Raw genomic sequence first — 142768 nt, 5'->3', positions numbered from 1 at the left:
AAGGCGCACTGTTAGCCCGGTTAGCTCCTTAATGCGTTGACGCTGTCCAGCCCCACGCACGGGGCGATGCGCGGTAACTCGTTAACAGAGATTTGCCCCGTTAATGCAGTTATGGCATTAACGTCACGCTGCAACACTAAAATAGTAATCTCCAAATGTTTTCTTTTTACCGACCAGCTCCTCTTTGATAGCTGCCGTGTCCATCTTGTCGTTGCCTGCAGGTGAAGCGATGGCAGAGGGGGAGTTCAGTGAAGGAGAGAGGCGAGGCCGAGTAATGCAGCGTAGAGACAAAAGTGGACGAAAGAGAGGCAAACTTGCGGCTCCACAAGTATAGTTATAACGTAACATAGACTATATCGATATAAACGATATTGTCACATCTCATATCTCGTATAAAAATATATCGATATATTTAAAAACTCGATATATCGCCCAGTCCTAACCAGGAGCATGAATTTGTTTTTAAAATGTAAAAACAAATCTGTTGGATACCTACAGATTTAGAAGAATACCCAACAATTAACAAAAGGCTCAATGAGCCTGCAGCCAAGGGGTCGGTAAACTGACAGCAGTGCTTGTTTCACCCTGCTCATCACAGTGTATATTGATTTAGAAATATATCCTAATGCCCTTTTAATAATATATTATAATGATTTCATCCATGCCACCCAACATGACTGATGCATGAAATGCATCCTTACGGGCATCTTTAAATGCTCGTATGTGAATGTTGCAGTCACATGACCGCGGCAGTGAATAATTAAGCAGGAATCCCAGAGCGGAAATGGTATCAATCCGTGTGTGTGTGTGTGTGTGTGTGTGTGTGTGTGTGTGTGTGTGTGTGAGAGAGCAAAAGAGAATGAAAGTGACCTTGGGAATCCTCTTCTTGTAGGAAAAAGTGGAGGGGTGGGTGGATGGGGGTTTAAGGAGAGGAGTGGGAGGCAGATTTCATTTGATATCATTGCTTTGCTCAGGGAATACTCCCTCCTTCTTCTCTCATGCCGGCTATCTGTGTTTCATTCTTTGGTTTTATAGCAGAATAAAAGCTGCCCTTGGAATCAATGCCTTGGCTCTTCATATCCATTACATGGAATTCACACAGGATCTGCTTAGGGACCATGGAATAATTTTATGTTATTGACTATCAGAGTGTCTGACCTCTGCGAAACCTCAAGCAAGGATTAAGCTGAGACTAGGGCACCTTGTCTAGCCTGTTACGAGCTCCTCCCCACATGTGTATTATTGCTGTTTACACCAATTAGTTAAATATTTCAAGGAGACTTTAGAATTTTCCAAAATTTTTAATAGGTCAGAGTTATGTGTGGACTTCAGCCAGTCGTCCCACACACTGGTGTTAAGAAGGCACTGATCCATGTTCCCATTCTCATCATGTACCTGTGACAGGAAGATCAGTTGGCTAGAAGCTAAGCCAGCCTGAACACAATTCATTTGGACTTCTCTGTGCTACAGGTGCACCGTGTGCTTATTGCTACACATTGACATACCTAAACAATAGCGCTGATTGTATGCCCAATTTTTTTTAATTCCAACCGAAATCATTATAAACAATCCAACAGCTTAAGAAAAGTTTAACTTGAAACCTGCTATTTTTAGAAAGAGGAGAAGTATACATGGCTGCATGGTGGTGCAGCAGTTTGCACTGTCACCTCACATCAGGAGGGCCCTGGCTTTGAATCTGTCAGCCACCACATGGGGCCTTTGCCTGCTTTGTATGTTCCCCATGTGTTTGTATAGGTTCTGGGTATTCCAGCTTTTTCCTCACCGAACAAACATGTTAGGCTTTCAGTAGTTCTAAAGTCATCATAGTATGAATGAAACGGTGGATTTATTTTAATAACATGGTCTGGTGTCTGCCTTGTAGTAGACAGGTGACCTGTGTGGAGTCTACCCTTCCTTTCGCACAAAAAGAACAGCGGGAATGGGCTCCAACCCAATAGATGAGTGATTAAGAAGCAAACATGTCCATGTATTTACATCAATACAGAAGACATGCACAGGAATAACACAGGCAGCAAGCTATTCAGTAACTTACATGGTGCGATTGTTCATCTGACCATTTCATGAAAAAACATCTTCCTGAAACCAACTAAAATTTCAATAATTTCAACTTTTAACAAAATACTCGGCTCCAAACACTACTTATAGAATTAAATAGATGTGAATGATTTAACTGCTTGTATGTGGTAGAAGAGGAAACAAGCTGGGCTTTAAAGTACAAAAGACTATATGAAAAGGGAAAAAATGAAAAAAAAGATCAGAGAGAGGGGAAAGCAGCAGGCACAGAAGGAGACAGACCGAAGACAATAAGATTGGACTGACGGTGTGAGCTGACAGAGCCTGCAAGCTGTGGGTCAGAATGTTTCTTGTTTTCAATTTTTGTGTCTGCTGGAGGTTTTATTTAATATGATATCTTGGACCCTTTTTTTTTTTTTTGCTTCTTATCTTTAAAAGCAAGGAACAATTTCATGTACAACCACCAACAGATCCACTTTTATGATCCATAAACACAGGTATTTTCATATCATTCAGGCTGATTAGACATTCATATAGGTTGAGATTGGAAAGACCAATGCTAATACAGTATGTAGTGGTCACTAGGTCTGTATTATTGAATACATCTCAGTAGACGGATTAAATTTTACCAAAAAATGTGATTGAAAAATCTGTGATTGAAATGAAATTTGAACTCTAACTTTGACCATTTCCCAACCCCGTGGAGCGTATTGGGCAAAAATCTATACAAACTGTGAGAAAAAAATAAAAGTAAACACCCGATGACAGCAAAACTTTTGAAAAAAACAAACTTCTGTGTTTGGCAGCACAGAAAGAATAAATCATTTGGCAACAGTTAAAGTGAAATGTGCGAAAGTCGTTCCAAAACACATTTCACTAGATCCAAAGCTATTTCTTCTTGTTTTCTATCCAGAAACAAACTCAGTTATAACAAAAAGGACAAACGCTAATTAACCCGGTGTTTTAAATGGCAAAAAAGTTTTGGAAAATAAAAAAAGCTTTGTAAAAGAGTTTGAACTGATTATATTCAATTCAATTTTATTTATATAGCGCCAAATCACAACAAAAGTCGCCTCAAGGCGGGGTGAGAGAAGGAATATATATATTATTATATAATTCCACTTACATCTAAACACTTACTACTCAGTTATTATCCAACATGCATAAACAAAAACTCATTTTCAGGTGCTTCAGCATTAATCCAATTTCATAGTTTTTTCTTTGTTTCATGAGATGTGGAATAAGGACACAAAACCAGACAGGAATTGGTAAAACGATTTAGGTTGAACAAAAGTGCAAGAGGGCAGTCATCTCTAAATTCAAAACTTAAAGAGAATGCAGGGAGAAACAAAGGCAAACAAACATACACCGGGACCATGATGAGGGGAAGGATGGGACTATTTATACACACACACACACACACACACACACACACACACACACACACACACACACACACACACACACACACACACACACGGTAATCAAAGAAGTGGAAACACCTGGAGGAACAAGACACAGGCGAGGTTAATCCCACAGGTGAAGACATTCAATGACAATGAGAAAAAAAAGAGGAAGTAAAACTAAATGTAAGATATGACAGGAAACTGACTACAAAAATGAAACAGGAAGTGAGTAACAATAACTGAAAACTGGGAAGAAGACACAGGGAAAAGGTAAGAGGATTAATTAAATAACAAATACAAAGTAGAAATAAAGTATAGACAGGACTTAAGGCTCGCGATGCTCAAGAGTAAGTAAAAATTGAAACTTAAACCCTAACAAAACTAAAAACCAAATGCAAACTCAAAACCTTGGGACCAGAGATATTGGACTTTCTGACAAATAGACCCCAGCAGGTCAGACTGGGCAACAACATTTCCTCGGTCATCATTCTGCCCCAAGGCTGTCTGTTGAACACCTTCCTCTATTCCTGCTCTCTCAAGTTTGCAGATGATACCATAGTGTGCTGGTATCATCTGCAATGAAGAAACAGCCTATAGGGGGATGTGGGGCACCTGGTTGTGTTGTACACTGACATGGACCTGCTCCTTAACACTTTTAAGACCAAAGAGCTTGTAGTGGACTACAGGAAAAAGGAAGGTGGTACAGACATGCCCGTTCACATCAATGGGTTGGCAGTTGCTTACCATCATCCACATCTCTGAGGACCTCACATGTTTCCCACATCTGGTGTTAGCAAAAGATTAAAGCTGTTGAAATAGACATTTAAAAAAAATCTTCCATTAACTGTTCAAACTACATGTTTTTGCAACTGCACATACTCCTCAATAGTACATTATATAGTTCATTGTTTTTGACGGGTTTATAAATGACTGCAGCATTACTGAAGTCAGACCTGATAAAGACTGATGGCTAATGAGGCACTAAAAGCTCATTTCTGTATTTTTTCTTTTATAGAATTGATGGTGTTTTTCTCACTTTTATACTTAAATGCAAAATGTATAGCTGGTGTATGGCTTCTTATTCCAGCTTTATCATTTCACTCTCTGTGCTTTTTGATAACCTCATCAATCATCCTGATCTTAATGTTGTTTCTTTCTTGTATTATGTAAATCTTTCTGCCACTGGGCTGATATTTGTTTGTGTTTTTCCAGGCTGTAACTAATATTCTTAAGGAATGAAGGAGTAAAGTTACACATCTGCTGTCCATCCATCATCACTTTTTGTCCCAAACTAAGATGACAGATGGCAGGCTGTTGCCTTCACCTTTTCTTTTTTAAAATCTTTTAATCTTCTAACATGCCTAAATATTAACACTTTAAACCAGAAATTTATACCATATCAACAAATACAAGATACGAGAAAGCTCTGATGCAGTTAGAACCCAGTGACCAGCACTTTATCTCAGTTTGGCAAGATGCAAAAATGATGGATCATGCCAAAGTCGGAACTCCGTGGAAAATCCATTTTCCCTTGAGAAAACATTTTCTTATTTGTATTATCATATTTCACGCTTTATGACACAATGTGACTGAAATGTTGTATTTTGAGATTTTTGATTTTGCTCGTGGCAAAGCAAAAACGGTCTGATGATTAAAATAGCTGGAGTTAACGAGGTGAGAAAAAAATAGTACTGCAAAGCCAGAGTTAGGTGGTACAGAGCTCCAAAGTAGGTTTTTTTTTCTGCTCATTAGGATAAAGTAAGAAGAAGAGAGGAGTAAAACTTGAGTTGGTTTGCCTTAATGTTCTTCTTCTTTAGCCACTCCTTTGTTGCCTTGGTGGTATGTTTCAGGTCGTTGTCATCCTGAAAGACCAATCCATGACCCATTTTCAGTGTTGTGGCTGAGGAAAGGAAGTTTTCCCATCCAAGATTTTACAGTGCACAGACCCAACCATTCACCTGTAGCAGAAAAACAGCCCCAAAGCATAATTTTTCCATCTCTGTTCTTGATTGTGGAGTTTGTGTACTTTGGGTCATACTCAACAATTCTGTTTGGCCTGTTTTTGATTGATTGCACCAGCAGCTGTCAGCTTCTCACCAAGTTTCTTGATGATAGCCTTGTAGCCCATTACGGCCTTGTGCAGGTCTGCAATCTTGTCCCTGACGTCCTTTGACAGTTCTTTGGTTTTACCCATGTTGGTGAAGAGGTTGGATTGGAAGAAAATGATTCTATGGACAGGTGTGCTTTATACACATAACAGATGAGATCAGGAATATCTGTAATTGCTTGCTTGATTGAGTGACTATAATCTGTCTGCCACATGAGCACAAAAACTGTCTGTGGGAGCCAGAAATCTGGTTGTACGGAATCAAATACTTATTTCACCCAGTGACATGCAAACTAAATCATAACTTTAATCAACTTGTTTCAATGTATGTGTTCATTTCTTTGTAAGTGATCAAACCTATAAATTCAGCAGGAGATCAAATCATTATTTCCCCCATTGTATATCTCCTACACAACATTAAACCCACCTCCATAATATCAGGGCATAGACAAGGGACCTTACACTTGTTTAGTCAATACACTTGCTAAAAAGGGACTCTTTCAAACAGATTTCTTAACCCTTTAAAGCCGGTCGGAGCGGACACGCTCCATTTTGCGTAACTATTTTTAAATCTTGGTGGCACTGCAACCACGTAAGCTAGCGCAATCATTTTTTTGCATATTTTTTTTGCATATGAAACCGGAGGAGTTGTACTTACATCTTATGCCATCAGCTTGTCCTCGGTCACAGTTTCCTTCCACATATAGCTTTGCAAAAACTGCATAAAAAGCACTTGCAGCAACAAAAACATAATATTCCAGAAACACGCTTTGCCAATCCGATCAGCTGTTCGTAACACTTCCTACGTGTCACGGCGAGTGAGGTGAGCCGTGTGGAGGCAATGAAGGAGGATCCAAACGCAGGCAGTCGTGAAGGTGTGAAGGTGGTTTATTGAGCATGAAAGTAAATACAAACGGCAAAGGGAGCTATGACTAACTAGACTGGGAACAAACTACAGAACACAAACCTGAACATGAGCAGAAACACTTGGCGGTTGACAGCAGGGAAACACACAGATGACGCAGGGTGGAATACACAGACGGACCAGCAACTACAATGACGGCAGACATGACTTAAATACACAGAGAATCACAGGGGAATTACACACAGGTGGTGGACACAGCTGGGAATAATCAACAAGACGAGACAAAGGTAAAACTGAACACACTCACATGAGACGCAGACCATCACAATAAAACAGGAACAAGCAACCATCACACTAAGACACAAACTCGACAGAGAGACAGACAGAAAATGGCACATGGAGCTAGACAAATACTAAGCAGACACAACTGAAGAACAAATCCTAAACACCACAGAAACATGAAACTCAAATAATAAACATCATAATCAACACTACAAGAGAACAAGAAAACAATCCCTGATGCAAACTAACACCAAAACATAATAAAACTCAAACTACTGGGTCCGACGGACCCAGAACCGTGACAGTACCCCCCCTCTAAGGGCTGGCTCCCGACAGCCCCAAACAAAAAAGCACAAAGCACCAAGCCAGGGCGGGCGGAGGGGGCCCAGGAAGGAGGGTCCGAAACAAAAAAACAAGGAGCACAAGAGACCAGAATAAACCAAAAACAGGCCAACACAAAACAAGACCATTCACGAGTCCACAGTAAAGTCCGGGGGCCGACAACACAAGAGCCGAAACAGTTCAGGGGGCCGACCCTGCACACAGCAACGGCGGCGACAGGCAAACAGTTCAGGAGGCCGACCGTGCACACGGCAACGGCGGCGACGGGCAAACAGTTCAGGAGGCCGACCGTGCACACGGCAACGGCGGCGACGGGCAAACAGTTCAGGAGGCCGACCGTGCACACGGCGACGGGCAAACAGTTCCGGAGGCCGACCGTGCGTGCAGCAACGGCGGCGAGGAAGCAGGTCCGGGGGCCGACCGTGCGGACGGCAACGGCGGCGCGAATGCAGTTCTGGAGGCCGACCGTGCACACGGCAACGGCGGGCAAACAGTTCCGGAGGCCGACCACGTGGAAGGCAGTGGCGGCCACCGAGCAGGTCCGGAGGACGGCCGCGATGCCAGCGGCGGCGATGAACTCTTTCCGGAGGCCGCCCCCGAAGGCCGTGATGCCATCTTAGAGGCCCGGAAAACGGCCGGCAGAGGCGAGGCAGAACGGGTCGAGCTGGCTCCGACGGCGGTGTGGCAACCACAGGACCAGACGAGGCGGGACCAGACGAAGGCGGAGCCGAGGCCGGACCAGGCGGCGGCGTGGATGACGACACGGAGGCCGGACCAGACGAGGATGGAGGGTGCAGAGGCCGGACCAGACGAGGATGGAGGGTGCAGAGGCCGGACCAGACGAGGAGGGAGGGTGCAGAGGCCGGACCAGACGAGGATGACGAAGACACGGAGGCCGGACCAGACGAGGATGACGAAGACACGGAGGCTGGACCAGGCGAGGATGACGAAGACACGGAGGCTGGACCAGGCGAGGATGACGAAGACACGGAGGCTGGACCAGGCGAAGATGATGAAGACGGCAGCGGGACGGCTGCGGAACCTGACGGCAGCGGGACGGCTGCGGAACCTGACGGCAGCGGGACGGCTGCGGAACCTGACGGCAGCGGGACGGCTGCGGAACCTGATGTGGAGATGTGCTGGCTGGGTCCTCCAGGACCACCAGCAGATGTGAGGATGTGCTGGGTGGGCTCCACGGGCCCTCCAGCAGACGAGGCTTGAGGCTGGCTGGGTTCTCCTAAACCCCCAGCTAACATGACTTGAGACTGGACGGGCTCCTCAGGCCCTCCAGGGAAAGCAGTCTCTGAAGCAGCAGGTACAGAGACCTCTGCCAGTGTGGACACTGGCTGGGACTGAGCAGCACCGTGGCTAGACTCAGGCAGCAACAGTGGGATACAGTCCTCAGAGGGCTGGAAGTGTTCCCCAATACACTCAGCAGAGGACTGAGGCGGACGGGTGAACTCACTTGAGCTCTCAGGGGGTGCTGAGAGCCGAGACTGTTCAGGTGAGTTCTCCGGTGAGGCTGCTGGTGCTGGTGTCTTGACCTCTAGGGGTCCAGAGTTGGCTGGTGACTGACACCCAGCCTCTGGGGAGGCCCTAGAGGGAGCAACTGTCTCTGAGATGGCCAGCTTAAATGAACCAGCAAAAGTTTGTGTGGAGTGTGTTCCCTGCTTGTAATGAGGCTGTGAGGATAAAGGCTGGGTAAATGAGTGGACAGGCTGCTGAACTGGTGGCAACTGAGCTACAGGTAGCAAAGTAGTAACAGGTGGTGGAGTGGCTGGCTGAACTGATAAGGCTGATGACTCTCTTGCCAACTGAGCTATTGACTGGGCTATGGACTGTAACATGGTGTCTACTGGGTCTGACTGTGACTGTGATGGAGGTGATGAGTGAGTGGCTGACTGAGTTAGCGACTGCTGGGAAGCTAACCGAGCTACCGGCTGAGCAGCTGACTCAACGAACACAGCCCCGGTATAAACAGTCATATGAACTGGTGAAACAGACAGAGCGTCTTTTCCACTCACCACAGCCGGCAGTTCTGAAGTCCTATTCTCCAGCTGTGGGGCGACGCGCCGACGGCGCGATCGTCGCTTCCTCCCGGGCAAAACCTCCGGCGGGCCGGGCAAAACCTCCGGCGGGCCGGGCAAAACCTCCGGCGGGCCGGGCAAAACCTCCGGCGGGCCGGGCAAAACCTCCGGCGTCCGGCTGGGTTGGGAAGCGATAGCGGCTGGTGGGTGTAGGTGAAGTTCGTGAAGGATGAAGTCTTGCGCGAGTGGGTGTAGTGAGTCCAATAGCCAAGGATAATCCGTGAGCAGCTGTTGCAGTCTGGCTTCCAGAACGTGGAGGAATGCTTCTCCCTCATGCTCTAGCCACAGGTTGATTATTTGTGAAGCGGAGTTCGTGATGAGGTCCCGAAGCTCCGTGGGTGGGGTGAATGCCGCTGGATCCATATCTGGCTGGTCCGTACTGTCACGGCGAGTGAGGTGAGCCGTGTGGAGGCAATGAAGGAGGATCCAAACGCAGGCAGTCGTGAAGGTGTGAAGGTGGTTTATTGAGCATGAAAGTAAATACAAACGGCAAAGGGAGCTATGACTAACTAGACTGGGAACAAACTAACTACAGAACACGAACCTGAACATGAGCAGAAACACTTGGCGGTTGACAGCAGGGAAACACACAGATGACGCAGGGTGGAATACACAGACGGACCAGCAACTACAATGACGGCAGACATGACTTAAATACACAGAGAATCACAGGGGAATTACACACAGGTGGTGGACACAGCTGGGAATAATCAACAAGACGAGACAAAGGTAAAACTGAACACACTCACATGAGACGCAGACCATCACAATAAAACAGGAACAAGCAACCATCACACTAAGACACAAACTCGACAGAGAGACAGACAGAAAATGGCACATGGAGCTAGACAAATACTAAGCAGACACAACTGAAGAACAAATCCTAAACACCACAGAAACATGAAACTCAAATAATAAACATCATCATAATCAACACTACAAGAGAACAAGAAAACAATCCCTGATGCAAACTAACACCAAAACATAATAAAACTCAAACTACTGGGTCCGACGGACCCAGAACCGTGACACTACGTCCATCAGCGTGAACTATCGCATGTCCGGCATGACCTGCCCGAAACCGGAAGTGACGTCATTTTGCGGAAATGTAGTTTTTTACCATGGTGGCCTCATGAGCCTATACTTGTGTTTTTAAAAGTTATGTTTGACTTTATGACTTTCTGTGTCATTTCTGGGATGCTGAGGACTCATATTGCACTGCTGGAAATATTTTATTTTGATGCATATGCTGTTATTTTGCAAATTTGCACTATAATATATTTTTTCGTTTTTCCTGCAGTATATGAAAATTGGTGTATCTCAAAAATAAGACTATGAAGACACTTAAAATAAATTTCCTTTGGTGGGAAACTAGTTTGTGCAACTTTTTTGTATTTACAGTTTTGAGGGATAAGCCTCTTAAATTTCTGTAACTAGAAATATATGTTAAAAAAACAAAAACGATTTTAAATTTTTTTGTAGTTTATTGCACTTTTTTGCAATTTATGTAATTAATGGTAAATGGCCTGTATTTGTATAGCGCTTTTCTAGTCCCTAAGGACCCCAAAGCACTTTACACAACCATTCATCCACCCATTCACACACACATTCATACACTGGTGATGGCAGCTACATTATAGCCACAGCCGCCCTGGGGCGCACTGACAGAGGCGAGGCTGCCGGACACTGGCGCCACCGGGCCCTCTGACCATTAATTACTATGCACTTAATGCAGACATATTATTAAAATTTGGGCTATAGTGGTTGTATTTATGTATAGCAACTTGAAATGCTCCAAAAATGGCTCCACAGCATGTAAAAATATACTATAAGCTCTGGCGGACTTGGTTCTATGGTAGGTCTTAAAGGGTTAAGGGGTGGCCACAGCAGATCGTCTGCCTCCATTTCACCCTCTCCCTTCCTACTTCCTCTGTCACCCCAACCCTCCTCATGTCCTCCTTCAGTACATCCATGAACCTTTTGTGTGGTTTTCCTCTTTTCCTTGTTCCTGGCAGCTCCATACGCAACATCTTTTGTACAGTACTTATCCCTCCTCTGCACACGTCAAAACCATCTCGGCCTTCCCTCTCTAATGTTGTTTCCAAACCTGCTCAGCCTGAGCTGTCCCTCTGATATACTCATTACTAATCTTGTTTCTCCTGGTAACTCCTAATGAAACGTTTTATCTACAACTATGCTACCACCAGCTCTGCCTCCTTTTGTTAGTATCAACATCTCCAAACCATACATCGTAGCAGGTCTCACTATCATAAAGTAAACCTTCTCTTTTATTCTTGCTGCTATCCTTCTGTCACAAGTCAGCCTTGACACAAGCCCTTTTGCTTGAAATCAGGTCCTTTTATTCTCATAATTTACAAAAGTGGAGGGATAGTAAAAAAAAATTAAATTGTAAAAAAGTTGTAACCTTGAAAGAAACCATTGTGATCCAGCACAAAATGCTAAAGCCTGACATCAGCATCAGATAAACTGTGGGATGCATTTTTGCTAAAGGCAAAGAAGTGACATTTAGTTTTTTACACTGAAAAGGATTTTAGAATTGCTCTTCTGAACCAGAATGGTTACAGCAAGTAAAGCATGTTTGTTTTCAGCCCAGTTTAATTGGTGTTATTATTTCCCAATAAATTTTACAGCTGCCATGTTGGGTGCGGTCTCAGTCACTGTAGTGCTCTGAATGTGTTATAGCTCTGATATTGCATTTCTTATTTTTCAGCGGGACACTCAGAACAGAACTGGAAGGAATTTAAAAAATTTTCACCCAGGATTTTCATCTGGATCTGTTGGAGTCTGTCATGTTCCTAACAGTTCACAAATCTGCTTTTATCCGATCACATTTCATGTAGTGAACTTTATCTAACAGGATAGGCTGGCCCGTTCGTGACCGGAGAGATGGCGAGCCATTGTCTCAGACCCTCGTATCTGCTGTGAAATATTTGCTTTGGCATCGGAACACTGGGAGTGTTGGCAGTTTTCCAAATAAACATAAGATGTCTTTACTACAGCATTGTGTCTCACTTCCACTCCACCCTTCTGCATGTATTTAAGAAGGGATAAAGCCTCTTTTTTTTGTCACTAAGAGGAATCCCAGTTCGCCCCCATGGTACTGCAGAGATAGACGGCTTCTATCAGACAGGGAGAGACAGAATGAGGCGAGTTGAGCGGGGGTTTAGCTACTGAGAAGCAGGTACCCCTGTAGGACACATTGTTTTGATAGATTTGGGGTTGATGATATTTTGGGATTCAGCTGCAGGGGACTGTGAGGTGAAATGATGTCCCCATTGTTCGACTGTGTCTCAGATCCTCCACATCTGTGAGTGTATTCCTCTTATTTGTGTACTTGCTGTGTGTTCTCAAGCTGCTGTTTGTTTTGGCTTATGGTGGTGTGCAATTTCTTCTTTTTTTTTGAAAACCAGTATCCAGCCAGTCTTACGCAGCTAACACAGAGACAGACAGATGGATGGTGCAGCATTTTAAAATTGAGTAGCTACATTTTGCTGCAGGGCTGAATGAGGGTTGGTCAGAACCCACTGAAAGCGCTTACAGCGCAAGATCAAAAGCACTTAGAAAAACTTTAGTTAATTAAAGCGATTGCACGGACGTGATTAGAAAGACAAAAGTTAAGAAAGAAGCAGCACATCGCTCACAGAAATTAATAATGTAATAAAAAAAAGTGTGTTCAAAAGTCCCTTTGAGATGCTCTGGAAAATACCAAATATACCATGCTGTCACCCTGCCATTATCTCAGTTGGCAGTGAGAGGGGGAAGAAAATTAAAAGCTCTGCTGTCAAAATGAGTCCAATCTGTGCATTACAGGCACGGCCAATAATCAGCATCCCCTCATCTCCATCCTGTCAGTCTGTCATTTTATTTCTTCTTTTCCCTGTTTAGTATGTGGTTTCATTTCCCCTCTGCGCTGTGATGAATGTCTGTTCTCTTTGAACTGTGTTTGCACTCTCTGTTTCAGTTTGATCTCGAGAATAAGTTCAGTGAACAAGCACTTGCACCATTAACTCATGTCCCATAAATGTGTACTTCTGGTGTAGAGTAGTTGATACACCATTGGAGGGTGAGTAACTGTGGAAGCTGATTCCTCTGCCACTTCAGCACCATAGAAAACAGGTAGAGAAAATCTACTCTCTGCTAGGGTTGGACAACTGGACAAATATATCGATGATAGGCCGAGCCCATCGGCAATCGTTTTTACGACTTATTTATTTATTTGCCCATGAGTAAGTTTGCTAATAATGATAGAACTAATAAAATAAGTCAACAGAAAAAATAATAATAGCACTGTTTTAACAGCACCCTCTTTCATCTGCGAGCAAATGCCCCCTCCTCAGAGTGCGCCCAAATGGTTGTTGATGGAGCTGCAGAAGCTGGTGATAGCCTAGCATACTCAGCCAGATGGTGGACACGTACATGCTCATGCAAGTTAGTTGTGTTTGAGTACTTTGCTCGCACTATACGTCTGCACAAGCGGCACACCGCTTTGGTTACATCCTTAGGTTTACCTCTTTCATCCCAAATGGGCAACTTTATATTTTTTTTTAGTGCTGTCAGCGTTAACGCACCGTCATCATGACTAACGCGATTAACAGCTAACCCGTCTGGAGCGTAGACTGAGTCGAAATCCCTGAAATGTCTCTGTCAACACATTTCGGGCAGTTTGTCCAAAGTTTGTTCATTCTGCGCTCCAGATGGGTTGAGCAAAAAAAGCGTTAAAAATTGTAATTGTGATGACCGCGTTAACGCTGACAGCCCAAATTTTTGGGGGAAATTCGTTCATCCATGTTTGGACTTCTGTGTTGTAAACGCCCAAATCAGTCCGTGCATGATTACATTGCTCCACCCATCAAAAAGTCTGTGCATGCGCGTTGGACTGACAATTGTCGGTTGGAAAATTTTTACATATCGCCCAACCCTACTCTCTACTACTATACTCTACTGTAAATGCTACTAAAGCCTTCCAAAAAGTGTTAATGTATCTGAAACTACAATCTAGCAGAGACAGATTGACCCCAAATGTCTGTAAATGTCTGGGAGGAAAGGTACTTCTGGTTAGCTAAAGTTAGCTCTGCTGCTAACTTAAGGATTCATCAACTGATTCATCATCAAGGATTCATCAACTACCGGAACTACCAGACCCCCGTCATCAACGAGTGCCCAGTGGAGAGAGTGGACAGCTTCAAATACCTCGGAGTTCACATCACGCAGGACCTGTCATGGTCCTGTCACATCAACACCGTGGTGAAAAAGGCCCGACAGCGTCTCTACCACCTCAGACGCTTGAGAGACTTCCAACTGCCCTCCAAGGTGCTCAGGAACTTTTACTCGTGCACCATAGAGAGCATCCTGGCGGGAAACATCTTAACCTGGTTCGGGAACAGCACCATGCAGGACAGACGAGCTCTACAGAGGGTTGTGCGGTCAGCTGAGCGCACCATCCGCTCCGAGCTCCCTGACCTGCACTCAATCTACAGCAGGCGGTGCCGGACCAAGGCCAGGAAGATCGTGAAGGACCTCAGCCATCCCAACAACAGACTGTTCTCTCTGCTGAGGTCAGGAAAGCGATTCCGCTCCCTGAAGACCAACACAGAGAGACTGAGGAGGAGCTTCTTCCCGCAGGCGATACGGTCTCTCAATCACACCACCACACAGTACTGACCCACACATATGGTTCTTACACACACACTGGACTTCCTGGACATTGTTTTTGCACACATTGTTTTTTTGCACAACACTGGTCACTATATTCTTCATTTCCGGTTAATACTTGTACAGCTGCTGTTATTGTGTATATATTTATTTATATTTAGATTTCTTTATACATTCTTATATAGTTCTATATTGTGTATTTTGTTGTACAGTTATTTTATTTTCAACTTTAATTTATATATTTTATCTTATTCCTTCCCAGTTAAATTTACCCTTCATTCTAATTTGTGTTGTACAGTTATTTCATTTTTAACCTTAATTTATATTTTATTCCTTCTTAGTTAAATTTACCCTTTTTAATTTTTCATATTTATTTCCTATCTTATTCATAGCCTTTTCCTTTTTTGTTTTCTTTAGGTCACGAGCAGTTGTCCAAGCATTTCACTACATATCGTACTGTGTATGACTGTGTACGTGACAAATAAAATTTGAATTTGAATTTGAACTGCTGTTTGTGTGCATCTACGCAGCCCTTTGTCTACAGAGAAGGATTATGGCATATGAAAACTTTGAAGGCTATAAAGACACTTACATAAACTCCTCCAAAAAAGTGAGTGTATTGCTGATTGGTGGTAACGCTTTGGGCAAAATGCTGCTTGGAAGTTGTCTTGAACAAGAAAGGGAACCATAATGGGGCATACCGTAGAGTAAGAAGCCTGACAATGGCTGCAGTGGATGGCTTTAATCATTTTCACTCCACCCCTAAGAAGTTCTTTGCCTGTGTTGATTTCGACTGTGTAATTATTGTCGGGGATTTTAACATCCATGTGGACAACCCTCAGGACAAAGGGACTAAAGACCTGAGTAACACTCTGGGCAACTTTGGGCTGACTCAGCATGTAACAGAGGCCACACATAATAGAGGACACACTCTCGACCTACTGATCTCCAAGAGCCTGAGCATTTCAAACATTACTGTATCTGATGTGGGCTTATCTGATCATTACTGTGTTTTCTTTGAAAGTAAAATCTCAGCCCACACAAATATATCAACAGCAGTGATCACAAAACGGTGTATAACTGAAGACAGTAGTGAGATCTTTAACCAGGTCTTCCCATTAACACCTGACCTGTCCAAAGGCTCAGTCAATGAGCTCGTCAATAGCTTCAATGCAAAAATGTTAAATGTAATGGATACAATTGCTCCCATTAAGGTGAAGGTTATCTCTGGAAGGAAAAAGTCTCCATGGAGAAACTCCACACTGGTGAAAAATGAAAAAAGAGAGTGTAGGAAAGCTGAGCGCAGATGGAGAAAAACAAACCTCCAGGTTCATTATGACATCTATAAAGAGAAACTTCACAATTATAATTTACAACTGAGGAGTGCAAGAAGGTCCTACTTCTCTGACATCATCACTAAAAACAGCCATAATGCTCGGGTCTTATTTTCTACAGTTGACAGGCTAACAAACCCTCCTGTGCCAGTGGCAGCTGAACTTCATTCAACCATGGCCTGCAATGACTTTGCCAAATTCTTCACAGACAAAATCCAAAAGATTAGACAAGCAGTTGGTACATCAACAGCAGATCCAGGATATGTACTGTGTCCACCGAAAAACTGTTTAAACACCATCAAACAGTTTCACCCGATTAACAGCAAAGACCTGGAGGACATCTTAGGTCAACTGAACTCCTCCTCCTGCTGTTTAGATGTCCTGCCAACAAGTTTTTTCAAAAAGGTCTCAAAGACTTTAGAGTCAGACCTGTTACAGATCGTCAACTTTTCCTTAATGTCAGGTGTGTGAGCAGTTTCTCAACAGCTCAATTACTTCTTAAAACAGAATAACTGCTATGATGCCTTCCAGTCAGGTTTTAGACAGAACCACAGCACTGAAACTGCTCTGACAAAAGTGTTTAATGACATATGTCTGAACACAGACAGTGGAAAAATGTCAGTCCTAGTTTTACTGGATCTCAGTGCAGCATTTGATACAGTTGACCACAACATATTACTCAAACGACTGGAGAACTGGGCAGGTCTTTCAGGAACTGTACTAAACTGGTTCAAAACATACTTAGAAAACAGGAAATACTTTGTATCAATAGGTAACTTCACATCTGAGCAGACAAGTATCACATGTGGAGTTCCCCAAGGTTCCATCTTGGGACCCCCTCTGTTTAACATTTACATGCTCCCACTGGCACAGATTATAAAGAACAACAAAATAAACTACCACAGCTATGCAGATGACACACAAATATATATCACAATGTCACCAGGAGACCGAGGCCCTGTACAGGCTCTTGGTAAATGCATTGAGGAAATTAATGACTGGTTGTGCCACAATTTTCTCCAACTAAACAAAAACAAAACTGAAGTAATAGTCTTTGGCGCCAAAGAAAAACGATTACAGGTCACCAGAGAACTTCAATCTATACATCTAAAAACCACAAACCAGGCGAGAAATTTGGGTGTAGTGATGGATGCAGACCTAAACTTAGAAAAACACATTAAGACAATAACAAAGTCAGCTTACTATCACCTCAAGAATATTTCAAGGATAAAAGATCTGATGTCTCAACAGGACCTGGAAAAACTAGTCCATGCATTCATCTTTAGTAGGCTTGATTACTGTAACAGCATCTTTACAGGTCTACCTAAAAAATCAGTCAGACAACTACAGCTCATTCAGAACTCTGCTGCTCGAGTCCTCACTAAGACCAAAAAAGTGGACCACATCAGTCCAGCTCTGAGGTCCTTACACTGGCTGCCTGTCCGTCAGAGGATAGACTTTAAAGTTCTGATGCTGGTCTATAAAGCTCTGAATGGTTTAGGACCAAAATACATCAGTGACCTCCTGACCCAGTATGAACCATCCAGATCCCTCAGGTCATCTGGATCCGGTCTTTTATCAGTTCCCAGAGTCAGAACCAGACACGGAGAAGCTGCATTCAGCTTTTATGCTCCTTATATCTGGAACAAACTCCCAGAAAGCCTCAGATCAGCTGAAACACTCAGTTTATTTAAATCCAGGTTGAAGACTCACCTATTCTCAGCTGCATTTGAATAAAGCACCAAATCCACACTTTTAAGCTTAAATTTCAAAACTTACACTAACTACTGATCTTATCTATTTCTGATTTTATCTGTTTTGATTTTATATACTGTTTTGTTTGTTTGTTAAGCTTAAATTTCAAAACTTACATTAACTACTGATTTTATCTACTGTTCTGATTTTATCTGTTTTGATTTTATATACTGTTTTGTTTGTTTGTTTGTTTGTTTGTTTGTTAAGTGGGTTTAGAGCTCTGGGTAGCTCCCCAGCTGGGGAATTTAAAATAGAAAGTAGCTCGTCCACAGAAGGACTGGTAGCTCCCCTTACGATAAGGGTTCAGATCGCGCGAACAGGTGTGGGATTAGAGCTCTGGGTAGCTCCCCAACTGGGTCTAGACTGGGTCTAGAGAGTATTTTAAATTCAGGGAATTTAAAATAGAAAGTAGCTCGTCCACAGAAGGACTGGTAGCTCCCCTTACGATAAGGGTTCAGATCACGCGAACAGGTGTGAAATGTGTGTGTTTAGTTAGTTTGTTTGTTTGCTTGTTTTAATCTATTTTAAATCATGCTTTTTATTTGTTTTTGTTTCTAATGTCTCTGTAAAGCACTTTGAATCACCTTGTTGTTGAATTGTGCTATACAAATAAATTTGCCTTGCCTTGCCTTGCCTATTATGACTTCTGTCTTCTCAGCTGTGTGGTGGCCCTTGTTCAAAACTCGTGTAGAATAGCTTGCTGTAGCTTTTTGTGCAGTCCTTCTGCCTGCAGCGTTCAGCTGTACGTAGTGTGCTTCCCTATGTGGCAATCAGAGATGGGCAGTAACGCGTTACTTGTAACGTGTTACTGTAATCTGATTACTTTTTTCAAGTAACGAGTAAAGTAAGGGATTACTATTGCAAAATCGGTAATTAGATTACCGTTACTTTCCCGTAGGAACGCTGCGTTACTGCGTTACTAAAACCGTGATTTTTTTGCGAGAATGTCTCATGACAGTGACGTAAGCGAGTGCGCTGTTGGTGACAACAGCTGTGTGCAGATCAACAATGGATCACATATCGATTGTGGGAGAGAGTATGAGCGTGCAGCATTCAAAGCGTGGAAGTACTGACCTTACTTTGAGTTTGATTCCATAAAAAGTGACAAAAACATTAGCGTCCGTTGTGCGTGGGAAGAAAACTTTTTACAGCGAAAAAAACCCCTAAACTTCCAAGCAAGCACTGAGTGCGCAACGACGTAATGGGAAATTCACAGAGAAACTCGCAGATCCTTCAACTGACCGCGGCACACCTGCACCAGGGTAAACCTCCGCCTACCCCCAGTCCTGCTTTACAGGTGAAAATAGAGCAACAGGACCGCTGAGTCTTTGACTTTATTTATTTTCTGCTGTATTTTACTTGCATCTATTTGAAAGAGTGAGTGTAAACACAAAAAATATTTTATTTTATGTGCTGGAATGTGCAGAAAATATGTTTAAATGTTAAACTAATTTATTCAAGTCAGAGAATGTTGCATATAATAAAATTTTTGCTTGATGCATAAAGTTAAAAGATTACAACTGATAAAACAAGTTTTAAAAAGAGACTTTTCCATTTGATTACATTTTGTATGATGGATTATGCAGAAAAAGTAGAATTGGGCTGAAAGATCTATCGCTTTATCACCTCTTCAGGTTGTAAATCGTGTTATTAAAAAGTAACTAAGTAACTAAGTAATTAATTACTTTTGAAAATAAGTAATCAGTAAAGTAATGGGATTACTTTTTTGGGGAAGTAATCAGTAATTAGTTACTGATTACTTTTTTCAAGTAACTTGACCAACACTGGTGGCAATACATGTAATGCTAAAAGAGAAGAAAAGCATAGAAAGAAATACAGGTGGAGAAAGAATGAGGTCAAAGAAATAGAAGGGTTCGGCGCTGACTCACTGTTTCATAGCTGTTGGCAGCTGTTTCTCAACAATGCCAATAAACAAAAACCTCTCCTCTTGGTTGCACTTCATCTTCCAGATTAGTCTGACATTCGGGCTTTTTAAGATGGGGAACCATGGAGAGTGTCAGGAAAGATAAGAGAGCGGGTATGACACGCGAAAAAGGGCTATGAGCCAGGCGTGAACCCATGAAGTACATGGTAGAAAGCTCAAAACGAGGTTAGTCACCAGCACTGCCCCCCTTTGACGCTCTTGTATTTTTTTCTCCTCTCCTCTCAGCGATTTAAAAAAAAAACAGCAAGTGGGAGTAAAATGCCCGAGTTCACGTTTTCATTTGTGTGTAACTGGAACCATACCAGAAATAAAATCCCACAAAAGACATTTTATTTACCCAAAGAAATTACTCCCATTGTTATCAGCAATTATGCAAATCCCCAAAGTCATCCCAACATGTGGCCTCAGTTTTTTTTTTTAAATAGAACATTTTGTTTGAATTATAGAGATTTATGTACACACTATCTCATGGTTTTTCCCTTTTTAACTCAAAGGAAAACATTACATTCACACAAAGGACTCCCTCAGGGCGGATAAAAATGGCTCTGCTTTGTGTGAGCACTATTCAGTGGTCTGAAGCAGGAGATGCAGTCTGTGAGATATGTTGTACAAAATTATGTTTGTCTTTATGATCATTTGGCCTCATTACTGTGCAATTAAGTGCAACACCTTGAAGCCTTTTGATGGCGATCATAATGTTTAGTTGTCCTATCTGTAAAATCTTAGGACGTCATAGGTACTCTTACAGAAAGAAGACCAAACGAATGGATTTAACCCCTTTAGCATCAACACACCTCTGACCCACACATAACCCACATACCCCCTACCCCATTTTCACTTATGTAAGGGGAGATTCCTGGGAACTGTTCAGACAAGTTCGCAACCCCGTGTAGCTTCCCATCAGACTCAACAACAAATTGCATGTGGTGAGAGAGCTGACGCAGCCTCCTGGCTAACACCGCTGTTTTCTACGTGTGCAGTGTGGCACAGAGTGAGCTCAGATGTGCTCGGCTGCAGATGGACAGTGTAGGTGCTGTGGTGTGTGGCATGGTTCATGTAACATACCTATACATATCGCCATATTACTTACCCAGAGATTAAAAGTATACTTTTAATCTCTGTGGATTTCAGTGAGAGCAACATTATTCGGGGCAAGTTTGCAAGCTTTTTTAAGCTTTATTAGAAATTTTTATGTAATAGAAAAATCTTGTTGTCACAAAATAGTCTTACAGCAGTAGTTGTTATAATGGAAGCAGAGGGGCATTTGTTTATCCAGCAACAATAGCCATACTGGGAGGAGGGTTAAGTGGATGGAGGATTTTCACCTGAGCAACAGCTTAGCAAGTCTGTAAAGCTCATTCTGCACAAACCTTACTGTAGTGTCAAAAAAAATTGATTTAGAACAGTTTTGGAAGGCACAGGGAAATTGTGTCCCATTATTAGGGGTGTCAGACTAAGACAAAAAAAGCCTAATTAGGTTTAATGTGCCGCTCTAGACAGCATGGGCAAACAACATATTTTGCTATTTGCTTTGGAGGACTTGCTGCAGATCAGCCTGCCAGATCATTTCCCAGATCTCTGCAACATTTAAAGCACTAACAGGTGAAGTGAATCATCTTGTTTCAATGTAACATGCTGCTGGCGTTCATATGGTTGTTACTTTTTTCATGCACCACCCACTTATATTGATGCAGACCTAACACATTCCCCATTGCAATGGCATGCATTTAAGGAATGCCGCTTCAGCATGATGATGAGTGCCGTAATCGGAGAGTGCATCCTGCCACGCCATAAATTAGTGGCTCTATGACCATGACCTGACCTGGCTTCTTAACTCCCCTGATCCCGGTTGAATTGAGCACACCGCTGGAAATGCTGAAACCAAGACAACCCAGAGGTCCGCCATCCGTGCCCCGGATGGGTCAGAGCTCTTTTGGCATTAGGAAGTGTGCATTTTTGTTTTGTAATTGAGACTCCAGAGTCATTATTCTGTATTTTTAGGCTGATAACATCACTGCAAAGCATTTTCCAAAGCATATGTTCCTAGATTGATTTCCTACTTTCCCAGCATCTGTTGGTTTCTGTCCATCTCACAGTGTGGTGAAAATCAACATGGAAAGACTTGAAACAGGCTTTGATTTATTTCTGAAAATAAATCTAAATGTAGACTGAGACTGATTTGCTGTTATACAATCACCATGTGTAATATTGTCTACAGCACAGACTGTTTTCATCTCTGCTGCAGGTTCAGTCTTAACTGCTTTCATGTGTTTTCATACATAACCTACACCTTTCCCGTGATAGGCAGGAGGTTCAGATACACCGGCTGTCAGTTCTAGTTATTGTTTAAGTTTTTGTGGCTTTGATGCTGATTCATGGGCAGGAATACCTATGGCTAGATACCAAGAAGGAGAAAAACAACACACACTGTGCTTCTACAGTGAAACACAGATAAATAAACACATAAACTACTGTATAAATGGTCTTCCTCCATGCTCCCTTTGTGCTCTTTAGATATGGTTTCTTCTATGTTATGCTAATTAGTGATATTAGAAAGCAGAATTTAGTTTGTATATTCCTTCACCCACACAGGTCAGCAGAGTTCAGGCCTTTAGAAGAGACTGTCTGTGGGAAGCAATCAGCTTATTGCTCGGCCATACTTCACCCACACTCGATGATAAATCTGTGTTTGTTTCTCTCTTTTTTTTTGTCGGTTTGTGCTTTTTCTTTTTGCCTTTTTCACACTTTTATGCAGATTTTCTCCATCCTTTCAAATCGGAAAACTATCTCAAAAAGTCAGAGAGTGACACGAGTTTTTTTTTTTTTTCAAGGCAGGGAGGCATTTGACAAGAAACTAATGCTGAAGTTACACTGTTGTCAGCAATCACCAGAGAGTGCCTCCTCGGAAATCAATGAACACTGGACATGTAGCGAGCGAGCTGATGGAAACATGCGAGCTCATAAACTGATAAACATCGTGTATTGGATTGAATGGCAAACAAATAAAAAAAAGAAGTGATTTAGGTGATTTGTGCTTCATTGATTCAAATGAAAGCGTAATAAAATGAATTTAAATGAGGCTTTCATGCTCACTTACACTTAAAGTAACACAGTAAAAGGATTGGAAGCCTTTTAAAGTGAATTTAATCCAAAAATAAAGTTTCGGTGCTGGCCTGTATTGCACTTTTTCCCAGCTCATTTTAGTTGTTTAAATTTCACAGTGAGAAACAGTTAAAAGCAGTTGACATGCACTGGTCCGACCTCAGCACATGTGCATACGCTTCCCCAATTTATTTGTTCTAATGAAGTCTCTCCCGGACAGCTAGAGAGGATTATTGATTTAGCAGAAATTGTGGATTGTAGTAACTCTTTTGAGGCTCTTGTGAGAGCGTAAAATAAATGGGCAAACCATGGAAATGTGCTCTCATAGCATACAAAGAAAAGCATCTGGCAAATCTAAATGAATCTGAAATAACAGAAATGTAGAGCTGGACTATTTTACAAATGACAGCTTTCAGTACTCAACCTGTTGTTGACACTGTTTGCTGACATAGTAACATAGCAACCATATCTACATGAAATGCATGCAGTATTTTTCAGTTTTACTCCTCAGCCATAAAAGGCTGATGGGGTATTGTCGTCACCCTGCCGGGCAGGCAGCAACTGGCTTCAAATTAATACCACAGGTGTATCTACTGAAAATCTCAGGCGAGTTCGAATCTCACTGAGCTTGACCTCAAGGTCAAGAACAGAGGTCAAGCTTTCTGAAATTCTTGTGAATGCAATAACTCAAGAAGGAAGTCATCTATGATTTTCAAATTGATACATCGACTAAAAATCTTGGATGAGTTTGAATCTCAGTGACCTCGACCTAAAAGTCAAAGTAAGTTTTCTGAAAATCTTGTGAATGCGATAACGTGAGAACAAAGCAATGTAGGTTTTTGAAAGGGATACCGTGGGTGTGTGTACATGCAGGCTGAGGGGTAGCACTGGCGGCTGTCGGTAGTTTTTGTATTCTCTCGGCAATCTCACCATATTTAATTGGAAAGTCAAGAAAAGAGTGATAGTTATTGATTTTAATCTGCAGTCTTCATTTTGTAGCACTCTGTCTCTCTCATACACACACAATGTTCAAGATAGCTCAGATCGTTTCCACTTGAGCAGTGACGTCCGCTCTGTGGTCAGTTCTGTTACAACATATAAACAGTCTTTTCCCTGCCTAATGGCCTTATCAGAAACTGGCCTTCCTCAGGATGTCTATCTGCTAACCATAGCCCAGCAATACAAACACACACTTGTTTAGAGTGGAAAGTCCTGGTCATTATTAACGTATTCTGGTTATGATTTCGATGCTCGTTTCACTGTTTTTCCTATTTTAAAACCATCTTAGTCATGAGTATTTGCTGCTACTCTTGAACAGACAGAATTTGCCCAGGCATTGCTTCAACTTTTTAATAAGAGTTAAAAACAAGCTGCATGAAGGGGATTCAGCCTGGAACTGATTACATTATTGCAGCTACTTAATTTGCAGTGGTTGCATCCCTACCTGTCGGTACAACGCTACACTCACTCTTGGTGTTCTTGTCTGTGTCTTTTGATGTGAGATAGATGGAGAGATTCTGATTTAATGCTCAGTCGGTGGGCATAATGTCAAGAGTGGTGCTTTATTTCACTCTTGAATGATTTTTGTCAAGATTTTGACATTTTTAGCGTTAATGAATTCAGCATTTGCTGCCTCTCTACACTCCTCCTTGGAATACACAAAGTAACAGAGGCTCGCCAAAAATATACTGTTCAGAAACATTAAAGTAGAGCATTGAGTCAGTTAAACTTCTGGGATATAGATCTGGTCAGTAAAGTAGCAGAGGGGGTTGTTAATCAGTTTTAGCTAATTTGGTGTTAATGAAATTAACAACAGGTGCAACAAGGAGGCCACTAACAAGTTTTCCCTGCTTATCTTTTCTGTTTTTCACTAGTTTTGCATTTGGCTAGGACCAATGTCACTACTTGTAGCATGATGCAATACCTGGACCCTGCAGAGGTTGCTCAGGTAGTTCAATTCCTCCAGGATGGAACATCAATATGTGCCGTTGCCAGAAGGTTTGCTGTGTCTCTCAGCACAGTCTCAAGAGCATGGAGGAGATTTGGGGAAACAGGCAGTTACTTGGAGAGCTGGACAGGGCCGTAGTAACTCATCAGCAGGACCAGTATCTGCTCCTTTGTGCAAGGAGGAACGGGATGAGCTATAAAAAATGACCACAGCGGGCCACTAGTGTTAATATGTTAACGTTTATGACCAAACAATCAGAAACAAACTTCATGAGTGTGGACTCAGGGACTAATGTCATCTAGTGGACCCTTTGCCCGATACCATGGAGCCTGAATGGCATTTGCCATTATGCTGCCTGTAACATCATTGAGCGTGACTTGTTTGGTGTTGTGTTCGGGGAGACATATCCATACAGGAACACACAGACGTCTACAGGATAGGCATCTGCAGCCTGACTGCCATTAAATATCGGAAGGAAATCCTTGGACCCATTGTCAGACACTACGCTGGTGAAGTGGATGATGGATTCCTCCTGGAACTAGCCTCTTGTGACGAGAGTATGCAGGCAGTTCCTGCAGGATGAAGGAATTGATACCATTGATTGCTCCCCGGCTCGCCTGACTGAAATCCAATAGAACCTATATATTTATTTATTTTGAAACATGATGTTTCAATCCATTCAGTGCCACCCGGTTACACGTAGGACTGTCCGGTAGCTCATTGATGCCCTGGTCCAGATCTGGGAGGAGATCCCCCAGGACATCATCAGTAATCTCATGAGGAGCATGACCCAACATTGTGGCCATGCATACAAGCACATGGGGGCCAAACAAACTACTGAGTTGCGGCAATTAAATTTCCACAAAATGGACTAGCCTGATACATAATTTTGTTCATTTGGATTTTCAGGGTGAATTCAGCCATCTGTTGGTTAAAAATGTTCATTTCTATCAAGAGTTGTGTCATCCTCTAATTCCTAAAAAATCATGGAGCATGATTTATTTATTTATTTCAAATAAGAGGTTTTCAGCATAAGAGGTCTGATTTTTAGTGTTTTATCTGTTCCTTTAGTTTATTTGAGGAGTGTATGACAAGTAAGGGGCTAAAAAGCGGGCTAGTAGAATCTCCCAGCAGCACTTCTCAAAGTGTTTATCTTGGGTGTTATTCTTGTCTGTGTCTACATGTGTGATTTCCATGAAAGAATGAGAAAACAAGAACAATGAAAACAAAGCACACATTCTTTTTGGTGGGGGTCACGGCCTTTAATATCATCAGCTGGTGCTGCAAGGTTAGTCTAGACTATATATGGACCGGACCTTCAGACTGTGTGCACACTGAAGCAGTGATGTATGGCTTCAATTATGCATACACACGACATGCATTTCAAACACTGGAAAAGCGATGCGACTATAAATTAAAATCAGTTTGAAAGTTCTGGTGAGCCAACATATTTGCTAAATACTGTAAATCGTTCTTGCTTGAATAATGTGGAATAATGCAAGTCTACCCATGACTCACAGATGCAAAATAATATTTATTATATATTAGGAAAGCAAGGCCTTGTGAAAAGGAAGATTAACTGGATGAAAACTCCCCCAACAAAACAAATGAGTCTGAAATTTGTTTTTAATAAATCGTACTTTGCTGCCAAGTTACATTTCATAATTGTGAAATTTGACTATGAACTATTTTCCTACATGTCATCTTCCCAGTTTAATGTATAAAACTGACTCATATTTCCAGACCCTGGTGCGAAAGCACAGTATACGAATAAAAACTGAAAACTTTGTGAGTAAATGACGTTTTAGTTTATTTTGAGAAGAAAACTTTTATTTCCAGAAGGCTCAAAGCTGCTGGAAGTGGTTTGAGAACTGTGAGCTTTGCCAGTAAAAACAGTTTTTGGTTTTTCACACTTGAACCCACTCAGACACACGCATACACATACTGCAGACGACACTTGCGTGGATAATTGTGTGTTGCAAGACTTGGCATAAAGCCCAGGCTGCCAGTTTGCTAAAACTGTAACAATATTATACAAAATTATTTTGCGAGACATAGCAGACATTTAAACTGATTAGCAGGAATGCTCCTAACAGTATAATCTAAATATTTTAATTGCTGTTCCCAGAACTGCGATGATGAAAAAAAATGTATGCCAAGTCAAAATATTTGACTTTGTGATCCAATCAGAGGTGAGCTGAAGGCTTGCATGAGTCTTAGGTAATAGTGAGTTATGAATTCAGTGCCTGGTGGTGACCACTAAACATTAGTTGTAACTACAGGCTGCATGTAACAAATACTTTTGTTTGCAGACTTTTTATCTTTGCAACTCCCACCGTTGTGAAAACATTCAGTATATGACTCGAAGCTGTTATTCTGAACAGTGGAGTGCAGCAGTTAAAGCATTTTTATGTTCTCACACTTACACACAGCCACACGTATTTAAAAACATACATTTGCAGAATCCTGGGGTGTCAGGCTTTACACAATGCTGCCTTGTGTTGTTTTAAAATTTTAACTGCGTGTTTTTACCTCAGCTGGAACACCGAGACTGTTGATATACAAAAGACTTTGTCACAAATGCCCTACTCGTGAATGTTGGCCAGTTGAATTACTATGGTTATTATGGTTCATACAGTTCAATTCAATTCAGATCACTTCAGTAGCAAATTATAACAAAAGTTACCTTCATGTTCTAAGGTTAAGACATTAATATAATACAGAGAAAAACACAACAATCAAATGCTATGAGCAACCACTTGGTGACAATGGGGAGAAAAAACTCAATTTTAACAGGAAGCTCCGGGCTCAGGGAGGAGCAGCCATCTGCCGCGACAAGTTGCAGGTGAGAGGAAGAAGACAGAACCAAAAACACACTGTGGAAGAGAGCCAGAGATTAATATGCTCAGCTGATCATGGAAAGCCCCCCCTTAGGGAGCCCAAGTATGTACTATAAGGTTTTTAATATAAGATGGGGTCATCAAAGGAGCTTGCAAAGAAAAGCGTCTGGACTTCTTTAAGTTGCTTGAAGAAAATCAGGATGAAAGTCTCAGCCACGCTCTCCAGTGCCAAAGTCCCTCCATCCAACCTCACAATACAGGAAAAGAAGGCCGTCGCTTCCCTGAGCAAAGACCACAACATCACTGTTTTACCAGCTGATAAGGGAAGATGCACCGTGGTCCTAAACACTACAGATTACCATACAAAGATCACTACTCTCCTCAGTGAAAACAATACCTACGAAGCCCTAAAGCGAGACCCCACAAGCAGCTACAAAAAGAAAGTTATAGCTTGCCTTCAAGACTTTGAAAAGGACAAAATTATTGACCGCCTTACATATCACTGCCTTTACCCAGGGGATGCCATACCCTGCATCTATGGACTTCCTAAAATCCACAAGGAAGCTGTCCCACTCAGACCCATAGTCAGTAGCATAAACTCAGCCACTTATAACATTGCTAAATGTAACCAGTATGTAACAAAATATATAAACAATGGGCAAATCAGAAGATTTCAGGAACGACAGGAGCCCAGAGGATGGGTAACCACAATGAAAACACAACTGCAAATGATGAAGCAATAGTTCAACTGTATTTGAAATTTGTGCACTGTATTGCCTTTACAATAACAACCAAAATTGTGTGTGCGCGCACAGATACCCAAAATAAAAAAGAAAAGAATGTTAGACCCGGGTCTTTTAAAGTGTCAATAGGATCCAGATCAGGCCTGTTTGGTGATCTGGTGAGTTATTGGTGTGAGTTCAGTCCACGATCGATGTATGGTTTGCACTGTTTTGTCCTACCACAGTTCAGGCAACCAGACTTCAAGATTCAATTCCAAATGGGCTGTGGCTCGCCATCCATTGCAATGGAAAATTATTCCTCTTCTGCGGATTTCCACAAAGTCTGTAATCCAATGTTCTCCGAGGAGTCTCGGCTCCTTTCTCCAACTCAAAAAACCTGACCTAAGAGTGAGGTCAGAATTACTTCAAATGAACACGGTTCACACTTAACTAACACTTCTGTTTAAAGTATAAATCATGAACAAAATGTGTTTCAATTTCTAATGTTGTACAACTAATCAAATTCTAAACGTTTTCATTACATGGCAATGTAGCTATCACCAATCATTAAAGCAATTCACACTGCTCATTAAAAGCAGCAAACTCAATATACTCTGCTCACGGTCAAGTAACAACAGTGATGAATAAAAGTAACACAATAAAACATTTCAATACAACAGATAGACATACTGTTTTTTCCTTAACCTAACAACAGCTAATAAGTTCTCAACTAACGCTTAACAACGGGAGTGAGCGTTTAGCACACTCGCTAGCTACTTGCATAGTACCGTCACCATTAGCGTTTGTTTTTTGAAGCGAACAACATTAACATTTCAGGATGCCGATCAGCGGCTATAACAGTTTCGTTACTCACCAGTGCAAAGCACTTCGTATTCATAAAACTAGCTTCGGCTATCCAAATCTGGCGGCTAATCAAGCAGACACCAACAGCTTCGCTGTTTCAACAGCTACCACGTTTTCCCCCACAGGTACTGCTATGGCGCGTGTGGTCTAAGCAGCCTTAGCAGCGCAACCAAACATGAAAAACAAGGCGGGACAAACAATCCCATTGGTTGGACTGCATTTGTATCCAGGTCAAAAAATAACCTTTGAGAAACAAAATAAATAAATAAATAACACAAATAATGCAATTCCATACAAAATAATTTGGATTTTTTCTTTAGAGTCTCTCTCCAATCATGAGTGCTTTTAACTGAACAAAATAAAACACCTTTAATAATAATTACAATAAACAGTCTCTAATTCCATCTGTTTGCCACTGGGCTACACTCTCCCCTCCTAAATTCATGCAAGTCCCTTTGCATGGGAGATGGCTGTGACCTCACCACTTGAGAGAGTGGCTCCTGGTAAGTTCCAACCTCCTTACTCTCTTGCAAAGCATCAGTAAAAGCTAAGCTCAAGCCTTGGAATAAGGATTGCACAATAGATATCAGTGGATTACCCAACTGGGTGTACTGCAGTCTTTCTGGCGGACCTCTATTCCTCACTGAACGTCGAAGAGTGTCCGTTTTATCACCTTCCACGCTCTGTTGTGAATCTTCTTTGTTAAAGGCCTCAGGCTCACTGTCAGAGTCTTCTCTGCTTAGAAGAACATCTCCCTGAAAGGTGGATGTGTCTGCTAAGTCACTTCCACTTCCAGGTACATCAGCAGCTGAGTGTTTTTCACTCACGGCATCCAAGGCAGTATCCTCCAAAATGATTTCTGCATTTCCATGAGACAAGTCTTCTCTGACTACCGTATCATTAACAGCTAAGCAGTCTTCAGTTAAATTTATCTGTGCTGCCTCACCATCATCGGTGTCAGGGGATGATTTTGGAATCTCGTACAATGTGGTGAATCGAATGGTTTCTCTGGGACGCCTCTCACGAAACCAAACGGTATCCTCCTCTGTCTCAGAAGGTTCAGTCTCATCATACTGTTTAGCTGATTGCCGTGTTACAGGCTTGCGTGTGGAGTTTGTCATAACAGGCTTCTTCTTAGTGGGTGTGACAAAACCACAAGGGAGTAGGAGATCTCGATGGACAGTTCGCCAAGGAGCGTCTCTGTTCTCAGGTTTTATTGTGTAAACTGGGAGATCTCCCGCCTGCTTTACCACCACATAAACATCTGACTCCCACTTATCAGCAAGCTTATGTTTCCCTCTTAGGCGTACAGCACGCACTAAAACTCTGTCTCCTTCTTCCAATTTAGAAGCGGTTACACGCAAGTCAAATCTGGTCTTATTCTTGTCAGCAATTTTTGCTGCGTTTTGTGCCGCGATCCTGTAACTCTCTTCCAGACGTGACTTCAAACTTTGCACATATTGCGAATGTGACTTGTAGCCGTCGTCTCTGAGGGGAAGACCAAAAGCCAGGTCAATGGGCAATCTGGGTTTACGGCCATACATTAATTCATAAGGTGAGTACCCTGTAACGTCGTTCTTTGTACAATTGTACGCATGAACCAATGGTTTCACAAAGCTATGCCACTGTGATTTGTCCTTGTTTTCCAATGTGCCAAGCATGCTCAACAGCGTCCTATTAAAACGCTCTACAGGGTTTCCCCTAGGATGGTAGGGCGTAGTACGAATCTTGTGAACACCCAGGATGTTGCATAGTTCTTTGATGATGTGTGACTCAAAGTCAGGCCCTTGGTCACTATGCAAACGTTCAGGAATGCCGTAATGGACAATGAAATTATCCCACAGGCACTTGGCAACTGTTTGAGCTTTCTGATTGGGAGTTGGGACGGCAATGGCATACTTAGTAAAGTGGTCTGTAAGTACGAGGACGTCCTTAATATTGCTCCTATCAGGCTCAATGGACAAAAAGTCCATACAAACAAGCTCAAGAGGTCTGGTGGACTTTATGGTGACCAAAGGAGCAGCTTTTTCAGGAAGGGATTTTCTCAGAACACAGCGATCACAGGTTTTAACCTTTTTCTCAACATCTGCAGCCATCCTTGGCCAGTAAAACCTTGTTCTCACCAGGTCGAGAGTGCGTTCAATCCCTAAGTGGCCCATATCATCATGGAGGCTATGGAGGACTGTGTCTCGAAACTGCTCTGGAAGAACAAGTTGCCAGGTTACACAACCTCCATCTTGTCGTGTTCGGTACAGTATTTGATTGTGTAGCTCAAGGCGACTGAATTCCCTGATTAGTAAGGGAATATCGGGCAGTTGCTTTCTAACGGTGGGTGGAACCTTGTCCCCAGTCTCGAGTTGAGCTATAATTTCCCTCAAACACGGGTCAGCTCGTTGTTCTGCCCTTAGCTGCTCTACTGGCATATGGGGAATAACTGGTAACCCACCACACTGATCTTCATTCACAAACTCATCTGGTATAGCAGATACAGACATGGCCAAAGAGTCTACCAGGGTGAAAGCACAATCCATCTCTTTGTTTTCACTTGGGCTACAGCCAATGAGGTGCCTCTCACAGATAGCTGGGACCACGTCTGGGCCAAGAGTGACTCCTTGACCAGACAGATGTGTTTCAGTGAACCGCTGTATACGTTCCTGCTCTTTTTGTGAAACGGTGTCATTGAGCAGTTCTCCATGTGGTCGTCTTGAAAGACCGTCTGCATCAGAATTTAACTTTCCAGCTCTGTACTGAAGCTGGAAGTTAAACGTGGAGAGTGCTGCTAGCCAACGATAGCTCATTGCATCCAACTTGGCTGTAGACAGAACATATGTTAAGGGATTGCTGTCAGTTACAACCATGAATTGGCTACCATAGAGGTAATCAGAAAATTTTTCTGTAACTGCCCACTTTAGAGCTAAAAACTCTAGTTTGTGGGCAGGGTAGCGAGACTCACTCTTGGACAAACCTCGGCTAGCATATGCTATTACTCTCATCTGCCCCTCCTGCTCCTGATACAAAGCAGCACCCAACCCCATAGTGCTGGCATCCGTATGGAGAGTGTAGGGCAACTTGGGGTCAGCAAAACCCAAGATCGGAGCAGTAGTTAGCTTTTCAATGATCGCTCGGAAAGCTTGTTCACACTCTGGAGTCCATCGCTCACCAAAGGGTTTTTTCGGATCATGATACTGAGGAGTGTTAGCTTTGGGCTTGGTACCTTTGCGAAGGGGTGGGCAACCTGAGGTCAGATTGGTGAGGGGCTTCACTAGGTTAGAATAGCTTTTAATGAAGCGTCTGTAATACCCTGCAAAACCAAGAAAAGACCTCAGTTCTTTCAGATCAGTAGGCACTGGCCAAGTTTGCAGAGCCTTCACTTTTTCAGGGTCAGTCTCCACCCCATTACGAGACACAACATGTCCCAAGTACCTCACTGATGTCTGAAAAAATTTACATTTCTCAGGGGATAATTTCAACCCGTACTCTTTCAGACGGTTGAGAACTTTGATCAGTCGGGTCTCATGTTCTTCCAGCGTTTTAGAGAAAACAATGATGTCATCAAGGAAGACAAGAACCTCCTTCAGGTTCATATCCCCCATGCATTTCTCCATGAGACGCTGAAATGTGCTTGGAGCGTTCGTAATGCCCTGCGGCATACGGTTAAACTCCCAAAATCCAATGGGACAAACGAAAGCTGTCTTCGGTTTGTCAGCCTCTTCAACCTCAATCTGGTAGTAACCAGATTTTAAGTCGAGGACAGAAAACCACTGGGAACCAGTCAGCGTGGAGAAAGTCTCCTCCAAGTTTGGGAGTGCATAAGCATCCTTCACTGTTTGCAGATTGAGCTTCCTGTAATCAACACAGAGACGCACATCCCCATTCTTCTTCCTCACCACCACTATGGGAGAAGAGAAGGGTGATGTGGACTCCCTGATCACACCTGCCTGTTGAAGTTCTAGCAAGTGCTTTCGGACAGCTTCCAGATCATTTGGGTGTATGGGGCGTGCCCTGTGCTTAAATGGAGTCTCATCAGATAGCTTGATTTGGTGTTTTACCTGATTAGTTCTCCCAAAGTCAATGTCATTTTGCGCGAAGACCTCCGGCATATTGGCAAGTTTTTGTGTTACTCTCTCTCTCCACTCAGCACTTATGGGTGAGTCCTCGAAGTTGAAGTTGAGGCCTAGCTTCTGCTTGGTGCTAGAATCTGGTGTCACCACACAATGCTCATGTGAGAGAACACGATGAAATGCACTGATTTCCCCAATCACACACTTCTGGGGAATAACAACATCATGATCCAGCTCATTAGTCATTACGACTGGCACTTTATATGGCGCTTTCTGGGGCAAGTCAATGAGGCAAGGTTTAACTAACACCCCACCTGGCAGTGCTGACAAGGAGGGATGTTCTAAGAGGACAGATTTCTCAGTGGTATGACTGTTTACATCAATGAACCCCTCTAACACTACGGTTTGTCCTGCTGGAACTAGCTGGGGGTCTTTTCCGAGCGAGGTGACCAGACCAAGGCGGTTATCCTTGCACTGCCTGTGTCGCAGCCCCAAAATCTTTAGCACTGCTTTGTAACCATATTGTGATGGTTCATACTCTTCAGGACAGGTATCACGATGGAGTTCGTAAAGTAGATCTAGTGTGTTAGTACCTATCAAAACTAGTGGCTGGGGGACTGTACGAACATCTGGAACCACCAATGCTAGTGTGGGGACTTCAACCTCAGCACCTAAAAACTCTTTGGGGAATACAACATTAATCTCAATGTAGCCTAGATAAGGCACAGATTGGCCATTGGCTCCTTCAACCTCCAAAAGCTCAAAGAGAGGCCGGATCTCATGTTGTGACAGGTTCTGATTGTAAAACGACTGGGGAACAGTGGTGACTTGAGAGCCTGTATCCATTAAGCAGCTAACACAATTGCCCTCTATTTGAACCTGTGCTGTAGTTTTCGCCCCTATTAAACCTTTGGGTAATTTGAAATTACCACGCTCAGCATTCAATGTTAACATGGCACCCTTCTTAGTGGTCACTTTAGGCTTCTTATCAGCGGGACGTGTTTGACCCGTTGCAGTCCCCATCTGTCCCACGACAGGGACTGAATTCAGTTTAACGAAGGTGTGTTTCGGTGTTGGCTTTCCCATAACTGCTGACGGATTCTCAGTTCCTTTCTTTTAGCAGCTACCAGGGCAGGATTTGGATCTGACTCACAGGTGGCCACAATATGACCATCCTCCCCACAACGGAAACAGTACCACGGTTTTGGCTTTACAGTTAAAGCGCTGTGTGGAGGGGGCCCTGGTTCAGTCTTTGCATGGTCAGGTTTTTTAGTTTCATCTTTCTGCATGTGTTCTTTCTTAGAAGCAGTGGGTTTTCTTTGTTTCATGAGTGCTGTCAATTGACTCTTCAAGTCAGCAACTTGCTTCTTTAACTTACTTAGGTCACTTGATTCAGATTCAGCTTGTGTTTCGCTTGTTTCCTGAACACTCTGTCTATGGGAGACAACCTTAGGTTTGGTAGTACCAAGGTGCCGTTTCATTCTACTAGTTTTTGTTTCTTGCCTACTTTCTGCAGTACGCAGCAGCAACAAAAGCTCAGCGAGTGATGGGGGTTGTCGATCCTTAAGTTCTAGCTGCAAGACAGCAAGCAAGTCATGATTCCAACAACCCCTGTAAAATTGTTTCAGGAGGTGTTTGTCGACCTCTTGTGGCTGTACACCTCCCCTGCGCACAGTACGGTTCAATGCCACCTGCAGGCGATGCAGGTAAGCTGAGGGTTTTTCTCCAGGATCTTGCAACGTGTTCATGAACCTCACCAACAATTCCTCCCCATCCTCAACTGTGCCAAAGGCAGATTCCAATAATTGCAGGTAGGTAGATGGTGGCGCTTCAGGTCCAAGATGTCGAACTACATCTGAAGCAGGAATGAGGAGGCTCTCGAGAATTTTATGAGTCTTCTCCAAGTCAGAAACAGAAGTGTCCTCCATCATTAAATCAACATGAGAGCGCCAAGTATCATAATCAGCTTCATTATATGGCCGGGGAATCTTCCCAGAAAAAGCTCTCAGTCTCAAGGTGGAATGGGTACGTGACATCTTATCATCACTCTTTACAATGTGTTCAACCACAATTCTCTGTACGTCTGGTGGGTTAAGCTCACCAGGATTTAGAGTCAGGGATCTCTTGGTTCCAGAGCTTAAAGTCGGTGTGCGATATTCATCATCAGCGTGGCCAAGCTTAGGACAGACTGAAATACCAGCTGATTCAATAAAAGTAGCAGGGGTCTGGCTGGGCCTGTCAGTATGATCAACTTCCTCTATTTCAACCTCAGTACTGAGTGCAACACTTTCTTCGGCGACACCCACAGACTTTTCAATTTTTGTCATCACCTCTCTCAGTACCTCTTCAAAATCTTTCCCACTTAGCTTGGCTATTCCTCGCAGTTCACTCAGGTAAGTATCTGTGACACTCCCCCCAACTCTCTGGGAATAAACATCTGTCAAAGCATGTACAGAAAATACTACATCAGGATTGGCAGCTGAGGGGTGGACATAGGGCAACAAGGGTCCTAATGTTTGCACTGCTACTCCTGAGTTATACTCCACTATCTGATCCTTGTTGAATTCAGATACTTGATCATCAATGGTGAGGACCCTACTAATAGAGCCGTACTGCTTTAAGAACTCAAAAATCTCTTCATCCTTTTCTGATCCTGTTACCCCACGCACTATGACAGCATTTGGGACCTTAATACCTAATTTTTCAACAAAATCCATCTTTTGGTGCGACAGACGGTCTTACCAAAAGCTCAATCACACAAAATATGCTTCACTATCGTCACCCATTAATTCAAGGCTCCTGGCTGGCTCGCCACTTTTACACTGTAACCAGTATGTAACAAAATATATAAACAATGGGCAAATCAGAAGATTTCAGGAACGACAGGAGCCCAGAGGATGGGTAACCACAATGAAAACACAACTGCAAATGATGAAGCAATAGTTCAACTGTATTTGAAATTTGTGCACTGTATTGCCTTTACAATAACAACCAAAATTGTGTGTGCGCGCACAGATACCCAAAATAAAAAAGAAAAGAATGTTAGACCCGGGTCTTTTAAAGTGTCAATAGGATCCAGATCAGGCCTGTTTGGTGATCTGGTGAGTTATTGGTGTGAGTTCAGTCCACGATCGATGTATGGTTTGCACTGTTTTGTCCTACCACAGTTCAGGCAACCAGACTTCAAGATTCAATTCCAAATGGGCTGTGGCTCGCCATCCATTGCAATGGAAAATTATTCCTCTTCTGCGGATTTCCACAAAGTCTGTAATCCAATGTTCTCCGAGGAGTCTCGGCTCCTTTCTCCAACTCAAAAAACCTGACCTAAGAGTGAGGTCAGAATTACTTCAAATGAACACGGTTCACACTTAACTAACACTTCTGTTTAAAGTATAAATCATGAACAAAATGTGTTTCAATTTCTAATGTTGTACAACTAATCAAATTCTAAACGTTTTCATTACATGGCAATGTAGCTATCACCAATCATTAAAGCAATTCACACTGCTCATTAAAAGCAGCAAACTCAATATACTCTGCTCACGGTCAAGTAACAACAGTGATGAATAAAAGTAACACAATAAAACATTTCAATACAACAGATAGACATACTGTTTTTTCCTTAACCTAACAACAGCTAATAAGTTCTCAACTAACGCTTAACAACGGGAGTGAGCGTTTAGCACACTCGCTAGCTACTTGCATAGTACCGTCACCATTAGCGTTTGTTTTTTGAAGCGAACAACATTAACATTTCAGGATGCCGATCAGCGGCTATAACAGTTTCGTTACTCACCAGTGCAAAGCACTTCGTATTCATAAAACTAGCTTCGGCTATCCAAATCTGGCGGCTAATCAAGCAGACACCAACAGCTTCGCTGTTTCAACAGCTACCACGTTTTCCCCCACAGGTACTGCTATGGCGCGTGTGGTCTAAGCAGCCTTAGCAGCGCAACCAAACATGAAAAACAAGGCGGGACAAACAATCCCATTGGTTGGACTGCATTTGTATCCAGGTCAAAAAATAACCTTTGAGAAACAAAATAAATAAATAAATAACACAAATAATGCAATTCCATACAAAATAATTTGGATTTTTTCTTTAGAGTCTCTCTCCAATCATGAGTGCTTTTAACTGAACAAAATAAAACACCTTTAATAATAATTACAATAAACAGTCTCTAATTCCATCTGTTTGCCACTGGGCTACATAAACACCTTGCTACCATCCTTGCTCCTCTCGTGGGGAACACCCCACACCACATCAAGAACTCCACCGACTTCACCGACAAGGTCCAGAAACTTACCCTGGATCCAGATGAAACCATGGTGTCCTTTGATGTAGTCTCTCTCTTCACTTGCATACCCACCACGGAGGCCGTGGAGACTGTCAGAAAACGACTACAAGAAGACAGCTCCTTGAAGGACAGGACCAACTTCACACCCGATCAGATCTGCACACTGTTAGACCTCTGCCTCACCACTACATATTTCAAGTACAACGAAGGCTTTTACAGACAAAAACATGGCTGTGCCATGGGCTCCCCCGTGTGACCTATTGTAGCCAACCTTTACATGGAGGAAGTGGAAAGGAAGGCTCTTGGCTCTTTCAAAGGAAGAGTACCCAGCCACTGGTACAGATATGTGGACGACACCTGCGTCAAAATCAAGACACAAGAAGTGGAATCCTTCACTGCGCACATTAACGCTGTGGATAAAAACATCAGGTTCACCAGGGAAGACACAAAGGACAACTGTTTGCCTTTCCTGGACTGCGCTGTACACATTGAAGAGAACGGCAACCTCAACATCGAAGTTTACCGGAAGCCCACACACACGGACCAGTACCTCCTCTTTGACTCCCATCACCCTTTGGAACACAAACTTGGAGTAATTAGGACCCTACACCACCGGGCAGAACATGTTCCCTCTAAGCCTGAAGGAAAAAAGAAGGAACACACACATGTAAAGGAAGCACTCAAAACGTGCGGCTATCCTAAATGGGCGTTCTTAAAGTCAGCAAAGAGGCACAGAAAAGAAGACCAGACACCAGCGAGGGAGGATAAGAAAGACAGACGCAACAACATTGTCATCCCCTATGTAGCCGGTGTATCAGAGAAACTCAGGAGAGTTTTCTCCAAGCATGACATCCCGGTGTATTTCAGACCCAGCAACACGCTCAGACAGAAACTGGTTCACCCGAAAGACAAAACGTCAAAACACAGACTTAACAATGTGGTGTATGCTGTACAGTGCAGCGAGGAATGCTCAGACCTCTACATTGGAGAGACCAAACAGCCACTTCACAAGCGCATGGCACAACATAGAAGAGCCACCTCCACAGGACAAGACTCAGCAGTCCATCTGCATCTTAAGGATAAAGGACACTCTTTCGAGGATGCCAATGTTCACATTTTGGACAGAGAGGACAGATGGTTTGAAAGAGGAGTGAAAGAAGCCATCTATGTCCACTGTGAGCGACCATCTTTGAACAGAGGCGGGGGTTTACGACACCAACTCTCTGCCATCTATAATCCAGTTTTGAGATCCCAGACGCCTTAACGCCCACTCACATCCTGGGCCATCTGACCTCAGGAATTCGCATGATAAGGTGGGGCCAGGTTTCACAATGAACACACCCGAAACTCTGGCTGATTGGGACCCACACCCAGTTTCACACCTTGGCTCAGGCGATTAGATGATCATCAGGGGGTCCTTTTGTCCCTCTGTGGGGGGTTTCTCCCACTAGGTTTATATCTGGGACTCTCCACCATTTGACCTTAGAACTGAAGAAGCTTCTCGGATGAGAGGTGAAACGTCTTCAAGCAACTTAAAGAAGTCCAGACGCTTTTCTTTGCAAGCTCCTTTGACTACGATGACCTGGATGACTGAGAACCTTCACAGACATAAGATGGGGTCTGATTATTTAAGACCTTATACATGAAGAGAAGGGCATGAACCACGTGAAAGTCATTACTGAGGGTGCTGCACATAGCCACATCTTGATTTCCTGCTGCTCTTAAATTGTGCATGAATGCAATATTAAGTTATTTGAACCTCTCTTGAGGCAACAGCTCACTCCACAAACTTTGCCTGCACTTAAAAGTTACATTTTTCTTTTGTTTTAACACAAGAGGAACCAAGATGGACAGACAACATCACTGCAACATATAATGAAAAGACAGGGAAGGAGTGATTCCTCGAGAAGTCCTTAGGGTCTGAGGTGGGATCTGATACCGCCTGACAGGAGAGGTTCATGTGATTGGGAAGGGAGAAGTTTAACCCCCTAGGCTGCATCACACCCTCTTTCAGTCCGCTGCTTTAGATGAAAGGATGTGAGCTGATAGGGTGCAGTGTGTTAGACATATATCGAGAGGGATTTAGCCACAGAAACTGTGAATATTGTCTGAGTTCATGTTTGACAAAGGTTCCTTGTGCAAGTCAACACCCTTAATAGGTTTTAAAAAAACAGGCTTTTTTCCTTCCCACTGTCACCAAGTGCTTAATAATAAGAAAATAAGCAATAAGAAAGTAATATATGATGAATAGTTTATATAATTGATGATAAATATGATGGATGATGCTTATTTAATGAGGATACCTAGAAGAGCTTCATTTTAGCTTTGAAGTTTTATCACCAAGCTAACGGCAGAGTTGAGGTGGATCACAGAAAAATGTTTTGACCACTGTGACTCTATTTTAGAAACAGGTACAGGTAGGCTTAACGCACCGCTACAAGCCTGACTGCTCATTACTGCTTTTGTCACCTGCTGAAAATCAAGCTTTGGCTGCTCAGCTGGAAAGTAATATTGATTTCTCCACTCCTGAGAAGGTGCACACTTTAGCCTCCTCACTCCGTACTAGCTGAAGTCAGCTGATTGTTACAGAAGTGCACAGTAAAAGGTCACCTTATTTTACTGAGTTACAAAAACAATGTAATCTGATTACTTTGCACACATTATGCCCAGCACTGCTCATATGACATGCTGGATATTTTTTTCTTTCTTTGCATGCTGTGATGTCGAGCAGCTCTCGAGTAGAAGTTTGCACACGTGTAGAGAGGAATTAGCATTGTTGGACTGAGGAATCAGTGCAGGAGTGAGATAAGAGATAGGACCCATTAGCCTGGGCAGTTAGCCTATTTAAAGGCAGTTAATTATTTACCTCATTTACACTATAGAGTCAACCGGGCTGGGTTTACTCATTAGACTGCTTTCTGTTATTGAGCCAGACTGAGATAACTTGGGGTTTACTTGATAAATTTCACAGATATGATAGTCTGGAGCACCTTGAAAGTAGTGTGATCCAGTCTCATGTGGCAGCACTGTGGAGGGGGTAATTTTGAGTCCTCCAGTAAATATTACAGTGTTACACAGCGTGTGATCGTTGCAGGGTTAGACCTTTTAGCCCAGAGGCAGTACACACAGACACTACTGCACATGCACACAGCCCAGAACTAAGCATGTACACGCAACAGTAGGTGCATGAATGAACACACACTTGTACTTAAAAAGAGGTGCATAAATTAAAAACCAGACAAGACTCCTCTGTTGTTCTGTTGTTATCTGTTCAAATCATGAGCTTTATAAGCTTCCATTTCTATGCATGCTTGGAAGATGCTGTGCTGGTGGTTCATTACCATACACTTGTGTGTCTGTATGTGTTTTTGTTCGTGTGTTTTCTGTTGAGCCCATTTGTCTATTAGGGTGTTATTTTTGTTTTTTTCTGGGCCAGTTGGTTGCACCAAGGAGGCTGGTGAATCTATCAGACTGAGACAACTGATCTTCTCTTCTCTTCTCTTCTCTTCTCTACCTCTGGCACCATATGCCAACACATCCCCTCTTTCCCACCCATCCTCCCCTCCTCTTTTTCAGTTTTTTTCTCGTTTTTTCTCTGCTGATATTAAGAGAGACAGGGTCAGTAGCATTCACAGAAACAGGAAGGACAGGAGGTAAGAAGAGCTACATGGCAGGTGAGAGAAAAAATTCCCCCTGTGAATTAACTCTGTTTTTCTTGCCACTCTTCATTTTTTCCCCTCAGCTTTCATGTCTCATGAACAATTTGCCATCATTCACCGTTGTTTGCTCTGCTTTTTTCTGTTCGCCTTACCTTCCTCCTCCTCCCCGCTCTATTTTTACAGTCTAGAACATAGGTCACATGTGCAGGAGCCTCGGATGTGTGAGAAAGAAAGTGTGGAAAAGGGAAAGGGGTGTATGTACAGGATGTGCACGAGTGTAATGGAGAGAGGGTAGTATTGTTCTGGTCGGACAATGTTCGCACTCCCCCACACAGCTTTGGCAGCGATATATTTGCTGGGGATGTAAGAGGCAGCGCACAATAATGCATTAAAACAAACACAGTAAAATAAGAGATGACATACTCAACTTATGTGTGTTTTTTTTCCGTACATGCAAAGGGAAGCAAAGCTGGAAGTTTTGCCTCATGCTATGCTAAGAGCGATAGAGTGTGAATTTATAAGTGTTGATTTCTTTGCACAGACCTCCTGCTTGTTCTGCAGAATGTGCTGCTGTACCAAGCTGAATTGCTTTCCTGCACTTATATTCTGCTGGCTTCAAGCCGTCCTCTCTGGCAGAATTATGTGCTTGCATGCACGTTTCCATGTGCTTCTGTGCACAGATCACTTACTTCATGATTGCTTTACTTTGTTAGAGTTTCCTGTTTTTATGCAAATCTGTATGTGTGTTTACTTGTGTGTGTTTGTGCGTGCGCATGCCTTCTGTGTTTCTGTGTAAGTAGAAAGCCATAATTAATGAGCAAGGGGACCCTGTTTTTTTTAAACTCATGTTAACACTCACAGAAACACATCTCAGACCGCTTACGCTGTCACTTCCGTAGTTTATGCATGTTACGCATACATTCTGTATGTGTGCGTGTTTGAGAAAGACTTGCTTTTACCTGTCAAAGAGGACATAACTTCACGGATGTGTAACTGAGTCTCTGCTGTTTGTCATGTTTCCCTCCTTTTTATCTTTGACCATCTAAGCCTTTCAAATCCAGACTGCATAACCTTAGACATTCCTAATCCCATCTGTCTTTCTGACAGATGTCACAGATTTATTCTGTTTTCTGCATGTTTCTCTAGTTTCTACCCTTTTTTGTCAGCATCGTTTCACCGACTGTTGACACATCAATAGTCAGATGACCCAAATGCTAATTAGCTTCACCACTGTTATTACACCCATGAGGGGAAGTAACCATAATGCTAACATATCTCAAACTAGAATGAATAATAGATGGTACAGCACCTCCTTTATCGCTAATGAAAGCATGCAGCTGTTCCTCATTTTTGGAATGCCACTACAGAACATGAGGAAAAGACAAGCTCCTTTCACTATGTCTATGGAGGCATACAGAGCTCATGCAATAAGAGACAGAAGAGATGCAGAGATAGAAGAGATAAAAGGCAGTTGCAGCGAAGGCGTGGCGTAAGCGTTATCTGTCCTTTGACAGACACCGCAGAATCAGGACAGGGGTGGTTGCACGAGGTCGTGTCCACGCTATTACTGATAAAACACTGCACTTACTCTGTCAGCCCCTCACCCATTCTGTATTTGAAAACAGCTAATTATGTTGTAGACTGGTGTCATAAGACTGAGTAAAAATGGAAAATTTGTTTGAGGGCCTTAATAACATTTATTACCAACTATTAAAGGGCAGATGTAATTACTTAAGCAGGACATATTGCCTCAGTGGACAGATGGGCTACAGTATCTGGAAAACATTCATTACATTTAGAAAGGGTTACAAGAGCTGTGTCCATGGCAGTTCTACTGAATGTCCTTTGTCCTTTCTTTAAATGTGCAGGCTTTTGTTATTTTCTCTGTTGAAACTCATTTTAAAATACGTGATGTAATAGGCACATGTGAAATGTAAAAATTAGGCCGGAGGTCAAATCTGGCATGGAAACGTTGATATTTACAATCCCGATATACTAATCTCATGTCCTAAATGCTTCTAACAAAGGCAGTAGATTTTAAGCATAGTTTTAAAGATAACAGATATTTCAGAAAGGTTTGACTTTATTTGACCTTGAAGAAGAATCTCCATATATTATTCCTTATATGCCCATTTGTAGTCAGTACAAACACTGGAAGTAAGAAACATAGTTTTAAACAGGTCTGTATAGCAATATTATCACTTTGACCTTCAGATCTATTTACTGACTTTGAAGGAGAGGTCAGAGGTCAAATGTTACACAATATTCTAAATCTTTATATGGTACTTTCTATATGTTGACACCACATACACACCACACTTATCAGAATCATAGTTTCTAAGTCATAAGGCTTTTTGTCCATTTTTGATCAATAAATCATTAAACTGAGCTTGAAGACCTTGGTGGATGAAAGGCAAATTCTAATGGATTTTTATTTAACATGACCCCACGCTACCCCTCTACAAAGTTTTTTTTTATCAGAATTCATACAAAACACCACATATGAGCGGGCGGAGAGCGGTATGGGGTCTTCACACCTCTGTTCACCCCTGGGCTGGGAGAGTGAGTTGGCTGTCTGGTCGGGGTCTGGGATGCAGGGAGGCCCAGAATCCCAGGAAATATGTCCTGAGTCTGGGGGCGGTGCCTGGCACCCATGGTTCAGTCGGGCCCCTTCCGGAGGTTGGAGGGCCCTCAGTCCGCTCTAGCGTAGCAGGTTGCTGGCGGAGCCTATGGGCACGTCGCCGCAGCCCTCTGTGGCTTCTGCAACGTGGCTGCTGGGTGACCCCACCGTTTTGGGCTCTCCTCAGCTCTTTTCTAGGAGGGTGGTGCTGCTGCCCCTCCAGTGGTCCTCCATGGGCTCTCATGATCTGGGGGGCATCTATATCTGGGGCCTGGATCTGATGGATCCACTTGGGAAAATAAATCTGCTCAGCATTTTTCTTGGCCTTCAGACAATAATTCTGACTGCTCCAGTGCTGAATGGGACAGGCAAAAAAGAATTCATACAAAACTTTTTGAGCTATTGTGTTTACAGACACAATGACATGCAGGTATGCACACTCGCAAAAACATAACACCCTTGGTGGAGGTAAAGACAACATTTATTGTGTTGCATTGTAGAGTAGACGCATTTATTGCTGAATGGTGAACTAAATCTTAAAGCTTTGTCTTGTTGACGTGCAGTGTGTATTTATTTCATTGTTATAAATTGTTTAAACCACTGCACAGTTACCCACTGAAATCTCAGTGTGAAAATGACAACCACGGCTTTTGCTAAGTGAATATCCACGCAGTGCCACTTCCCCACAGTTTCTATTTTTTTCTGAAATAACTTTATTAGAGTGTAAGTTAAGCAATTTGTGTGGTTTTCAGGAAACCTCATGATCAGATATATTAAGACTAAGACTCCTTGGAATTTATTTTTACTTTACTTGCATGTTAGAAAACAGCAAGGCAGAAATATTTGGCAAGTCAGAAAGCTTGGAGTTCTCCTGAATGGTCTTTGTGAATCATCAGTACAATACTTGGGGTCTGCAGTATTCCTTTTTAAACAAAGTTCTTTGTGTGGCGTCCTAAAACTGGCAAGTGCATAAAAAAAAAACATTGCTTTGTGCCTTTTGGTCTTTTTATATAAGGACCAATTTTTATTGTTGGCCTTGAGCTTAGAAAGATGTTTTTTCCCCCTTCATTCTGTGAATAACTGATAAGAGAGACGTTGTAAGGACTTTGCTGATAACCAGCCAACAACTGGAGGTAACTAGTGAACTCACTATTGTACAGACATCTGATTATTACAGCTACATTAAACTTCATGCTCTTTTCAAAGACGGATTCTTATTAAACCGTCCAATAAAGGCCATATCCTGAATTTGCAGTTCTTCCACAGAAAAAAACGTCACTTTTAACTGACCTATAATAGCTTGCTCACTGCAACCCTGTGGGAAAATTTTGCCACTGTTTAATGAAGCCCATAGACAGAAGTTCCCTCTCTCATTTTCTCTCTGGAGTTGAAAGCCAGATGTTGTTTAGCACGAGGGGAACAATCTGGCCCCTGATGAATGCAGACGCTGTTAGACTAAACTTGACTGGATCATACAGGATTAGGACTGAAGATGAACTAGAATAGACCTAAAGGTCTGGGGTGAAGTAAATTAATGATAAATTGGACCAGAAGATGTAATACAGCAGGACCTTTTTCTTGTAATGCACTATACATAGACAGAGATAATCTTAGACTGGGGTGGGATGGCCCAGACTCTACTCAAATAGCTCTTGTAGAGCAGAGAGAGATTGATCTGTTTCTGCAGAACACAGACAGACTAAGCTCTGCAATATCAGATAAATGTCCCCCCAATTCACTCCTTGTATTCTGGATGCTAACAGCATTCTTTGTGCTGCGTGAGCCTAAACTTTCCAGTTCCCAGTTGACTTGCACAGTAGCAATAAAGTCATTATGCAAAAACTGTTATCTGCACCTGCAATTCACGAGATTGAACTAATTGCACCGTCAGCTGCGTCCTTCACTCACATTTGTATCAAAGGGGATGCATCTGTAATGTGACACAGATGAGCACATCAGATTGACACCCCCCCCAAAAAAATGTCTTGATGCATGCTCAATCATCCATATGTAAATCCCCAAAAGTTGATTCTGGTCTTTGATCAATGATCAGTGGTTGTTGATTAATGGTCATGATAATTTGCATATTAATGATCAAGGAACTGACCTCTCAGCCCATTGTTCATTCAGTGGTGCTTGCTTCAGTTAATGTGCAAATGTACTGTTTATAAGATTGGGGAAACCTGCAGTCAGCTGAGACTGAAGAAGTCACTTGGATGAGTGACAAAATGTTTCTCCCATTGAAAACGCTACGTCCAAATGAACAGAATCAACCTTTTGGGACCAACTGAAAAAGTCACAAACCTGATGACAGCTCTCATAGCAGCGAGGTGAACACTGGCTGACTGCAGAGGCTAAAACATCCAGCAGAGAGGAGTCTCAGTGAGACAACGATGCCAGTTATCAAGCTAAAGTGAAGTGAGCTGTGATTATACCAGAGTAATTAAAGTGGCATCCAAATATGGCTGCAAATTCAGCTCTGGCTGTCCCCACCATGGGTTTCTACCTCTGACTTTATATTTGTTGAAACTGCACTCTGGCAGTCTTGTGCTGTCATAAGCTTTTACCAGCTGTAGTTTGCATATTCACATCTTTATGCGTATCCCTGTGTTTCTCTGCACATGTGCTCCTCCTCAAATGTGTTTTTATCTCGGGCTGAGAGTTGGCACATTAAGCTGGACGCTCCTGCTTGGATTCTCAGGGCAGTACAAGGGTAAACAGAGATAGCTGTTTCCATGCATGTCGGTCCTGTGATAAGACCTTGGGACCTGTGTTACTGTTGCTCAGCCTGCCTGTTATTCTTTAATCTGCTGCTGCGTGCAGTTTCTTTAATGTCACTTTCACACAGCTGATGAACACTTGTGTTTGAAGCGCCAGCTGCAGTCAGTGCACAATGCTTCAGAGTATATGAGAGATTGTAGTGAATTCATGGGTAATTTCTTTTTTATGAGATAAAGTTTGAAACAGAAAATGAGAGAAGGGATGCTGGGACAGCCGGGAGAGCGGGAAAAATGAGAGCGAAACCGCTCTGCTTGCACGAGATACGAGTACATCTGCCACTCCCGTCTCTGCCTCTTTTTCACTTTCCCGCCCACTTTTCTCCCTCTCCCATCCGCCCACCTCTAGCCTCCCTCTCGCTCTCTCCAATCTCATTTCCTGCTGTTCTGTCTTCTATCCAGTCCTGCTGTGTGTCAGTGTATCCGACTAATTCAATCTCCAGTACACAGGCACTCCAGTGTAATGACCCATGACATTCAATTAATGCTTCTTGGTAGGTTAAGTCACCAGTAATTGTATGTGTGTTTGCCTGATGTGCATGTGTGAATCCCTGAGTCGGTGCTGTGTGTATAATCTGGCAAGGGTGACAGCCAGGGTACACGCATTTGATGCCTTCGCATAAAGTAAAAAAACACATTTTAAAAAAACTCAATGAATAAATAAATGTTGGTGTTGATATCGTGGTCTGTGCAAAAGAAAAAAAAAGAACAGTTATCTTAGTGTGGTTGTGGTTTCTATACTGATGACATATGAAAACCCACAGCTGTCACTACGGGCTTATTTACTGTACTGTCATTACTCTTCGCATTATCACCATCGCTGCCTCTCGACCAGCTGTCACACTTATAGGATTGGTGTCAAGAGACTGTGGCACGTCCTTTAAGGGGGTTACGTGCGTCTGAGAGACACGGAGTAACAAACACAGTCACTCAACCTGACACACACGTGAACCTACATGGTGAAGGCAGAGCTAGCAAACACACACACACACACACACACACACACACACACACACACACACACACACACACACACACACACACACACACAAATAAACACTGACAAAGAGAGTGGCTAAATTGGTGCTGATACACACAAACAGTTTTGAACACTCACACCCGTGGCCTCCTTTTAGCTTCGCGTGGCCTCTAGCAGATACTTTCAATTTGGATTAGCATAGCCTTTTGGAGCTTTCAGCTCATACTCATTATGACTGTAATCCAGTGTGTATTGTGCATCATCAGTGTCACCGTGGGCTTTCAGTATTTAATTACTAGTCTAACCTGGGTAATCTTCTAGTTATGCTGAAATAACAGTGCATGCAATTTAGAAACATATGCATTTAACACTATAGACTGATTGTTATGTCTTATCATTTATGCTAATCATCCACAGTACACTGCTTAATGTAACACGATCCTTCTGTTGCTCTGAGACCTTCATTAAACACACACACACATTAGGAATGACTTTAATTAAAAGAGGAAACTTTAAACAAAAGTCCTGTAACTTCCACATTAGGGAAGGTCAGGAAGAATGTCTCATTTGGGAAAACCATAGCAGTTCTCCCCCCCCCCCCACATTTACCCTGCTCATCCCATCTTGTCAAACCTATCTGTCATTTCGAAGCTTTTGTTTTTCTTCTCTCTCTTGTCCCTGCTCCATTTTCCCCCATTCTACCTCTGTCTTCGGTAATGATCTAATTAAGGCGGGTCTTGTTGCCTGCCCACTGTGTGTAATTGCCACTGGGGTGTGCCTGTACTTCGCTCTGCAATTACCAGCATCATTCTTTTGCTCCCGAATCAGCTAATTAAGCCTTATGGACAGCGAGGTGATTGTAGCCGCATTGAGTGTCACGAGGAGTCAGGAATGCCCGTTCTCTTGTCTCACTCCTGGGACACACAGAAATAGTGGATTTGCAGTGGTTGCCATGGTAGCCATCGCCCTGTCAGATCGTGTGCAGCGACTGTCAGTCAGATGATCGGTGTTTCTCTTTGTGTGTCTGTGTTTATCTGTTCATCTGTAACTGAGACAACAACTTTGCTCTAGGTCACCTCTTCTTTTCATTATTAAGGCTCAGTCTGCACAGGAGGGGACAGGAGGCCAAACAGAGCTTGTCACAGCTCCTGTTTAGGTCCCTGGGTGGACTGGCTGTCATTTTGATTGATTATATTGCCATCTCATGTAATGCTTGCCTTGCAGTATGTCCTCACTCGGCACTGCCTGACACATTTTTCCCACAAACTAGACCACGAACTTACTTCAAAATAATCTCAGCACTTTGTGGTACAAACATTTGATTTAATTTGGTGCATGGTTGCTTGAAAATGTGATCAAAAATGACAAGTGGTTAGTCAGTAGTGAGATTCTTCATCCGGGTGACTTTTTTTTTTTAATGTTCTCATCCACACGTCAAAGAAGTCATCACAAATGGGGAAACTACCTCTTAGAAGACAGCGTTTCTATGTTCCCACTAGACTTTTATCTTCTTTGAATCTAAATACAGCATCAAAACAAGAAAAATGGCTTTCACTGTTGCACCGTTGCATCCATCGAATCAGCTGTCTGCAGTGACTTGAAACTGAGTGCTAGAGGTATTATAGAATACAGAGCATCAGTGAGGAGTGTAAAACACTCATCTGTAGTATTCATATACTACATATATGGTTGTGGAACTCCTAAAAATAATGAAAATGCTAATTTAAGCCTCTTAGCTACCTTAGGTGTCGACGTTTGAACTCCAGTGCTTATTAAAGCACAGCCTCGGGCACTTATGTGCTATATGTCTCATACATAGCAGGTATCCTCTACAGTGCCATAAATTTGCATGGAAATTGCGTGAATAATGTGTGCCTATTTTCTAAATAGCCTTAGAGCTGATATTTGGCTGCTCATGCAGCTGCTCGTGTTCATTTAATATGGATTTGAACTGTGCAACTCACTCAAAGTTGGGCAAATTGCCGTTATTTTTATTGTGAGTATTGGATATTTTATTAGAAGCTTTTAGTCCTTAAAAGTTTTGACTCCACATTCTGAATTCTTTTCCCTCTCACATAGGTCTACTGTGCAATAAACTAATTGTAAAAAAAAAATGTCATAGCAGCTCTGGTTTATTGGCTTCTCCATGTGGAACAAATTATGCAAACATTTGTGAGCTTGTCCTCGGTTGTGCTGACCTAAGTGGAGCCTAAAGGCTGACGAAAGGCGAGTTTAAGCTAATGGGTACAGCGGCACTGCAATTAACTGCAATGTGCTACTAATTTTTGCTTTTTCTTGGCAGACCTAAATGTTTTTCGTCTTCAGTGGGGTACCCAAGACTGTACAATACAGTGGGGCAAAAAAGTATTTAGTCAGCCACCGATTGTGCAAGTTCCCCCACTTAAAATGATGACAGAGGTCAGTAATTTGCACCAGAGGTACACTTCAACTGTGAGACACAGAATGTGAAAAAAAAAATCCATGAATGCACATGGTAGGATTTGTAAAGAATTTATTCGTAAATTAGGGTGGAAAATAAGTATTTGGTCACCTCAAACAAGGAAAATCTCTGGCTCTCACAGACCTGTAACGTCTTCTGTAAGAAGCTTCTCTGTCCCCCACTCGTTACCTGTATGAATGGCACCTGTTTGAACTCATCATCTGTATAAAAGACACCTGTCCACAGCCTCAAACAGTCAGACTCCAAACTCCGCCATGGCCAAGACCAAAGAGCTTTCGAAGGACACCAGGAAAAGTATTGTAGACGTGCATCAGACTGCGAAGAGTGAATCTACAATAGGCAAGCAGCTTGGTGTGAAAAAATCAACTGTGGGAGCAATCATCAGAAAATGGAAGACATACAAGACCACTGATAATCTCCCTCGATCTGGGGCTCCACGCAAGATCTCATCCCGTGGGGTCAAAATGATCATGAGAACGGTGGGCAAAGATCCCAGAACCACACGGGGGGATCTGGTGAATGACCTGCAGAGAGCTGGGACCAAAGTAACAAAGGTCACCATCAGTAACACACTACAACGGCAGGGAATCAAATCCCGCAGTGCCAGACGTGCTGAAGCCAGTGCATGTCCAGGCCCGTCTGAAGTTTGCCAGAGAGCACATGGATGATACAGCAGAGGATTGGGAGAATGTCATGTGGTCAGATGAAACCAAAGTAGAACTTTTTGGTATAAACTCAACTCGTCGTGTTTGGAGGAAGAAGAATACTGAGTTGCATCCCAAGAACACCATACCTACTGTGAAGCATGGGGGTGGAAACATCATGCTATGGGGCTGTTTTTCTGCCAAGGGGACAGGACGACTGATCCGTGTTAAGGACAGAATGAATGGGGCCATGTATCGTGAGATTTTGAGCCAAAACCTCCTTCCATCAGTGAGAACTTTGAAGATGAAACGAGGCTGGGTCTTCCAACATGACAATGATCCAAAACACACCGCCCGGGCAACAAAGGAGTGGCTCCGTAAGAAGCATTTGAAAGTCCTGGAGTGGCCTAGCCAGTCTCCAGACCTCAACCCCATAGAAAATCTGTGGCGGGAGTTGAAAGTCCATGTTGCTCGGCGACAGCCCCAAAACATCACTGCTCTCGAGAAGATCTGCATGGAGGAATGGGCCAAAATACCAGCTACTGTGTGTGCAAACCTGGTAAAGACCTATAGTAAACGTTTGACCTCTGTTATTGCCAACAAAGGTTATGTTACAAAGTATTGAGTTGTATTTTTGTTATTGACCAAATACTTATTTTCCACCCTGATTTACGAATAAATTCTTTACAAATCCTACCATGTGGATTCATGGATATTTTTTTTTCACATTCTGTCTCTCACAGTTGAAGTGTACCTCTGGTGCAAATTACTGACCTCTGTCATCATTTTAGGTGGGGGAACTTGCACAATCGGTGGCTGACTAAATACTTTTTTGCCCCACTGTAGACTTTAGAGGGACTTTAGACAGACTTTAGAGGGAAAACCAGCACACCGCAGACCACGGCCTCTCTGTGTGAGGATCTAAACGTATTCTACGCTAGATTCGACACAGCGAACACCATGAGACCGGACAGTGTGCACACCGCGGATGACGTCAGTGCGCACACTGTGTCTGAGGAGGATGTGCGGAGGTGCTTTAGGAAGGTGAACGCACGCAAAGCTACTGGTCCGGACGGGATTCCCGGCCGCGTCCTCAAGTCATGCGCGGCTCAGCTGGCTGGAGTGTTCACGCACATCTTCAACCTTTCCCTCTCTCTGTCTGTAGTCCCAGCCTGCTTCAAAATGGCCACCGTCGTCCCTGTACCCAAATCCTCCACCATCTCCTCATTGAACGACTGGCGACCTGTAGCCCTGACCCCCATCGTAAGCAAATGCTTCGAGAAGCTGGTCAGGGACTTCATCTGCTCTGCACTACCCGACTCACTGGACCCTCTACAGTTCGCATACCGCCACAACAGGTCCACTGATGATGCCATAGCCCTGACACTACACACTGCCCTGTCACACCTGGAGAAGAGAGACACGTATGTGAGAATGCTGTTTGTAGATTACAGCTCAGCATTCAATACCATCGTTCCCTCGAAGCTGGACAGGAAACTGCAGGATCTAGGACTGAGCAGCTCCCTCTGCAGCTGGATCCTTAGCTTCCTGTCTGACAGACGCCAAGTGGTCAGACTGGGCAGCATCACCTCATCCCCCGTCACACTGAACACTGGTGCTCCACAGGGGTGTGTACTGAGCCCTCTCCTGTACTCACTCTACACCTACGACTGCACGGCCACTAACAGCTCCAACATCATTGTGAAGTTTGCGGACGACACTACAGTGGTGGGTCTTATCACCAATGGTGATGAGACAGCTTACAGGGAGGAGGTCAGCACCCTGACCCACTGGTGTCAAGACAACCATCTCACCCTCAACGTCGCAAAGACAAAGGAGTTGATAGTGGACTTCCGGAGGTGCAGAGAAGTACACACCCCCATCACCATCAACGGCGCTGCTGTGGAGAGAGTGAGCAGCTTCCGGTTCCTTGGTGTACATCTGGCTGAGGATCTTACATGGTCAGTACACACAAACAAAACAGTGAAGAAGGCGCAGCAGCGCCTCTTCTTTCTCAGGAGACTGAAAAGATTCGGCATGAGCCCCCGCATCCTCAGGACCTTCTATCACTGTGCCATTGAGAGCATCCTCACTGGATGCATCACCACCTGGTATGGCAACAGCACCGCCTACAACTGCAAAGCTCTCCAGCGAGTAGTGCGGTGCTCTGAACGGATAATTGGAGGTGAGCTTCCCTCCCTCCAAGACATCTACAGGAAGCGGTGCCTGAGGAAAGCGGGGAGGATCATCAAGGACTCCAGTCACCCCAGCCATAAACTGTTCAGACTGCTTCCATCAGGAAGGAGGTTCTGCAGCATCCGGTCCCGTACCAGCAGACTGAGAGACAGCTTTTTCCATCAGGCCATCAGACTGCTGAACACTTCATAGACACCTCAGCTTCACTACTGGAACTTTAACATTATGCACTCCATACTGTACAGTAACGCCACTGTTTTGCACATGTCTCAACTCTGTATATTTTATTTTATATATTTTATTTATTGTTTACTCTATTTAATTTGTAAAATATGTGTACACACACACACACACACACACACACACACACACACACACACACACACACACACACACACACACACACACACACACACACACGTAGAAAAATATTTAGTATACACATCCAGAAATGCATATACTATTATATATTGTACATATATTTATTAGTTTCAGATGTAGCCATTCTTGTATTTTGCTTGTTTACATTATTGTATTTTGCACAACTCTGTTGCTTGTGAAGCTCGCACACAAGAATTTCACTCACATGTGCTGTACCAATGTACCTGCACATGTGATGTGACAATAAAAGTGATTTGATTTGATTTGATTTGTATGTGACTGCATATTTATTTTTAAACATACAATGTGCATCCATTTATCATTTTCCTAATAAAAATAAACTAATGAGGCACAGTAGTTCAATTCAGTTTTATTTAGATAGCACCAAATCAGTTGCTTCAAGGTGTTTTCTATTTTAAGGTGAAGATCCTGCAATAATAGAGAGAAACCCCAAAAATCAGGGGATCCCCATGAGCAAGCACCTGGCGACTGTGGAAAGGAAAAAACCCCTTTTGACAATATGAAATCTTCAGCATAACCAGGCTCAGGGAGGCGCAGCCATCCAACCTTAGAGTGAGGGGAGGAAGACAAGATAACAGATACACTGTGGAGAGCCAGAGTTGAAATATAACAGTCGTGTGTATTAAGTCTGCCTGTTTTATATATAAAAAATATCATATCTCTAAGAAATTGTTTTGTCTTATTTTGGTGGCTTCACTAAATCAGTGAAAACATATTACAAGAATCTTGGAAAGCAATAACTTCACTGTGAAAAATTTTCTGGTCCTTTATCTGCAGGGCTCACATGCTTTTGTCTTGGTTTGTTTTGTTTGATTTAACAGAACTGCCATTTTCTTGATATTGAAAAAAGTCCAAAGGCATGATGTAAATGCCATAAATTTACTCTTGCAGAATTTGGTTCTATTTGCATAATATTAGTGGGCGATATTTCAGTTTCTCATGTTTCTCTCTCATTTCTGCTTTTTTTCTCCCAGGCTGTTAGCTCCTACTCTAGCAAACACAAGTAGATGACTGAGAACTCGGCCTCCCATGATGGACAAGAAAAGTGGTGAGTGTCGCCAAGCCTGTAGTTAAACAAGCAATCCTCTGTGCTTCTAACATGTGCAGCAACCTTTTTTAACAACTGTGAGAAGCTTAATAAGTCAGACTCTATTTTTTGCTTTTATTCCAATATATAATCTAGTTCATGACATAAAAGGTGACATTTTTATCTCGCTGTTCCTTTCATGTGGCCAAAAACAGCTATGGGCTTATTTCCTTCAGGTGATAACCACCCCGTCTCATACTGCATTCATAAGTTGACACAGCATGAGCAGCATTTTACATGCTGATTAGTTTGTTTTGGCGCAATCACTGCATGATAATTACTTCCCAGTAAGTGATCGGGTTTTACATAATGAAGCACTGTGTGTTCGGCACAGTACAGCCTGCTTGCACGAGGGGGTGAAAAGAATTAATAATGCTGATGATGTGTGATTTGGTTCATGTTCTTATTGTAAACTAATTGCACATGTTTAGTTCTTTCATATCGGATACTACAGTATTACTATGACTAGTCACTGAAGTATGAAAATAAGCACCAACTAATGACTTATTTCATTAATGAATCATTTGATGTTAATTCTTACAGCCAATGGCTTTCAGTCCAAGGCCAGTGAGGGTGGTGTTCAAAGGAAGCAGCTGCCCTACTCAGTGGAGACTCCCTATGGCTTCCACCTGGATCTTGATTTCCTCAAGTATGTTGATGATATTGAAAAAGGCAACACAATCAAAAGGGTCCACATTCAGCGCAGGGTAAAGGGCCCACCTAAATTCAGCACTCTGCCCAGAAATTTTAGTCTTCCTGGGCATGGAGTAAGGCCTCCCCCAAAGGAAAAGGACAGTACTTGGTCTGGGACGTCTACCCTGGGTCCCAAGCCTAAATCACGAGTGACAGAGGTTCAACAGATCTTTGACTTTCGAGCAAATGAAGGCGTGATTTCCAGCCAGAGCTGCAGGGGGACCACAAGTCAAGGAACTGGCTATGTTTCAACTAAACCCAAAGATGAAGTAGGCGCGGGGGCTCGCGGTGCTGAAGACAAAACTGGGGGGATTCAGATTCAGAGTCGTCCAAATCTGCTCAGAGCATCGAGCATGCCCATCACGCTACAGCAGCGTAAGAGTTCAGATTCAAGCAGTCCTGACCGTACCGTGGGAACACCAGAAAACGGCTCAACAGAGAACATGTTCCGGGCTTCACCAGACGTAACAGAAAGACGCTGTGTTCCCCAAGATCGAGCAGGTCTTCACCAGCAGATTACTGTTGCACTGAAGCGGGTCAGAGAACTCGAGGAACAGGTCAAAACCATCCCAGAACTGAAAGCTCAGATCTGCTCTTTGAGGGAGGAGCGGGAGCAGCTGCTTCTTCAGCTACAAGCACAAGCCAAGGCCCAGGCTTCCAAATTATCTGCTACAGTACCAACAGGTTACGATTCTAGGACAAATAATCAATCGCAAGGACAGAGACCTTCACAGGAGATGAAGTTAGTCCTAAAGACTCAACCCACTGGACGTTTAGAAGACACAAGTCTTGGGCCATCAAACCAAGCTGCAGGGAAGGAGAAACAAGGTGAGACAGAGAAAACTAACGTGTTACTATCTGAAGTGGAGAGCTTGGCACAAGGAAAAAGTAGCATGTCCTCAGCACAAGAAGTGGAGAGACAATCACTGCAGCTGGACATACTTGAAAAACAAAAAGAAACAGAGAGTCCACTGGGACAGACAGTGCAAAAACTGCCACGAGACATTTCAGGGGAGGAATTACTATCTATCACAGTGGCTTTAAAAGAAACAGAGACTGCAGCAAAAGAAGGAAAACCAAAGGATCCAGATGATATGCAGAAGTTGCAGGAGAAGCTAACAGTACTAGAGGCTAAACTTATTCAGGCTAGCCAGGAGCTAGAGAGCACTAATGCTCTTTTGAAACAGCAAATAGAGGAGAACAAGCTAAAAGAGGAGAGAATACTACAACTGAGTGAGGGAACGAGAGTGGAGGTTTGCACCGCACATGAACGTCCAAGAAGAGAGAGCATTGACACAGGGACAGTGACAGAAAGGATAGATTTTACCCACCAAGAAACAGAGACAGAATCGCCTGGTACTGTAGATCAGGGGACAGACACTGAAAAAATCTGCATTGAAGTGTGCATACCAAAACAAGAGACTAAAAGTACAGATCAAGGACCAGTGACGGGAAAAGCTGACACGCATGACCAGGAGACAGAGATGGAGGCGGCGATAACAGCGACAAGTCCACCGAGGCCCAGAGCCAACAGCATGGAACGAGGCACACTAACCGAGAGCATCATCACCCTGGATCAGATGACCGAGACCCCCGTGGCCGAAAGGGTAAACCAAGTCACAGAAACAGAAGGCGAGATGGTGATGGACCATCCTCACAGACCGAGGGCCAGCAGTGTTGACAGAGGGACAGAGACAGAAAGGGTGGGCACTGTGGACAGAGTGACAGAGACAGAGGTAGCCCAGAGAGCAGACCAGCAGACTGAGACAGAGATGGAGAGACGTCATGACAACAACCCAGCCAGAGGTGTAGAAGCAGAGAGTCAAGTGAGTGAGAACACAGGCAGCCAAAGAAACGAAGTCGTGGTGAGCGAAAGAACAGAAGACAGGGAAACATACGAAAGAATTCAAAGAGAGAGTGAACGTTTAGTTGCTGAGGTTTTATCAGAAAGCTCAGCGGCAGCTGTAGAAAGCATAAAAACTTTAGATGTTGTTAGGAAGAATGAAGAGTGCGCCAGTTCGGCTGCTAAAGCAGAAGAAAATAAGATTAAAATGAGTTCCGAACAAGATGACTCAGAAACAAAAGAAATTACAGAAGTGGTTGAAACAAGACCAGCTGCCCTACAGAGAAGAGACCAGCTGCCCTACAGAGAAGAGACTACAGAGAAGAAAGAAACAGGAGCCGGGGAGGTTATGTCTGCAGCAGTCAAAGAAACTGTAGCCGCTGACACTGTTGCAGTAACTGAGGGGAATTCAGCTGTGAAGACAGCAGCTCCTGTAAGACCACAAAGAGGCAGGAAACCCTCAGTGGAGCAAACTCAGCCGTCACCTCCTCAACTTCAGGTGGTGCCTGTGCGTCCTCGTAGGGGATCCAGTGAAACTCAGACCCAGCCGCAGACGAAAACCCAGCCCCAGGTGCAGGAACAGAGTGCAGCTCAGCTTGAAGCTCGGTCCCCAGAACAGCTCTCTGAAACACAGGTAAAACATCAAACACCGTCTGTGCCTCAGGTTGAGGACCACACTATAGCAAAGAAACCTCCTGGAGGGTCTGGAGAGAAGCAGTCTGAATCTCGACTTCAGTCTGAGACTCAGGCCTTGTCTCCGGGCTCTAGTGAAGTCCAAGTCAGGCCTAAATCAATACAAGCGCAATCTCAAACTTCTGTACCTCGGCGGGACTCAAAAGAGCTGAAAGCACCGCAGAGGGTGTCTGGTGCATCACACACTCCTAGACGGGGATCGGGAGAAGCCCAGACCCAACCACCTCGCCAAGCGTCAAGCGATGCTCAAACTCAACCTCAGGGTTCACGTAGAAGCTCCAGTGAGGCTCAGGCCTCTCCGAAAGATGCCAGTGAGACACAGTCACTGCGCAGAGGCTCCAGTGAAGCAGCTCAGCGCCGTGGCTCCAGTGAAGCAGCTCAGCGCCGTGGCTCAAGCGAAGCCCAGGGTTCACGTCGCGACACCGGGGAGGCCCAGCCTCCTCGAAGAGGCTCCAGCGAATCACCAACATCGCCTGCAGCTTTGGGTCAAGTTGTAACTCGGATAACGGGGCTGCTAGGAGAGCAGTGGGCACATCTCGGAAGCAGCTCTGGCACTCAGCAAACAGCCAGCCAGCAGGAGAGCGCGAGCACACAGAAAAAGACGACAGGGAAAAGAGCAGAGGCTGGAAAGGCAACGTCAGCCAAGCCAGCGGGGAAAGCAGCCCCATCAGCAGCAGCGACAGGGAAACCAGCGGGGAAACCTGGTACTTCCAAAATGAGCTCCATTCAGAGCCAACTGGTCAGCTCCCTCAGTGTCCTCTCTGCCTTCTACTCCCCAAGCCAGAAAGCGGCTGCTGCCAGCAAACAGCAAGAACAAGGTAGGCCCGTGGTTCATCTGTTTGATAGCTGCTCACCTATTTGTATTAGCTAAAGCCATTTCTCTCTTATAGTCACTGAATAAATCCTTTCAAGGAGCATAATGATGCATTATCCATGCCGCTTCATTATAACATGTCCCTTATGATCTATAATTGTCATGAAGTATTATAAATGTGTACAGCTCATTAGCCTGAAACATTGACTTCTCTCCCTAAAAAGAACTCCTGCAGAAACAGCCAAACATTTTCAGTGTGGTTAGACAAATATCCATGGTTTCACTTGTATAGGCGCAGCTTAGCCCTGCAAACTCTTACAAATGGTGCGTTCACAGCACAGATTTTTTTCATTGCAACTTGAAACCACACTGCTCCCATTCAATTACTGGGAACATTATACTCAAGTTGATATGCTGTCAAATTATCACTTCTCCTGCTTCTATGAATAGTACTGTACTACAAAAGTACTACAAAAGTTTTAGTGTGCCTTAGTCATGAAATTAGATGCTGTAATAGGATCGCGATAGAAATAAATGACATTGCTTAACTTATTTTAAGGTTAATATCTTGAAATTGATGTGCCTTTTCTTTCTGGAGAGCGCAGGCATTGTTAATATAAGACATATTACGCAGAGCACAAAATACACTGAGCACTGTTGCTACAGTAAATGTCAGTTTTACTCTGAAATGCAGAGTGGAGGAGGGATGAGGGATGGGGAGCTGGGAATAGGCATTTTTTTCTGTAATATACAAGAGTGGAAAAAAACACACATTACTAAAAACTGTCAAAATGACATGGTTCAGTGACCTTCAAGAGCACACGTACACATTTCTTGTTCCCCACAATATATGCAAAGACAGAATCACACGGCAAAGTTCACACGTGTGGTTAAGCATCTGTTTACAGTACACAGTCGAATGGATCCTTAAGCACCGGTCCTCACACATATATCAAACAGATGACGCCTCTCTCTTCCCTCCCCTGATATGTCTCTCCTGTTTCTGGTCATGGTACTCACTCGCTCAACTATCACACACATATTTTATTTTCAAAGTTCATCTACAGTTCAGTGCCGGGAGCACAGTGTGGTACAGGAGTGTTTTTAAGTCAGGTTTGAGATGTGCGTATTTCAGACCCATTTCTGAGGTGCCTATGGCTGATGTGAAGTTTCCCAGTGTGGCCTTTTAAACGTCTTATCATCTTCTGTGTGTGTTAAAAAGAAACGCCTACTGCTGCATTGAGGAATTCACTCATTCTAGTCAATCTGTGCCTTGAGTGAAATATCTCTGACAAAGCGAAGGAGGGTTAAATCACACAACTAATTTATTTATTAGGAATTAGGAAAAGGATATTTTTATATTTCAAGTATGTTTCTAACCCTCCTCTCCATGTTGCTCTCCTGGGAGGTACTAGATCTAAAAGCATCATTCTTCTTAGATGGTGGTCCCTGGGAATTTTTTTTAAACTGGTATTTTTTGGCTCAAAGCTACGGTCTTGTGTCCTTACATAAAACATTACAGATACTCTGCACCATGTCTGCTGTCACGCACAACTGAGACAGCTATACTGGGCTCACAGCCAAAGGGAGTCAGCATAAGAGCCCACACAGAATCAATTCCTGGGCAGTTACATACATAAATGGGCCTGGCAGAGTCAAGGTTGGATGTTGTCAATAAGGTGTATAGTCTTGACCTGTATATATTTCCATGGAGAATACTTCGAGGCCTTAGTGTGTACTTGGAAAGTTAAATCTAATTAAAAACTGAAGTATGTGCTTTAGATTTCAGTTCAGCAGTCTTAATTGTTGTCTTTGTATAGAGTATAGCAAATGGGGCTCTAGCTTTTCTGTTCTGTGTTAACACAAGCTTTCCACATCATTTGATTGGCTGTACTTACTCGTTGTTTTTTTCCCAATATCTTCCAGGCTCAAAATCACTGACATTCACATACAGACACAAGAGCACACAGAAACAAGCAGACAGACATACAGTGGGGCAAAAAAGTATTTAGTCAGCCACCGATTGTGCAAGTTCCCACACTTAAAATGATGACAGAGGTCAGTAATTTGCACCAGAGGTACACTTCAACTGTGAGAGACAGAATGTGAAAAAGAAAATCCATGAATCCACATGGTAGGATTTGTAAAGAATTTATTCGTGAATCAGGGTGGAAAATAAGTATTTGGTCAATAACAAAAATACAACTCAATACTTTGTAACATAATCGTTGTTGGCAATAACAGAGGTCAAACGTTTACTTTAGGTCTTTACCAGGTTTGCACACACAGTAGCTGGTATTTTGGCCCATTCCTCCATGCAGATCTTCTCGAGAGCAGTGATGTTTTGGGGCTGTCGCCGAGCAACACGGACTTTCAACTCCCGCCACAGATTTTCTATGGGGTTGAGGTCTGGAGACTGGCTAGGCCACTCCAGGACTTTCAAATGCTTCTTACGGAGCCACTCCTTTGTTGCCCGGGCAGTGTGTTTTGGATCATTGTCATGTTGGAAGACCCAGCCTCGTTTCATCTTCAAAGTTCTCACTGATGGAAGGAGGTTTTGGCTCAAAATCTCACGATACATGGCCCCATTCATTCTGTCCTTAACACGGATCAGTCGTCCTGTCCCCTTGGCAGAAAAACAGCCCCATAGCATGATGTTTCCACCCCCATGCTTCACAGTAGGTATGGTGTTCTTGGGATGCAACTCAGTATTCTTCTTCCGCCAAACACGACGAGTTGAGTTTATACCAAAAAGTTCTACTTTGGTTTCATCTGACCACATGACATTCTCCCAATCCTCTGCTGTATCATCCATGTGCTCTCTGGCAAACTTCAGACGGGCCTGGACATGCACTGGCTTCAGCAGCGGAACACGTCTGGCACTGCGGGATTTGATTCCCTGCCGTTGTAGTGTGTTACTGATGGTGACCTTTGTTACTTTGGTCCCAGCTCTCTGCAGGTCATTCACCAGGTCCCCCCGTGTGGTTCTGGGATCTTTGCTCACCGTTCTCATGATCATTTTGACCCCACGGGATGAGATCTTGCGTGGAGCCCCAGATCGAGGGAGATTATCAGTGGTCTTATATGTCTTCCATTTTCTGATGATTGCTCCCACAGTTGATTTTTTCACACCAAGCTGCTTGCCTATTGTAGATTCACTCTTCCCAGTCTGGTGCAGGTCTACAATACTTTTCCTGGTGTCCTTCGAAAGCTCTTTGGTCTTGGCCATGGCGGAGTTTGGAGTCTGACTGTTTGCGGCTGTGGACAGGTGTCTTTTATACAGATGATGAGTTCAAACAGGTGCCATTCATACAGGTAACGAGTGGGGGACAGAAAAGCTTCTTACAGAAGACGTTACAGGTCTGTGAGAGCCAGAGATTTTCCTTGTTTGAGGTGACCAAATACTTATTTTCCACCCTAATTTACGAATAAATTCTTTACAAATCCTACCATGTGAATTCATGGATTTTTTTTTCACATTCTGTCTCTCACAGTTGAAGTGTACCTCTGGTGCAAATTACTGACCTCTGTCATCATTTTAAGTGGGGGAACTTGCACAATCGGTGGCTGACTAAATACTTTTTTGCCCCACTGTACTTATAACACTAGCCCAAAGAAATACAGTCGCCGTTTGCAAATTGTTGTTGTCTGTTACCTAATGAGATAAAAGTCAATAACAATGTAAATGTAAGTGTACTATGTGCAAATGTAAATATAAACAAAATACAATGATTTACAAATCTCACCAACCCATATTTTATTCATAATGGGATGTAGAAACCATATCAAATGAAACATTATTAGCTCATTTTGAATTTGATAGCAGTAACGTGTCAAAAAAGTTCAGGTAGGTGCAACAAATGGCTGGAAAAGTAAGTGGTACTAAAAAAAAGAGCTAGAGGAGCATTTTGGGACTAAAGTTTATAATAAACTTGTGTGTAACATGATTGGGTATAAAAAAAGAACATCGCAGAGAGGCAACATTTAACCAGTTTGCAAAAAAATTGCATCTATAAATTGGAGAATGATTTCAGAATAATGTTCCTCAATGCTATATTGCAAATACATCATCTACAGTGCATAATATTATCAAAAGATTCTGCAAATTTGGAGAAATCTCTGTGCGCACGGGACAAGGCTCAAAATATTGGTTGCTTGATGCTTGTGATTGAGGTGGCAGACCTTTAAAAACAGGCATGATTCTGTCATGGAAATCAGTGCATGGGCTCAGGGACACTTCTAGAAATCTTTGTGAACACAGTTCATGAAGCCATACGCAAATGTAGGTTAAAACTTAAGAAAGCTGTGAACATGAATCAGAAACGTCACCATCTTCTCTGGGCCAAAGGTCATTTAAAATGTAATGAGGAAAAGTGGAAAACTGTTCTGTAGTCAGATGATTTAAAATGTGAAATAAAGGATACCGCCTCCTCCGTACTAAAGAAGAAATGGACCTTTGGGCTCATTATCAGTACTTAGCTCAAAAACCTGCATCACTGATGTTATGGGGCTGTATTTATTCTAACCATAAGCCTGTAAAGGTGACAGATCTTAAAACACTGAGACACTGTGATGTCCTCTGACTCATATCACACTGTTTAGTTGTGAGGATGTTTCAAATAACTTGAACTTGAACACACACACAAAATATACATGCACACACCCAAATTCCACAGAAACCCTATTAATTTTTACTTTCCTCATTTTTATTTTTCATCTTCTCCTCTGCCTCTCGCTCTATCCTCTTCACTAGGTCTCAAATCCATCATGAAGAAAAATGGTGGAGCAGGCAAGCAGGGGAACAAGGGAGCCAAGAAAAACCTGAAGTTTGTGGGGGTGAATGGAGGGTAAAATCTTCTTTTTAGTCATCGTCCAATCTCTTTGTGATTTATATCTTTGTGTGGGCTGAAATGTGTTTTGTGCACTTATATTTTCATGCTTTTGTCAGTCTTCATCCTTATAGGAAAAATAATGTGTTGCCACTTCTGATTAATGTAAAAAATCCCCTTTTATCTTGATTTAGTTCATTAAAAGTATTTGTTATTAGGTTTGATGTGTTACTGTATGCAAAGGGGCTTCAAGTTTGATGGATTACCCACAAATGTATTTTTCAATGTTGTGGTTAATCCACATAACCACACATTATGTGAAAAAATTCAGAAAGAGCAAAAGATACAGGATTGTCTGAGAAATTTGATTTGATGTTATTTGATTTCTTCTTCTTTGTGTGTAGAAATCCACAGGCGACAGTTTGGATTTTCATGCACCTGTATTTCAGGCTACATGAGGTCCATTCGTAACAAACACTCTTTTCATTCAAGAAAAAAAACTGTCTGTGCAGCAGTGTTAATCTTTTGTCATTTAGCCATGTATGCGTCAGCTTTGTCACTGTTTTAAACTTGGATATTAAGCTGTACTTCAGACATCTGCTTCTTGCTGTTTGTCAGGCTCACTAAAGACACGTTGTCCTGAATCTGACCTTGCTGCTGCTTCTGCTGGTGTGCTAATATGCCTGCATTAATGTGTGTTTAGATTATGTGATATGCATGCATAGTTTCTGTTGATGGCACCTAGGTGATTGTGCTAGCGTGCTTATGTCAGCATTTGCTGATGCTGGTTGAAGTGTGTGTGTTTATGAATTTAAAGTATGGGGATGGCAGTGGTTCTCAATTTTTTTCTGGCATTGCTCACACAGTGCAATTTTCTGTTATTAAATCTAAGGAAGGAATTGTATTTTAGTGAAATAAAACTCAAGAGCAGTTCAGTAATTCAGTTAAGTGGTTTTTCTGTCTCAATTATATAACTTCACTATACTTAAATGTTTTTCAGGCTTTATTGACCTGAACAATTCTTCATAAAGAATATCTTTACGGTGTCATCTTTAAGATGCTTTGCAGACTTTGTTGTGCTGCTGCTCAAGTGGTTAGCTGCTAGTGGAGTGAGAGGCTTCTTGTCTAAGCTGCTGTGCTGGTATCAGTAATATTGCAAAGGGGTATTTAATGTGTTAGCAATTTTTAGCATCGATTAGCATCCGCGTATCCTGTTCTTTAAACAACTAAACTAACTTTATCTAAACTACTGGAAAAGGGAAAAAAGTACCACTGTGTTTTCAAAGTTTTGTTATTGAGAAGATAAGTATTGGTTCTGGTGATTTACCTACTAATGAGGTAGACAATCACAAAGCAGGAAAAGCAGGAAAACTACAAGATATGAGAAAACTAAGCTTCAAAGTAAAATTTGGGCACAAAGACTTGCTATAAAGTTGCATTTGTTCTTAGGTCATGCTTACAGCATGATTTCATATCCTGTTGTGGTCGTTTACAGTATTTCTCATCACTTACGTAAAAAGTTTCTGTTTTAAATTCCTGGCTATTTTAATCTCCTGCATATGACGGAAATGGCTGCCATGCATAACATTTGTTTTATTCCCGTGTTCCTGCTCTTACATTCCTGGGCTTCACTGTTTTATGACCTGCTCACCTTTGCAGTGTTTTTGCAGACTGTTGTGGTGTAGTCCATTCCTTCCTCCCTTCAACACAATGATCTGTAAACATACCCACATTCAGAAGAACACGTAACAGATTTTTTATGGTATTGCAAGAATCTATTCCTTATAAACTTGGACTAATATGTTTAATAAATTAGATTATATAAAACTTTTTGACATCTAGTGTACATCTCTTTTGGTTTCGTTTCAACCTCTATAAATATTTGACCATTTCCATCTTCCGCCCACCCAATCCTGAAATATGCAGATGTTATTTATAATGAGGCAAACATGTCAGGCAACAATATTTTCTCTGACTATCTTTAGGCTTCTGCCCACAGCAGGAAGTGGTCTGCTGTTCATACTTCTTCTCTTTGTATAGTCTAACCTATCTCTGCTCTCCCTTGAGCTCCTCTGGAATCTCGAGAATGCTGTGGCCCCTGAACGTCTCTTGTGGTGTCTCAGTTTGTCTCTGTGTGTCTACAAGAAGTCTGAATCAGTGGTATTCAGTATAACCTTATCTGATCACTGGCCTTACAGAGGTGACTTGATGATGCGCCCCAGTAATCACACTTATATACATGCTACTCCAGCAGCCTCCGCAGCATATCGTTAGCCTTTTCTCAACGAACAAGGTTGTATGTTGTTCAAGGCTGCTTATGTTTGTGCTCAAACATGTCTGTGGCTTTTTATGTATGTTTAAATTATGTTTATGTTAGGATATGAGGGCAAGGCTGCACAAGGCAAACATCTTTTTCATCTCACTTGTGAAGTCTAGAGGGGAATAACCTGTTAGTATTTATCCTGTCTTGCCTGGTGCTGACTTAACATTGACTTAATATTAGTTTTACCTGCTTAGACATTTCCTTAGTGATGCTGCTAGTGCTGTACAAACTTAGCTTTAGCTTGTGGAATGATTTGAATGATTTCTGTGGAGCTGTTATAGAATCTGCCGTCATCTCTATTATGTTCTCTTTAAGATATGAGACGACATCCAGTGAAGAGTCCAGTGGAGATGAGAAGTCAAAGGTGGAGGTAGAAGAGGTAGATAGCTCAGAACCAGAAGTGGAGAAGGAGCCTGAGAAGGAGCCTGAGAAGGAGCCTGAGAAGCAGCCAGAGGAGGGAGCAGAAGCCCAGAGAAAAGATGCAGAGGTCCCAACTGAGGGAGGAGGTGCTGTGGCTAAAGAGAAGGAGACTGAAAGAGGTCTGCTGGATCCAGAAAGTAGCCAGGAGCTCCTGGAAGAGCAGGCTGGAGGGTGAGACCGACAGCAGAGCTTAAATTATAATCTTCGGTTACCGTGTTGCACTTTATGTGTTTCTCATAAATGTAACTGAGGATTGGGTCTGCTATGATACCAAATGGTTTCTCCATGAACTGCTTTTTGGTATTATTTTACAAATATAGAACAAAAATAACCACATTTGCAGAATTTGCTAGAAGCAGTGTTGGGTTGTTACTCAAAAAAGTTGTTGCACTTGTTACTTGTTACACTACTCATTACTTTTTTGCAATGACCAGAAACAAATTGGCACTTAATTACCAGTTATAGAAACCGCAGTCTACAGTTCCACAAACCAGCAAATATACTTATGTTAAGGACACAATACATAGGATCATTCTTTTACTATTTATGAGCACAAAACCATCAACACAAAGCAAAAATGAAAACCAGCCAAAAAGGCTTTAAAGCAATCAACAGAGTAATTCTACTGTACAAACACATACAGCGAAAAACTGAGGCTTAAAGCTGCTTTTGTTACTTGTTGAAGTTCAGGCTCTGGCTGCAGGACTGGGGTCAGCATGCATTTAGCTTATATCATATAAATATCACTTTGGGTTTTTCATTACCTTTGCTGACATATCTGTGCAGAGCCAAGCTTTTGTTATCCTTGTTATGCTCCTGTTTTTGCCCTGGAGGCAGTTTGCACTTCACCATTGTACACTTAAATGCCCATATCTCCACTCCTGAAGAGCTCTAGACTGCTCCACAAGTTTTCTCCCCCTGCACGCAAACTTAAATTAGCTGATTTTAGTGCAAGTTTTTCACTTTATTTCCCTCATTTTATGACTACAGCCAGCATAAATATATTGATGGATCAAGCTTAGATTTTTTCTGGTTTATGCTACTTAGTTATCACAGGCACTGTGAACGGTACAATATTACCTTTACACCCTGAAAGAAAAAACAAATTCACAACTTATCAATTAACAAAGCAGTTGCCAGTAAATCAAGCTATATAGAGGTTTGTTGGCCATTATAAAAAGAGCCGTGCTATATTAAATGGTATCTTTATCTTTAAATGATTAATCTTTAAATTGACAACGCTGTATTAAACATTTATTTCGACACCGACAGCAATACGTAACCTTTTAAAAAAGCTATCAACACCTTGATCAAACTACTGAAGGCTCAGATTCAAACTGTTAAACTTCTGAATTTATATCGCTGGTAAATACTTAATTTTAAACACAAGATGGTTTTTAGTGTTAAATGTTACTAAATATTTATGTGTGTAAATTCTCTAAATAGAGACTGCATTCTCTGCTCACAGGTACAAATATTGGAACAGTCATTCGTATGCAGCCTTATTTGATATAGTTGGTATAGGACAGGCGCTGAATAATGCTTCATGCATGCACTGGAGGCATTACATTGGGACTTTGACTTACATGCATGGGAATTCAGTTAATACACACTCATGCTTTTTTAAATCTTGTGCACATTCATCGCCATAAATGTGTCTGTAATATATATACACACTAAACTGACATTTCAATTCAATTCAGTTTTATTTATATAGCGCCAAATCACAACAACAGTCACATCAAGGCGCTTTATATTGCACAGTAGATCGTACAATAATAAAATGGCAACATTTGTCGCCACAAGTACACTGTAAGCTTCACACAAGCACACACATATTCCAACTTGCAACTAAACTCCTTGATTAAGGGTGCTCAATAGTCACACAGACGTACTTTGTTCTAGGACAAAGCAAATAACTAGCAGTGTTGTCTTCCCTGTCATTGACTGATCACTTATCAGTCTCAGGTATGCAGACAGGGCTGATGGCCATGGGCCCAGGCAGTGAGGAGAAAGCAGGACTTATATTAACTCATCATTCAGCACCTGTCTGATCATTCCTGTGGGTACGTGCAGGATGTGCTTCTATATGTGTATAGGTGTTATAGCTGGAAAGCTAGTACAGGTCACATTGTGACCCACTCAGGCTTGATGCTCAGTTTGCGTGATGGTTTGAGCGCTCTCTGGATATTAATGGGTAGTGAATCAGAGCAAACTGTAACTGTTGAGGTTTGCGTGTGCTATCAATGTGTCAGACTGTTGAGTGATGTGAGTAAGCCATGGAGGCGTGCAAGCCATTTTTTCTTGTATTTTCTTCTTATCATTTCTGACAGAATTTAGACATGAACCACAGAAGCTGGCTTGGCCATACTTAATCCCTGCTGTGTTGTATGGTTTTGGTTTTCAGGGGAAAAGTCGACAAGGGGTTTATAGATGCATGCCTTTATGTAAAGGACCGCATGGAGGAGGTTTCATCCCCAGATAAAGAAATGGTAAGGATTTCTTTGATTGGACTTAATAAAATCGAACCCCGCTTCACTATGGTAAGTTTTTGTTTTTCCATTGTTTTCTGTCTCTCTCCTCAGCGCCAGGTTTTAGTGGTGCTCTACCAGGAGTGGTTCAGAGTCTCCAGTCAAAAGGACTCGCAGGCAGATACTGTCAGATTATACCTGCGACAAGTGGGGATGACCACACCCACTCTCCTGCCATATGTTGTTAACTTGACAGACGGCAATGGGAATATGGCTCTTCACTACAGCGTGTCACACTCCAACTTCCCTGTGGTCAAACTGCTGCTGGATACCGGTGAGACGGAAAGGCACACAGAACGACAAATCCAACTAAAAAACTAAAAGATTATAACTGTGGAAACGTTTTGTTTCTCATCTCTTTTACTCACTCCATCACTTTCTGTGTACATTCAGGCCTGTGCGAAACAGACAATCTCAATAAGGCAGGCTATACTCCAGTGATGCTGGCTGCTCTGACGGCTGCTGAGAGCCCCGATGATCTTGAAGTGGCACAGCAACTGTTGAAAGTGGGAGATGTCAACGCACGCTCCAGACAGGTGTGTATACAGACGGCAGTTGCACTTAGACGCTGGATGAACTAAAAATAAAACGGATATCAAACAGTTTGGTGTGTTGTACAAATAAAATAAAATAGAAAAAGGAAGTAAATACATGTCCTCAACTGCAAGACATCCTTTAGTGGAAACCATACAGGAATCATGAAAAGGACTGCAGAAGCAAATCAAGGTCACCAGAACGAATATTTATGGATGTTTGTATAACAAGTTAATGTACTATTTAACTCGTCACTTTCTCTCTCTGTCTGCATGTAAGATATACATATCTTCCCATCATTCCTGCCCTCTCACTGTTTAATTCTAATCTCTGTTTTTCTCACTCTTTTTCTAGGCGGGCCAGACAGCACTCATGCTTGCGGTGAGCCATGGCCGCGTTGCCATGGTGAAGCTGCTCCTGAGCTGCGGCGCGGATGTAAATGCCCAGGACCGCGAGGGCTCGACGGCCCTGATGTGTGCCAGCGAGCACGGGCACACGCACATCGCTCGCCTGCTGCTGGAGACAGGTCGCTGTGATACCAGCCTCAAAGATAAGGTATAGCTTTAGGTTGTGCAGTTAAAATCAGGCCATTTAGTGGCTTGTTGTAAACTTGTAGATGTTTTACTTCTCGTTTATGAGACTTTCAGCAATTAATTTCAGCACGTAATTCTTCGCTGTTCGCATTCGACTAATGGTCACATGGCTTTTACCACCTGGTTCGCTCAAAAATGGAGACTGTGGGCTCTCAGTAAGGTTATAGGGATATGGGAACTGATGGCTGGCCCACACAAAGTAGATTGATTGTTCAGCCTGGTGCATTGATTTCTCCAGTTTGTAGATTCCCCAGTCAGAGAGTGATCACATCATGGCCGGTGCTTTACGCTGCCGAAGCACTTCTGTAATGAGAGCAGTCCTAGAAACACAGAGGCAAATGGACTGGCTGCGTTAAATGGAGAGCAAAGACACTTAGTGTCCTGTGGCAAAAAAAGGATGGATGCAGGTGTGGAGGTGAGTCTTTGTAAATGCCACAGGAAGAGTAGCAACAGTGTTGCAACAAACACCGTGCTGCATCTTACCCCAAAACAACATTAAAAGTAGGCACCGTATGTGATACAGAACATTTATGCTCATGTCTCAGGATGTGGCCTAATAGAATTAAAAGAAGGAGGAAAAAACACAAAGGTAATCTGCAAAAATATTCTTGCAGAATCCTGACATTGCAGATCTGTCAGCTGTATCATTTGACTGACGTCTTGGCATCAAGCGCATTTCTCAAACTGTAAGATGTGCTTGCAAGTGATTGCATTCTGAAGAGCGTTTGTAGCAGCGGGTTGGGGAGATTGTTATCCGTAAGGACGCAAGCACCGATAAGCGTTCTTATTTCTGATAATTGCTGGTAGAGCGCGACTTGAGTGCTTGCCATAAATCCTCGCACGGTACATAATTACAGCACAAGCCCGACAGCGTTTATTTATTTTACTTTGCTGCATTAAAAAAAAAACAACATTATTGTAATCTGTGCATATTAATTTTTAAAAATATGCTTGCAAGAAAATAAAGATGATCAAATAAGTAAGTAGGTGACAGTGGCAGTGATTAGATATTTGAGTGCATTTTCAAGAGATCAATCACATACTGGTCACAGTGTGTCATCCCTGTCGCTACTTTATCATATTGCCTGTGCAATAAGTAACAACACAAGATGAAAATACACAAAAAAATACTCTAAATTTTCTTACATATGTTTCATAAGCAAAATGCAAGGTTTACTTGTATTAAGCTTAACATCAATACAAAACATCCCAGGCTTAAAACCTTTATTATTTCAGAGACAATTGCTGTAGGATGTAAAAAGGGTTTATTAGTATACAGAGTCAGGGCAGGTTCAGCATGCACCATACTCCTGATATTCAGTTACTAGAGAATATGTTTAGCCCAAAACAACACTGCCACTGTGTGGTTCAAAAAAGTCACTGCAGTGTTTTGAAACGTCTGTTTTCCCCCCCACCCAGAACGGTCAGACGGCTCTGTTGGTGGCAGAAGGAGCCTCTCAACAAGACATAATTGACCTTCTGAAGGCCAACGCTGAGGTCCAAACCTCTGAGTCCACAAGCACCGCAGACCTCCTCTGAGTCAGAGTTCTCCAAACCATCCCAGCTCGCCATTCAACCGCTCAACTGCTCTGTTTCCGTTAACCGTGGCCGCCAACGTGGGGAGAAAACACTGAAATAAACACACGGTGGTACCGCACACATCATAAGACGTGGCAGGAGCTTTTCTTCCACGTCTATGCCAGTAATGCTGGTGGGTGTCGATGGATATGCTGCATCAACCGCTCAGGTCCACTGCTGAGGGTCCCGACAGCCTGATGAGAAGACGTTTCCACAGTGTCATGTGTGACTGACGGGATGTTAAGTAGGACACAGGGTGAGACTATAAAGCAGGACAACACATTGGGCGGCCTAGCAAGTGGACAGAGAGAGCCTCTGAACTGCTGCTTCCTATCATCAGCTAACTCTTAAAGCAAAATACTAAGCACATGACCTACCTTTGCAAATATAGAATATGAAATAATACATTATTTCTATTTTTTTCCCTTTCATGACATTGAAATCAGTCTTTACGTATTTGGACATAAGCCATTATTGAGGACATACTTTATGTAGAATAGATTATAATCACAAAAACTGTATTTTCTACTGCACTTTTTTTTTTAATTGTTGATGTGTTTCGTAAATAGTCCTCTATAATATTGGTGTCCAGATGAAATTATATATCTCCGAAAAGCATTCATTAGGAATTTAAATAACAGAATATAACTTATAACAGAATATATTTGACATTCAGTGTATCGTTTTTGCCGTACTACCCATCGCTTTTCACATGTGGGACATGGGTGCTCATCAGCTGTGTGTTAATGAGAAACAAATCCTTTCTGTGGGACATTAAACAATTTTTTATAACCACAACATGACCAGGCTGAAGAAAGACAACGCTCTTCTGTTATGAAGATTGTACTGCATGCCAATACGTTTACTCCCCCTACTGGCTGTCTTATAGTACTAAACAGCAGTATGTTGTAGTACTGTCTGTTCTCATAGCGACTCTCTCTTTCTCTGCATCTCCCGCCTTCAGTTCAAATATATTGTATGCCTTGTTCGCCTACTCGTTTTAAAATCAAACCATGTATGCAACTGCTACAAAATGCACAATGAATGTCAGGCTGGCTGTGACACATTCCAGGAAATTAATGTAGCAAGTTTAAATACACTGGCATGGGCTTTACGACTAACAGACACAGACTGTCAGTGGATGTGGCAGACATTGGAATGAGTCTGGTTATATATATTACGCGTGGCGAGACACATCGTCTCGTCCTTGCTTTCGTGAGGTCTCATTTCATAAACGGTAAGACAACATGGTAAATCTGACCCGAGGTTTGGGTTGAAGGTAGGGCTGGGACTTGGGTTTGCGTTTTAAGAAGCAATAGCAATTGAATACTACCTTACTGTCAGTCATAAAGTAGGTCGAGTGAGTGACCTTGGTCGAGCCTTAATCAGAAAACACAAGACATAAGATGTTTTCCACAGTGTTGATGTTTTTGTACCGCAAACCTACGTTCGTATTCCCGAGCTAATATGAAGCAGGAGTAGCGGTCTTTAAAATAAAGTTTACAGTTTCCCACTCAGTGACCGCTGCTGATGTCAAACAGTCCCGTATGTTTACAGTTAAATGAAATGCTGAAATGATACAACAGAATGGCATAAAATGATCTGTAATATAACATTATTATTATTATTAATTTTAGATAATTCATGTAGTTCATGGACTGCAAAGGAAATAGGGGGAGTAAGCCTAAATTAGAAAAGAAAATTGATAGGCAAATCGATCAAGTTCATTGTAAGCCTCTCTTTTCACCTGATTATGATCATATTTATGACTACTCTGATCTTTGTTCTCTTTTTTAAAGAGTTGGAGGTGGGATTTAAAGGGGAATACCACTTACTACTTTAACAACTGCCATATATGTGACCTATGACCATGATCCAGTCTGAATTTACAAAAGAAAAAAAGCTACACTCCAGACAGCTAACAAAAGGAAACGCTGAACATTTTTCTAGCATACAGACAAATCAAACCTATCAGCTGTTATTATCATTTATTAATAAAACTGGATTAGCAGTTGAATATTTGTGGCCATAGTGATACATCATGTCATTGGAATACATTACCATTTTGTCTTAATTGGTATTAATTTGGGGGTTTTTTTGCAGTGGGGTTTGTCATTCTAGTTAATGTTTTCGGACACAAATATAAAAATATGTAGACTGACCATGACGCAGGACTCATTTTAAATGAAGTATATTATATAGATCTATATACTTTGACTTATATAGTACATTTACACAAGAAAATACTTTTTTTCACACTGACTTAGTAATCAGATAAGTATTTGTGGGGGCTCACAAAGTAGCACAGGTTCTCTCCACAACGACGCTGCATTCACACAACATCAGTAAATCTCAATGTTAACTCTGTGCAGCGCATCTGATCATCACTGACTGTCTGTGTATGAAGGAACAAAAATAAGAGTCTGTACAGCCGTAGCTTCCTGCATTGCAGACAGCCAAAGGATGATCGGGAGGGCGCTGCGAGAATTATCTGGTGAATCTGGTCTTCCGTGCCTGCGTATAAGTCTCTATGAAAATCTATATGTTTAATCCCCTGTGACCCAGATATTATAAGGTTTCACATGAGCACCAAAGAATTGAAACCAAATCTGTTTCACACGGGACTAAATATGTATGTTATCTGTTCCTGTAAATCCAGCCAAATATATGTATATGTACATACAGTATTGTGAAAAGTATATAACAAGTATTGTCTGACAGTTTGCTCTAAGATTACAGTATTTATTCCAAATGCTATATTTTTTATCGTATAATATACCTATGTATGCATGGACAAATATTCAAGTGATACAGCTCAATGGGAATTTTGAATGACTGAAAACTGTACTGAGTATACCCTGATGATGTGATCATTTAACTTATCTTTCATCGGTTGGGTGGTTATAGTACATAGTGTGATTTGACGAGGTTGTGGACTGTCATGTGTCCTTTAATGCTACTCTTGACATTTCAGATCTGACACTGACTTAAGCTTATGAGAGCAACGTCTCCCTTGTTTGAATATCAAAGTGGAAATCCGAGCCGACGTACATGACAGAGTCAAATGTAAAAAGTTGTACCTCTCTGTAAGATTCCTTGTACAACAGGCTTGTATGTTACAAACCAGAGAATTAATTCTAAATAAATAAATGATAAACTCATGTTGTCGCATATGATTTTTTCTTTTTTAAATCAACCACAAAGCTGTGACAGACATGATTAATTACACATTCGGGCCATTCAGGCAAAAGTATACAAAAACAGTTTCTGTCGGAAGATGTGAAAAAGTAAGTACATCCCAATGAAAACAGTTTTTGTCTCATGTATTTTAACCAAACCAGTGAGAAGTGCTGAAAACTGCAGTGGCTTGAGTCTGGCTCCAAAATTAAGTATACCTTATGGATAAAATGATAAAATGCCCAACTTCAGGTGCTGGAATGGCTCAGTGGGTTGAGCAGGCTCAACTTTCTTATCTTGTTTAGTCTTTACCTCACAATATAAACCCTGAGGTCACTGTTTTTGTGAATTAGTTCCATATAAATAACATAAAATACATTTATAACTCTGGAAACATCCCACTGATAAAATGTGATATAAACATATCACATAAAATGTTACAGTCATGCAGCCCCGTGTGCACCCTGTGATACATGAGCTTGCAGAATTACTTTTAGCAGCAATAACTTGAAGCAGTTGTTTTCTGTATGGCTTTAACAGTCTCTCACATCACTGTTGAGGAACCATTCTTCTTTTGCACTCTTGCTTCAGTTCATTGAAGTTTGAGGGTATTCATTCATGCTCAGCTCTCTTTAAGTTTCCACCACAGCCTTTCAATCGAGTTGAGATTTGAACTTTGACTGAGCCATTGCAGCACTTTGATTCTTTTTATGCCGCTGTGTTTGGGTCCTGTTGCATGACCCAGTTTGTGCCAAGCTTCAGCTGTCAGACAGATGGCCTCACATTTGATTCCAGAATACTTTGGTTTACAGGAGTTTATGGTCAACTTAATGACTGCAAAGTACCCACATCCTGGTTCTGACAAACAAGCTCAAATCATCACCATTCCACCACCATGCTTGAAAGTTGATATGAGGTGTGCTGTAATTTTCACCAAACAAATCTCCACTTCGGTCCGGTCTTTCCAAAGGACATTGTTCAAGAAGTCTTGCAATATATTCAGATATTTATTTTCCATAACAAAGCTGTCTTGTTATGTTATTTTTAGAAAGAACACACTTTCTCTTGTCAACCCTTCCAAACAAGCTATATTTGTTCAGCCTTTCTCTGATTATACTCTCATGAACTCTAATGTGCCTGTAGAGTCTGAGATGTAACTCTTGGGAGTTTTGCAATTTTATCTGAGCATTCAATGGTCTGAGCTTGGAGTGAATTTGCTGGGACATCCACTCCTGGAAAGATTATGGCATTCTGTTAAGGCACACCTGAATGCTTCAAGCCAGCTAACTGATCAAAACTTATATAGCTTCAGTGCATCTGTAATAAATATGTGCAAGTTTCAGTGCTTCGTTTAAACTGTATGATACTTATACTGACCCAGGGTCAGTGTAAAATACAATCCTAGCTGTGTGAACAAAGCCTGGCTTCTTTAATCCTGCATGACAAACCTCAGGATGCAGGTTATTATTACTCTTTCCTGCTGGCACACCTGTCACACCTGAGAGTCAGCTAGAAACTTACAGTGACGTGGACATCATGCAAAGACTGCCAGACTCTGTAATACTGCAAATGATCAGTGACTCAGGTTAACACTAAACTTTAAACGGTACCTCTGTGTCTCTGTGTGCTGAACATTTAGGATTGAGTCAGGCTGCATGAGCTGAAGCTCTTATTTGTATATATCAGTATTTTTTTATTCAGGTGTGGGGAAAATACGTAACACTGCAGTGAAGCGATGTACCAGATTAATCCCTGGCCAAAGGTATCGTACTTAAATCAGACTACTGATCCAGCCACATCAGCCTTTTGTGAGGTCTGTTTAAAGTTGACTAAAAGTGAACTGCAGGTTCCTGAGAGGTGGACTGTGAGCACAGAAACACATGTTCATACATACAGCTGCAGCAAACTTACATTAATTTTAAATAGATTTGTTACTCTGATGTCTGTCTCTGTGTTAGTCCTCTGACAGACTGGTGACCTGTCCAGGTGTGCTCTACCTATGACTACTGGGACAGGCTCTAGCTCCTGTAATAGAAATTTTCTGTTATTCTCATTTAAAGTATTTAAGTGCTTATGCATATGCTTAGTTGTGATGCTGTTACTGTTCAGTGAAAGTTTCTAAAACTAGATGAACTTACTTCAGCGTCAGCAGTTTGAGAAAACAACTCCCTTTACAGGTGCTGATAAGGCCACAAAACAGCATAACCATTGATCTGTTAGGTTTCATAGCGAGCCACGTGAAGTGTGGTAGGATCAGTTTGTAACTTCCTCCCTCTTCCTTGGAATGCATAATGGAGTAGGAGCACAACTTCTGCGGGAGCGCTGACTGTGAACTGTGATGTTTGATGTGTGCTGGTGCAGTAATAAATAGCTTGATCACAGCTCTTTCTGTGTTGCAGACTTTATTTAAAAAAATTCCACAACACCTCCCACTGCAAACCTGAATTGAATATTCAGAAGACATTTGTTTAAATAGTTCTAGAAATCTGAGCTGTTGGTGTGTCCTTGGATTGTGTGGTAATAATATTAGAGCCTGCAATCTTTCTTACTGAATCTCTACTATGAGTCATGTTACCTGAGATTAATTCAATGTTTACCTGTCAGCCTGGACGAATGTGCTGTGTGAAGGAAATTAAATTAAATCAGATCTGAACTGCGTACATTTAAGGAACCTGTTCATATTTAATTGAAATATGAACCAGTGATTTTTTGATTGCTGATTCCAAGAGAGTCTTTGTGGAAATCCTGTTTGGCTTTTTGTTATTTTAATTCTCTTCTCTGTTTTCCAGAACAGTTCTCCACAGTCGCTGTCCACATGGGTCAGTGGGACCAAGAAGCACTCTGCTAATGTGTGGACTCTGACCAGCAACATCCAGCAGGACCCAGACAGCATTTTCTATCTCCCAGCTGGAATTTTTTGTTTGTCTGTGACTGGAGAGTCAGATTTTTGTTGAGCTTCACACTTGCAGAGGTAAGTCAGTTTGCAGAGATCCCTCCCACCCTGGTTTTTATGTGCTAGATTTCTTATCTGAAACAGTAATATTTCAGTGACTGCTGCTTGTACCACAGGTTAATACACGCTACTGATCCCTGATGGGAGAATCATCAATTTTGGCAACAAAGAAGCCTGGTGGATGTTTGTTTACAGTCTGATGATGGGACATCATGCTCTGCATCGTCAAAGTTTGCCTCCTCATTATTATTCATACCCAGTAATGTGAAGTATGCTTATATCTACTATAACTGAACAAACGCGGTGGTATTCATTTATGGAGGCTGCTGAGTCTGAATGTTGGATGTTGTGTATCTCGTGTTCTCTGGGTTTTGTTGTCCTCAGTCTTTTCGCAGGATCAGAAAACAAAACCAGGAGGCGCGTAAATGTTTCTTCTCCATGATGTTTCTTCAAATGTTTCTTCTGGATGATGATAAGACTATGACACAGGATGCCACCTTTGGTCTTATGGTGAAGCAAAGCTCAGGAAGAAGTGGGATTAAATGGTACCCACATGTGTGCTGCTGAGAAGGATGTACAGGGGCACCTGCAGCCAAATCCAAGCCTCAGGTTAGTTGTAGTTGCAGAACGCTATAGGACTGAGACAGCTGAGGCATCAAATGTTTGATTAAACGGATGAAAAAGAGAAGTTTCTTCCCTATAATTATCACTTCTTAAAATCTGTAGCAACTTCAAGTCTGTCAGCATGCTGAGCATGCTCAGAATGTGACAATATATTTTTGTTCAATATTTAATTTCTTTTAGTTGCAATTGTTAAATGAAAAAAATATATATATCCTTATAATTTAGCAAACTAATTTATCAAAAAAATATACATATATCTGTATTAGTTTTAATAAATTAATTTGACACCTGTATTGAAAATACCATATTGTATTCATACAGAATCAGTTTGGTATCATTGGTTGTCTGTTCACTGATTGTTGAAACTAAGAGCTACTTTGATCTGTTTAGATCTAAAGTATCCTAAGTTGAGCTCTGATGTTTCTTCACCCCTGTGTGTGATATGAGATTCCTACATGCTGGCAGAGCGGCAGTTTGTGCTCACAGATGGTGACGGTGTGGAGAGACGGTGGTGTTTCCTCAGAAGAACCAGCAGAGTCACTCGCTGACTGATGCTCATCTGCACTGCACAGAGGAAATCAACTGACCGAGGTTTGTCCAGTGACGTGTTTATGAAATGTATATTTGTTTTATGCTTACAGATGTGTTTTTCTTGACAGAGGCTCTGCAGAGGTTAGACAAAGCAGAGAAAACATGTGCTTTACATTTTACTGTGATTTATTGAGATATTTGTTGCCTGATGTTCAGCAGGAATGGAGAAATAGAATCAAAGGGAGATGTTTTTGATGTTTTTGTAATGATGTAAGTAAATCTTCAATATTATTTATTTGCTTGGTTATATTAGGAGTGTTTCTGAGTGAGGGGGAGAGGAGTCATCATCCAGGTAAAGTGACGTAGATCAGTGGATACACTTGTCTCCCCTTTAAAGGAGACGATCCAAGTCATCCTTAAATGTTAGTGCTTTCAAATACACAAACATTTTTAAAGGACAAAAATGAACATCCAACTTTGACTGTAACACAAAATAAATCTTTGCATGTGTGTTTTCAAACTCTCAGATGGGCAGCATATCAGTCTTGGACTGTCTAACCTGCCGGAGCAGCACTGAATGACCACCACACATGAGCATGTTCCTGCAACATTCAGCATCTGATCCTTCATCTGTGTGCTTCTGCTTTTGGTAAGTAGAGTTACCCAACTCCAGTAACTCTAAACACATGCCATCCATTTCTGACGGCCTGGTTACTTCCTGTCAGTTACTTTAGAAACCATGTGGTCACCTGACCTAACACTGTTTCTTCTTCTTCCCCTTAATGTTCAAGTGTCACATGTCAAACAGCTGGAGAGGAAACTACACCAGCGTACTGGGATGTTTCAGCAACACGTGCCAGATGCTGTTCCTTCATGGTGACATCACCAGAGACAGCCCCACCCACCTCAGGACCTCGCCATTGATCATGATGATTATAATGATGACAGCGAGCGGAACTAAGACTGTAAAAATCCACGACCAGAATTTTTCTTTCTAATTATTAATGAATACTGAGAGCCTCTTTCTGTGTTTTGTATGTTTTGGGGTTGTTTTTTTTACCTCATTTGTTACTAACAAAGTTCACCAAACTCACACAGTTTACATTCTGTATGTTTCCATCTTTACCAGCCACACTCTAATTGCATTTAAGAAAATAATCCTTAGAAATTGTCGTTTTTCTCTTTTGTAATTGATGATAATTCAGTGAATATACTGCACTGCTTCCTTCTATTGCGTCACACATTGCTTTATGTTTTTCAGTGTCCAGTTATTTTTTACTGCTGTTTGAATTCTCTGTATGTTTGACCCTGTAGACTGTTTGATGGACTGCTTGTCTGCCTGTTTGTAACCGCCGCCTGTTTTTTAATAAAGATTTGGATTTCTGACTTCAACACAGCCTCTGCGTGTCCTCCCTTTGTGTCCTCTTCCTCTGTGAACGTGTTGCATGTGTCACAGATTCATTTTATTAACAGCTTTCCCACAGTGAGTTGCATCAGCATTCATTCACAGCACATTTCAGAAGGATTCAGATTAATACAGTGATCTTATAGTCAGAATGATCCTGACAGTGCCACTGTAAACTCTTTCATCAGGTAAACTTTAAAGTTCAGTATTTCAAAGCAGGAGTTATGAAGACTTATACTGGCATTAGAACTAATAATATGTACTTACAAAGTCAAAGTTTTTTAATTATGCTAGAATATTGGAAGACAATCAACTTTGTGTTTTCCGCATATTAATTATTCTGAAATAGAGACGTGACCCTAACTGTACAGAAGCACTAAACAACTGACAATCTAAAAGACATCATTGGCCCGAGCTGTCATGCACAGTGAGTCTGATCCTTTGCTGTGAGAGTCTGACAAGCATGTTTCTGGTCAGTTTGGAACAAATAATATCACAATGTTGATCTTTTTTTCAATATTCCTTCTCTTTTACAACATAAACTGTGATCAAAGGTACTTATGTTCACAGCATGTAATAATACTGACAGTCCAGGGCATTGTGGTCTGTTGAGCTAGGGTTAGGGTTAGCAATTCAGACATATGTAATCAATATTAAACGTCTCTGACGTGGGCCACTGTCCACAGTGTTGGGAAATCCATACCAGGCTGGAATGAGTCAAGGTAGGTGAGCATCCACGAGAAGACACAGCAGATGCATCCTACTAATACTGACAGGACCAGGAGACTCCAGAAACTGAGCATCTTCTCTTCAGTGCCATCCTCGCCTGTCACCCTCTCTGCCCGCAGCTGAGTATGGAGTAGATAAGGGCGCAGAGAAACCCTTATTACTAATTTGTATTATAATTCAATTTTCATGAAATATTCATATTCAGTATTGGTCCTTTTATATTAATAACCACGTATCCACCCAGGCTCATGGTGGGGCAGGGCTCTGTCCTGGGATACAGTGGCGTGTCCAGCGGGGTGGCCTGGGGGGGCACAGGCCACCCCCCCAACCAGACTGGCCACCCCAGGTGCCACCCCAAAGGCAAAACAATAAAATTCAATCAAATATCAAATGTCCGATTATGTTTTCACGGTGAAGCTCAGATATCCGAGTGTAAGTGAATGCAGCATCGGCTTCTGCGCTATGCGCTTCACGTTAGCAAAGGTAGGAGAGCCAAGCACAAAAGACGGCACTGCAGGAAACAATTTTTCGGTGAAAGAAAATGAGGACAGAATCAGTGGCGTGTCTAGAAAATTTTTGTTGGGGGGGCCAGGTAGGGGCACAGATTTGGAGAAGGGTGGCAGATGTAATTGGCAGATAAAGTTTAAAAAAATTCTACCAACCGTTAACCATAATTCAATAATCCTGTAAACCTAATAACCGAATGCGCTTTTAACTCTTATTAGAATGAGATTTTAACCACTACGGTGCAAAGTTTTTAGATACTGCGTTGATAAAGTACCAGAGATACAATCAGTGCTTTGTCAGTGTTTACTCAGCATTCAAGGACAGCAATATTTGCATAGTATTTTTACTGACATATAGTGCACATATGTTTTGGGCAAAAACATTTTTGAATAAATACGAACATTTGTAACAAACAATTGACAAATTAGCCAATGCCAATGTAAAACTTTATCTGCCTGTTAAAAAAAGAAGATAATCTTCTCACAAACTGGTGTTTGATTTTGAAACAGGAAAAAAGTGGGGAAACAACTGAAAAGACTAACATTTGAATAAAACCTGAAAGCAAGTAAATACTTTCTATGCTGCCTTATGGTAAACTTTGGTAATATTGATGTATAAAGAGCAACACTGGCTGATGATGAAATACAGTCAGCTGGCATGGTGACACTGCCAGTATTAACCTGCAGGGCTGGACTGGGACAGAAAATCGGGCATTTTGACTACAGACCGGCCCACCAGGTATTAAAGCCATAAAGACTTTGAATGAAAACAAATGCTGTTGTTGTGACAGTCCCATATGGAAAAGAAATAGTAAAAACTTACATGATTTACTCATGAAAGTGGCCACTTTCTCATTACTTTCATATATTGTTTTAGTATCCAAAACATACAAGATTCATTATATAATCTTTCAAGGGATCTTATATCTGTTTTTACTCTTGTATGCTTTTCATACAAGTTTCACACAAGACAGATACAAACTTTATAAGATTTATTTATATCTTTTCCATATGCACACTGTCTTGTTGGTATATGTATGATTTCTATACATTTTACGTCAGATAAAAACTTTGGTTGTAAGATTTAGATAATTATTTAATAAAAGCTAGACATTTTAAATGAGAATAAGAAAGAAAAGTATTTCTTTGTGCCCACCTTTCCCTGTTAATGCCCTACCTGGCCCCCTGGCAAAACTTTCCTAGATCCGCCCCTGCACAGTTACCAGCTGTCAGCTACCTAAAAAAGGATCCTGGTGTTATTTGTCTCTCAGAAACAGTTCATAACTTCAACTTATTCATGTCACCTAAAAGGTAAACCTGTTTCTCCATCACCTGTTCAGCTCTGATGATTCAGTAAGGACATCTCCTGGTTTCATCTTCATGTTTCCCTCTCACCACATATCCAAACCGACATCATGACCAGCAGCTTTACAGCTGTTGCTCCAGCCAACATCAGCTGATACTAGAAATTAATATTAAATAAATTCTAACAACAGCTGATCAAGCTTAAACGTGCTGCTGTTGTTTAGCGCGACATCCGCTGGTTTCCTCTTTCTGGCACAAAGTGGGCGATAAACAAGAGAGAAAAGCCGATCAGCTGATCATTGATCAGTTTCATGATTGAAGTAGCAACAGGAGAGGCAGGGGGAGAGAATGAGAGAAGAGGCAGCTGTGCAGCGTAAAGACAGAATAAATCCAGCTTTGTGTCTTTTTCCATTCTAGCTAAAGGAAGCTTTAAAGCTTTAAGGAGTCGTTGGCAAGTCTACTAACTAAGATAAGATAAGATAAGATAAGATAACCTTTATTAGTCCCACACGTGGGAAATTTGTTTTGTCACAGCAGGAAGTGGACAGTGCAAAAGTTATGAGGCAAAAATTTGAATACAATAAGAATAAATACAGTACACAACTGTACAGAATAGAATAAAAGAAAATACTATATACAGTAGAATAAAATAAAATAAATATACAATAAGATAAAAATAGAATACAAATACAAATACTATATACAACTGAGTAAAAATACAACGATGACAGAAAGGATTATTGCACTTAGTATTATTGCATATGTATGGATGTGTGTGTTTGATCAGTTAAAGTCTTTATTATGGAGTCTGACAGCAGTGGGGAGGAAAGACCTGCGAAATCTCTCCGTCCCACACCGTGGGTGCCGCAGTCTCCCACTGAAGGAGCTGCTCAGTGCTGTCACAGTCTGCTGCATGGGGTGGGAGATGTTGTCCATCAGGGATGACAGCTTAGCCGCCGTTCTCCTGTCACTCACCACCTCCACTGGGTCCAGAGGGCATCCTAGAACAGAGCTGGCCCTTCGGATCACCCTGTTCAGTCTCTTCCTGTCCCCAGCAGAGATGCTGCCGCCCCAGCAGACCACGCCATAAAAGATAGCAGAAGCCACAACAGAGTCATAGAATTTCTTCAGGAGTGGGCCCTCCACTCCAAACGACCTGAGTCTCCGCAGCAGGTACAGCCTGCTCTGCCCTTTCCTGTAGAGGGCGTCTGAGTTATGAGTCCAGTCCAGTCTATTGTTCAGATGAACACCAAGGTACCTGTAGCTGTCCACAGCCTCAATGTCCATACCTTGGATGTTCAGTGGTTGCAGTGGAGAATGCTTGTGCCTGCGGAAGTCTACCACCAGTTCCTTGGTTTTACTGGCGTTGATCTGGAGGTAGTTCAGCTGGCACCAGTCCACAAAGTCTTGGGTCAGACCTCTGTACTCCTTGTCGTCCCCATCAGTGATGAGGCCGACTATTGCAGAGTCATCAGAGAACTTCTGCAGGAAGCACTGGGTGGAATTGTGGGAGAAGTCTGCAGTGTAGATGGTGAAGAGGAACGGAGCCAGAACCGTTCCCTGTGGGGCCCCCATACTGCAGACGACCCTGTCCGACACACAGCCCTGAGTCCTCACATACTGTGGTCGGTCGGTGAGGTAGTCCAGGATCCAGGTAGTGAGGTGATGGTCCACTCCAGAGTTCACCAGCTTGTCCTTTAGAACCGAGGGAAGAATGGTGTTGAAGGCACTGGAGAAATCAAAGAACATGATTCTCACAGTGCTTCCAGCGGTCTCCAGGTGAGCGAGGGAACGATGTAGGAGGTGAATGACGGCATCATCCGCTCCAATGCCAGGCTGGTAGGCAAACTGAAGTGGGTCCAGTGATGAGCTTATTAGGCGCCGAAGCTGAGCCAGGACCAACCGCTCCAGGGTCTTCATCAGGTGGGATGTCAGAGCCACCGGCCTGTAGCTGTTGAGGTCCTTGGGGCGTGAAGTCTTTGGCACTGGTACAACACAGGAGGTTTTCCAGAGCTGTGGGACTCTTCCCAACCTCAGGCTCAGGTTGAAGAGGTGCTCCATCACCCCACACAGTTGGTCCGCGCAGGACCTGACGACCCTCGAGCTGATGCCATCTGGACCCGCTGCCTTCTCGCCATTAATCCTCCTCAGTTCCCTCCTAACCTGGGTGGTTGAGAGAGACAGGCTGGAGCCTTGTGTTGAGTGTGTATTGGATGCTGTTGTTGGGGGTGGGGGGGGAGTGAGCAGGGTGAATAGAGGAGGTGTGAAGTGTCTGAGGTGGAACAGCAGCAGTGGGGGTGGGTGAGTCTGCAGCCGATGTTGCAGACTGCCTCATGGCTGAGTCAAATCTGTTGAAGAAATGATTCAGTTCAATCTTATGAATAAAAAAAAGTTCACTATCAGTAACATCATAGCACCCACCCAGCTGTATAAAAACTCTGTCAAGCTGGCTAGAACGCAGTATGAGTTATTGCAACTGACAGTAAAAAGTCAGCATAACGAAAATAAACTCCACCTAAACTTGGTTTATATCCGACCCAGATAGACTGCAGGTCATAACTTCTTACCTGAAGTTCAGTTCACCTGACACTCGGCGGCTGCCTCGAGGCTCTCCTCCTGCCTCCCCTTCCCTCATCCACCTGTTGCCTCTGTGGAAGCCCCGCCATAGCGCCATAGCCACCACCAAACAACTGAGTTATTTTTACACATCGACCTGCATCTGGCCAATCCACCACCTCTCATTGTTCATGCCATTACAAAAATAAATAAATAAAAATAAGTCACTGGGCATATGCTCAGGGTATACTTACTCAGAGTTTGCACTAAACCGGCTTCCTGAAATAGGGCCCTGGGCCGGCTTCCTGAAATAGGGCCCTGGGCCCTGTTTCAGGAAGCCGGTTTAGTGCAAACTCTGAGTAAGTATACCCTGAGTTAACGAAAACTCTGGGTTTTCGGTTTCACAAAGCGAGTTTAGATTAATTCTGAGTGAGTTACTATGACGACACACACACAGCTAACCTGCCCCCTAGCAGGTTTACTTCAACTAACCCTGACCTTCTCCGCCTCTTTGTCAGAAACCTGACTGTAGGAAGTGTCAGACATGGCGTGTTCCTTCAGGTCAGTAGAAGTGTCAGTAGATGTTGAAGCCCAAATTCTCCACAGAGCTCTCCGCCGGGAGAGAGTGATTAGAGCGCGTTTGGACATTTTATCATTTCCTGATGATTTCCTGTGTGAACGTTACCGTTTTTCAGCACAATCTATAATTGATTTGAATAACATCCTCAGGCCTAATATTGCTCATGTGACACATCGCGGACATTCTCTCAGTTCTGTACATATTATTTGTATTGCACTTCGGTTTTTTGCAAACGGGAGCTTTCTGTATAATATTGGTGACGCTGAGCACGTTTCCAAGGCTACCGTCTGTCGGGCAGTCAGGAATGTTACAGTTGCACTGAAACGTCTCCTGTACTCGTTTGTGGTGTTCCCCGGTCATAGACCCACAAGATTTATCAAAGAGGGATGCCACCCTTCTCCAAATCTGTGCCCCTACCTGGCCCCCCCAACAAAAATTTTCTAGACACGCCACTGTATATATACCCGTCTAGCGGTTAATTGCATAAGTGCATGGAGGCAGGACCTCACAGCAGAAGCATACTCCATAATGTGTTGTACATTATCATATGTATATTATATGTAATGTGGTATTTTTCAATTATTGTATTTACCAACATCAAGAAGTCACAAGCAAAGAAAGACCACACAATGGTGCATGTTTAAACAAGAAGAGTTTACTGGTCAAAATTATTTATTAAACAAATAAACCACATTTTTTTAACCACCAAAAAATACACGTTCAAAGCAACACAACGGCGGCCCAATATCAGACAGAATTCCACTCTGTACAGTGGGCAATCTTAATGAAGCAGTTGGTTCTATTTTGTGGATTCAAGCGGCTCTTCATATTTTTGGCCACCAGATGTCACCAGAGAGGACTGTGTTGAAAAGCTTCGAGTAACGAACCGTTTTTCAATACAAGCTTCAGTGCTTCAGAAAGCTTCATTTGGCCATCACTAACACAAAGCAAACTGAGAATCAAACAGAAAAGACTCAACACAGAAAAAGCCCTCACAGATTGAAAACCTCCACCAATCCAGCTCACTGTCTGTGCAGTATTGTCAGGCTCCTGGGTCTGAGCGACCCAGGGACCCTGAGCAGTTATGAACTAGTATTACAATATATGTGTTTTGGAATTGCTGTCCCTCGTTCTCCCTGCTTGTAGATATATGTGTGTGGATGCAGGTGTTTCTGTAAGCACTGTTTACAGGCATGTTCAGGCCTGGTGGGTGTGGCCCTGGGAGGTGGTTTGCCACACCTAAAGACCGTGACACACCTGTAGCTGATCAAGCCTCGTCGGAGGAGCTACTTGAGAGTGTGGTGGAGCTTTCTCTGACGTGGGATTATTGTGTGGCTTCATGTTAGTCTCTCGACCAGTTCCTAGTTTAAAGTCTGCTGCATTATGGTGTGTTTGACGGCTGCCTCTCTCTTATGTTCCCAGGAGTAGCGGGGAGACGAGAGGACAGCGAGCACGGGGTGCTCATCACGGAGAAGCGGAGACAGAAACACTAGCACTGGGAAGAGGACACGTCACGGGAGTCGGGAGAGCACGGGGATTTATTGTCATGTTTTTCCATCACTGTAAATAAACGCACTGCTAAGCACACAGAACTCTGGCTGATTGGGACCCACACCCAGTTTCACACCTTGGCTCAGGCGATTAGAGGATCATCAGGGGGTCCTTTTGTCCCTTTGTGGGGGGATACTCCCACTAGGTTTATATCTGGGACTCTCCACCATTTGACCTTAGAACTGAAGAAGCTTCTCGGATGAGAGGTGAAACGTCTTCAAGTAACTTAAAGAAGTCCAGACGCTTTTCTTTGCAAGCTCCTTTGACTAAACACACAGAGCTCCGCGCCTGGGTCCTCCTTCCCTACCACTTAAACCCCCGCGGAGCCATCATTTTGCGTTTCTACCTTTAAAAGCCGGAGAGCAGTCAAATGCTGGAAGTGGAAGCTAAACTGGCTAGTCATTCATATGTATATTAGGTTGTTACCTAGGAATTTTGGAGGGAGGGGAGTGGGGGGGTGTGAGCTAAAAGCTGTGAACTTCCCTTTTGTGTTTCATCTTGATGCATTCTCAATCATCCAGGGAAATAAATCTCCAAAAGTCACCAACTTGGAGTGTTTCAGTTTGCCATCTTAGGGAGAAATCAACACACATGGGTGTATTTCCTTTGTTGCTGAGATTTATTGATAAAAACAGTACAAAAAACCAACCATTTGTACACATATTTACAAATAATAATAAAAAGCGAGTGAGTACATTACAACATTTTCAGCAATCACTCACAATCCTGGCATCCATCACATCCACGCCACACTTTGTTTTGTTGTAAAGGGTGACAGTGTTTGGCTTCCTTTTGGTAGTGTTATCAGTCTGAACCACGCTGTGCATGCTGCTTGACCTTCCCATTGCTCACAATTTGAATTTGTTCACACTGCAGATGAGGAGACTGCTTCTCCACCGAAAAAGAGAGCTTGTTTGGGGACTGAGACAGCGAAAGATGGCACAGTGTGGCGTGAAGAACAGGTGGGGACCTGTCTCCCTTTCACCCCAATAGAAGGTTTTCCGTCTAAGAAGTTTTTGCGCAAGTGAAAGCGATGTGAAAAAATTGTCCGTGGTAACATTTCTGCCCTTGTCTAGGAATGATTCCATCAGCCTCATTACTACATTTTCAGAAAGTCTCTCCCCAGTGGGACGATTGGGGTCCTTGCCAAGATATGGGAAGACATTGCAAATGTACTTGGATTTTAGGTCACAAGCCACCCAAAACTTGATCCCAAACTTGTCAGGTTTACTTGCAATATACTGCAGGAAACGAGTCTTTGATGGGAAAAGCTGTTCATCAACGGTGATATGTAGATCAGGGTTGTAGCACGTGATGCAGTTGGTGACAAATGATCCCCACACACTGGAAATTGCAGCGAACTTGTCAGTCTTTGCTCGATCACAGCGGGTGGATTTGTCATCAAAGCGTAGGTGTTGCATGATGTCTTGGAAGCGGTTTCGTGCCATAGTTCCAATTATCTGTGGGTTTCCCAGGTTTGCTGACCAGCAGTCATTTACAGATGGAACCCTGTAAACCACCCGCAAGATGACAATTGCAATAAATGCCATTAGTTCAGGGAGGTCCATGAACCAATGAACATGCTCCGTTTGCTGTGCATGTTGAATAGTCCATTCTTGAATGCTATGAAGCATGTCAAGAGTGATGAAACACAGGAAGCTCTGAAGGCGACTCGAGATACTTCTCCTGGCCTTAGCCGTTGGCTCTCCATCTGCAGCGTACGCTTCTATTGGGGTGAAAGGGAGACAGGTCCCCACCTATTCTTCACGCCGCACTGTGCCATCTTTCGCTGTCTCAGTCCCCAAACAAGCTCTCTTTTTCGGTGGAGAAGTAGTCTCCTCATCTGCAGTGTGAACAAATTCAAATTGTGAGCAATGGGAAGGTCAAGCAGCATGCACAGCGTGGTTCAGACTGATAACACTACCAAAAGGAAGCCAAACACTGTCACCCTTTACAACAAAACAAAGTGTGGCGTGGATGTGATGGATGCCAGGATTGTGAGTGATTGCTGAAAATGTTGTAATGTACTCACTCGCTTTTTATTATTATTTGTAAATATGTGTACAAATGGTTGGTTTTTTGTACTGTTTTTATCAATAAATCTCAGCAACAAAGGAAATACACCCATGTGTGTTGATTTCTCCCTAAGATGGCAAACTGAAACACTCCAAGTTGGTGACTTTTGGAGATTTATTTCCCTGGATGATTGAGAATGCATCAAGATGAAACACAGAAGGGAAGTTCACAGCTTTTAGCAGCTCCCCCACCCCCTCAATCACACACCCCCACTCCCCTCCCTCCAGAATTCCTAGGTAACAACCTAATATACATATCTTCCACTTCCAGCATTTGACTGCTCTCCGGCTTTTAAAGGTAGAACGGTAGAAGCCTGGGACTCCAGGTGCTACACCCCCACAGTTTGCCCTGCCAAACCGTGACAAGTATTTACTTTTAATATTGTATATTATATAATATTGTATTTTGTATCATCACAACACAGCTGTATGTGATATAAAGAGGGAGATGACACACAGGCTGCATTTAAATAAAATAAAATAAAGAAACCCAAATAGTATAAACAGTTGTCAGCATATCAGTATTCAGCCATGGCTGAATGCTATATATTGCGCCTGGCCTGCTCAGGTGTGCTGCAGCTACTCCCAGAAAGAGACACAGGCAATTATGAAGATAATCTATAATCATCTGGTCTAGATGACTTACCTATTTGCTCTTCCCATGGTTTGGTTTTTCAGCCCATTTAACTTTTTATGGGCTGAAAAAATATTTTCAATCAACTGAGAAAACAGCTCCAACACTTTGGTTGCTATTTAACTAAAATATGTATCTGTTCGTGATTTAAAAATAATAATTGAACAGTGCATAAAAACTTTAAAATAGGATTTTTAAGATATGCATATTTTAGTGGTACACCCATTCTTATTTTTTCCCCCTTTTTCCCGAAACACAATGTGCTCATATTCCCGTCTGTTTTTCGAATGTAGGGGCTCAGCACCAACAGCGTTGGACTGTGAAATAAAAGCAGTGGCCAGCAGATGGCGGTATAACCCCACAGTACACTCACACAGGACGAAGAAGAGCAAGCTGAGACGTTCATTTCCCAGTGTTTCATTGCTCAGCCACAAACAGTTTTTCTTATTGATCTCTTAAAGATAATTTGCATCTCATTTTTCAAAAATATGATTGGCTTTTTTAATTAATTAATTAATTTGGTGTTCGATGTCTGAATTAGTTAGCTTTCTTATGACCTTCATGATTGAAAATTACGTCATATTTCCCTTGCAGTTTTAGTGTTAGCATAGTATTATTACTACCTGCTGCCCACACCTTATGTTTGTGAGGTGCAGCCAATCAGAGGAAAATGTTGGATGGTTTTAGACAGTGGACAACATCAGGGGCTTCACAAATGATTTGAAGAAGCTAAATAATGAATATGTTTTAACTGTGTGTTACATCCTGTGAGGCTGTGGGAGTGTGTGGGCGTGGTGTTGTCTTCTCCCTCTCCTCCTCCTTCTTTCTTGCCCCTCCCCTTGTCTCTCTCTGCCCCTGCCTTCTCCTTTAGGACACACCTGCTGCTCATCTGCCCTCGTTTACCACCAATTACCCTCAGAGGTGATATAAGCTGGAGAAGAGCAGTGTGGAGGTGTGGGAGAGGCTTCTGGTGGAGTTCTTTTGTGCTGGTCAGTGTGTGAGATTGGTTTAGGTATGGAAAAGGTCTGCTGTGTGTGACCAGCCCCACCGTGTGTGGCTCTTTGTGAGTAGTTCTTAGCTGAGTGGTGTTTTCCCTTAAGTGACGGCGACTAGTGATGGGCAGATGAAGCCCCATGAAGCACTGAAGCTTTTCATCCAATTGGTTCACCCCAACGTGAAGCTTCATGAAGCTTCATTTGCTCTAGCAGGACACCTACTGGACGTAAAAATAATAGCTGGCATGAATTTGAAGAGTGTGGCATTTTGCACACAGCCTGTAAATGTCAACAACAAAAGGAGTGTGTAAAACATGTATATTGTAGTGATGGCAGTATACTGTGTATATTTATAGTGGCAGTATGGGAAATGATTATTTGGAAATGCTTGAAATGGAAATGATCATTTACTGTGAGGTGAGGTGTGGTTGGGGTGTGGACAGTAGTTGTGCTTTTGTAACGTTGAGGTATGGACAGCTACACACTGCCTGTTCACATTTTATTCTGTAAAAACTAAATTTTCACTGCTTTTATGACCTTTTTAGTGGGGAGAACATAGCTAGGATTTAATGATTTAACAAATCTTTTGAATCCTTTGTCCTCCACAATGCTAAATGGCTGGGAGTCCTCAATCACCATGCTAACTAGGTCTTCATCTATTTGAGATTGTTCTCCTGAGGAAAGACAATAAAGATAAAGCACAAATATAAATATCACACACGTAACTTATAACAGTTGTATAATATTGTTATATCATTTAGTAACATTACTGCATCCTATATTATCATTGCATTTGATGGCTCACCTGGTCTTGCTCCACAATCGGTGTCCCCCTTATTCTCATGCAAAGCTCTGTAGTGCCTAAGCATGGATGAGGTGTTGTTGTTATATCCCAGCTCCCTGGCACATAGCAAACACTTCACCTTGTACAAAAGTCAAGACAGCTCAACATAAATTGTATTGCACCATCAGTATCATGAAAATACATCTTCTGTAGAAATTTACATACCTTGTTGGGAGGAATAAGATCAAAATGTTCCCACACAGGGGAGGACATCCTCCTCTTCTTAGCTGGCTCCATTCTCTCCTGACTTTCCTCACTCTCATAAACCTCCAAACGGTCTCCAAACTCTCACTAACCGCAACTCTCCATCAAACACCCACATTTTTGAATGAAGTCTGAGGGGTTTATATCGCTGTCATATCTCGCGGCAAAGTTCGAACCGCTTCCTGAACCAGTCACGTGGTACAGCCAGGCAGCGAGGCTTCGGACGTCATCATTTTCAGCTCCTCCCATAAATGAAGCAAGCCTCGATACGCGCTTCGCGGAAACGCCCCCTCATTACTCGACACACGCTTCGAAGCCTCGATACAGAACGTCCCATCACTAACGGCGACCTCCATTAGTTTGTTTGGCCTGCTTGGGTATTGTTACTAGCAGTGTTGCTGTCTTTTTCTGTTGAAGCCTTGTTGTTTTCTTTTGTCGAAGTGGTCACTATCTCTTTGGGTTGACCTGTCTGATTTATCATTAAAGCAGCGGTGCTGTCTCCTTTTGTTGTTACTATTTATATGATTGTTGAGTTAATTGATTATAATAAAGATATATTTTGTGTTAACTACCTCTGCCTGGTGTTCTTTTTGTTTCACCCGGATCCAACTGTTACTGTCCCCCACCCTCTTCGCCTAGCTTTCATGTGGGGACGTAACAAAGTGGGGGCTCATCCGAGATCGGAATGAAAGGAATTGAGTTTATTACGAGTGTGAACAGGTGTTTGTGTGTTGTGTGAGGGTCATTTGACTAGCTGCTGCTCTCCCCGGCTAGCACAGGGAGTGTCTAGCTGAGCATTTGCTCTTTCAATTCAATTCAATTCAATTTTATTTATATAGCGCCAAATCACAACAAAAGTCGCCTCAAGGCGCTTCATAGATACAGAGAAAACCCCAACAATCATATGGCCCCCTATGAGCAAGCACTTTGGCGACAGTGGGAAGGAAAAACTCCCTTTTAACAGGAAGAAACCTCCGGCAGAACCAGGCTCAGGGAGGGGCGGCCATCTGCTGCGACCGGTTGGGGTGAGAGAACGAAGACAGGATAAAAGACATGCTGTGGAAGAGAGACAGAGGTTAATAACAGATATGATTCAATGCAGAGTGGTCTATTAATACATAGTGAGTGAGAAAGGTGACTGGAAAGGAAAAACTCAATGCATCATGGGAATCCCCCGGCAGCCTACGTCTATTGCAGCATAACTAAGGGAGGATTCAGGGTCACCTGGTCCAGCCCTAACTATATGCTTTAGCAAAAAGGAAAGTTTTAAGCCTAATCTTGAAAGTAGAGATAGTGTCTGTCTCCCGAATCCAAACTGGAAGCTGGTTCCACAGAAGAGGGGCCTGAAAACTGAAGGCTCTCCCTCCCATTCTACTTTTAAATACTCTAGGAACAACAAGTAGGCCTGCAGAGCGAGAGCGAAGTGCTCTAATAGGGTGATATGGGTACTACAAGGTCATTAAGATAAGATGGGGCCTGAATATTTAAGACCTTGTATGTGAGGAGCAGGATTTTGAATTCAATTCTGGATTTAACAGGAAGCCAATGAAGGGAAGCCAAAACAGGAGAAATATGCTCTCTCTTTCTAGTCCCTGTCAGGACTCTTGCTGCAGCATTTTGGATTAGTTGAAGGCTTTTCAGCGAGTTTTTTGGACATCCTGATAATAATGAGTTACAGTCGTCCAGCCTGGAAGTAATAAATGCATGAACTAGTTTTTCAGCGTCACTCTGAGACAGGATATTTCTAATTTTAGAGATGTTGCGCAAATGGAAGAACGCAGTCTTACATATTTGTTTAATATGTGCGTTGAAGGACATGTCCTGGTCAAAAATGACTCCAAGGTTCCTCACAGTGTTACTGGAGGCCAAGGTAATGCCATCCAGAGTAAGAATCTGGTTAGATACCATATTTCTAAGATTTTCAGGGCCGAGTACAATAACCTCAGTTTTATCTGAATTAAGAAGCAGAAAGTTAGCGGCCATCCAGGTCTTTATGTCTTTAAGACATTCCTGCAGTCTAACTAATTGGTGTGTGCTATCTGGCTTCATGGACAGATAGAGCTGGGTGTCATCGGCATAACAGTGAAAATGTATGCTATGTCTTCTAATGATGCTGCCTAAGGGAAGCATGTATAATGTAAACAGAATTGGTCCTAGCACTGAACCCTGTGGAACTCCATAATTAACCTCAGTGTGTGAAGAGGACTCTCCATTTACATGCACAAATTGGAGTCTATTAGATAGATATGATACAAACCACTGCAGTGCAGTACCTGTAATACCTACAGCATGTTCTAATCGCTCTAATAGGATATTATGGTCGACAGTATCGAACGCTGCACTGAGGTCTAGCAGGACAAGCACAGAGATGAGTCCACTGTCAGAGGCCATAAGAAGATCATTTGTAACCTTCACTAAAGCTGTTTCTGTGCTGTGATGAGCTCTGAAACCTGACTGAAACTCTTCAAATAAACCATTCCTCTGCAGATGATCTGTTAGCTGTTTGACAACTACTCTTTCAAGGATTTTTGATATGAAAGGAAGGTTGGAGATTGGCCTATAATTAGCTAAGACTGCTGGGTCTAGAGATGGCTTTTTGAGTAAAGGTTTAACTACAGCCAGCTTGAAGGCCTGTGGTACATAGCCGATTATTAGAGATAGGTTGATCAAATTTAAGATCGAAGAATTAATTAATGGCAGGACTTCTTTGAGCAGTTTTGTAGGAATGGGGTCTAAAAGACACGTTGAAGGTTTGGAGGAAGTAATTATTGAAGTTAACTCAGAAAGATCAATTAGAGAAAAAGAGTCTAACTTAACATCAATGGTACTAAGAGTAGCTGTAGATAATATTACATCTGTGGGATGATTACTGGTAATTTTTTCTCTAATGATAAAAATTTTATTTGTGAAGAAGTTCATGAAGTCATTACTAGTTAACGTTAAAGGGATGGTTGGCTCAAAAGAGCTCTGACTTTTTGTCAGCCTGGCTACAGTGCTGAAGAGAAACCTGGGGTTGTTCTTATTTTCTTCAATCAGTGATGAATAGTAAGATGTTCTGGCTTTGCGGAGGGCTTTCTTATAAAGCAGCAAACTTTTTCTCCAGGCTAAATGATGATCCTCTAAATTTGTGACACGCCATTTCCTCTCCAGATTACGAGTCATCTGCTTTAGGGTACGTGTTTGAGAATTATACCATGGAGTCAGGTACTTCTGATTAGAGACCTTAGTTTTCACAGGAGCTACAGTATCCAGAGTCGTACGTAGTGAGGAGGTGAAATTATTAACAAGATAATCGACCTCTGTTGGGGTAGCGTTCAGATAGCTGCTCTGCTCTGTGTTGGTACAGGGCATTGAAGATGATAACAGTGGGTGGATTATATTCTTAAACTTAGTTACAGCGCTTTCAGAAAGACATCTACTTTGATAAAGTCTACTCTCCACCGCTGTGTAATCAATTATTGTAAATGTAAATGTTATCAGGAAATGATCAGACAGGAGAGGGTTTTTAGGAAACACTGTTAAATGTTCAGTTTCTATGCCATATGTTAAAACAAGATCTAGAGTGTGATTAAAGTGGTGGGTGGGTTCTTTTACATTTTGAGAGAAGCCAATTGAGTCTAATAACAGATTAAATGCCATGTTGAGGCTGTCATTTTTAGCATCTACATGGATGTTAAAATCACCCACAATAATTATTTTATCTGAGCTCAGAACTAAATCAGATAAAAAGTCTGAGAAATCAGACAGAAACTCTGTGTAAGGCCCAGGTGGACGATAGATGATAACAAGTAAGACTGGTTTCTGAGTTTCACAGCTGGGATGGAGAATGTTAAGCATCAGGCTTTCAAATGAATTAAAAGTCTGTCTTGGTCTTTCATTAATTAACAGGCTGGTGTGAAAAATTGGCCTGTGCTTCGAGGTTTCTGGTAGTTAGAATGACTCGGGGGTGTTGATTCATTTAAACTAACATAATCATCCTGCTGCAACCAGGTTTCTGTAAGGCAGAGTAAATCAATTTGTTGATCAATTATTAAGTCATGTACTAACAGAGACTTGGAGGAGAGAGACCTAATATTTAATAATCCACATTTCACTGTTTTACTCTTTGGTTCAGATGTGGATACTTTATTGTTCTTTCTTTGTAATTGTTTATGTTTAAGTTGTTTGTTGCTGGTTTTTAGTTTGTTTTTTGTCTGTTTGGGAGCTGACACAGTCTCTATGGAGATGGGTTTTTGGGGGGGTAGCAGAAGGAGAGAAGCTGCAGAGAGGCGTGTAAGACTGCAAGTCTGCTTCCTGGTCCCAACTCTGGATAGTCATATTTTGGGGGGTTTAATAAATTTGTCCATATTTCTAGAAATGAGAGCTGCTCCATCCAAAGTGGGATGGATGCCGTCTCTCCTAACAAGACCAGGTTTCCTCCAGAAGGTTTGCCAATTATCTATGAAGCCCACATCATTTCTGGGACACCACTCAGACAGCCAGCAATTTAAGGAGAACATGCGGCTAAACATGTCACTCCTGGTCTGATTGGGGAGGGGACCAGAGAAAACTACAGAGTCCGACATTGTTTTAGCAAAGTTGCACACCGATTCAATATTGATTTTAGTGACCTCCGATTGGCGTAACCGGGTGTCATTACTGCCGACGTGAATTATGATTTTACTGAATTTACGTTTACCCTTAGCCAGCAGTTTTAAATTTCCTTCAATGTCACCTGCTCTGGCCCCTGGAAGACAATTGACTATGGTTGCCGGTGTCTCTAGCTTCACATGTCTGAGAACAGAATCACCAATTACCAGAGTTTGACCCCCGGCGGGTGTGTCACCGAGTGGGGAAAAATGGTTAGACACATGAACGGGTTGGTGGTGTACCTGGGGCTTCTGTTTAGGACTATGCTTCCTCCTCACCGTGACCCAGCCGCCCTCTTTCCCCAGCTGCTTGGGGTCTGCCGGGGAACAGCTAGCGGGGCCTATGCTATCTTCGGCTGCACCAGCTACAGGGGCCTGGCTAGCTACAGGTGAATGAAGGGTGCGAAGCCGAGTCTCCAATTCAGTAATCCTGGCCTCCAGAGCTGCAAATATGCTACATTTGTTACAGATATCATTACTGCTAAAGGAGGCCGAGGAGTAACTAAACATCTGACACAATGAGCAAGAAAGTGCAGGAGGGACAGGTGAAGTAGCCATGGTGCTAACGAGTCGGCTACGAGCTAAGCTAAGCTAGCGAAACAGTACAGAGACTGTGAGTGAATACTTTGGCTATAAATTAGGTAGTGAGTACACAGAAAGTGTGCTTCGGATGAAGCACGTGAAAATTATACTATGAAAGAAGAATGTATTTAAAAGTTGTTAATTAAATTGCTAAGCAAATAAGCTACTCAGAAACACCACTGTGTTTGAGCAGGAACAGGAAGTGATACTCTACCGCAGAGCGCTTCCTTCGGACATTAGTTTTTTTGTTTTGCCTTTGTTATTTTCGGAGCAAACCCGGGTGGGGATTAATTCTCTGAGGGTAGGCTTTTCGGTGCCTTTGACACTTGATGATTTGCCTTTAAAGTGGCCTCGAGCCTGGTACGCTCCAGAAGCTAGGTCAGGCTAAATTCTGAGTAGGCAGGACTGGGGGGAGTGTGGGCAGAATTTTAGTTAATGGTTGACTTGACACAACACATTTTATTTTGCCTGTTTTTGGTTCTGTGGTGAAGGTGTTGTGTGGCCCTTTAGTGGTTAGCTTGTGTTTTGCAGGTTGTTTTGAGTTTTCATGGCCACTTTTGATATTTCTGGGTTTACGGCAGAGCCGTCGCTTGCCCTGCTGGATGTTTGTAGGAAGAGGGATCCACATGAGGTGGCAACATATTACGGGATCAGTGTCTCCACTGGTCTACGCAAAGCGGAGCTGAAGGCCGCTCTGGTGTCTGGGTTGTTGGAGAAGGTGGTTGTAAGGCGAGAACCCCCGAGCGCACCTGGTCCGGCTGGACAGGTGCGCTCCTTCCTGGATTTCGCGAGGGAAAAGAGTGTCCTCTTTGACCGATGGTGTATGGCCTGTAAAGCTGCAGACCTAGTTTCGGTACGGGAGTTAATTCTCATTGAGGAATTTAAAAACTGCATCTCCGAGCGATGGCAGTATATCTGAACGAACAGAAGGTCTCCACGTTGCAGCAGGCCGCGACACTGGCTGACGAGTTCACACTCATCCATGTTAAGCATGAGCGATGCGACACACTAGTGAAGGCTAGTGGTGAGCAAGACACAAGGGGAGAGGTACCTGTGCCTCGTCCCAGGTCAGACCGGAAATGTTTCTACTGTTTTAAATCTGGCGCTTCAATAGCAGACTGCGAGGCCTACAGGCGAAGACAGCCAGCTTTAACACCACGTAAGCCAAAAGGGATAGGGCTGATTAAAATCACTTCTCCTGTTAGCAGACCCCTTAGCACTGAAACTCCTGATGAATGTTTTAAACCCTTCATTTTCAAAGGAGCGGTGTCACTCTCTGGTGAGCCTGAAGATGAGCGTACTGTGACCATTTTACGTGACACAGGTGGCTCACAGTCCCTCATACTGGCCAGTGCACTTGCCTTTGATGAAAAGACTGCCAGCGGCACTGATGTTGTTGTTAGAGGCGTTGGAATGACTTATGTGCCTGCCCCCCTCCATCGAATTTGGGTGCAGAGTGACCTAGTAAGTGGTATTTTTCCTGTAGCTGTGTGTCCTTGCTTCCCAATTGATGGTGTGGATTTCATAATGGGCAATGACATTGCAGGCGGGAAGGTTTATCCTACCCCAGAGGTCACAAAGACTCCTGACCCAAGTCCTTTGTCAGATGTTTTAAGCCGGCAGCACCCGGATGTATTTCCTGTAGGTGTTCTTACCCGGTCACACGCCCATCGGCAGGGAGAAGTGGTTGACTTGTCAGAGTCAGTGGTCGGCTCTATTTTGGAAAAGGATGTGATGCCCTCCGAGGAGGAGGTGGGTCCTGACGCCAAGGAACTGGCTCAAGAAGTAGCTGAGCCTGCTCCTGAACCCGCAGCCCCCCTCTCCTCACACGGGAGGCCCTTATTATCGCTCAGAAAGAGTACCCGTCGTTAGCCAAATGTTTTGCCGCCATAGATGAGAGTGATTGTCCGACAGGAGACAGGAAGCAGACGTTTGTTGTTTGTGATGGATTGTTAATGCGCAGGTGGACCTCAAGTCCAGGGGAGGACTGGAGTGTAGCCCAACAAATAGTGGTCCCGGCTAGTTTGCGTCAGCACGTGCTACAATTAGCCCATGACCATTCATGGTCAGGACATTTGGGGATAACTAAAACATATCACCGTATTCTGCAGCACTTCTTCTGGCCGGCAATGAAGGAAGATGTTGCGAAGTATTGTAATACTTGTCATACGTGTCAACTGGTGGGCAAACCAAACTGTGCCCCCCGCCCCACTATGTCCAATACCTGCTGTTGGTGAGCCATTTGAACACGTTTTGGTCGATTGTGTTGGTCCGTTGCCAAGAACACGGGCAGGTAATCAGTTTTTATTGACCATAATGTGCTTGTCCACGCGGTTCCCCGAAGCAATTCCTCTTCAGAGGATCACCACTGCAAACATTACTAAGGCGCTAATCAAGTTTTTTATCACCTTTGGTCTCCCAAAAACAGTGCAAACAGACCAGGGAACTAACTTCTTATCCCGAGCATTTAAACAGACTTTAATCTCTCTTGGTATTTCTCATTCTGTGTCCAGTGCTTATCACCCAGAGTCGCAGGGCCTGCTGTGTGTGACCAGCCCCACCGTGCGTGGCTCTTTGTGAGTAGTTCTTAGCTGAGTGGTGTTTTCCCTTAAGTGACGGCGGCCTCCATTAGTTTGTTTGGCCTGCCTGGGTATTGTTACTAGCAGCGTTGCTGTCTTTTTCCGTTGAAGCCTTGTTGTTTTCTTTTGTCGAAGTGGTCACTATCTCTTTGGGTTGACCTGTCTGATTTATCATTAAAGCAGCGGTGCTGTCTCCTTTTGTTGTTACTATTTATATGATTGTTGAGTTAATTGATTATAATAAAGATATATTTTGTGTTAACTACCTCTGCCTGGTGTTCTTTTTGTTTCACCCGGATCCAACTGTTACTGTCCCCCACCCTCTTCGCCTAGCTTTCATGTGGGGACGTAACAAAGTGAATGATGCAAAGCTACTTTAATAGAGTCTAGAAATAAATAAAGGAATAGCCATGACTGTTAAAACTAATATTCACATCGGAACTTCAGCTGCAGCATTATTACAGCACAGCAACAGTGCAGTAGATGCGCTGTTTATAACAGGCAACACAAATTTCTGATATTAATCCTGTGCATCCGTCAGAGTAAGATCAGCTGATGATTTTGATGGGACAAAATGTCAAATGCTTCAGGATATTCCACAGCAATCAGTCTCCTCTGAAGAGCAGAGTTCTTTTCTTCCACTTGTGGAAGCAAACATAATGAACAATTAGGAGTGCCAATCATCGGATAACCTTGATGATAAGCCATGTTAACCACTTGATTTCCTCAGGGGCAACGCCTGTGTGAAAACACCTGCTATCAATCAGCATTGTATTCTTCTTTTCTTAAAAAAAAATAAAAATTCCTTTGTTCGCGCTGTTGCCTGAGATTACTGTAGACTCGGTTTTCCCTCGTCTTTGATTCCATTAATGCTGTAAATGTTCTCCCTTATTGATTCGTTAGATTATCAAGTCACTCTAGGCAAAACATTTTTATGAAAAATACAGCTATTATAATCACTCTATATTACAAGTGAGGGCACAGTACAGAAAATGATCTAATTTGTACTAATGGAGGAAGCAGTGTGCTCTTTTAAAGTGTCGGTTTCATGGATATTAAAAGAAATGAAAATCAAACAAGTGATAAACTCATTTAAAGTGCATTTCCCTTCGATGGCTTAATGTTGACATTAAAACAAGGCAGCTACAAAGCATAATAAATTAAAGACTGACTTTCAAACCCTAAAAGCTCTTTATTTCATCTTCTTTACCGTTCACATTCTCCCAGATACAGCTGCAGCAAACAAACAATGAGACAGCAAGTGAATAAAGCTGAGCTGGACCGACTATTATATGCTAGTGTAAAAATTACATCAAATCTATTGCTATTACGGTAGTTTTCTTATCATACCAACAATTGACACATGAAAAAAAAATCACATCAATAAAAATACTTAGTTGGGTTGATTTGATTACATCAGGCTGGAGATTGGTTTTTACAGGAGACAAATGGCTGTTTTACAAACAGAGAGGCGGGGAGTGATGAAGCTTTTAGCTGTAGTGGATGATGTACTGTTGTGTTTGAGTTGTTCCGCTTGCAATCATTTTACACAAACATCTTTTGCCCGTGTGCACAAATATACGCACAATAGTCCACGATTTTAAAGAACATTATATTAATTTAGTTTCATTTCCTGCTGACTTATTCTAACCCTAACCCTAGCATAACCATAACATCACCCTTAATCCCGTCCCCATACATCAATCCGTCCATCCATCCTCTTCCGGTTGTCTGGGACCTGGTCTTAGACTAGCAGCCTAAGCAGAGAAGTCCAGACCTTCCTTTCCCCAGGCTAACGGAGCGACGTAATCTCTCCAGCATGTCCTAGGTCTGCCCTGGAGCCTCCTCCTGGTGGGACATGCCCAGAACATCTCACCCAGGAGGTGCCTAGGAGGCATCCTACTCAGAAGCCCAAACTACCTCAAGTGGCTTCTTTTGATGTGGAGGAGCAGTGGCTCTAATCTAAGCCGCCATTGAATGACTGAACTCATCACCCTATCTCTAGGGGACATACTGCATTGTGCCATATGTCCATATTTTAACACCTGCTAAAGATTAGATCAGTGGTTCTCAAACTTTTCACGACGAGTACCACCTCATAAAATATATGGCTCTTAATGTACCACCCTTATGACCGACATTAAAGTACAGTAGTATAGGCCTGTTTAACAACATATAGTTTATATGAGGCCATTTTATTTCTTATATAAATGTTATCTATTTTAACTGTCGTAAACAGGATGTGACAAGTTATAATAATAACAATTGTACTGCACTAAAACATTCACAGCAGGTGGGAAATCTGGTCTTTAAGTGGTGACGTATGAACAAACTACTCTGTGTTTATTAAGGCTGTTGTGTTTTTAACATGTTTTAATGCTTTGTATCTTGTTCTAGTTAATCTAAACAAGAAAATAAAAAAGGCATTGATCACTGTCACCCTCTCTCGGTTTTTATTACCACTTTTCATTTTAAAACTCAGTTTTTCAAACATTACGATGTAACTACAGCCCAGCCCATGCAGCAGTAAGTTAATGACTAACCTCATATTGTGGATGGATCTCAGTTGTTCTCCTGACTGAAGTTTGGTCCGTTTACAGCATCCTGCGATTGCATTTATCCCTAAGCCTTGGGAACCCTCACGTTAACGTTTACTGAGTGGAAAAGTTAGTGTTCATCCTCCAGCTTCACTGTGTTTATGTTATGCTAACATAGCTGTGTAGCTAGCCACCACATTGCACATCATTATATACCAGCTAGCCCAACTCCAGTAACCCTACAAACGTCACTGCTGTTTAGTTTTCCGTCTTAATTTATGTTGGAAGTGATAGCAGAGCTGTACATTTTAATTTTTCATAAAAAAAAAAGTTCCCTCAGTCCGAACATGGTATATTATTTAATCTGGAGACTTCCCGCGTACCACTAGAAGGAGCCCAAGTACCACCAGTGGTACGCGTACCACAGTTTGTGAACCACTGGAGTAGTAATAAAGGATAATAAAGGATAATGAATAAAAACAATCATCAGCAACTATTTAGAGGTCTGTGGATTGCAAAGATAAGGCTTAAGAGATAAACCTTTGTTATCAGGATCTGAACCTCCTCGCCTTTCCCAGCAGGCAAAAAATAATAATTAGATTAATTTTTCACAATTATGCAAAATATAATATCTGTAGGACAAAAGGGTAAAATATTAGCTTTGTTCTTTTTATGTACCCCCATCTTACACATGCGCTTGTTCCTGCTGCTGACTGCGGGTGTGCACCACAGATCACATTTAGGAGGAGGATAAGCCCCTCACAGAGAGTGAAGAGTGAGCCCATTACAGACATCGCTGTGTAGAGTAAGGATGCCCTCAAACTCAACTCACACAGAGGCCCCTTACCAGCCAATTAAACTGATGTACAATGTTCATATTTGTGTGTGTGTGCACCCTCACACATGCAAATGCTCTCTAAGAGGCTGTTTTTTTTCCTTTCTTTTTTAAATTTCAAATGTGAATCTGTCGCATGGACAGGACAAGAGGAAGAGAGGAACAACAAGGGAGGCACATAGTGAATGCACACACATAAAGCGAACATGCAAGTGCTCCTAATCTGAATTGCAGATGTTTTTTGTGGCCTCTCTGTCTGCCAGCACCATAATGATGAGCCGTCCTCGTTAGAGACTTTTAGCTGTAATTATCTGGTAATGGCACTTAGCCCATCAACTCCTCCTCTCGCGTGTCCCACTGCAGGCACGGTAGCTCTCTCTTCTCTCTCTCTCACACACACACACACACACACACACACACACACACACACACACACACACACACACACACACACACACGCACACACACACACACACACACACGCACACACACACACACACACACACTCACATTCACACTCAGACAGAAACACACATACTTGCATGTAGTTAGACAGAGAGACACATGTACACATCCAGCTGGGAGGACATCCATGAACACAGAGATGGAAAAGACAAATACTGAGAGCTGCACAAGCGGTTAATCAGAAATCCACAAATACAATCACAAAAAACACACACACAAATGCACACACGTGCTATGCCATATCCCCGCTCCCCTGTCTGCCCGCATGGCTAATCTGTGCAACTTATTATCCGGGAGATAATAGAAACTGTCATCCATGAGGCAGAGGGAGGAGGGAGACAGTGGCAGAGGGGCGGCTGTGTGTTCACTGCATTTTTAAACAGAGACAGACTTCATCGCAACAACTTTATGAGGCCAGATGTGGCATATTAAAAGCAAGCTTCCCAAAGCAGAAACACCTTACCACTGCAACAAATGATGCCACGGCGGGAAAGTAGGAAGCAGCAAAAACGCTGATGGAGGTAAAATGGAATGGACCAAGAGAGACCAGGGTGAAAGACGGCGCAAGAGGGAAAGCACGGGGAAGGATATGAGGGGATAAACTGAAGCAAATTGAAAGGGCTGAAAAGCATGATTCTTTACAATTAAGTTTTAATGCGATGGCTGTGAAACACTTCAATTGTTAATCCTGTGAAATTATTCTCACGCAGGAGCACCATAAACCTGCTTCTCAGTGGCAGAAACAATGGAAGACAGGATGATAATTAGAGGAGAAGAAATAAGGGAGCTGAGCAAGAGCAGGCAGTAACGTAGAATAATCAAAAGAGAGTTACTAGTGAAATGTAAGCACACAGATCCAGCAGTGTGTCACTATGTTTCCAAGTGTGTGATCTGAAAATAAAAGAGCAGATTAGTTGGTCTTTGGTTGGAAAGAGGCAATCAGATTAGCAGCCTGGGTCTTGTTGTGTTCCTGCCATCTGTGCCAGATGCTGCTGTTGAGTCAAAACCTTAGCCAAAGTATGCACAGGGTACCTTTTGGGGTCAGACATTAGCAGAGTGCCAGTAGGGGCAGCAAAGCATACAGCCTGCCTAAAGAAATAATGGCTAACTTAAGCTCATAAACATGCTTTTTCTTGCTGTCATACTTATACAGGTTGTTTTGTCTGTCCAAAGAAAGCAGGTCCAGGGTTTTAAAGATGTTTCTGGGATTTTAATTCGTGAAGCCTTTGAAGACTTGTTGTTGTTGTGAACCCTCTTTATTTGCACTTCTTCACTGAGTCTTCTCTTCATTGCAGATATAGATAATGCTATGACTAACTGCTGGAGAGAAAAAGGATTTCTTTGCATCTTCCATGGATGTCTAGGTCTTTATGACAAGGTGTGCGTTTCATTTTGTCGCGTATGTGCTCATTCAGACACTCCAAATGTTTCCACTGTCTCTCTGATGTTTTGTTTTTGCAGTATATCTTTGTCATTTACATTAACAGGTCCTTTGACTGCCTCATATGGTTTAACAGCTGCAGTTTCAAATCTGGAATTGACTCCACAATCAGATTCAGTGTATTTGTCTGCAATAATTCATAAACAGTCACTAAGTGGGGCACTCCCGTTCATAAAAGCATCTTTTGACTGAACTGTCCTCAGTGTGGAAACATGGCTGTAATTCCTCACCAGTTAGCAATGAAATTAAGGTGGAACATTTAAAAAATATCGTCATTGTTTCATTTTAAATGTACTGTGCAGGCACACAGAGTACTAGCACAACTACATAATGATTTGATGTTAAAGAATTCAGTTTGAAAAGATACTTCAGGAAATCTGTACCTAAAATTTTGCCAAAATTTCAGACAAAACAGTTTTCCAGAGAGAGCAAGGGAGGTTAGACATTGAGGTCAGCTGTGCTACTTCATTTTCATAAGTACAGGTGTCACTCCAGGCACCCCAAATATTTTATTCATTTTAAGTGACAGGTGGAGAGAGGAGATTTTTGCACTCAGACACCTGGATGCCCTACTAACTCCGAATGGTAGCTAATAGAGTCCGACATGAGCTCCATTTAGCAGAGGAGAGGGAAATAGTTGAAGAGAGAGAGAGGGAAAATGAGAGCGGTAGCTTGCAGGTGTGGAGTGAGGCTGGATTGCCACCACAGTGCTGTGAAAGTCGACTGCTCGAGGGATTCTAGCAGGTCAAACAGAGAAAATTAATATGTTCTTTAGTAGTGTGGATAGTGTTGAAAAATCTGGATTTTCTACCTCTTTCCACCATGAAAGTAGACGGACTGCTTTTAGGTGGATGAATATAAAAGGTTTAAATTTCCCACATGCATTAATGTGTCAATTTGTGACAGACTGGCTAATTGTTTGAGGCTTCTTCCCACTTTCTGGCCCTTACTGGAATCAGCGCCAATCCCCAGGGGACCACAGAAAGCTTTAGCTGTGTAATGATTGTTTTATCTTAGCAATGCGCCTCTGGAATTTTATATAATAAAATAAAGGCCTTAGAGACACCAGGTGCATTAGTAACAAAAAGATCAATGGAAAAATCCTGTTTGTGTTCCTGGATCAGTTTTGCGTGGCCTCTTCTCTCTTTATTTAAGAGTGTGAGAATTTTGAGATAAACTAATGAGAAGCTAAGACAGCGCCCACTCCAGCAAGGGGAGTAATCACAAAACCCAAAGAAGGGAAAGCAGGAAAGTCATAATGTTACTGTTTCCTGCCAAATTGATATCTAGCCATGGAAAGTCTCAGCATGTTGTGGTTTTCAAGGTGGCGGTCAACAATCCTGACTAATGTTATGCCAAGGACACTTGTTTTTAAATCAAAGTCTTCTCGAGGCCAAGAGCTGATTTAAAACACACATTTCAAACACAGGTTGAATCCTCAATGAAGAGCAACAGCAACGCCGGAACAACTCTTAGGCCAAATAGTGCCAACTCTTTTTGCTGGCTCATCCATCAAACTCCGAGTGAAATGTCACTCCACAAATGTCTCCATAGACTAGAAAAGTCCCCTATCTCCTTTCCTTCCCCCCATTACACAGTCAAGTCCATTTTACCCGATCATTCCTGCTAACCTTTAGAAAAACTTGTCTTTTTCTTTTCTCTGTGAGCCCGACAACATGGACAAAGAGCAAGTATCTCCAGTGTCCATGTATCATATATATTTTAGCACATAGAAAAGAAAGGAGAAAAAAGATGTTTGGAGGTTTTAACACCCTTTAGGACACACAAAACCCCTTCTTTCAAGCTTATTTCATTTTGTTTTATTTTAGGTGGCCATAGGCAATACTATTTATCTCTAAACATTCCTTTTTGCTAAAGCATATAGTGCTGGATCAGGAGACTGAATCCTCTCTTAGTTATGCTGCAATAGGTGTAGACTGCCGGGGGGATTCCCATGATGCACTGAGTGTTTCTTCTTCATTCACCTTTCTCACTCACTATGTGTTAACAGACCACTCTGCATTGAATCATACTTGTTATGAATCTCTGTCTCTCTTCCACAGCATGTCTTTATCCTGTCTTCCTTCTTTCACCCCATCAGGTCACAGCAGATGGCCCCGCCCCTCCCTGAGCCTGGTTCTGCCGGAGGTTTCTTCCTATTAAAAGGGAATTTTTCCTTCCCACTGTCGCCAAAGTGATTGCTCATAGGGGGTCATATGATTGTTGGGGTTTTCTCTGTATGTATTATTGTAGGGTCTACCTTACAATATAAAGCGCCTTGAGGCGACTGTTGTTGTGATTTGGTGCTGTATAAATGATATTGAATTAATCACTAACTCATACCTATGCTGGAAGTGAAGTGGTCTTTGATATCAAAGGCATGGCAGGTCCACATCCTGATGGGAGTGCTGGTTAGACAACAAAAGAAGTGAAGTGAAAGAGCATGGAACTCATTTCTCAAATGAGTTGTCAAAGTAAATATATCAAATGCAAAGCATCTGCACTGAGTGAACTCAATGCCCTAAAAGAAAACGCCAAAAACACAAAACGTCTCATTGCTTTTGGCTCAGTTTGAGACAACATGTTTTGACCATAAAGGTCTGCACATAATCGTTGATCACAGCGCATTATTTTCTGTTCTGGACAATAAAATTTAATAGAAGTCATAAAAGCACACCCTGAGGACACTGATGTAAACCCTTTCTAAAGAATCTGCTTATTTAGCTCAGAATTGCATTCAATTTTATTCAATTCAGTCGACCAAATTTCTGTCTTTGACTTATACAACTCCTGGTGTACACTGTACACTCTTTATGTGAATGAAGAATAAATGTTACTTAGCACAGTTAAAAAAAAACCTCACTAGAAATACTCAGTTTTCCTGAACAAGCTGGCAGGAGCCAGAAACACATTTTGGGTGGGCGGGTTGGGGAGTTCTGCCATGACTCAAAGCTGTAACTTCTTTACTACACCCGTACTGTATAATCAACAGAGTACATCCAAATGACCTGTGTATGTGAATTCACTGTAGTGTCTGTCTATATACTCTCGCAGTCCTACTATACCTGGTGGTTAGAAAAACATCTTTGATTATAAGCACTTAAATTTTCTGGCAAGTGCTGTTTTTGCAGAAAGATGATTTATTGTCCTAAAACCACAGGGTCATTTTAAAATTTGTTTCAGTTGCTTTGTTGTTATTGAAATTAAAAACAGGTGCACTAGAGGGGCAACAATGAGACAACCCCCAAAACAGGAATTGTTTTACAGGTGGAGGTCACTGAGATTTTGTCCCTAATGATTGTTTCTGGCTGTTTTTTCACAAGTTTTGCATTTGGCTAGGGTCACTGTCTCTGTTGGGAGGATGAGGCAATATCTGAACCCTGCTGAGGTTGCACACGTAGTCCGACTCCCAACATAGTCTCAAGAGCATGGAGGAGATTCCAGGAGACAGACAGTTACTCTAGGAGAGCTGGAACAGGCTTCAGAAGATCCTTAACCCCTTAGCAGGAGCGGTATTTGGACCTTTGTTCAAGGAGGAACAAAATGAGCACTACTAGTGTGACAAAATGACCTCCAGCAGGTCACTGGTGTGAAAAAAAAAAAGAGTTTTAGGAGGCCCTGTGCAGAATTGTCAGGTCTACCACTGACGCCCTGTACTATTCAAACACTACTCTGTTCCAATTGATTCCTCCTGTACAACAATACCTGTCCCCGTGTGGCGAGAGCATGCATGCAGTTACTGCAGGAAGGGTATTAATACCACTGACTGGGATGTTTCGATCCATCCAACATTGCCAGGTTGCACTGCAGACTATCCAAGAGGTTGGCGATACCCTGGTCACACCAGCATTGTCAGGCATGCATACAAGCATGTGAGGGCCAAAAAACCCACAAAAACCAAAAAAGAATCACCTGGGATGCCATTAAACCATGTGGCATCCTTTGATTCCTAACACATTACGCAGTTCACATCAGTATAGACATCCAGCATGATCTGATGTGTTTCTAAGTGTTCCTTTATTTACTTTTTGGAGCTGCACATTAATCCTCAGTAAAGTTTTCTAATCCTAGAGTCAAGATGTTTTAAGACATTTACTTTTGAATGAGTGAATGTGAGTGCGAATGGTTGCCTGTCTCTGTGTGTTAGCCCTGCGACAGACCGGCGACCTGTCCAGGGAGTACTCCGCCTCACGCCCTATGACAGCTGGGATAAGCTCCAGCGCCCCCCGCAATCCTGAGAAGGATAAGCGGAAGCGAATGGATGGATGAAACTAGTGTTAGGAAAAGTTGCAAAGAAGAGTGAGAGTAATAAATTTGATTAATAAATTATGCTGCAACCTACAGTAGCTTTCACAGCCTGCACAAGTTGTCAGCCCATACAGAAAGACAAACAAATACAAATGAAAACAGTATTCACACTAAAGGGTTGGACAGTTTTTATAAATTTAATATATCAATATATAGAGATATTTATCAACAGCTTGATTTCATAGAAACGTGAGTGAGACCATTTTGGCATACAGTACAGATATTCAATGTAAGTACAGAAGTTGCTAAGTTGTCAACACTCCCCCCCCCTCAACAACCCGCCCCAGTTAACCACCCAGCCCCCACCCCCTCCCTCAAACAGACACAGAAGACAGAAAAACAGAGTAGAAGTGTACAGGAGCACAAAACAAGGCACCAATAAATTAAAATGATTCCTCCTCCTTCCCCCCCCACCCCCACTTTAAAAAACCCCAAAATACCCCCCCCCCCCCCAAAAAAAAAAAAAAAAACTAACTAACAAAAGACGAATTAAATTTAAACAGAATTAAATACAGTGGAAACTCTAAAAATCCGCATTGCTGTTAAAAAGCAGGAAAGCAAAACAGAAACGAACAAATGGAAGTGAAAGTAATACAGGAACACTTTGGCAGATTATTAAATTTTAGTTACAATCAAGTAGTAAAGAAATCCAGTGCTCGTGTGTACAAATAAATTCATACATCGTCTACACTCCTTTTACCCCAGAAGTTTATGTACATCTTTTTTCTCCGTTTTTTTGCCGCTGTTGTTGTTTTTACAGATACATTTAAAACATTATCAAAAGATTTCTGCAGTATGAAAACGTATTATTTACAAGTCAGGATTCAAAACCACTGGACTGTACCACTCACTGGACACCCCCCTTGAGCCCCAACCCCACCACACTTTTATTTCCTCCCTTACAAAGAACGTTATTTCTTTACACAGTGCAGAAGGCTTTTTGAAAAGTTTTGTGCAACAAACAGCATAAAGAAAAAATGCCTGTCTTATGGCTGAGGAATGGTTAGAGGCCCGAATGTTTTTTTTTCCCTTTCCCTTTTCTTTTTCTTTTTTTTTTTTTTATCTTTCCTTGCAGACAAAGATATATCAGCAAGATTTCTGAGAAAATGTAGGTGGACAGTTTTGCAAAAAAAAAAAAAAAAAAAATCTGGAGCCTTAGATTTTATTTCAATTTCTTCATCTTGTTTGACTGTGGAAGGACCATAAAAACGTATCAAAACATTCCCCCTGTACATATCATCATCATCATCATCCCGAGCCATGAAAAGATTTACACAAAGATCACCTTCTTTCCCGAAAGCCTTCATTTTACACAGAGTGCTCGAAAAATCTAGGCAACTGAACGCTGCCCCTTCAAGTAATCAAACATCAAGTAGATTACACATGAAACTAGAAATAGTCTGATGAGGAGATAGAGAGGGAGAGACAGAGAAAGGAGGAGAGCAACAACTACAACTCACTTACACAGTCCAAAAAAAACCTCCCCACATAACAAAAAGAGGAGTCAGTGTATCGAGGAAAGTCACTGGGTCAACAAAAGCTAAGTGCCATCCAAGTAGAGTCACTGAGGGTTCCTTCCACAGTCCAAAACTGTAGCTCAAGGGGGAGGCCGCTTCTCCAAGCTGAGTGTGATTGTTCACCGGTTTGCTGGTTCACATTTTTCTTTCTATCTCTGGGGACTTCCTTATTATTTTTGTTGTTGTTTCAGGTTATTTCCTCCAGTGTTTTCTTTTTCTTTAATTCTTCCACTGTGTGCCTGTCTACCCAAAGACTGAGAGCCCTTGCCAAAGGAAAGATGTTCATGGGTGAGATGAAGATGAGAGGGTTGCAAGCGAATGAGAGTGCACAGAAACAACAGCGTGGACTTTGCCCTCGAAGCTAAAATTCAACAGTGCGACAGCCAAAGAAACACTTTAAAACTCACAGTTGGAATTACATTTGATACAGTGCTCGAGGAGATGAAGCGGTGGAGCGATGTGAGAAGAGCATTGTGGTTAAAGCAACGTAAGGTCTCCGCTCAGAAAAGGAAAAGACAAGCAACAGTACGATAAAATGGAGAGCACAGATCAGGAAGACTGTATCGGGGTTATCAGGACTGTTAGTATTTACTATTTACGCTGATAACAAGCAACAACTTCCTCCCTCGATTTAGTAACAATTTGCACAGTTTATGCACTTAAGATGTCCATTAGGATTGTTCTGAATATTTGTTTTCTCAATCAGTGAACGAGTTAAATAGAGTTAAATATCAAGGAGTTAAATATTATAAATATGCCTATACATATGCTTTTGCTGGTGTAAACAGTATGCATTCTACATAGTTAAAATAACAACATATATTTATTTCAATCCTGTCACCTAGAAACTACACTGAAGCAAAACACAGTCTCTAGCAACACATTTTATATGTAGTAGCTGTAGGCATCTATACATATAAAGGGACCATATTAGTCCTTTTATATAGTTCTGATATGATATATGTAAATATTAGCTCTGGTTTCTATTTGGACTGTAGGTGAGAGCTGTTTGAGCAGCAGTCAACTAAAAGCTCTAAAACAGAAAGGAAAATAGCTCTTCTGTTGTTTTGTATGCCATCTGTTCACCTTGAACATCTGATTGCCAATTCTAGTATATAACCATAATGTATTCTCCTTCAAAGACAAACAAAACAAAAAGACAAAACAACCTAGCATCTACAAGCGTCTGAACGATATAGAATTCTTAATTCTTAAAACCAATAGTCAAAATTGCTGATTTAAATTTGATAAACTCATATCAGCTGATATGTAGTTGTTTACTCATTTACACACTGCCTGATGTTGTTTGGATCTGCTGCTTGTTGCGTGTGTGGCAGTACCGCCAACAGGGAAGTTGCGACGCGCCCTCTAGTGGACAAACTATGCAACATCAACCAATAAAATCGGCCTTTCAGATAACATTTTAGTATTAAGTACCATATAAATGTCATTTCTAGGTGACAGCATTGATTCTGTGTTAAAAGTAAAATAGCAAAGCGTTCACTTCACCAGAACAAATGTACCCTGTTTTCTTCCTTCAACAAAAGGTAGTGAGTTCCAGTAACTCAGAAATCCATACAACACAACAATGCCAAGACCAACTCATTTAATTAACTCATTTTTCTCAAAGATTTCAAGTTTACTAGCAAGACATTTTTAGACGTACATCAACATTTTCAATTCAGTAAACACAGTCTACAAGGAAAAAGTTCATTTTAGTGCAGTATATTTCCCCATTAATTGTTAAAGAACTCACAGTATCGTTTATAATGTTGCACTTTGTTCTCTAAAGCAGCGATTACTAGATCAACACTGAACTAAAAAACAAATAGTGACCCAGTGCACTCTAAGCTTATCTGACCTAGAGGAAAAAAGCTGATATAGCCGACATCACACCAGTGGTTAGTCCCTTAATAGTCTTGTAAATATGGAACAACAGTGAAGCAGATGTCTAGAGAGCCTATGGTCACAGTAAGCCCCCCATTGCCACTACAATTACTACCTTGAATAGTTACAGACAAAGAACTGTTCCGGACTTCTTTCAATGTCCTTCAGAATAGACGAATGTTCTTGAGGTGACCACACAGTGGACCAGCCAATCTGTCTTCACACTGTAGCCATAATAAGTTTCCTACACCTCAATAAATAAGCAATTTATTCTCCTACCTGCACCCCCCACCTCCAGCATGGAACTCGATTAGACCTGAAGCAAACATGGACATGAAGGAAAGTGTTGGCACGCAGAGCTGACTCAGCTCAGGGAGCTGTGATTTATTTAATCTTAAATTCACAAAGATAGCTTACATCCAGATTTTTCCATCACTACCTAATCTCTCCTTTGGGAACTGGATCCTATACGCATGAAAACTGCAGTGGCTAATCTACATCATTGTTTTCAGTGTTTAATCAAATCTGTTCAATATATGTCAATTCTTAAAGGCCTAAAAAGCAGTCACTGGTGGAAACTAACAAACCAGTCTAACGTCATGCTGAGTGGAGTCCCAATCTTCCCCACTGTGCAGTGCATTACATTTTTCTTCATCTGTACAAGGTGAAGATGAAGGGAGATGGCCTCCCCCTTGCGCTCGATCCTCCTCCGTTAGATGGATGTAGGGGGAGCGCGCTGCTGGAGAGGACTACGATTTACCTGTCTAGCTTGCTACTTGTCACACACAGTTCACACAACTGTGCTTCATAAACTGAGAGGAGAGAGTGCCATCCTTTCGAGGGAGGCGAGAGGAGCGACTGTCAGAATACGGCGATGCCAACACTGGCAGAAATCCGGGAAAACAAACGACCCACCGTTCATCTTCCAAGTACAAACCTGCTCACATATGGCGGCGTATAAATTCTGGCAGTCAAGCCCTACACCACCTTTCATCTTTGTTTTCCTTGCCTTTCTGTTCCTCCCTCGTGGTTATCTGAGCTTCTACGCTGAAGCTAAGCCTTCCAAGAAATAGTGAAATCCATGAATAATAACCGTCATTAATCAACTGTTGCATGAATACATAATCTGAGACCGTACTGAGTCTAGGATGGAAGACTTTAACATTTGCATTGGGAACTTGTGTGTGTGTGTGTTATTTAGTCATATTGGATTTACTAGTCCAATATGTAGGATCTTACATGCAGCATTGATCAGATTCATTAGGCAAGAATGGAAGACGAGTGTTTCATGTATTTATAGTTTAGACCATCCAAAACTGCCTTACAGAGTATATAATGTGTTTTAACTGTGCTTAAAACTGTCAAATTTTCAATTAGGACACTAAACGATGTCCTGAATAAGAACGCTGGCAATTTGCCTCGACTACTTGTAACAGTTCTGCTATTCTGTCATCGCGGCCTCTAGTGATTCCCTATTCCAGCACAAGATGAGCAATTATTACAATATTCATTGGCATGAATCGCAACTGATTCAATAGGCTGGAAGCTGGTTCGAAGCAAGCCAAGGAAGATCAGGTCCCATTTTTCAAATCAGCGCTCAGCTCAGTCGGCCTCGGTGTGTTACTCATCTGCGCACCGCACAGAGACGGTGACAAGACATAAGAAATACAGCATCACATCCAGAAAACACACAGCTGCATTGTTAAAAAGGGGGAGTAAAGGTAGCCCCCCACCCCACCTCATCCCAAAAAACAAACAAACAAAAAACTCCAGCTGGGACTGATGTTTAAGGGGTCACTCAAAGTCAAACACCTCTGTGTTTTCTTGCTGTGATGAGCTTGTCATCTCACTCTTCATTTCCTCCAGGATTCCCATACAGCAAGTGCAGCATGCACTTACATGTTTTTAAATCCGATCACTAAACAACTATTTAACATCCAATTCCCTGCATCAATTCAAAAGAATATGTTCTCGCTGCTAGAATATTGACGCTGGCAGATGCAAATGAAGACTCAGAAACACATGTGGGATTCTTGCTACTCAGTGCAAACAGGAAAACAATCCCAAGTTCATTATTGACTGTATGTACACCTCTGATGGCAGAGGCCAGGGGATTACCCATAATCCTTTGCCTTTTCTACCCTGCTGCTTTCAGCCTTGAGGCACTACCCTCTGGTAGCACAAACCCTCCAATTGCAAAGGGAAAAAAAAAAGAAAGAAAAAAGTCTCCTTTATCCCCAAAATCACCTCTAAATGTACGACGACCTCATCAGTTTTCCTCTCCTTGGCTATATTTAGCTTTACAGTAAGTGAAAGGGCAAATTTGAGGGACTAGGTGTGAAAAAGGATGACACCCCCCTGCAACAAACCCCTTCAAAAAGGTCTCTTTACATGACAATGAAGAAATACAGCGTCCTTGCTTGCCACTGTACTGCACCATCCTTCCAAACTTGTCTTTCGTGCTGTGCACTGAGAGGTGCTGGTCACATATTTACAACAGCAAACGCAACAGAAATAAATACAGTGAAAGCACGAGGAATTTAAAATGATGCACGCCGCCTTCTCCTGCTTGCACGGCAGCCAGAAATCCTTTTATTTACAAAGTGCACTGAGACAGCTGAATGAGGTTAGTATGGACAATATCATCATCAAGCAGCATTTTGAGTAGCACTGGTGCTAACAAGAGGCAGAGAGAAGAGAGGAGTGGAGCAGAGGCTACTAAACTAATAGTAGTAGTAGTAGCTAATAATGGTAGTAGTGTTACTCCAGTGGAGACGGTAGGAGATGGAGGTGGGCTTTAACAGGTGTACATGTCATCCCTGCTCTTTAAAAACAGGGAGGCAAAATGAGGTCTCCTTTTCTTTTCTCCTCTGCGTTGTACTGGCCTCATTGTAGTGGTCTAGAGGCTGTGGTGAGAGGAGGGGGCCAGTATGGGAGCGCAGGGGTGCAGGCTGCATCCCCCTCCTCCCTCAGGGATAGCCATCATCCTCCAGACTGAGTGCCACGCGCTGCAAACAGCAGATAAAAAGACCGTTACCACAACAGGCTGGTTAAGGAGAAGGAAGTGAGATAGAACAGCGGGGAATGAAAATAGAGAAGCTCAGTGGAAAAAGAGGAGAAAGGGAGACAAGATTCCAGTCTAGGTGGAACCCAGAAGAAAAATGGCAGCTTTGTTATGTGATGCCCTCTCACTATTCTGCCTCCTCTCCCCAACCTTCGTCTTCGTTTCTTTCCAATTCAGCCCCCCCCCAACGTGTTGTTTGTCCCCTCCTTCCCTGGCTGCTCGTAGCGAGGAATGCAGGCTGCCTGCCTACGGTTGCGAAAGTCTGGCCCACATAATGCAAGCCTGATTTCTCTGGCTGCCCGAGCTGCCACACTGAGACAAAGGGCAAGAAAAAGTTAGGACGAGAAAAGAAGAGGAAGAAAACCACTAAAGAGATAAAAGGCAATACATAAGATTTGTACAAATGTTTGTAATAAAACTGGGAAAACGAGAGAGAAGGAGTAAAGCCCCCTCTCTCGTTCCGCGAGGGTAGGTTGTTACTTCGACAGGTGCACGACTCAGTCGTGCACCTGTTTCAGTGTCTGTCTGAGCGTGCTTCCCGCCTGTCATCATGCCAGTGATACCCAGAATTCTTTGCCTTCTTTCTCTCCGGGGTGACACAAAGAAATCTGTGTTACCATGCCAACAGATCAAAGCGCTAGACTCCCGTCTCACCCTCCCTCCTTTATGCTTTTTGGCTGCCCTTCGCCGCTTGCTCTCTGACACCCAAAACAAGAAGCATATTCGGTAAATGTCATAAACTCCTAATGACGCAGTGTCTGGATTTAAGGGCATTTTACTTTACTGCTACGTGTTGCAGCTGCCACTGTATCCAGGGTTTGTAGAAAATGCCGCTTCCAGTGACTTTTAAAACTGCATATACATCAATGGGAAGTCATCAGGGTAATCCTGAAATTGCGTTGCTGAGATTTATGGTTTCTGCAAGATAAATTGTATTTCGAGAGAGTCCTTCATCCTGATTTGTGCTCCTTTTTTCAAATTTTGTGTGACCTCAAAACAAAATCGCATTAGTTCAATGCTATGACGCAACTATCTACTCTACATGTCCAATTTATTTGTGAGCAGTGGCTATAGAGCGACTCCTCTTTCACCTCTCTTTTTTTGCATCTCATCTGCACTAATCATGATTTCTTGGCTGCTGAACCTTTCTGAAGCAAAGGAATAATGCTTTGCCTGTGCACAAGGGTTTTGTCAGGAAATGGGGATCACTCACTTCAACAACCAAAAACACTAACACGATGCACAAATAAATGGGATGGCGGGTCGGCAGCAGGGATGTATCGCATGAATATGGTCGCTGAAGGTGAACGAAATGTGTGTCGAGGGTTTACGTGTACGCGTGACAGGTGTGTTCGGTAATTACTTCAAAAACATAAAGAAATAAAATGATATGTGAACGTGTGCGAGCCTGTTCTTTCTTTCCACCAGGCTGACATGTACAAGAAAACGGGCTTTTCCAAACCCTCGTGCCAACTCCCATTTTCCAAATATTTCACACCTCTTCCTTTCCTCCGCAGTACCTCTCACTTAGCGTTCGAGAGCATCGGCGCCCCCGAATACCAGTGAGAGTTGTTGTCTGTGACGCCGCCCCCTAGAGGAAGCGCTATGAATGGCTGACTGTGGCTGCCACTCACTGCTGGGTAGACGTGACCGATGGACTCGCTCTGACGCCCGATGTGGATTTCGTCGTCGTCATCCTCTGTGGTTTTGCGGTACACTGGGTTGTCGAAGTTCATGCTCTTGGTGTTCTTGCGCCGCCAGTTGCGCCAGACCAGGTATCCACCGGTGCAGAGCAATCCGATGACCACTGTGGCAAGGATAGGGACTGCATGTGTTTAACACACACACAACAACAACACACGGCGGGAGCGTTAACACAGCCCGGGGGACACAGAGCGGCGCTTTAAGCACTCACGCACAAACACACGTTGCACTGTTCACCTGAAGGCTCATTATTTTTCAGTTTTGGTTTTTGAAATGTTGTTTGCATAACAGCTTCTCAAAAATTTTAAAAACAAAACAAAACAAACAACAAAAAAAAACATGGAAATATTCGCCTTCTGGAAAACGTCCAGAGGTGCACAAGGAGATGAACCTGAAGGGGAAGCAGTCCACTTTTCTGAAACTGTTAGAAAAACTGGTGGCACTTTATGCATCTGTTTCTATAAATTTAGTGGGCTGAGCTTTTTATGTTTCATCCCCCGTATGTCTTCTGTATCTGCATTTTAAAAAATCTAAGCATTTATTAGAGAAACAATGAGCCTTCAAAGAGGAACTAATCACTCATTGCATTATATCCCCCCCTCAGTGTCACGAAACGATCAAAAACATGCACACACAATATGCAACATAAATGTCTGCATGGTACACATGCACATAAACATCATTCCAACACACACACACACGTGGGCACACTGAACCAAACTGGCATTTTATATTAAATCTGTAACCATTCAAGCCCTGAAGACACTGATTATGACCTTGTTTTTGAATAAAAGCCCCACAAGGTTGCTTAATTGTCATCAGCATATAATCCTGGTGCGCATTGCTCAAAAAACAGAATTTTGGGCAATGATTTATAATTTTGTATTTTATTGCACCGAAAAATTAATATCTGGAGTGTCCGGATGGGGTTATGGGAGGAGAATAAGAAGAGGGTAAGAGGAGGAGAGAAGACGGGGAAAGGGTTGGGATTTGGAGGATTTGAGATAAGCGCCGTCTCTCCTCTTTCATTACCATATCAGCATAACTGCCCTGCAAGGACCTGTGTGTGTGTGTACAGTGCATGCTTTAGAGTTTTTGTATAATGAAAGCGCAAACACCCAAATCAGAGGTAAGTCAAGGAGGTTTGGATATGTGTGCCTGCATTCATAGATGTGTTTTCCTACGCTACAGTACGCCTGTCTAATTGCGACTTTATTAGATAGACACTTGAGATTCCTTCGTGGCTGGGTTGGAAACCCCAGCTCCTCCTTTGTTCTTCTCTAAATGCTCAATGGTTTAAAGGGAAAAAAAACAAAAAAACCCATCAGCTTTCCTCTCATTTAGAAAATTTATCTCCAATGAGCGAGTGGCAAAACAGCCTGTCTTTGGCTAAAACTGATAATCACTGCTGGGCTGCTTCCCCTTATGGAGCTGTGGGTGGGTGTGGTGCATTGCTGGGTATGAGCGGAGAGCTGGGGTGCAGAAATCCAGCCCGTGTGGACCTCCAACATTAATGTTTCAAAGCTGCTAAAAAAAAAAAGATTTGTGGTGGCAATAAATGGGAGAAGGACAAAAAAAGGATAAAGCGGAAAGGGTTAATAGTCTCCAGGGTTATTTTAATGAGCTGATATTTCAACTATAGAGACTGGAAAGAGAAAAAAAAATAGCTTTACAATCTTTTAGCGCTCCCCTGAATTATCAAACTTGTTAATATTAGGGATGAAAGAGATCTCAATTAGTGGCATATGCTGCCACTATAAGGCCATTTGCACATTCAGCTGATTTCCCAGTCACGTTGGGCATGAAAGTATGAAATATTTCCATAAAATTCGATTTTCATTTTAATCGGAGCTAATAGAGTAGATTAACTTTTCTAAGCCGGTTTGATTGAAAGAACTACAATTGCCTTTTTCTGCCTTTGTAGATGGTTGATGGTTTTCTCTTTATTGCCTAAACAGACAACAGCATTATGTCTGAGGTCATTAGCTTCCTGCTCCAGGCCAAAAACACAATTTCATGGCATTAATCCACTTTTCTCTCCCCTCGTCTCCCGTAAAGCGGTATAACCCACTCTTAGTCCGCTCGGTCACAGAAATAGGTCAGAACATTGGCCTGATTGATACGATCTGATCAGAGCGGTGAACACGAGCAAAATGTACTAACAGCTGGTCGTGTGATGACAAAACCTGAATTGAATTTCACATTTGCTCAAATGTCATTAATAATGACATAATGTGCATATTACAGCAGCCTGGCCGTTTACTGACAGAGGGGCTCACTTCCATGTAATGGCTTTTTCTAGCCATAGGCCACGAGGATGTTGCTGGATAATACCATACCTCAGTACATTTTTTCAATAGATGCGATACAATTTTATGCCTGAATCTCACTATTGAACCAGATATGTGTTGAATTGTTATTATTTTAATGAGAATGTTTTAGATTTAATCAGCCAGGTGGAAACGCAAACATCCTAAAACCCAGGCACACGCACACAAACACATAACCTCATACTCACACGCACTCACATTAACAACAAAACGCACGCAACATGCAGTTAAGCAGACTTGAAGGAGCGAGGAGGGAGAGGCAGGCAAGCAGAAAGCAAAGACAACACAGTGAGGGAGTCAACAGTACTCACCGATAGGAATGACTATCCCCAGAACAGCTACTGTGATGTTGTTACCTATGAGGTAGTGATCACTCGCAGCTGAGATGAACAGAAAGATGGAAGACAAGAAAAAAAGAGAATCAAACCAAGAAAAAGTTTTGCTTCAAACCCCACCAAGTGCCCTCCTAGAGAGCAAGAGAGATTTCAACACGGGAACATCAAAAGAAAGGCTGGAAAAGGATATTTGCATAATATAAGGGCAGAGAATCCATCTGATTTCAGTTTGGACTGCTGACTTTGTCTTCCCCAGCAGCATGTGTAAATGAAAAAGCCAATGAATCACATAGGGATGGCATAAAAATGCAGTGAGATGCCTTTTAATACACGAAGGAACAAATGCGTTTCAAGAAACCAATGCATCAGAATTTGTATGAATATAAGCAACGAGCACATGATCTCGCATTACTCCATTCTTTTTCTACGAGACGTTTCAAAACTGTGTCACAATGCAATGCAGAAGACATTTATTCTGGACATGCTTTGCATCCTTACTCCCCTTCAGCTCTCACCCCAACAGGTCGGCGGGGGAGCTTTTGACATTAATCTCGCTCCCAACCCTCGTATTAGCAGCAGGCTAGCTGTTAGCCAAAAGTGTGATCAGATGGCTATAATGAAGTCTGGTAAGGAAGATTAACACAAGAGAGCACAGTGCTGGCCCTGCATACTGATTGGCTCATTCGACAAAGTGACTGTTCCAGTTCTATGGCTGGCAAAAAGAGACAGATGGCATGTGACGGATGTGACAGACAATGCAGGCGCACATTATTCTTCATAAATTAAATCATATAGTGAATGAAATGCAAATAAATGCACACACGTGCGCACACACGAGAGCCACAAAAGGTGAAGCGACTTCAGACAGCGAGTTCTGAGTCAGCAGAAGCGAATTTTGGCTTTTCTTAAGTGTGAGTGACGTCCAGTGGGTCCAACAGTAAGACTCAAAAAGGCAGATTAACTGAATCTCATTAAAGAAACTGCTCTGGAAGGAGGCTGTTCTGGAAAGGGAGGGCACTGAGAAAGGGAGAAGAAGAAGAAAAGGGGACAAAAGTCTCAATTTCATGAGGGTCATTCTTACTGGAGGGATTTTAATATCAAAACGTTTACTGCCACTTATTATTTAAATATAACTGTCAGGGTTAGAATGCTATATCCAGTACAATTAACAATGATTAATAAAACAGTATATCGTAAATATACTGCTCAAAAATATACTTTAAAAACACATCAGATCAATATCTGTACTGATATGGACTGGGTAATGTGTTAGGAATGAGAAGATGCCACATCGAAATGAAAATGATCAACCCACAGACGGCTGAATTCAAAGAGACCCTGAAAATCAAAGTGAAAAATGATGCAGCATGCTATTGCTGTTTTGTGGAAATTTCATTGCAGCATCTCAAAATGGTATGTGCTTGTACACATCCCTGACCAAGATGGGGCACACTCGTAACAGGACGACGGATGGTGTCCTGGGAGATCTGAACCAGGGCTTCACTGAACTCCTGGACAGTCTGAGGTGTGACCATACAGGATCGGATGAACCAAAACATAACATCCCAGAGGTCTTTTAGTGGATTTGGAACTGCCTGCACACTTTTATCACATGAGGTCAGGCATTGTCGCACACCAGAAGGAACCCAGGAACAAGAGCACCAGTGTAGGGTCTGACATTAGCTCCCAGGATTTCATCCTGGGAGCTAATAGTAGTCAGGGTGCCATTGCCTAGCCTGTAGAGGTCTGTGCCCCCCAGACCATTACTAACCCGCCACCAAACCTGTCATGCTGACGATGTTACGGGCAGCATCATGGCTTCTACAGACTCTTTCATATCTGTCACACGTCTGTTTTTTTTGTTTTTTTTCCCCAAAATCTTGAAATTAATTTTCTTTAATGTTGCTGAAAGATGTGCAAAATTACTACCGATATCAAAAGAAAACATTGGTTACCAGCTGTGTTTAATCTTTGCCCTCCCCAATCAGACTCCTGGTTCTCCCTCGCCCCACCATGCCCTCCCTCCCTCCCCCCAGCAGCGCACATGTGTAACAGCTGATGCCGGCAAACTTGACAGTGTGCACTGAGTTGAAAATTATAACACATGGCCCGTGGGTTTGGAGACTCGTCTTGTTCATGCCCCATTTTTCTCATCTGTGTCTGCTCCACCTCTCATCTGGAGCACTTGTGGTGTGCTGGGGAGGGCTGACAACTTCAGAGACCGGAAGAAACGTGCCTCTCGCCTCTTAGTAACTCTGAAGTACCGCGACCCCTAAAGTAATACAGCAGGCAACCTCTTTAATTCCCAGAAAATCACTTTCTCTCCCGCCTCTTTTTCCATCCTGTCGTTTCATATCCATGTAAATGCCGCCTTTCCTCCCAACAGTGTGTCATCTACAACTCCCATCCTCCCCGTTAAAGTGCTGGACTGTCATGTTCTTTTTCGCTCTCTGTTCACTCTTCGTTCTCTGTGGCTTTACTGTCTCACACTGCACGTTTTTGTTTTTTTCATTTAACATTCCTTCGTTTTACTCCTTGCTCCGTTTCTCATTCATTTCCCTGTCCTCCAACTCCCACTTAAAACTTTCATCATCTTTCCCTGTTTCTCTCCATCTGTACAGCTTTTTTTCATCCTCAACACCTGCTCTTTTAATTCTTTTTTTCTCTCCTCTAAATTACTTGTTAGAATGACATAAAGATATACAAGTATTATGATAAGTGTTTTAGTGTTAATCTTTCTTTTAGGGCATTTAAATAGTGCACAGACCCATTATCTGACATAAATATATATTCATCTAAAGAGTCAGTATTAAAAAGGGAACCTTTTTCATTTTCTTAGAAACAAAAGACAAAATAAAAAGCTGCCTCGGCAGGTTGACTGTCTCAATTTAATATTGCCATGGAGTAAAAAAGCTAAGAAGACTTTCAAAACAACTGCTGAAAAATACTGATCTCACAATTTGGTGGCTTCATCAATTTTGCTGCGTGGTGCTATCAAGGATTCTCGTCCGCTTCCAAGTACAATTTAATTCTTAGCGTGGCTTTGTAAACCATTGTTACGGCTGTTAGTCTGTTGTCACTGTTTGTCTGGGCTGCAAAGTGGTATTTTTCTTGCGAGCCAGTGAAGCGTGATTGGCGCGAGAATGAAGAACACTGCCAGTTATAGAAAGAGAGCGAGCGAGAGCTAAAGAGAGAAGGGGAGAGAGGTACAGAGGGAGAGACCAAGACAGAGATAAAGACAAAGAGAGTAAGAGAGAGGCTGTCAGAAAGTGAGGATGAGTGATGAGTAGTTTTATGCGAGAATGGAGGGGACTGTCATTTCTTAGCTCTGACACTTCTGTTAAGACGCTGGTCGCGAGGGATCAACAGTAAGCAGACCGAGACATAGTGCAGGCCTGTGAAGCGTTCGGACGGGTGTGTGAGCAGATGAGAAAAGGAATAGAGGAGGAGGTCGTAGGGCCAGTAAAGCAAATGATCAGAGGGAAAAGTGGAGGGGAGGAGAAGCTAGAGAAAGGAGGGATAAAAGTATTGGTTTTTAGCTTCCTGCTGATTTAATGATGGTGGTAACAGCAGTGATGGTAGCAGAGCAGAAGAAAACACTCGCTTTACACACATCCACATTCCTGTCATCATGTCACTTACCTCTGTGGGAGAGGTTGGCATTGCTCTCTTTCTGAATGCTGTTGGGAGCCACGGCAGCCAATAAGGGGGTGTGTGTGGACGTGGACTTCTGACTAGTGCTGCTCAAACTGGTCGTCTCTGTACTGGTAGCGGCGGGAGTCCGAGGGTGCTCTGTGATTCTGCCGCTCCTGGTGGTCTGAGGAGGGGCTGGTGTTGTAGTCTTGGCTGTGGGTGGTAATGTGGTAGTAGCAGAGGTGGTGGTGGTGGTGGTGGTAGAGGGCGTTGTGGTCGTGGCAACGGTTGTGGGAGTTGTTGTTGTTGTGCTTGTTGTGGTGGTCGTCGTGGAAGTTGTGGTTGCGGTGGAGGCAGATGTCGTGGTTGCTCGGGGTCGAACTGCGCAACAGAAAAACAACCAGTAGGATTTGAGATTTCTCTCCAGACTGCTCAGCTGTTGCAGCCATTTCCACTTGTAAGCTCTGCATCAATATTCAGCATACAACTGCAGTCAACAGCAATGCCTCCATTGTCTTATAAGATGAGATCTATAATCTCTTCTGAGGGTTCTGGGTCTACCATGGGGTCTCCTACCAGGAGCGCGCCTGCAAAACCTCCAAAAGGAGGCATCCATGAGGCATCCAAAATAGATGCTCAGCTGGTGTGTTTGATACGCAGGAGCAGCGGCTCTACTCTAAGGTCCCTCCAGAAGTCCAAGCTCCTCAGTGTCTCATCTCTAAAGCTGAGCCCAACCACCTTATAGAGGAAATTCATTTTAGGTGCTTGTATTCATGATCTTACTCAGATTTCATGACCATAATCTCATAATTATTTATTTATAGGCTTTGAACTGAAGTCTGTAGATCTTACATCACACCACAGGTTTGGATTGAGACATAAATGGATCAGTAAATGAAAAGCTTCACGTTTCAGCTTTCAGCTGCACCACAGCAGTCCGGTATAACACCTGTGTTACTGCTAATCAGAAGTGTGACACTTTAAAGTCCTGTACAGCACCACATAGGTACCGTGACAGGTACTGTGATATTTCTATGTACATACTGTGCTAAAGTGCATTCACACATTCATAAGTAACAAGTTGCCAGATGGATAAGTTGCACAAGCGCATAATAAGCAGAATTTAGTGCAAGCGTTGCAGTCAGTTGTTGCAAACATCATATCACATCACAAGAAATGATCTGAGAAAACACTACGTTGTTAAAGCAGATGTACTACACCAGTACGTTTGGTTCATAGTGTACTACATGTACTAAAAGAAGTATTCAAGTCAGGGATTTTAGCTGAAGCTAAATTACACCACATGTCACCCCAGGCTCTTCCTCTGATCACTGTTTTTTTTTTTTTTTGGTGTATCAGATTTACACAAATCCCAGTGCACACACTGCTGCTGATATAACATTCGGGTTTGTGTTTTCTAAACATTATTTTTAATATAAGTGATATGCGTTTCTTTGTGGTTGTAAAACTGAAATTTTGATCCAATACAGTCACAATTAAACCAGTGAGTTTTTCCACCAGAAATGTTTGTGTTACAGTAAGAATCCAAAAAGCTTTGGTACAAATGCACTCACTGCCCCTGCACCTACTCCCAGCCTCTCTCACAGGGATTCTTTGAATTATTGCCTCAATACATCTTCATCGTCTCTTTCCCCCCGTTTCTCTGTGTCAGCTCCTCCTAGCTCACCTATATAGACATTAGGTGTAGGTCTAGTAAAAATAGCAACGTTACAAATGTAGTGACTCTATAAGGGCAGGGGGACAAGCTGACTGATGAAATAAGGTCAGCGAGGTAGGTTAGAAGTGCAGGGAAGAGTCCCTGACCTAGTTCCCAAGATAGTTTTACACAACACTTAAGGTTCAGATTCTCTGAAGGATCCAGGGCACTTTTAGCTTTGTAAACGTTGTACTGTTAAATTGCAGACATTGAAAAATACTGTATTTGGAGTATCCAAAGTATTATGACAAATAGAAACAGTATAAATAGAAACGCTTTATATTTAGAATTTTAAATATTTGTGCTTAAATATGACCTAAAAGATGATCAGACTTTAACACTAGTCACACAGACGAACATAACTCAAATAAATAAATGAGACAAAAATATTCTTGGTAATTTAATCCAGTATTACACGGCTTGCATGTTTGTGGGTTTATTCAAATGAACTTCAGGTCTTTCCAAAATATTTCTGTCAGGTTAAGTTTGACTTAGAAACAAGCTCATTCCAAATAATTTTACTTATACATAGAATGACTTGTGTGCTTCGTTCTTGCAGCCTTGCTGTGCACCACTGCTGTTCTATGTTGTACTGATGGAGTAGCTGAGAAGTTAGCCTGGATTCTTTGTGCTTGTAAAAGAATTTAGGAACCGGAGAAAATTCAGGCCTTACTATTGGACTGATCACTGTTAGCCAACGACCCCTGAGAATGGCAACAATGCTCCTGAATTTCACTGTGATCCTAGCAGCGTGAATCTCATGTGACATTTATCCACACGAATCATTCATTCAGGTGTGCCTGTGGAATGTAGACTTACTGATCGCGCAGCGTCTCATGTCTGGTCCTAGCTCCATGCCGTCAGGACAGGCGCAGGTGTACTTGGGGGAGTGGTCTGTGATCTGAGGCGCCTTCAGGCAGAGGTACTCGCAGCCACCATTAGGCAGTGTGCCCATATTACAGGTATCAGGACCTTTGGGAACACAGGCAGAAATGTAAAAATATTAAAAAAGACTTTTGGCAACACATTTATCTCTTGGAAAACAATAAAACCCCAAATGTTTTATTAACGAGCTGTACTGGAAAAGGAAAAAAAAACTTGCACAAAGCCCAAATCTCAACAGCCCAAATTTTATTCAAATTAGAACAAAGAAAATATATCAAAGGTTTAAAATTACAGAATGTACAATTGTAACAAAAAAATAAGGCCACTTTGAATTTGATGGCAATAACTAGTCTTAAAAAAAGTTGGGACACGGGTAAGAAAAGGCTGCAAAAGTAAGTGCTAATGAAAAAGAACCAGCTGGAGAAACATTTTGCAACTAATTATGTTAACTGGAAACATGTCAGTAACACGACTGGGGATAATCATGTTATATTATATCATCTCGCAGATGCTGAGGTTCATCAATCTGCAGAAAAAAACACATGAAAAACTGGATGAACCTAAGAAAAAGAAAAACCAGCATCAAATTTGACACGTAGGCGCCGGTATCTCATCAGTAAAAAGTTTCTGCTGCCATCAAACTATTAACTAGTTTGATGCTAGATTTAGGAATCTAATCTTTATTCCACACACTTCCTCTTGCTGACTTTAGAGATGCGTAGGTGAATGCAGGAGAGTCTCAACTGCTTTTAATCTCTGTAACCCAAATAAAAAATTTACATGTAGTTTCTTAAGCACAGTTGCAGACTCATGGAAAAACACTGCAGTTTTGTGTCATGTGGGGAAGCGCGAGAATTAGGTCAGGTCGCAATCTTTCCTGATTTCTTATGTAGCTTTGGAGAGCAGCACGCCATCAGCTGTCAGGAAAAACAGCAATATCACTTGCTACACAGAGTGAGATTTTAATAAGCTGGGAATACATTTATACTTGATGTACAGTATCTCAGCATAATGACTATGTAATGAGAACAGCTGTCTAAGTTCTCAAAGCTCCAAATGTGGTAAAAGGTTTGGGAAGGAGTCATCAAACTGGGGAGGATGGGAAAAAAAGGTTAAGGAAGAGTGTAGGAAGGAAAGAAGAAAACAGAGGAGGAGAGAGAGGGAGGCAAGAGAAAAGTGAACGAAAATGATGAGGATGAGGATGAAGAAGGAAAAAAGAAGGACCAAGATGATAACAACAACAAAATTATGTTGGTTTTAAGCCATAAAAGCGTCACTTTCTCCTCCTGCGCTGCCTCTCTTTGGTCTCCAACTAAGAAGAGTGAACCTAGGCTTCAAAGACCCACTGAGCGCACAAAAAATTAATAATAAAACAGACACAACTTGGGAAGGATCGGACGAAAGCCTCTTTTAAGGAAGTGTGTCGATAAACATGAAAGACATCTGAGCGTCTCGCAATATGTGGAGACGCACAGTACTGTACCAAACCACACTTACAGATAATATTCCTCACTGGGGTTTTCCTTAGGTGCAGTACACTAACAAATAAGAAATGATACAAAAATGCAAGAGAAACAAAGATAAATCGGTAAAAGACAGGGCAGAGAGGAGTCTGAACTCACCAAGCGTTGCAGTCGAGGTCACATTTTATCAAATACTTTGCTTATCAATGCTACTCGTGTGCTTGGGGGGGCTACTCGGTGCACCTTCACTTAGCCTTGCAGTGTTTTGTCTTGCTTTTGTTGGCATTTGGGAGAAAACATTTTCCAATTCTGTGACTTCTTTTTTTGACCAGGACTCTTGATTTATTAATGAGGGAATGCAATTAGCTGCCTGCTGGCGCACAGACAAGATTGCTTCTGAGCGCTCAGTGAGTGAGGAGAGAAAACAAAGCATGAAAACACTCGCACAAACACATTTCTGGCACGCAGTGTCAAACACACCCAGGTATTCACAAGCAGAGGTGTTGACAGGCACACACGCGTGCGTGCAGTCACACACATCGAGAGTGCAAAAAAAAAAAAAAAAAGACAAACACATCGTTTTGACGTGCCCGTCACATCCACCGGTCTAATCACACTCATCAGATTATCTGTTTATTGTTTCAGACCGTTTCACTAAGTGGATCCTCGTGTCTATGTGCTGATAATGCAATGCTTTGTACTCAGGAAGGAGGTTAGATTTTGTGTATCCTGTGTGCACATACGCCCCAAAATCCTGCTCATTATACCGAACAAGATCCTGCACGCTTACGAGTGGCAAACAGCACCTAGACAGAGACTGGGCAGTATGACAGACTGAAAACGAAACGGACATTTTGACTTATTTGAGGTCATCTGGGACAGCCCCACTTAGATCACCTGTGCTAAGCTTCTATGCGTTTCTTCTTCTTACCCTTGGGCTGCCTCTGTTCATGAAACACCACCAGGTCCAGGGGGTTGTTAAGGTCCTCTGCGACCTTGGCCACATCGTGTCCCGTCAGTCGGTTGGCGCTGTATATCGCTTCATCTTCCAAGTCTGTCCAATACACGCGATCCTGGGTTAAAATAAAGCAAAGTCAGCTTGAGAAATACACAAATAAATAAAAAGCCCTAAACCAGCCTTGATGATTAACGATCAACCTATTAAAAAAAAAAGAAGAATAAATGAAAGATATCTCAGCTAATGCCACAGATAATGTTATAAAGCCACATGCATGTTGCAGATCCAGAACTGCTTGCGCTGTACCACTTGAGATCGGACACTTTCCTAATCAAATGGCAGTGATGACGAGATATATTTCATATTTCAGTAACAGAACACTTACAAAAATGTTTTCTCTAAAGAGGGCGTCATTCTAGGGTTTTATAAAGCTGTTGTTGCTTATCATTTTCAGAGTCCAGTGATTCTGTAATTCAGAACCGTGAGACCTCAAGTATGGAGCAAACATGCTGCAAATGAGCATAATCTGCATACAACTTTAGAATAAATGGCTTTTCATAAACACCATTTGTCTCTGCTTAGAAGCTGTGCACTGATATTCATTGTAGTCACCGTTCATTTAAAAAAAAAAAAAAAAAGGAAGAAAAAAAGCCAGTCTGCTGCAAAGAAATGTCCTCATCCCAACAATGGCTATTTGATTAAATTTACGATTACATTTGAGGATGTGTTGTGGTTTACTTGAATAGAGAGGTGTTTTATATCCAAGGTAACTGGTTAATTTTTCAAAAATGCAATAACCCCCCCCCCAAAACATGCCATTTAGCCCCCACTCTAACATCTTTACCCTCCAGCACTCCAGGTATTTAAAATTATAGCCAGTCTCTCTCTTCTCTGGTAAAAATAATCAGCCCCAAATAAACTTAAAAACAGAGTCACATTACTCCAATTTGCCAGAGAAGAAAGCCCAGGTGGCACTCTTTGCTAATTTCTATTTTTAACCACCCTAATTATAACAGCTACTTAACAAATACAAGGACACAGAGGAGGCGTGGCATCTCTTGGAGACGGTTTAGTTAAAATAAGCCACCTACTCTGTGCTCGGTGGGTGAAAAGGGGAGCAGTGTTTACTTAAAAAACAACAACAAAAAACAGTAAAAACACAGTTTTAAGTCTGTAAGGAAGTTGCATGCTTGATAAGAAAAAAACAGCCCCGGTGTTTTATTGGAAAAACGTCTGTACCTTTGACTCTCTGTTTAAGCTTTGTGCCAAAGCAGAAGGTAGTGACTGCTTTGGCGGAGCGTACGGTGTCTTTGTAGTCCTAGCTCAGCTTCCTTCTCAATTTCCCTTCCGCTCTTTCACACCTGCTCATTATTCTCTTTAATGATACTACACGATATAACCGCACAAGTGCTCACGGCACTTGGTTTCCACAGCAACCCCAGACGGCTTTGTCTTTGCAAGCACACATCAATTAAGAAAAAACAGAAAAATGCAGCAAATGACTGCACGAGAAAACACAGACAGGCTGATATCATGGAAAGCTCGATAAAACAATGAAGAGACGATTTAGGAGGTGAGTGTGAGACGGAGAGACCAATCAGGAAGAGTGTCTGCAGGTTTTTTCGTCGTTACAGGGAGGATGTATTTTTATCATCTTTTTAAAGGCAAAGACCTGCAAGACTTGTATGGTGTGCGGGTATGTGTGTGTCCGTGTGTGTCCGTGTGTGGGGCTTAGTCACAGCAGCCATCCATGCTTTTTGTGCCGTATTATCAGTGGACTTGACCTCTCTCTCACCTTCCCCCCCCATCTTTCAGTGAGCTCTCTATCACTCAATCTCTCCCTCACTTAGGTTCTGATAACCTTTACTCATATGACAGTAGTTCTGAAACAATGAAAGACAAATATCAGCCACGCTGATAAAACACTACTCAAATCTATTATTCCATCTCTTCTTTTTGCTTCTCTCGCTCTCTGTCTTGATTTCCACCTCAGCAGTCAGTCTCTGACATTGTTTTCCCCTTTTTACTTTCTCCACTGTCAATCTTTCCGCGCGCCGCTTGTGACCTTGAAGCTTCAAACAGCAGCACAAAACCTGAGAAGGGCAGTGCTCTTCAATTGTAGGATCAAGGTACATCTTTTATGTTTTGAAGGATAGGCCAGAAGTTATACACAAAGCGCACGCAGACTTGCTCCCATGAACACATGGCGCCACGTCACATCAGATGGAGCTGCAACTCGGGGGGAGTGAGAGCACGTCTAAATTTATATGGAGCCATTTTTGAGTCGAGGGAAAGCAGCCCTTTATGATTTTGCTGCGATTCTATCCCAGAAGAATATGCGTCGGGGCTGTCTGACACATCTGTCTGATGAGCTTCAGGTGCCTACTGGATACCTGGATGTTATGCATGAAAACTACAAATGAAAGCTCAAACAAAGCCAACCCACTCGCCTGTTGAGGATTTGATTTGATTTTTTTTTTTATGGGTTTGATCTGCATTCTTTGGCATAATTAGCCAAGTTCTGAAAAAATAATGTGGGGGCTTTTTCGGTAAATCATTTAATCTCCAATAAGCTGCAAAAGAGAATTTTTTCTCATGTGCACGTTACAACGTGTCTCTAGTTATGTGAGCTGACTAGTTTTCTTATTTGGGCTGTAGATGTGGACAGAGAGGGCCTGACGGACGTCTTTGTCAGGTTTTTAGAAATTAAAGCTTTGATCACATGTCATTTGACTGCCCCTGTTTTCACATAGAGCCTTTAAAATTTAAATCTTTACATATTACTCCAGTTTTTATTTCTTTCAACCACTACTTCTCTTCTCAATCCCATCCCACCTTCTCTTCTATCTCCTTCCTGTCAAGAGCTGAAAAAGAGACAACATTACTCTCTGCAAGCTTCTGCGATCTACATCTCCTCGGGGCTTGGCATGTAGGCAGGCGGTCGGCACTAACTGGTAGAGTTTACATGCGTGTGTCTGTTCAGGGTTTGATACAGAGGCCCCGCATCTTTCTCTGCAGTGCTGAGAAAACCCGTTCACTCATCAGCATCAAAACGAAGTCTGCAGATGACACACTCGAGTGTAATGACTTGTAGCGTTCACTGTATCGCTCAGGAATATGAGGAGCTGGAATAAACCGTACGCCGCACATGAGTTGACAACTCATATCTCACATGCTCAGAAGAGCAGCTATATGGATGTGCATGTGAAAGAAATGGATGCTTAAGAGCTGTGGGCTTGTGGTTTTTGTTATGCTTGTGCATAATCAAATGTGGCTAAATGTCAGAAACATTTTCTCTGCATGCGAGAAAACATGTGAGGATGACTGATTTGGGGTTACACAGTCCCCACAACAATTCCCGCTCACAATAAGTTTCTACAGTTTTCACAAAGTTTTACATGTGATCCCCCAGGTCTTATTATTGTGGATTTGTCTTAACTGAAACTTACCGAACAGTGTATGAGCTAAATGTGAACATTTTACAGTTACTTTGTTTTTAACTAAAGAATAGGAAGAGTTAAACTAACGTTTGCTTAATTTATACTATTTAAGAATCAGCTGCAACACAAGTAAGTGCACTCTTTGTTAGCATGGCTCCAATATTTGATTCACCAGTCCACTTTCTTCCACTCAGGGACAGACACTATGGGCAGAGAACCATTCGTGCTCACATTCACACCTACAACCAATTAAAATCACCAACCCCATACATGACTGTGAACTGTGGGAGGAAGCTGGAGTATGTGGAGGGAATCGACACAGCCACAGGTAGATCGTGCAAATTCCACACAGAAAGGCCTCAGCCTAGATTTAAACCCAAGACCAACTAAAGCGAGGCGACAGTCCTACCACAGCAACACCGTGCAACTCGTGCATGCTGTAATATTTTTTACTCTCTCTTCTTTTACGTTTAATAAAACTCAAACTTCCTGGGCATGGATGACACCAGTTTTAAATATTTTGCATGAGTGACTCTGTGGAAATGTGTTCTGCCATTCTCGACACAGATGATTCTTTGCAGGTGCTCTTTGCTGGAGGTGTTGTTTTTCTTGCTCCACAGTCCACCTTAAAATACTCCAACTGTTCTGCTGAATTTGAGGCAGGACACACAGGCCACAGCTTTCACTTTTTTCATTCTATAAAAACTTGTGTTTGAAATTGCTATGTTTCGGCTGGAGAAAATGTTGTCCCTGCAAAGCATCTTCACACTAGGAGTCTGTTCATTCAGTGTAAACTTGGGTATAGACTTGCCTTTGCTATCCATCTACAAATGGCTACAAATGGTAGATTCATTTTAAAGAGAGCGACTTAACATCAACCAAAAATACAGAAAAAACACATCACATAAAAGTTCTAAACTGATTAGTATGTAATTGAGTATTTGATCCCCAAGCAAAACATGACTTAGTTCCTGTCTTGTTGTTTCATGGAGTTGGTTTGCACACATCTCAGGAGGGATTTTGGCCAGAAACTCTCTAAAGTCTTTAGGCTTCTTGGGAACTTTTCTATAGGACTTTATTCTGTCTCTCTCCATTAAAATGAATTATATCAGTGCATATCAGTACACTGCACTCCATATTTTCTGCACTGTGCAGTAAGTGTGCTTGTCCTGGTCAGGTCTATGCTGCAGGCTTACCTTGTATCACATCTGCAGGACGGGCACTGTGCCTTCTGTTATTGGGAGTATGCCCCATCCTGTCCCTCCTTACTGATGCTGCAAGCGTGTTTCTGTTTCTGTTCAGTAGCCTAGAACAGTAGCTCTTTTATCCTATCCTATCTTTATGAAGTATCACAGCTGGTGCCTTACTTGTTAGAGCATTTCCTTAAAGCCAGAATGATCAAAAACGTTCAGTGTTTTAGTTCAAAATTTGAACGATGCAATTCTAAAAGTAACAAACTTCCCATTATCGGTCTGTAGGCACCGTGACATCCTCTTGTGCTGCTAAAGGTTTTTAATTTGGTCTATATCATAACCAGAGCAGAAGAAAGACCAGAAGAGCCGAGAGCTATTAATCTCCTGGGGTGAACTTTCACTGCTGCTCGAAACATCGGTTTTCTTTCTCTCTTTTGCACGCAAACACACAGACGCGCACACACTCACGCGCTCTCAGCTGGGCATGATGGATGTCCCTTCTTCCCTTTGCTTTCCCATCATCACACACAGTGTGTGCAGCAAAGAGGGGAATGGAGCAAACACTACTTACTGATCACATTTTCACCTACCACTTTCCCCACCTTCATCCTTGCTCTCTCCTCCCTCCTCCAGTTGTTTTCCACCTTCCACACCATCATCTATGCTTGATGGGCCCTAACGTACCGATTCACTCCCACCTCAATAAATACACCCAAATTAGTTTTATTGATTGATGCACTCTATTGTGACTCTACACTCGTCAGCAAACAAACAACAATTCCTTCTCTGGATTTATCCTGCTTCTATACTTCTATAACATCTCCATTTCTTTTCAGTCAGTCAGCCATGTCCCTGCACTGACTCATCTCTCCCCCTCTAGTTCTCGCACGTCTTTTACCGCTAGTACACTTTGAAAATGTGTGTCAGTCCTCCATTTATGACGATGAACAAGCATAGTAATAAATGGCATCAAAACAGTATACTTAAAAACCCACTGCTAAAATTTTGCTCACTGCAAGTCTAGAAATACGCAACCATGTTGGGAATCAACAGACAAGATATGATTGTCACTTACAAGGCAGCGATAACTGATCTGAGACCCCTTTGGTGTGTGTGTGTGTGTGTGTTTACATTTATTTTGGGAGTGAAATAAGAACTTCTGGATCTTGTTTACCTTCCAGGTAAAGCCTCCCACTAACTCTATTAGGAAATAAAGAAAAAGCGTGCTGTGTATGTCCATATATACTTAAAAAGAGTTCTGCATTCTTCACATTTATTTAAGAAACTTTAAGCAAACTGATTTCAAATTAAACCCAACCCTAAACCAAAATTATATAAGACATACACTGAGAAATTTAATCTAACCAAGGACATTAACCAAGACAGAAACCCTACGCATGAACATATTTTACTGTCAGCTAAGAACAGGAAACTGAGGCTACAGCGTACACAGGCTCACCAAAACTGGACAACACAAGATTAGGATAATGATCCCCGATCTGATGAGTCTTAGTTTCTGCTGCTACATTCGGATTGTAAAGTCAGAATTTGGCATAAATAAAATGAAAGCAAGAATCCATCCCGCCTTATATCAACAGTTCAGTCTGGTGGTGATGAAATAGTGCAGGGGAAAGTTCTTGGCATTCTTTGGTCCCTACCCTCTACTAACTTATGAGTATTGTTGGTGACCATATCCATCCCTTTACGACCACAGTGTACTCATCTTCTGATGGCTGCTTCCAGCAGCATAATTCTCCATACCATGCCACTCAAATAATCTCAAACTGGTTTCTTGAAAATGACATGGAGTTCGCCATACAAAAATGGCTTCCACGGTCACCAGACCAAAAAAGGACCTTTGGGATGTGGTAGCACAAAAGATTCACATCTAACTGTTTGATGCCTTCATGCCAATATGGACCAAAATCGTAGGAATGTTTCCAGCTCCAACCCTTAGTGGCAAGGTGTACCTAATAAACTGTTCAGCATATGTTTCAATAGGTATACAGCTAGAGCAGAAACTATATCCCTGTATGATGATATAGTCTAATGATGAATTATTACATTAGCATAAACTAAAATTTGCCCAAAAGGTTGGAAACGAAACAAAACACTGCACACTTTCAAAAATGCATATTACAGAAACAGCTGTATGCACCAGACCAGAGCTCTGGCATTACCGCCTGGTCTGATTCTTTGCATTTGAATCTCAATTCTCAACTGCTGTACCTCAAAGACAGTGAGGGCAAAGGGATGGCCCAGGTGGTGATGCGAGGAGAGCAGCACTTTGCGGTTGTCACCATTGAAATCCACGCTGGACAGCAGGTGCAGCTTGGAGTCCACCCAGTAAAGTCGTCTGTTGGACAAGTCTGAGAACATGCAGGGAAGGGGGGAGAGCGAGAGAGAACAAAATCAAGAGGGGGTAGGGGAGAAGGTGAATGGAGAGAGAGAGAGGTCACTCAGAGTGAAACGGCCCAGGGTGAGGGGTATATGGATGTAATGGCCCAGTAGCTACACAATCAATCTTCTTTGACATGACGACCTCAGCCCCGTACTAAGAAAACACAGATGTGATTGTAATATTGCCGCTTGACTTCTTTGCTGGAGAAAATATATATGCCCTTGAACAGATTCATTAGTCTTGCTGGACCTATTTTAAAGACAAACTTTGCTGTTTCGCAAATCTCAAATAACTCCACATTTCAGCCACTGCTATATTATTTATATTAGGCCCAAATCATTGTTGTGTCCTTGCTATGAGCGGCAAAGTGTTGTGGTGTTTACTTTGAAATCGAAACACCACATTGAATTTCAACAGCAAAGGAAATAATCCCTGTATTACTCTTTTTTTCACCAGACTCTAAGATTATGCTTTTAAGAAAAACATTTAAAAAACAGAAAGCAAGAATTTAATTAGTAATTAATAAAGAATTAAGCTTTTGTGTGCAATAAGCAATTCGAAATTGGTAAAACACTGGAAGTATATGAAAAAAAAGCATCCAATAAAAGCACCAAAGTAAACTGAAGGGGGAAGAGAATTAACACGATTCTCGGTCCCCATTCACCTCTCCTGACTCAATCACCTGCACTGTTCGGTGGTCTCTATGAAATCAATGACCAGGGGAACACAATTCACCCTTTCTCTCCCACAGCCGCCTGGCGCCAAACCTCTCATTCGCCTTATTCCAAAAAATAATTTGTTTTCATACAGATGCGGCGACACCTCAATTCCACAGAGTGTGGCGACTGTGTGCTTCTATTTCTCCTCAGGCAAGGGCAGCTGAGAGGAATTGGCTGGTGCTTCGGAGGGAGTTGAAAGGGATGAGGGGAGGTATCGACAGCACAGAGCGTCTGGCTTATTAATTCGGAGCCTCATACTCACTGGCTTGATTGATGAGAGCCAGACACAAACTGAGGTATATAACAATAAGAGCTACTTGGGTTTCAGCACCCATAGACTATTTTCTTCTCTCAACTTGTGCTGTTTGTCTCTCTCTGGCTTTCCTCCATGTGTTGTTTTTTTTCTTTGTGTTGAATTCACTCGAGACACTTTTTTCTCTCTCTCTCTAAAAGCAATGTCAGCATAATAACCTTTTTTTTTATTTTTTTTTAACAAAACTGCTGTCAGAACTGATTGATTTTTTCTATCTGGGCATCATCTTCTAGCTTTTCATCCTTCTTCCGTGGGCTTTGAATGTTCAAAGCTACATGTTTTTTTCCTTACCTAGAGTTATTCCATTGGGCCATTCAATGTGTTCAGACACCAAAATTTGTCTATCCACTCCATTCATCCCAGCCTTCTCAATTTTGGCCTGACCTCCCCAGTCTGACCAGTACATAAACCTGCGGGAAGATACACAAGTTAGATTAAATTGAAGCAGCAACCTCGGAGGCTGAGAAATCAAGCCAACGTGACCTGCCTGCATTCTCTCTGAGGGCCACCAGATGGTGATAGCTGTGGTTGTAAAAGAGACCTGAAGTCTTACAGAAGGCTACGAGAAATGGCTTTCTGATTTTACTCATTTGTTTTGGGTCATACTGAATAAAATATCAACTGAAATATTTTGTAACCATGTTACAAAATGATATAAAAACCGCACACTTGATGGCTAATAGCTGTCCATCAGAAGTCATTAGCCAATGATTGTGCGGTTTCACACTTGACTTCTTGTCAACTCGGGTTTTTTGCCAACCAAGCTGGTGATGGCAAAAGCTTCAATACAATATGGCACTTCAGAAACCAATGTGTGGCTATCTGTGGCTGAGTTCCTAGCTTTAGAGCAGGGGTGAAAAAAGTTTCTAGCTTGGTATAAAAAGTAATTTTCCACCTTTGTGACATCTTTACATTTCATCCCTTTATAGGGGCTTAAAGTATTAATACTTAAAGTTGTGAATTATTAGTGCTGTGGAGCGTGACGCTTGAATGCAGGCGGTTGTAGCACCAACTCGCGGCAAGGCTTCAACTTCCGCTACTTCAAGTCATTGAACTGGACCTTTTTGTTTCTGCGTTTGTGACCTTTTGAACTTTTAATACAATCATCTAACAAATAATATGGCTTCCTGTGTGCTCTACTTTTGGTGAGTGAAAGCTAGTATTTTATTTGTCTGTTACTTAATAACTAGCAGCTTATCTGTGTGTCTAGCTAGCATTAGCTGATAACTTAACATACAGCTTATCACCCAAATACAGTCCAAAACCAGTGAGAGATGCCATTGTTCATCTTTATATACATGTTGTATCATTAAGGCACGGCCAGTTCAGTGTCAGAAATGAAAGGAGTAACTTTGCTAGGACCAGTGAAGAGAGGTTAATATGCAATGTCAATTGTTCTGAAAAACTCTTAACTGACAAAATCAACTGTACTCCGTCACACGATGTTCCACAGACATCTTCTCTCATTTTCTTTGCAAAATGACTGTATTATTAGTAGGACAGGCATTGAAAACATAAAAGGGAAAGCACTGTGCAAAACAGCAGGTACTGGAAACTTGGACCTTATCTGAATATGTGTGTCCATGATAAAACTGAAATCGTGGCTTCATTTGCATGTATTTCATGCTAGTCTATCTTTGTAGAGCTGTGAAAAGACGTCTTTGGGGAGCTCAAGGCACCCGAGACAAATGGAAAGAATTAGAAAGGGAAGACAAAGTGTTACATCCCATCTCAAGAAAACTGTTAAAGTGCTTAATCTAACAGATGGGCTCAGTGCTACAAATAGCCTTTACTGACTTTAGGCCAACTTCTACACCCAATCTCTTTCTACTATAACAACACTGGCTTTTACAGACACACACACAATGACAGTAGGACCTCTTACTCGCCCTCCCTCCTTCCTGCCTTTTTGCTCAACTCCTTTGCAATCTTTTGCTCCTTTGTGCATCTTTTCAAAATCCCTTTACCCTAAAACTAACCCAACTCACCCTTGGTGCGGATCCACAGCGATGGCTCGTGGCTCGTTCAGCTCGGTGGTTATGAGCATTTTCCTTTTCCTGCCATCTCCCGTAGCGACAGATATGCTCTTATTGCCTGAGTCCGTCCAGTAGATGTTCTTGTGGACCCAGTCGACAGCAAGGCCCTCCGGGGAGTGGAGCGAATCGATGAGCGTCACCTGCTGTGATGAGTCACTGGCCTTGTTGATGTAAGCGCTGGTGGGCGGATGGAAAGGAAATGTATCAGTAAGTAATCTGGAAATTATAAAAGCCTAATCCATCACAGAGGTGCTGGCACGATGGATTTACTACCGTCTGGCTTCCTTTCCTTGGGAGGAATGACTTGATTGTGAGTGGCTTAGATATCTTGTTGGGAACATAGATTCTTCACTCTATTCAGGTGTGAGGGGCACCCAATCCTGACACCTTTATAACAACTTCAGCCTTCACACCAAACACAGCCTCCCAGGGAGAATGAGTCTGTCTTTTTCTATCAGCACCACATGCCTATATCTCCCCTTTAACCGAGTGTCCCTTTCTTGTCTTCAGTTTCTTTGATTTTCCTCCTCCGTCCACTTACTCTGTCAACTCTTCTATCCCCATTCCCCACTGACATTTCCTTTACTGGTGAAAAATGTTAAAACTTAATAGATTACTGCCTCGACAATATATGAATGCAAGAGCAAGATGGAAGAAAAAATGCTTGATAAAAGGTTGGGACAAGCAATGTCCCAAGTTGCACAGTGCCTTCACATTTTAGCAACGCCTACAGGAGTAAGAGGAGACGGGAGGTGCATCTTAACTAAAGAAGAAGGTTGACTGGTAGTCAGAGCTTGGAGATGCTCACTGTTACATTTTGCCAACCCAAATGTCTTCATCTTTACAGTCAGGTGAGTGTGGGATGTTATTGTGTGAGTGTGATAGATAATCTATGGGTTCTCAAGAGTGCCTCAGGGTTTGCAACATGGATCCAACGCCACACTGTTTCACCCTCGAGGGTAAAACGGCTCAAGCATTGTGGACATGAAGGAAACCCATCGTGTTATTGATGCAGCATGCAGCTACTGAACTCTACTGAAAACGCCAGAACAAAAATTACATTTGACACAAATTCAATTTGAAACAATTTTCTTTTGCATTACATTCTGTTCTTTGATACTGAGTAATCGCGAGTTCCACTAAAACATATTTTCTGTTTAATCTCTTGTTCAATTTCTCCAATATTTAATTTTTTACGAACACAGCGGATATAAAAATTCAACACGTCAGGTTTTCATGATGTATAAAAATGAAGAAAATGAGATCAAGGTAAACGATTTAAGAAAATCATTTCCACCTTTAAAGTTTAACCTGCACAATTCACAGTCACTCTTCAATTCTATTTGGGTGGGGGACAATCACTGAAAAACTTACAATTACCTGGCTGCACAAATGTGCGCAGCCTTAGACTAAAATACTGTTAAATACCTCTTTTGATTTTACTACACCGTTCAGTCTTTTTGGCTAGGAGTTTGCCACAGCACTGCGTCTCTTGATTTGGCAATACTTAACAGTCTTCTTTGCAAAAGTACCACAAATCATCGTCAGGTCACCCAACAGGTTTTGATTTGGATTCAGGTTTAAGTCTTTCCAAAACTTTAATCATCAGGTGAAGACATTCTTTTGTAGAATTGGATGATTTGGGTCATTGTTGTGCTAAAGGGTGAAATTCCTCATCATTTTCATCTAGCAGCTGCTTTAAGTTTTTGTGCCAAATTGGTATCAGTATTGGAACTGCTCATATTTCCGTCCATTTTGAGTAAAACACAATGTATTTTATGGTATATTTTACAGCTTGGACATTCTTGTGTACCCTTCTCCTGACTGATACCTTTAAATCATGAGATCTCGTTAACGCTTTATAAGCTTTTTCTGGACCATGGCTTTTAATTTATGCATGTCACATTAAAAATGGACAAAGTTCTGAAGTCATTTTTCTTGGGGTCATATTTTCTCAACATCACAAATCCAGATATTTTGACAGTGCTATGAAGATGTTTTATATCCACTTTATATTCTTTTACTCACTCTAATTTCACTATGTCCTTAATTTGAGTTAGAAAATCTTCACATAGACTTAGGTTGAACAGGTTGGTGGGCTGAACAGAGGCTTCGGGCACAGTGAAGAATAAGACAGAGACAGATGAGTCCAAGTCCACTGAGCAGATTGCATGTTTAATTGGTTGAACCATTGTTTGCAACAGACATCTCCATCATTGGGAGAAGGTAACAAGTCATCGACCCGTGGCATGCTAATCACTATGAATTAGTCTGGAAAACCACATTATCACATTGAGGGTGAATGAGTAGTGCAGACTTTAATAAGCCTAACTATTTCGTATATCACCTTATCAGGGAACAAAACAAAATAAATAAAAAAAAAACCACAATTTACTGATAGTAGTCCAACCTAATAAGCTCCGATTTCTAATTTCATCTCTACCTGGGGTTAAGATCTGTCACCAAGGCAACTTGGACAATTTGCTTACATATATTCTACTGTGGCGTTACAGGAGAAAAGAAAACATATGGTAATGTCAAAAAGAGCAGATATTCTAAACAGCAGGAAAACTTGATTCTGATGCTATGCACTTGGGTGCAAGTGCAGAAGATTTTGCTTTGAAAGATTAGAGAAAAGAAAACACCATCAAGGACAACGCCAAGTAGATTAAGCTGTATAACTTCCCTTGCTGTTTGCTACTTAAAGCAACTTTTGATATGTGAGTTTATTTACGGCATCGAAAAATAGACTTCGCTGTGAAAAATGAGTTCATTTGTCCGTTCCCTGTCACAAGCCCTTGACTGTGTTACCAAGTTTGTGTGGGAGAATGTCTGCGTGTGAATGTGTGTGTATGGAGATTAATAATGGCAGCGATTATTGAGGCAGTGAAATTAGTGAGAGCATATGGCTCAGCTGAGATGATAGAAAGCCCCTCCCACAACCTGTCAGCCATCAGGGTGACACAAACACACACACAAATGTATGTGCAAAGCTATGATATGTGCACACACACAGACTCACACAGTGTGTGTGAAGGACAAACAGGTGCGGCTGACTCACTACCAGAAGGTGTGACAGGTTGAAGCACACAAGATGGATGGATAGAGGAGAAAGATAATGAACATGTTGGCTGAAGAATGACAAAAGTGAGTTATCTAACTTTAAGGTCCTGCGTCTATACAGTGGCTTTCATCGTTTTATATGGGCTTCCTCTGCCTTTATAGACAGAATATATACACATCATTAACAGCATTTCAATAATTACACTGAAATATACAATTATAGATCATTTTTCTGTCGATTAAACAGAATGATCCAGCAAAATCTAGTGGGTTAGTGACGCAGTGCGTTTTCAGTTCTGTGTAGCAGTACCTGATAGGGTTAAATAAATAATTTAAAAAATAAATATAACTTGTCATTGTGTGTGCGTGCTGTATGTGTGTGTACCTGTATATTTTCTGATGATACAGATCACACCAGAACATCTTGTTGGTGGACACGTCCACATCCAGGGCCACGGCATTCTTCAGTGTAGGGACCCACTTGTGTGTACTCACTCTTCAGCAGGTGAATACGACGGATTTCATGACGGTTAGTGAACAGCAGGTACGGACTCTTTCCTGTTGGAAAAGGAAAGATGTTTATGTTACCATCAATGAAACCACTGGACAGAGAAGTTATACAGAACAGCTCATCTGCCCTGTAACCCACTGCTGTGACTCTAAATTAGGAACCTACCAAATATGGGCCGTTTGTACTGCTTTTGCTCTTGGTATGTCACAGGGAA

At 42.3% G+C, this 142768-nt stretch overlaps 2 protein-coding genes, 2 long non-coding RNA genes and 1 pseudogene across 5 annotated transcripts in view; 1 reads left to right on the top strand and 4 right to left on the bottom strand.

The window, feature by feature from the left end:
• Positions 1-28449: 28449 nt before the first annotated feature.
• On the bottom strand, positions 28450-29444 carry LOC146649235 (uncharacterized). Its single transcript, XR_014908124.1, has 2 exons — positions 29317-29444; positions 28450-28844 (listed from the first exon to the last, which is right to left on the bottom strand). It is a non-coding gene; the product is annotated as an uncharacterized LOC146649235 (long non-coding RNA).
• Positions 29445-36296: 6852 nt separating this feature from the next.
• On the bottom strand, positions 36297-37571 carry LOC146649234 (uncharacterized). Its single transcript, XR_014908123.1, has 2 exons — positions 37164-37571; positions 36297-36691 (listed from the first exon to the last, which is right to left on the bottom strand). It is a non-coding gene; the product is annotated as an uncharacterized LOC146649234 (long non-coding RNA).
• A 3741-nt stretch (positions 37572-41312) lies between these two features.
• On the top strand, positions 41313-74491 carry kank4 (KN motif and ankyrin repeat domains 4). Its single transcript, XM_085386748.1, has 10 exons — positions 41313-41339; positions 54378-54451; positions 55034-58537; positions 63287-63380; positions 66001-66276; positions 68513-68597; positions 68691-68910; positions 69030-69172; positions 69525-69725; positions 71183-74491. The coding sequence occupies exons 2-10, from the start codon at positions 54433-54435 to the stop codon at positions 71300-71302; spliced, it is 4662 nt and encodes a 1553-aa protein (XP_085242874.1). The 5' UTR covers positions 41313-41339; positions 54378-54432; the 3' UTR covers positions 71303-74491.
• A 16611-nt stretch (positions 74492-91102) lies between these two features.
• Positions 91103-92107, bottom strand: LOC146649232 (uncharacterized). The gene is made up of 3 exons (XM_085387099.1): positions 91972-92107; positions 91768-91885; positions 91103-91636 (listed from the first exon to the last, which is right to left on the bottom strand). Exons 1-3 carry the CDS (start codon positions 92041-92043, stop codon positions 91476-91478), a joined length of 351 nt encoding a protein of 116 aa, XP_085243225.1. The 5' UTR covers positions 92044-92107; the 3' UTR covers positions 91103-91475.
• Positions 92108-116619: 24512 nt separating this feature from the next.
• The window catches only part of LOC146649230 (prestin-like), a 49279-nt pseudogene continuing 23130 nt past the window's right edge, over positions 116620-142768 (bottom strand). The window contains exons 18-26 of the transcript XR_014908238.1: positions 142429-142601; positions 138933-139157; positions 137236-137354; positions 135741-135880; positions 128852-128993; positions 126392-126544; positions 123865-124236; positions 120199-120267; positions 116620-117678 (exon numbers count right to left, since the gene is read on the bottom strand). The product of XR_014908238.1 is annotated as a prestin-like (transcript). The remainder of the gene's footprint in view (positions 117679-120198; positions 120268-123864; positions 124237-126391; positions 126545-128851; positions 128994-135740; positions 135881-137235; positions 137355-138932; positions 139158-142428; positions 142602-142768) is intronic.

The sequence above is a fragment of the Rhamphochromis longiceps genome, linkage group LG17, assembly GCF_057381845.1.
Source record: "Rhamphochromis longiceps isolate RC_006_pf linkage group LG17, R_longiceps_female_GT1.1, whole genome shotgun sequence".
In the NCBI taxonomy this organism is placed as follows: Eukaryota; Metazoa; Chordata; class Actinopteri; order Cichliformes; family Cichlidae; genus Rhamphochromis; species Rhamphochromis longiceps.
This window is presented reverse-complemented; position numbering and strand designations above follow the sequence as displayed.

Bases quoted from the DNA above. Each gene is read 5' to 3' on its own strand.
- kank4 (XM_085386748.1), top strand. The intron at 58,538-63,286 runs GTAGGCCCGTGG...CCTCTTCACTAG, and splicing joins CAGCAAACAGCAAGAACAAG to GTCTCAAATCCATCATGAAG. The intron at 68,911-69,029 runs GTGAGACGGAAA...GTGTACATTCAG, and splicing joins CAAACTGCTGCTGGATACCG to GCCTGTGCGAAACAGACAAT.
- LOC146649232 (XM_085387099.1), bottom strand. From the start codon at position 92,043: ATGGAGCCAGCTAAGAAGAGGAGGATGTCCTCCCCTGTGTGGGAACAT. The intron at 91,886-91,971 runs GTATGTAAATTT...CTTTTGTACAAG, and splicing joins ATCTTATTCCTCCCAACAAG to GTGAAGTGTTTGCTATGTGC. The intron at 91,637-91,767 runs GTGAGCCATCAA...GTCTTTCCTCAG, and splicing joins CGATTGTGGAGCAAGACCAG to GAGAACAATCTCAAATAGAT.